Source organism: Glycine max, chromosome 9 (genome assembly GCF_000004515.6).
Source record: "Glycine max cultivar Williams 82 chromosome 9, Glycine_max_v4.0, whole genome shotgun sequence".
Taxonomy (NCBI): domain Eukaryota; kingdom Viridiplantae; phylum Streptophyta; class Magnoliopsida; order Fabales; family Fabaceae; genus Glycine; species Glycine max.
Genome location: NC_038245.2, coordinates 5,042,475 through 5,186,653, shown reverse-complemented (window position 1 = coordinate 5,186,653; position 144,179 = coordinate 5,042,475). Strand labels below are relative to the sequence as shown.

The 144,179-nt window shown below is 32.0% G+C and overlaps 9 protein-coding genes, 2 long non-coding RNA genes, 1 other non-coding gene and 3 pseudogenes across 17 annotated transcripts; 7 read left to right on the top strand and 8 right to left on the bottom strand.

Moving 5' to 3' along the window:
- The first annotated feature begins 1,436 nt into the window (after positions 1-1,436).
- On the top strand, positions 1,437-7,570 carry LOC100775214 (angio-associated migratory cell protein-like; annotated as a pseudogene).
- Positions 7,571-27,336: 19,766 nt separating this feature from the next.
- On the top strand, positions 27,337-47,539 carry LOC100809968 (villin-4). 3 transcript variants are annotated; one of them, XM_006586924.4, is made up of 24 exons: positions 27,337-27,821; positions 29,355-29,453; positions 29,639-29,738; positions 30,284-30,352; positions 30,474-30,710; positions 30,844-31,021; positions 31,113-31,245; positions 32,079-32,241; positions 32,343-32,490; positions 32,602-32,702; positions 33,384-33,539; positions 34,106-34,174; positions 34,271-34,339; positions 34,432-34,569; positions 34,694-34,822; positions 38,918-39,065; positions 39,184-39,194; positions 40,268-40,408; positions 44,195-44,320; positions 44,407-44,472; positions 46,041-46,377; positions 46,496-46,698; positions 46,841-47,005; positions 47,116-47,539. In XM_006586924.4, the coding sequence occupies exons 2-23, from the start codon at positions 29,398-29,400 to the stop codon at positions 46,952-46,954; spliced, it is 2,892 nt and encodes a 963-aa protein (XP_006586987.1). In that variant the 5' UTR covers positions 27,337-27,821; positions 29,355-29,397; the 3' UTR covers positions 46,955-47,005; positions 47,116-47,539. The 3 variants fall into 3 exon arrangements, with proteins under 3 accessions (XP_006586987.1, XP_040861327.1, XP_025979460.1); XM_041005393.1 differs by lacking the exon at positions 27,337-27,821 and adding an exon at positions 27,927-28,532; XM_026123675.2 differs by lacking the exon at positions 27,337-27,821 and adding an exon at positions 28,621-29,018.
- Positions 47,540-49,523: 1,984 nt separating this feature from the next.
- Positions 49,524-55,907, top strand: LOC100809080 (putative glucose-6-phosphate 1-epimerase). Of its 2 annotated transcripts, none has more exons than XM_014761956.3 (9): positions 49,524-49,933; positions 50,246-50,320; positions 50,995-51,051; positions 51,846-52,006; positions 52,144-52,284; positions 52,947-53,049; positions 53,817-53,916; positions 54,512-54,758; positions 55,440-55,907. In XM_014761956.3, the coding sequence occupies exons 1-8, from the start codon at positions 49,820-49,822 to the stop codon at positions 54,724-54,726; spliced, it is 966 nt and encodes a 321-aa protein (XP_014617442.1). In that variant the 5' UTR covers positions 49,524-49,819; the 3' UTR covers positions 54,727-54,758; positions 55,440-55,907. The 2 variants fall into 2 exon arrangements, with proteins under 2 accessions (XP_014617442.1, XP_003533724.1); XM_003533676.5 differs by having other exon boundaries at positions 49,526-49,933; positions 55,452-55,907.
- LOC121172818 (uncharacterized) lies at positions 49,770-50,988 on the bottom strand. The gene is made up of 2 exons (XR_005886512.1): positions 50,202-50,988; positions 49,770-50,123 (listed from the first exon to the last, which is right to left on the bottom strand). It is a non-coding gene; the product is annotated as an uncharacterized lncRNA (long non-coding RNA).
- A 6,025-nt stretch (positions 55,908-61,932) lies between the features above and the next one.
- Positions 61,933-65,460, top strand: LOC100808542 (peroxidase 16). Its single transcript, XM_003533675.4, has 4 exons — positions 61,933-62,368; positions 62,827-63,024; positions 64,062-64,227; positions 64,789-65,460. Exons 1-4 carry the CDS (start codon positions 62,153-62,155, stop codon positions 65,193-65,195), a joined length of 987 nt encoding a protein of 328 aa, XP_003533723.1. The 5' UTR covers positions 61,933-62,152; the 3' UTR covers positions 65,196-65,460.
- A 5,814-nt stretch (positions 65,461-71,274) lies between these two features.
- Positions 71,275-71,740, bottom strand: LOC112997719 (TMV resistance protein N-like; annotated as a pseudogene).
- A 3,656-nt stretch (positions 71,741-75,396) lies between these two features.
- On the bottom strand, positions 75,397-80,056 carry LOC100819599 (disease resistance protein RUN1). Its single transcript, XM_006587948.2, has 6 exons — positions 80,010-80,056; positions 77,177-78,275; positions 76,935-77,067; positions 76,708-76,871; positions 76,192-76,627; positions 75,397-76,065 (listed from the first exon to the last, which is right to left on the bottom strand). The coding sequence occupies exons 1-6, from the start codon at positions 80,054-80,056 to the stop codon at positions 75,440-75,442; spliced, it is 2,505 nt and encodes an 834-aa protein (XP_006588011.2). The 3' UTR covers positions 75,397-75,439.
- Positions 80,057-81,783: 1,727 nt separating this feature from the next.
- LOC102664413 (nodal modulator 1) lies at positions 81,784-85,459 on the bottom strand. The gene is made up of 6 exons (XM_041005259.1): positions 85,376-85,459; positions 84,519-84,767; positions 84,137-84,367; positions 83,192-83,267; positions 82,627-82,709; positions 81,784-82,188 (listed from the first exon to the last, which is right to left on the bottom strand). The coding sequence occupies exons 1-6, from the start codon at positions 85,457-85,459 to the stop codon at positions 82,156-82,158; spliced, it is 756 nt and encodes a 251-aa protein (XP_040861193.1). The 3' UTR covers positions 81,784-82,155.
- Positions 85,460-89,096: 3,637 nt separating this feature from the next.
- Positions 89,097-92,601, bottom strand: LOC100808018 (uncharacterized). 2 transcript variants are annotated; one of them, XM_003533674.4, is made up of 3 exons: positions 92,107-92,601; positions 90,744-90,979; positions 89,097-89,860 (listed from the first exon to the last, which is right to left on the bottom strand). In XM_003533674.4, exons 2-3 carry the CDS (start codon positions 90,975-90,977, stop codon positions 89,192-89,194), a joined length of 903 nt encoding a protein of 300 aa, XP_003533722.1. In that variant the 5' UTR covers positions 90,978-90,979; positions 92,107-92,601; the 3' UTR covers positions 89,097-89,191. The 2 variants fall into 2 exon arrangements, with proteins under 2 accessions (XP_003533722.1, XP_014617440.1); XM_014761954.3 differs by lacking the exon at positions 92,107-92,601 and adding an exon at positions 91,906-92,080.
- Positions 92,602-108,199: 15,598 nt separating this feature from the next.
- On the top strand, positions 108,200-110,622 carry LOC100807119 (nifU-like protein 3, chloroplastic). The gene is made up of 4 exons (XM_003533672.4): positions 108,200-108,497; positions 108,627-108,747; positions 109,542-109,837; positions 110,244-110,622. Exons 1-4 carry the CDS (start codon positions 108,399-108,401, stop codon positions 110,433-110,435), a joined length of 708 nt encoding a protein of 235 aa, XP_003533720.1. The 5' UTR covers positions 108,200-108,398; the 3' UTR covers positions 110,436-110,622.
- Positions 109,067-109,305, bottom strand: MIR5780D (microRNA MIR5780d). The gene has a single exon (NR_126813.1). It is a non-coding gene; the product is annotated as a microRNA MIR5780d (primary transcript).
- A 6,112-nt stretch (positions 110,623-116,734) lies between the features above and the next one.
- On the bottom strand, positions 116,735-117,759 carry LOC100527269 (uncharacterized). The gene has a single exon (NM_001250369.2). It carries the CDS (start codon positions 117,505-117,507, stop codon positions 116,884-116,886), a length of 624 nt encoding a protein of 207 aa, NP_001237298.2. The 5' UTR covers positions 117,508-117,759; the 3' UTR covers positions 116,735-116,883.
- A 5,571-nt stretch (positions 117,760-123,330) lies between these two features.
- On the top strand, positions 123,331-124,705 carry LOC112997808 (disease resistance protein RLM3-like; annotated as a pseudogene).
- A 3,724-nt stretch (positions 124,706-128,429) lies between these two features.
- LOC121172817 (uncharacterized) lies at positions 128,430-131,149 on the bottom strand. 2 transcript variants are annotated; one of them, XR_005886510.1, is made up of 3 exons: positions 130,831-131,149; positions 128,691-130,074; positions 128,430-128,615 (listed from the first exon to the last, which is right to left on the bottom strand). It is a non-coding gene; the product is annotated as an uncharacterized lncRNA (long non-coding RNA). The 2 variants fall into 2 exon arrangements; XR_005886511.1 differs by having other exon boundaries at positions 128,435-128,813; positions 129,843-130,074; positions 130,831-131,144.
- Positions 131,150-132,908: 1,759 nt separating this feature from the next.
- On the top strand, positions 132,909-140,893 carry LOC100819060 (disease resistance protein RPV1). Its single transcript, XM_003534840.4, has 5 exons — positions 132,909-133,640; positions 136,129-137,242; positions 137,358-137,654; positions 137,766-139,166; positions 140,597-140,893. Exons 1-4 carry the CDS (start codon positions 133,177-133,179, stop codon positions 139,107-139,109), a joined length of 3,219 nt encoding a protein of 1,072 aa, XP_003534888.1. The 5' UTR covers positions 132,909-133,176; the 3' UTR covers positions 139,110-139,166; positions 140,597-140,893.
- The last annotated feature ends 3,286 nt before the right edge of the window (positions 140,894-144,179 follow it).

The following is a 144,179-nucleotide window of genomic DNA, read 5'->3' as shown; positions in this document are numbered from 1 at the left end:
GGAGGAGAGCAAGGCGGCGATCAGGCGATCCGATGCAATTCCACGACTGGTGAGCCTCTTGGAGAGTGGGGGGTTATGTGCGAAGAAGGATGCGTCAACGACGCTTTAGTTGCTATGCATGGTGAAGGAGAACAAGATCAGAGCGGTGAAGGCGGGGATCATGAAGGTGTTGGTGGAGATGATGGCGGACTTCGAGTCGAACATGGTGGACAAGTCGGCGTACGTGGTGAGCGTGCTGGTGGTGGTACCGGAGGCGAGGGTGGCACTGGTGGAGGAAGGAGGCGTGCCGGTGCTGGTGGAGATCGTCAAGGTTGGGACGCATCGACAAAAGGAAATCGCGGTGATTATTCTCTTACAGGTTTGCGAGGACTTTGATGGAGAAGAGCATCGCCGTGAAGATGTCGCCAACTTTGGCGCCGGCGGCCACGTCGAAGTAGTCTGCAATGGTGGCGTTCTGGTCGCCAGATTTCTTCTTCGGCAGCATATCTTGCCGCATTGGTTCTTGATTGCGGAGACGCAGTCCACGGCAGCGGTAACCGTCGGAGTCTGAGATTCCGACTTGGGAGGTATTTGCTTGGGGAACTAGAGCTTTGAATCGTCGTAGTCGAAGAGAAACTTGCCTTCGAGAATTTGAAATTCATTCTCTGAAATATAGAATTTGAAATTCTATTCTTTCAACTAACTAAAATCCCTTTTAAAATTCTAAAATTTTGAATTTCTTTTACTAAAATATCTTACTTTTAATAAAAAATAATTTAATTCCCTATAAAAAATACATTACCTAATTAAATTACCCTATCCAAATACACTCTTAAGTTTTTAGTCATGACAGTTTTAAAATTTTGTTTCCTTTTTTTTTTAAAAAAAATTTGATCCCTAAAGATTTTTTTGTTACTATAAATAGTTGTTATCGTTATTTCTGTTAAGTACTGAGTTGTTTACTTAAATGACCATGAATATTGCCATAGATTATAATGAGGAGGATGAATTGTTATTTCATATGGTAAATTTCCTCACTCATGGGTGTACTTTCATGAGTTCTTTTTTTTTATATTTTAATAACATAATATTCTAATTATTTACTTAAATATAATAAAACTTTACGATATGTAATTTGTCTAGTTTACATTTCATAATTCAACACAAAGATTATTTTTAATAATGATAAATTCTTTGATTGATTGATTTTTTTATAAAAAATAGTTTAGAATAAAAAATTCAAAACCCATAATTTAAGGAACGGTATTGGAAGGGAGAGAGAGAGAGAAAGAAAGGTAGGTGCGGAGGGGTAGGATGGGAAAGAGAGCGGAAAAAAGAGGAAAAGACAAAAAAGAATAAATCTTAGCCAGTAGATTGAAAATTAAAAAAATCTAAGGGTTTAGAAGCTGTCTTGCACCGGGAGGAGACTTAGGCTAGTGATCCACGCTAGCTTACGTCCTATAAGGTATACACTATACATACTTTCTTTCCGCCGCAAAGTGACTGACATAACCTTTTAAAGGTTCAAAGAACCTCCCTCGCCGCCGCCGCGGAACTCTAGCCTCAGCTCTCTCGCCGCCGTTCGCCGGAGTATCACCCCAACGCCGTCGTCGCTGGTGAGTTGTTCTTTCTCGTTACCACTTGCCCCTAAATGTTCTTCTAACTCAGAAATTATGGAACATTTTGCAAACAAGCCTCACTTCACTTTCAAAATCATCCTCTGTCTTGTTCGATTTCTCCCCAAACCTAATTTCTCGTTCAATGCCATGGTTTTGAAAATTTCAATGCGAAAGTGATTTTTTTTCTCGGTTGCTGTGTCTCTACTGTTAATTGCTTTCAGTCCCTATTTTGTTTTTCGCTGCTCAATGACTCTAACACTATGCAGAGAAATCATCCACCAAAAGGCCTAACGCTATGAAGACGCCGCAATCTGCCTCTAAATTGAAAAGGTAATACAAATTGTTTTGTTTGTTCTAATTGGAGTTAGTGCGTGTTTTGTTAGCTTATTTTGAAGAAATAATAGCTTTTTGAGTGAATGTTTTAAGGACAAGCAATTATTCCTAGAAATAATCTCTTACGATACTGCACTTATTAGGTTGATTATTAATAGGGTCACCTTGTGAAAGCTCTCTTGTTTGTATATTAATGATGAAATAAACCTCTTTTTTACTTTCATTACTCTGTCAAGTAACAATGAAAATCAAATTCAAATACTCCTAGTTCACGCAGCAACTTTCTGGTTGTTGCTTTATTTTGGCTTCAGGTGGGGATAAACATAAGGTTTGGTTGAGCATGAGAAAATTCAAAATCTTGTCACTTTAGAATCCTTCCCCTGTTTCTGTCTCTGGTTCGCAGGCGTCTCATTTACGGTCCCTCCCTGTCTCTGTCTCCGTTCATTCTGGTTAGACACTTTACTTTTTTCTCATTCATTAACGCTTTATGTATGTATTCTGTTCTTTCCATGAATTGATTATATTATTCATTATTTTATGTTGTACATTATTTTTGTAATTATTAACTAATCTTAACAAATATTATGAGTTTAATGAAATTTTATTAAAAAAAATATTTACTAAAATTATTTTAATAAAGCTCTCCTACCAAACGCCCCCAAATAGCTGTTCTTTCTCTGTTTTTTTTATCTTGCCATATTACCCCAATTTGTGTTGAGTTTTTCTTGAGTAAGGGTTTCAATTTGGGTTTAAGGTTGAATCAGGGTTCTTTTGGATTAGAAAAGTTGATTTAGATGTGTTTAAGGCACAATTTTTCTTTCGGATTAAAAGTTATTCAATAAATTTGATCTTACTTTGTCTCACAGGTGGCTTAGAGATTTGAAAAGTTTTCATTTCTAATTGAGCAAACACAATGAGTGGTCATGTCGCTCCACCTATTTATGAATATAATGATGAAGTCATCAGTGATGAATTTTTTCTTGATGAGTCTGATATCCTCCATGAACTTTCCATGGACGATGAAGATCTTCCTGATGTGGATGATGATTCTGAAACCGAACATGTTGGTATGAAATTGCCATTAATCCTCCTAAACAGTTATTTCTATCTATCTATCTATATGTTTTGAAAGTCTTGTGTATGATTTCTCTGTCAAAATTGTCATATGTTATTGTGTGTATTATTTTTCATCAATATTAGAATTGTGAAGTATTGCTTTTCTGTTTATTGATATATTTGGTGGTAATATTATTTTAAAAATTTCAGAAGAGGTTGATGATGCCATTGACACATTCAAAAGTCATAATGGTAAGATGTTTTCTACTCTTTTGTTTATTATGTTCATGCTTATGCTATACTGATTCTTATTAAGCTAATTAGATTGAATGAAGCATAGTGTTTCAAGCAGCCAAATATTCCATTTAGATGGCTGACTAATAATTTTTTCTATTACAAGGGAATGTATTATTATATTTCCATGCTCACTTGGATTCTTGTACAGGGGAATTGTATGCAGTTGCCTGCAGTCCAACAGATGCGACATTGGTGGCTACAGGGGGTGGTGATGACAGAGGATTTCTCTGGAAGATTGGTGAAAAAGGAGATTGGGTTTCCGAGCTTCAAGGTATTTGCATGATACAATAGCTACTAGTGGATGTGTATCTTTCTATTTAGGATAGGTTTGACATCATGATTGGTAATGTCATGTTACTTTCAATTGATTAAATTTCCATCGTGAGTTTTGTCATTGATTTTGTGCAGGTCATAAAGATTCTGTATCAAGTTTAGCTTTTAGCTATGATGGACAGTTTCTTGCATCAGGGTGCTTCCATGGAATTGTTCAAGTCTGGGATGCATATGGAAATCTGAAAAATGTATTTGAAGGTCTTGGAGGGGGCATTGAGGTGAGATTATTAATATTCTTGTTTTTCTGCTTTAAGTAGTTACTAAATTAGTTGCCATGAAATTTTCTCAGTGGCTCAGGTGGCATCCAAGACAACGCACACTCTTAGCTGGTTCCGAGGATTTCAATGTTTGGATCTGGAACGCTACTGATAGAATTACCCCCCCCTACTTGCTTTGCTGGTCATCATGGCAGTGTGACCTGTGGTGATTTTACTCCTGATGGTAGTACATTCTCTTTCACGTTGATGTATTTTTTGGTAGGTGTTACTATTTATGTTACATGTACTTACATTCTTATATTTCCTTTTACTTTGTACCTTAAGGGGAAACAATATGTACTGGTTCTGCAGATAAAACCCTGAGAATATGGAATTCTAGTGGGACAAGTCATAAAGTTGTGCGGGGTATGTAATTCTCTACTTTTAGTGTCTTTGTTGTTTGAGTCATATAGGTGTGTAATTATTAATATCAAAACAACCTGGTTGTGTGTAACAAGCTTTAAACACTGAAAACATCTCTCCTTCTGTTAACTTTTCGTCCAATATCTATGTGCTTATCTATATGAAAAAACATCTTTTTTTTGTCTTTCATGCAAAAGTATGCATTACTTATTCATTTACATATTTTTTTTTTCTAGAAGCATGTTAGATCTCCGTGACCTTTTAGTGTATACTCCAAGAAGAAGCGTGTGGGGTAAGGGGAGGGAGAATGAAAATAGGAATTATTGTTAATTGATGTTCATTAGTAGTAAGGAAGATAGATAGAAGGTAAGGGATTCTAAATGAGGGGATGGCAAGGAGTTGGGTTGAAGGGAGGTTGCAGCCTCTCAAAGTCCTGTTCTATCGGCCTTCTAATTTTCTGTTATTGTTTCCTTTGAACTATTCATTTTCTTCCATTGTTAAATTCTATAACAGTGGGAGTGAGGGAGTTTTAGGTTATGTGCGTGTTTGCTTTCTATTCCTCAATAATGCATTTTGTCATTTATTCATAATTCCAATTCAAATTGTCCGAGGGTTTGAAATTCTCCAGTCCTTTTTATCAAAAAAAAATCTTGAATTTTCCTGAAAAAAATAGGATACTGTTTGAGCAATGCTTAAAAAATCAAACAAAAGCATATTCACTTGTGTCCTTCTTCTCTTTTCTCATGCATGCCATGAGGTAAAACTTGAGAAACAATCTATCATTATCTTCACAAAAAATTAATGTCAAATTATTTTTCTTTCATATGTAGATTTATTTATCTCTCTTTTTCTTTATGATTTTGGTAACCTCCTGCAAAACTTTGCTTTCCAGGTCATGGATATCATACCAAGGGATTGACATGCTTAGCAATAAGTTCAAATTCAACTCTTGCTCTTACTGGTTCCGAGGATGGATCTGCATATATTGTGAAGATTGATGGAGGAAAAGTAGGTGTTACCATTATTTTTTATATTCACTGCACTATCTTTTTGATAGAACTGACAATTTTAGAGAACTTCCACTAAGAAAAATGGTGCTCAGCTCCTTACACTAGAGAGACGTCTTCTAGAATCTAACTAGGAAAAACACAGAAACAACAAGAAAAAGAGAAATAGAAAAGAACACAAAAAATGAGATTGAACACTGCTCATCTTCCTCCTCACCAGTGGCCTCCTTCTCCCAACCAATTCCTAGATGCCCCTTACACTTTCCAGCCCCTCTCCTTTATCATTCTCCTCATGATTCCAAAATCCCATTGCCCCCACTCTTTGTGCCACTTGTCCTATTATGTTCCTCACTCCTCCAACTAAGTCTTTCTCTTCCTGTATGCTGTTAGGTCCTTTCCCAATTCTCTCCATCCTCTTCTTTCTTTCTTCTCTTATACACATGAGCCATAGATGACCCATCTCTTTTTTAATCAACTTGTCTTGTTGTGTCTTATGTCTTATTTGGAGAAACCTTTTGGCTGCCTCTTGAGTAACGTTTCTAATATTTTGCTCATTTGAATTTCTTTTTAAAAGTTTTAAAGTTGTGCTAAAATGTTAGAAATAGTAATTGCTTGATGCAAAAGTATCTAATTTAGTGATTGATGCCAAATACCTCAGTTTTTTATTCAAGATTCAAAGAATGATAACCTCCAATGTCAGTTGCTATTATTTGAGCATAAAACAGATTTTTGCACGGTTACTGTTGGCTCATGTAATTCTTCTCATTCTTTTCATGGGATGAAGGGCTTACAGCATGACTAGTTTTTCACTGTTATCTTTCTTGAAATTTTATTTCACAATAGCAGGACTAGTCTAATTGATGCTCAGTTCAACAGTAATTGGAAGCCAGCTGCTAGCTTATCCCCTATATGGAAATATAATTCATAGAAAAGTTATCTTCTTGCATGTGTAGTATTGGAGTAGGTGCCCAAACATCAAGACTTCCATCACTTATCCATTGAGCCAATTGTTCCATTTGTCTCTGGAATTCTTTGTAAAGGGATCTGAGCATGTATATTAAGCTTCTTCTTACGTCTTTAATAAAACGAGTATCGTGGTTTGCAGGTTATTGATTTTGTCGCTTCTCATCCAGATTCGATTGAATGTGTTGGTTTCTCGCCAAGGTATGTGTCATAATTAATAAACTTCTTATAGCCTGTGGGTATGTGCAGTTTTGCACATTTTCATGTCTACAATATGTTTCTAGGTTTATGCACACGCATGATGGAAGTTTTATTTGATGCAGGGATAGGTCTTATTACATAAAAAAGTTAAAAATGGTCTAATTGGTAACAGTTTAACAGGCAAAATAAAGTTTGGGCTCATGATTCTTGATATGTTATTTGACTTGAAATAACTCTCAATGACTTGGTTTATAGTATAACATTTATCGAAAAATAATTCCAGCTTATTTTCGAATACTAATGGACTGTAGAATGACCCAAACCTATATAGTTTTACAAGTCGAATTATGAACATCTTTGTGCCATGCTTTATATTTCATTCATTTACATCATTTTCATAATTGAATAGTTTGTTTAATATGATTTGATTACCTGACCATTCTGTCTCTTAATATTGTATGAATAGTGATTCCTTGGCTGCAATTGGAGGCATGGATCAAAGACTGGTCATCTGGGATATACAACATTTCTTATCTCGAGCCACCTGTGACCATGAGGTTCGTTGGAATCTTGCTTTGTGCAAGTGTTCTGTATTTAGAAATTAAAGGATTTCTGATTGGCATTATACTTTGGCTTGGAATTGTAAACTTTCATTATATGTCTGATGGAAGGAATTTTGCCATGTGGACAGGGTGGAGTGACATGTATGACATGGGTTGGTTCATCGTGTGTGGCTACTGGATGCGTGGATGGAATTGTGAGATTATGGGATATTCGGTCTGGTGAATGTGTAGAAAAATTCAGGGGGCACTCAGATGCCATTCAATCTCTTTCTGTGTCTGCTAATGGGGATTATATTGTCTCGGTCTCCTTGGATCATACCGCTCGCGTTTTTGAGGTCAGAATGTTTCAGTAAGCAAAACCTGCATATGAAATGAGGTTATCAATCATCTAAGCGAAGTCCCTTTTTTGAGATGAACATGCTCCTTTGTTTATTACCTTGGTGGCTAGTTGTTACTCTACATAAGTTAGATTAGTTTATTTAAACCTTTGATATTGATTTTGATGTTGAACGGTGGTGGGATTTATTTATTGTAGACAATCAGATTTACAAGTTAGCAAGGAAGCAAATAAAGAAGTCTCTAAAACATGGATTCATGCATATGCCAACACATGTTAACATGCATAGCAAACAAGAAACTTACGTCGAAAAGAATGACAATTATGTCTCAAAACCTTGGACAAGAAGTCCCAAAATATCATATTATCTTATTCCAATGCATTGTTTTAGTTTCTTGTTTTGTATAAAAGATCGCTTGGTCTAGATTAGAGTTGAGAAGAATTATAAGGATGACAACATCCTTCCTATCTAGTTTTTTAATACAAATGCATCCTTGAAGACATATTTGAGACTTTTGGTTAAGCCAAAATAGCTTTATATTAATTGATCAACATGTTTGATGGTTTAAATCTTTTACTTTCCTATAATATTGCTAAATGTTAGAAAATAAAATTAAAGTTAACATTTTAGTCCATTTAAAAATGATCTCGTTTGATTTTTATTCCTTTTTTAAAACATAATAGGAGTCATCATTGATTATTTTTTTTATTTTTTGTATTTCTTGTTACTCATCATTCAACAAATGGTGGGTGATGTGGCATAATCAAATAAAATAATAATTTTAGTATGAACAATGTTAACAAATAAATGAAAACAAAAAAGGAAAAAAATAGGAATTAAGAAAATTATTGTCACTTTTATTAAAACTTAAAAGCTTTAATTAAGTTTCATACCTCAAAAATAATCAGTCGTATTTAAATTACTACCTAAGTTAAATTTTGTTAATAAAGTATCTGAAAAAAATTTATGTTTCAATTTATTATTTGTCTTTTCGTTAAGTGATAACTTGAAAGATATGGTGTCAAATCATCATGTCTTATCATTGACATCTTATTTGTCACTTTTATTCTCTGTTTATTATATCATTACTTAATGGAAAAAGACTAATGACAAGTAATAAGTTGGAACATAAATTTTTTTAGATAGTTATTTGATGAAAAATAATTTTTTAGATAATAATTTGAAAATGACCTAATTTCTAGATATGAAAAACATATTTAAATCAATTTGAAAAATAATTTTTTAATTAATAAATGATAAGAATGAGTTTTATCAAAATAAATAATTTAATTTCTAATAAATGATAAATTTTATTATTTTATTGAAAATATAAATAGAAATAATAATCGTAAATTTAAGTTATGTTTAAAAGCAAATCTTATAAGTTAATAAGAAAAAATCATTTACCAAACTCTTTTATTTGATCAAATAAATTTGTAAACTTGTTAAAAAATTAAAAATTAATTAAAATAATTTAATGACCATATATGTAATTTACTTTTATATAGACTTAAGAAATTTTATTCTATTTATTTTTTAAAAGATAATTCCTCATTTAAAATAAGAAATACATTAAATTAATAAGATTTCTTTATTGGTAGGAATAAAAAAAATACTATTTAAAATTTATAATAACTCACATATTAATTTATTATGTTTAACATATGAATTAAATAAATAAGATAGTATTAAATGTGAAATTAAAGAGTTAAGATGTGTACATTTATTTAATATCTGGACAAAACTAAAAGAGAATCCAACAAGATCAAACACTAAGATCTATATTTTTGGACCAGAGAATAGTGAAGAAATGTATAACATGTTGCATCTGTACATTACTCATGGATCGCAAAGTACCTAGAAAATATGTTGTTTTCATATTACTATCTAACATTCATTTTTTTAACCAAGTACCTGAATTTTTTTTGTTTCAATTTATTACTTGTCATTAGTCCCATTTTGTTAAACGATGAAATAATAGACGGAGTGTCATGTCAGCACACCTAATCACTGACACGTCATTGCTACTTCATTGAAGGTGATGGCGTGACAATGTGGTGTCATTGATGAACTTGTTAGTACCCTCAAGGTTCATGAATAAGATCTCCAACAAGATGAAGGTCTCAAAAGATAAAAGTATTTGGCTCTCAATAGTTAGAAGAACAAGAAAGAATCATCGTCTAGAGAACAAGTCCAAATAAGTTTCTCCAAATCCGAAGAGGACTCAAATGAAAATGAGCTTGTCTTCATTTGTCACAAAATCTGCAAGATGTGGAGAAACAAAAGTGGGTCCAATTGGAGAAGTTATTCAATAAGAATGCCCTGAAAAAAAAAGGATAAAAACAAAAGCTTCATAGTTTGCTATGAATGCAAAAAGCCTAGACACTTCAAATATGAATGTCCAGATTTTGAGAAAAGTCAAGATAAGAAGAAATTCTTTAAGACCAAAGAAAATAAGGGGCTTATGAGCACATGTGAAGACCTAGACGACACCTCGTCTGATGAAGAAGCCAACATATGCTTGATGACAGACACAACTTTTGAAGGATCCAAATCAGACTAGGAAGATGTGGTAAATTTCAATGACCCTAAGTCTCTTAAAAAATCTTATCATGAAATTTTATGTAACTTATTTATTCTCTCAAATGCTTCTAAAAATCTATGAAGTTATTTCAAGAATCTATCCAAAGATCATTTAAAACTTGAGAAAATCCTTCAAGATCAAGTAGATGTTTCACTAGATGAGTCCGCTCAAACATGTGAAGCTTGTGTAACTCTTAAAGAAAAAGAGTCCAAGTTATGCCTTGAGATTGAGACAAATGCTAGTGAAAAAGCTACTCTTCTTAAAAACCTTCAAGAATTGGAAAACAAACTGAAAAATCTTCAAAAGGATCTAAAGGAGCTTAATGAACTTCATAATAATAAAAAAGAAGAAAGATATGATCTTTGGAGAAAGTGTGCACAAGCACACAAAGATTATGAAGACCTCAAAATAAGTAAACATAATCTTTAGGTGCAATGTGAATAACACAAGAAATCTGTAAGTTTCTTGAACAATGAGCTTTTGAAGTATCAAGAACTTACGGGTCAACCTCAAGATGTTGTAAAACTTCACAAGGAAATAAGAATCTTAAAGACTATATTATCTAAATTTTTCAATGGAATAGACAATCTTAACAAATTGTTAGGATACTATAGAAGTTCTTGTGACAAATCTGGAAATGGATATGTTGGGAAGGTATATGTTCATGATGAAGACATAATTGTATGTTATTTATGTGAAAAACTGGACACATAATGTCCAGGGATCGTCCTAAGAAGGGTTCACTTAGTCCCTTCATGACTAACACAAAAGGACAAAAAAAAATTGGGTACCTAAGAAATTTTTTTTTTCTATTATCGATATCCTTGATAGTAGGAAATAGACGTCTATCATGATACATGGACAGTGGTTGCTCATAACACATTTTGTTCCAATGCCTAACTCCCTATCATGGTAGAATAGTCACTTTCAGAGGGAATAAAAAAGGCAGAATAATCAGCGCAGGTAAGATAAGTATTCACTCCTATCCCTCTATTGATAACATTTTATTTGTTGAAGGTCTTAAACACAATCTACTGAGCATAAATCATTTATATGATGGTGAATATGATATCTCCTTCAACAAAGATGAGTGTGTTATCTTATGTGATGATGGGTCTTCCTTATTCTTTGCCAAGAGAAAATGCAACCTCCATTTTTTTTCAAAGTATATGTCTACACAAATTAGTCTTAATAATATTAGTATTAATTTGTGTATGTCCATTTTTTACATTTAATAGATGAAACGAAAAAAAAATTGTACATTTAATATTTTAATGTAATAAATATAATTACTTAAAAATAAATATACTTTGAGACCATAAAAAATTAATTAGTGAATGCAACATCTGTTCAATTAAAAATGTAATTATCTATCTTTTTCAATTTTAAAGTAATTATATTTAATATTTAGTTTGCTACTAAATATTTTAATTAAAAATTAATTTATTTATGTAAATATATACTTTTTACAAAAATAATAAATATAAATATAAGAATTATATAATCTAAAAGAATCCGTGCATCACATATTACTATATAATGAAGAAGATGACATTATAATGAAACATATTACCATAATTACCGTAATTATAAGTATATACTCAATGAAATCAAATTAATTACTATATATATATATTTTAATGATTTATGAATTAAAAATAAAAAATAATATAGAAATATTTTTATCCAAAAAAATCACTATGGTGATGCCACATGATATCTTCTTTTTTTATAAAACCGTCTTTTATAATATATATATATATATATATATATATATATATATATATATATAATATAATACTATTTTTCAAAGTATATGTCAACACAAATTAGTCTTAATAATATTATTAGGACTAATTTGTGTATGTCCATTTTGTACATTTAATATTTTAATGTAACAAATATAATTATTTTAAAATAAATATGATTTGAGATCAACACAAATTTAATATTTTAATGTAACCAAAATTTCATATCTACGAGGTTTTCAAAAATTACCTTTTACCATCTACATTTAATTTTTGAATTTGTTTTTTTTTACTGACTTTTTTAATTAAAGTAACTACTACACATTTTCTTACCTTTATGATAGTTCAATTTGTAATTTAGAACAATATTTTAGCTGCAGTTTCATGGACCAAATTGAATGTAATAGATAATTATTTCCATAAATAAATTTTGGTACATTAAACTTTAATTGAATTACTTAATGATGTAGATATTTTTTTTCGAAAAATAAAATTCCTTTTTTTCTACTTCTCTATAAATTGTGAAATAGAAAGTTGTATTGCAACTAATTTTTTCTTTCCTAATATAGTTATTTTTGTGCAAAATTGTCTTTTACTCTAAAGAAATCAATCACCCAAATTTTTTTTTTTCTTCTACATTTTTCTATTTTTTATTTATCATCTAATGATCATTTTTTTATGGTTTAATCAAGTTTTTCATATCTGAAAAATTATCTGTTTTAGATTATTATCTGATATTTTTTTGTTCAATTTATTATATGTCATTTTACATCTATTATGTGATAACATAATAGACAAAATGTCACATCGTCATACTTTATTAATGACATCTCATTATCACATTATAACCTTTAATGATGTGTGGTAATGATGTGTCAATGATTAGGCTTGATGACGACGTGACTCTTTGGTTCTCACTTCATTACTTGATGGAAGGGGATTAATAATAAATACTAGGTTGAAATATAAAATCTTTTAGGTAGTTATTTGACAAATAAATGAATTTTAAGGTAGTAATATAAAAATGACTTATTTTTCATATATGAAAAACATATTTAAACCAATTTAAAAAATAATTTTTTATTTAACAAATGATAAGGAGGATTTTTATTAAGATAAATAATTTATTTTTAGATGAAATGATAAATGATAAATTTTATTATTTTATTGAAAATAAAAATAAAAATGGTAATGATAAATTTAAGTAAAAGCAAATCTTATAAGTCAATAAGAAAAAAAAAACATTTCTCAAATACTTTTATTTGATCAAATAAATTAGTAAACTTGTAAAAAATTAAAAATTCATTAAAATAATTTGACGAACATATATGTAATTTACTCTTATATAGACTTAAGAAATTTTATCCTGTTTATTTTTTTAAAGATAATTACTCATTCAAACTAATAAATGCATTAAATTAATGAGATATATTTTTAATTGGTAGGAATTAAAAAAACACTATTTAAAATTTACAATAACTTACTTATCAATCTATCATGTTAACCAACTGAACTAGATTAATAAGATAGTGTTAAAAGTGAAATTAAATAGTTAAGATACACACATTTAATATCTGGACAAAAGTAAAAGAGAATCCAAAAAGATCAAATGGTAAGATATATATTTTGGATCTAGAGAATAGTAAATGAAGAGTGAGGGAAAACATAACATGCAGTTTGGGTACATTGATCATAGACGGCAAAACACGAATTATATATGGTTTATATATGTTTTTCATATATAAAAAATATGTCATTTTCAAATTACTACCTAAAAAATTCATTTTTTGTCAACTAATTATCTAATTTTTTTCTATTTTAATTTACTATATGTCGTTAGTCCTCTTGTGTTAAGTGATGATGTGACATATAAAGTGTCACATTATCAAGCCTAATCACTGATATGTCATTGCCACGTTATTAAAGGTGATTATGTGACGGTGAAGTGTCAGTGATAAGACATGAAGATGTAACACTTCCTCTTTCACGTTATCACTCAACGAAAGGAAACTAATGACAAGTAGTAAATTAAAATAATTTTTTTAGGTACTTAATTGTAAAAAAAAGAATATTAAGTAGTAATCTAGTATATTTTCTAAGTATAAAAACTTATTTCAAGCCTTATTTTTATTTTGTCTCATTAATTTCAGTTTGCAATAACACATTTCCGACCTCGTTGTTTCTTCCTCTATATATATCATCTCTGCCTCAACAAATGTGATCATTTCACTGATATATTTTTTTGTTCTCTCTGCAATGCTTTTAGACAATTTTACGAAGTGGTTCTTCATGGTCAAGCATTCACTTTGAAGATATATAATTAAGTGCCCATGAAATTTTGAGGAGGAATTCTAAGGAATTTTTTTTTAGTCAACATCAAATATGAGGTAGTGCAAAATTATGTGTCCATCTTTTTTTTAGTTTGTTTTATTTTGGTTTTGAACTTTGTACTTACAAAGCTATTTTGTGTGGGATACATCACTTTTTTGGAAGTTCTACAATGAATTGGAAAAAGGCAGAATCTAATTGACGACAAAGAGAATATACACAATGTTAGATAAACAAAGTGATGGGGAGAACATGTCAACACAATAATAAACTTTATAATAGAGTAATAGGCAGCGAAAATAAATTTCCCAAAAACTTGCAAGAACCTATTAGAAGCACCAATAAAAATAGAACGCAAAATAGAAATTAATAAAAAACATAATAGACACAATTTGTTTAACGTGCAAAACCCCTTGATGCAAGGGTAGAAACCATGGGTCGTTCAGACCAAAGAAATAACTCCACTATAATCAACAAAGATACAAGAGAGTCTCCAATAAGTACACTGAAACATGCTATAAATAACCAAATCAAAATAGACCCCGAGGCTTATAATAGAGACAAGAAGATAAAACCCCAAAATATAGAGTAGAGAATCCGAAACACTTATATCTTTCTTTAGATACTTTATTGGAAGATCTAACCGCATAATTCGAAGTATCACGTGTGCAGAATCTACTGCCAAAAAATCAGCTTGTTCCAATGGTGAACGAATCTGTAACTGCAATTTGAAAAATGCTCTTAGGTGGGTGTGCGAAAATCACAATGATTTTCCCTCTCCTTTCTCTCTCCGTAATCTGACCCCTCTCTACTTAGATAAGTCAGACAAAATGGGTCTTCTTATTTGGTCCTTTACTCCACATAAGAAGGAAGCCCAAAAAACCCAACACAAAATACGGCGGCGCAACTACCCCACATACCTAGAGCATGTGAGCTCTAATGACTACCATGAAATACTCGTGGATGATAATGAATTTCACTTGAGGGGGAGACTACTATGTGAAAGAGACTCACACTTGAGGGAGAGATTGTTGGAGTGTAAGTGTGAGGTGAAGTCCCACATCGAGTAGAAGTGGAAAAATTGAATACCATATAAGTAAGGAGAAAACCCATAAACCTGAGTCTCAAGGTAAATTCTTGAATATGCAATTTGGTCAAATAATATTGTACTTGTGATAATAAATGTGTGACAATTATAAGGTGTTTATAGCTAAATAATAGTTTGTCTTTTTATACAACTTAATTATATGTGAAAGTTGTGTAATTTTAAGACCTTTCATTTGTTATATTAAATTGTCTTGTATTTTTTGCTTAAATCGATTGAAACAACATTTCCAAAGACAATCATTATTTGACTAGAGTAATCTTCATATAAGTTTTGCATGTGAGCAATGGAGTGTTCAAAGATAACATTTGTTTAACATGACTTATCACCAACGTTTGATCAATCCATTGAGAGTACTACTTGCAGTTAATCTTGTTCAATCCAAATGTTGAGGATTAATGGTGCGCTAGATATCTTGTTTGAGTCTTGAAATTTACCATAAAGATTATTTGTGCATTGTATGTTTATTGTTTTGTTTAATTGTTGTTGTTGTTACTATTACGCTTTAAATTACTCATATTATTTGAATCTCAAAGTTGCATGTATAAAATTTAAAGTTTGAAGGGAGTCAATTGAGAGTTGAAGATATTGCATTATTTTTTTTTCTAGAGAAGAAACAAGAGAACAAGATAAGAAATTTACTTGTTGCTTTTGTAGGATGAGACATATATATAAAAAAAGAGAGGTCCCAATTACACTATTTAGTATGCAAAGAATGATAAATTTTTTATTTTTGTTTATTTTAAAGTTAATTTTGTTTTGTACCAAAGGACGCTAGTGAGTAAAGTAGATTTTGGTTCTACTACTCACATAAGCATGTCTATACAATGTTACCTATGAAGTCATTCACTGAGTGATAATGAAATATTCATCTATGTGAACGATGACAAAAATTTGTAGTGGAAGCTATATGAACTTTTTTGTTGTTTTAAAAGACTTAATTTTATTTGAATTTGGTTGAGACATATATTGAGTTGTTTATCATTTTTTAAAATTAAATAATATAAAAAATAATTTTTATTAAATAGCATTAAAAACACGTGAAAAGTCGGGTAGGTCCAACCCGATTTCTTAACTAAAAAAAATTAATGTATTTTAAAAATTAATTTCAAAAGTAGTGTACATTGAGAATTTTCAGGAGAGAGGTAGTGTACATCTGTAAACATTTTGAAATCACTTTGCCTTCTATTTATTTATTTATTTTATTACTATTAATAAATTATTAAATAAAAAATGTTATCATTTTTTAAAAATTAAATAATATAAAAAATAATTTTAATAAAATAACATTTAAAAAATGTGGGAAGTTTGGTTGGCCCAATCCAACTTCTAAAAAAAATAATTAGTGTATTTCACAAATTAATGTTAAAAGTAGTGTAGATTGAAAATCTTTTAGGAGAGAGATAGTGTATATTGGTAAAAAGTTTGTAGATTTTCCCATAGTGTTATCTACAATCCATAAAAAAAAAAACTTAAAGCAAATCTAAACTAAAACACCATATACATTTTTGAATGTATGTAAAAAGATAATATGTTTTTTAATCATTAAGCAAATTCATGGATATAAAATAAATAATGGGCACAAGAATTAGGGAAAAAGTTACTCTTACCTTTTTTTTCTTTCAAAAAAAGATCAGAGATAAACAGTCACATAGATATCGAACAAGTTCAACCAAAATTTAAGAATGAAAAAAATTTGACTAGTGTGATATGAAAAGAAAATAAGAAAGTCTTAAATTTAATAACTTAATTACTTGAAGAAATAACAACAAAGCAATGAGACAACAAAGATTGCAGAATTAGGTGTTAGTGAAAAAATTCACAAAATAAAGGGTACAACAATTGGGAAAGAAAGGTGCGACAAGAAATTACAATCAATCCAGAAAAAAGAAAATGTGCAATGGAAAAAAAATGAGTGTATGGCAATTGCGAAACAATAGTACCAGAAGAAGGAAAGCAATTGACAGAATGAAAAAATTTGCAGTGTTCTATGTTATAAATGTTTTTGCAAAATTATAAAAGTTAATATCCTTTTTAAGTATATCTAATATTTATGTTATAAACTTTTTTAAATACATTAAAAGATAATAATATATTTTAAAAGTTAATAGTATCTTTTTCAAGTATATCTAATATTCACTTTTAAAAAAGAAATATTGACTACAACAAATTCTCCATACATATCTTTTACAAAATATATATTATTATAATTCTAAATTTATAATTAATATTAATTTAGTTATATTTTTTAAAAATACACATTAATAACTTTTATTTTCGACTAAGGAGATACTTGCTTTCACTATATATATATATATATATATATATATATATATATATATATATATATATATATATATATATAAAACCTGTAAATGAATTATATACGTAAATTTTTAAGAATCGTGATAATAAATAAGTTGTCATAATTATAATAAATTAAATATCCTATAATATATAATTATCAGAATCAATTTAATGATTGAATTGATTTATTTAATTAGAAGATATTCTTATGGGGATATTATTTAATACAAAATTAAAATCTAATTGATTACATCTAATATATATGAAGACAAAATCTTATTTAGACATATAATAATAATAATAATATAATTATAAATATTATATCATATAACATATAACCAAATAATATGAATTATTCCTTACCAACACTATGATAAATTTTTTTTATATAATATACATTTATAATATAATTATATAATATACTAGATTAAATTAAAATTGTAAAATCCTACTAAAATAAAACAATAACAAATTACAATAATTGCTATCGGTATGTAATATTTTAATTATTGTTTAAATTTAAAATTTGATTGATTTATTTTATTGATTACAAAAAATTACTATAATCTCGCTAATTGATTAATTTAATTGTCATATATCCTTATTTATTTACATGGCACAGATGTTACAATCCATTATCATTATATATATTCTCAACTAGAACGACAAATTCACAGACAACGGATCATATACATTGTAGCCAAAGCAATCAGAAGCAAGAATGGCCAAGCTTTCATTATATGCCACACTCCTTCTCTTGTGCACATCAGGTTTTGTTTTGCATACATGCCTTAATTTCATTTAAGGGTAGCGCTTAGTTATAGGTTTTTTTTATAATGCCTAACTACATATTTATATCATTCTTTTTACTGCAACATATACAATTTTTTTATCATATTTATATGTTAAACTGTTTTTTTTCATCTCATTTATATTCCCTTTTTCTTCATATCTCTGTCGTATTTATCAAATTTTCTCTTTTTCATTTATTTCTTCCTTCTATCTCTTTCTCCCCTATTTCATGCACTCCACGTATAACATATTCCTTTTTAAATTTTAGGCATTGTCAATCATATAATTTCTTTAGAACTCTAATTAAAGAATAAAAAAATGTAATAAACATCTTTTTTAACATGTAACATTGAAAATTACAGTTTAACATTTTTTTTAAAAATTTTGAGTCTTGTTAATCGATGTCCTAAAATAGATTAAAAAAATGGAGAAATAATTTTTTTTATTAATAGAGTTCATTGAAAATCATCAAAGAATGTATTATTATAATATTTTCCAATAAAACATTTCTACTTTTTGTTTGTTTAGGAAATTTTTCTTAATTTTATCTAACTTGTGACATGTACATTGCTTCATCATGATTGTTATGGTTTTTTTTTTCCTTTTATCGGCACACATTAGTTTTGTTACTACAAGAAATAAAATTTATGACTTTTTTTCATTATTCAATTCATCTTATATCTTGATGCTGTGATTGTCCGAAGGTATTATGATGGACATGGTGGCAAGTGACAGGTGCAAGGAAGACGTTGGGGCTTGCACTGCTGACTGCAACTCGAGATGTGTCACTAGGTTCCAAGGTGGGTTTGGGGAGTGCATGACCATCAATGGTGTCAATGATTGTTGGTGTTACTATGATTGCACACCTAAAAGGTGCACAGGAGGCACAGGTGAAGTTGGGGCCTGTGATAATACCCAATGTGATCTTGATTGTGGTCATAAGTACCCGGGCAAGGGAGCTACTGGATTATGTTATAGTGTTGGAGATCCCATGTATGATACTTGTCAATGTACCTACTATTGTTAGTGGAAAAAAAATAGGGCATTGATTTTAGGGTTTTGGGGATGTAGGAGTGTTTGTTTAGTTGATGATGAGATCTTTGCAGATGAAATAATAAGGAATAAAGTTTGGTCAACAGTTTCAATTTTGGTTTATATTTTGAGAGTTAAAGGGTGGAGATTGAAAAGTATATATCAACCATCATTTCAAATTGATTGCTATTAATTTTAGCATTTATAAAAATATAAAAAATATATTGATGATTGTCTTCAATTTTAAATGAATTACTAAGTATTTTATTTAAAATTTTCCCATAAATAAATACTAATATTTTGGAGTACTCAATAAATAAATATTTTTTTAAATCCTTTAGAATTCTAATTGAATATTTCCCTTAAGTCATTTATTTAACACGAGCTACAATTTTCTTGACTCTTGCTACTTAGTGCTCAAGCACTTGTATCTTTCAGGATTTTGTTATAGGCAAATTCTTAGACCAACGACTTAGGTTTTGTTTGTAATACACTACCGTACAAAACACCAACAAAGAGAATAATATAAAACAAATATCTGAATTATAGGATAATATGTGGTTTTAATTCTTGCTGGTGACATGAGAACCTTGTTTGCATGTGATGATATAACTTCGTAGGCTGTTTCCGGATTCGAACCCATAACCAACAAGTCACCAAGGCACAATTTTACCGCTGCACCAAGACACAACTTAATTGATAATATAAATTTAAAATACATGACATGATCATATTAATGTAACTAATAGATAATGTGAGTTCAAAATAAATAACATGATAAAATTTCTGCTAGTAGATAATATAAATTCAAAATATATGGCATGATAACATATAATGTTTGAAAAGAGGTAAGAATATATGTGTCTTTTGAATACGTTATACTTGAGATAAAAAATTGTCTCATAATTTTTTGATTATTATTGTTTGATTAATTTGTGTTGTTGGATGATTTTTTTCAAATCAAACATAAAATAAAAATATTTATCTTGTTTATTATAGTAAATTTTAACAAATGAAACGGAACTAACTCTCAAGCTATTTTGTGCCTAAACACTTGTAGCCTCTTAGATTATCAAAGACGGATCCAAAACTCTGTCAAAGGGTGTTGAACTTTTTCTTTTTCTTTTTTCTTTGTGTGATTCCAAGCACACATATCATCATACAATAAAATAATTACTTTTAACAACAACAAAAAAAAAAGCTGAAGTAGAAAGTATGCACAAAAATAATAGTAGAAAGTAGATACACAATGATTGGAGTAAAACCTGGAGTGTTGTTTATGAGTTTCTATAATGATGCAATTTTGGTGATATATAGAGAGTGGAACACTCCTTTGTAACGGAAAATATATAAGTTCAATTTAATTGATGTGATTGTGGAAAGATAAAAGAACATAATCTCATGTAATTATGCAACCTTTATTATTATGCTATCACATATCAATTTTTTTATAATTAATAATCACGTTAACACAAATATATATCTAAAAGAAACTATAGAATCAATCATTAAGAGGTTTGAAGAAGAGAGAAAATAACTCTCGGGAAATTTATATTATTTCTTTTTTTTACAATAAGGGGAAAACCAATTTATATACAAGTGGGAAAGGTAAGCCACTAAATATAATAGCTACTATTAGGACAAAACTAAGGGAACGCTTGTTTGACGTAATCTTGTTGGATTTGTAAAAATATTCTTGCGAATATTAGATGAGAATAATATTTTTTAGTATTTTAAAAAAATATGTTTGGTTAATTATTGGAAATCTTTTTATATTCCTATAATATTTAAAATAAATATGTTTAGTTCACATTATTTTTTTCTTCTAAAAATATATGCTATATTACTAAAATATCCTTTTTATATTAAAAACTTATTATATTTTATATTAACAATTGGACAATACCAATTGATCCTATATGACGCCAACATACTATATCATTCAAACATACATATATGAGATTAAATTCAAACTTAAAATACAACTGAAGATGTTTTTGCAAGTTGTACAATTTTCACATAAAGGATAGGAAAAAAGATGAGAAGAATTATAGAAGATGTAAAATGAAATTCTAATTTACACAATAACCGGATTATAAAATTTATGATAGCGGGAATACTATAATTGATAGGTAAGTAAAAAAGTAGTGTGGTGGTAGATATTAGTAGGGAAGATATAATAGTATTTTTACATAATAAATAAATTCCTATCACATAGAAATATGAATTCAGATTTCATCATTCTTTTATGGGAATCAAATCAATACGAAAGAATAATATGAGCATGAGAATGTCATTTCCTTGGAATAAAACAAGCTCCAAAAATATCTTTTTGATTACCATCTAATGAATATGAAAAATATATTTTCATCTCTGTATTTTTAAAATTCCAACAAGATATGGTGAAACAAATGTCCCATAAGAATAAGGAAAAACAACCTAATTATGTTCTAACCAATCAACAAAACAGAAAATCATATGCAACAAACTAAGCTACGATTACTTTCTTTCCAAAAAAAAAAACTACAATTACTTTAGCAATTGGTAGGTCTCTTGCCTGCCCCCTTCAATCCGTCCCTAAGTTCATGCTAATGCATTAGAAAATGAAACCCTAGATCATCTTGATGCATTAAGAAATCTCGAATCACCCGTATATGCCCAAAAAAGGAAACCTTGGATCATTGTCGTCCTTTCCACACCAAATATCCCAACTCATCGACGAGACAACACATGGCAAGGTTCATGCCTAGCACCTCAAGAAAGAACTCTTACATTGTATAGCTATAGCACTTATAGGACTTGAGTAAATAGGATGATCCATATCTTTTTACACCTAAAACTGAAGGGGGTTGTTAGGTTTGTAGTTAGGTCAATATTTCTCGAAAAGTCTGTAAGAACACTAAGTTTTCTTAATTTTTCCAAAATAAAAAATATATTTATTTTATATTTATTTTTAGTCACTATGAAAATATTATTTATCAATTTTTATAGGCAAATATTACTTATCAATTAAAATATGATTTAAAAATATTATTTTATTTAATATGTCTTATTTTACTAAAATACCCAAAAACTCGTAATAACGGATAGTTTAATTTCAAATTTGAAAAAATAGGAACAATTTAAAAAGAAAAACAATATATAGCATATAAATCATCATTAAAATAATTTCATATTTTTTTTAAAATAAAAAAATTATATTTTAATTAATAAAAACTGACAACGAACTTAACTTTTTTAAATTTAAATCTCATTTGTTAAATTTAATCAAACCCGTTAATTGTTTCTTCTTGTGGGCAAAGTAGACAAAAATAACCATATTATAACATATAGTACCCAAAATTCTCTTGAGCGGGCATTGCCAGCACTTCACTCTTAAGAAAATTATAACTTACAAATCAATACTGCAATCGAACATGATGACATAATATACGTGCAACTTTTAAAGTTGCACGTTATCATGAACCAATACTTTGGTCAATCTTGAATTAGAAAATGGAGCATTTGATTTATGAAAAAAAAAAAAATCCTCCAAAACATCATTGTCCGAAAGAAGAATAAACCAAAACCAATAAAAATTAGTCTAATTGGTAAGTGAAAGATTCATATTTAAAAAATAAAAACATAAATTTAATTCTCATGACTATCAATGTAAATACTTCATTGATAGGTAATTTATAAGTATTTTCTTAAAGATTCATTGGATCTTGACGCCTGATTTGACTCTAATAAATTTTCTAAACCCAATTCTTTTAAACTTTTGAATGAAAGTAAACCGAACTTGCACAATGGCTGCGATGACTGTGCTTGGCGGTGGGCCGATGCCTGTCATCTTACTTCACAGATTACCAATGAAATAATGTTATCTCTCTTCTAATTTAAATTATAATTTTATTATTAATGAAATCAAATTATTTGATCTTATTTTATAGTATAAAGAGAATTAACAATTTACTTCTCCGAAGTATACATGACAACCGGGTGGGGCGAGAATGGTATTGCCTTTCTAGTCTTCGACTCTGACTCCCCAATATATATCCCTATTCGTAATTGTCTCCCGTATTTGATTGGTTAAAATTTGTTACCACATCCCGTGCCCGTCCAGTATCGGATAACCTCGTCCCTGGGTTAGATTTGTAAATTTTTTTTATAAAAAAGTTATATTGAAAATCTGATTAAAAAAAAAAAGTTGATGATTACACATTTATTTTTAACTACTTGTATTTGCAGAACATTTATCTACAAAAATCATCAAGAATAGAATCTTAAATTATAAAAAAAATTAACAAATAATTAATAAAATTTTAATAATTTCATCATCGGGGTTGATACGGTGTGTATGGGACGGGTACTGACATCCCCGTCCCGACCCCGACCCCGATTAAAAAATTCGGATAATCCCCAAACCCCGAACCAGTACCCGGTCAACTCGGATATTCTCCGTCAAAATTGAGACGAATTTGGACGGATACACACGAGTATAAGTTTCATTGTCATGCCTACTCCAAAGGCTATATATGTCATTAAACTTTTCAAATTTTAGTTATTAAATTAGCAACTTAAAGATTTTTTTATTATTATAGACTTTTATTATTTCATCATTAGCTTAGTCTATTAAAGATTTTTTATTACTAAATTAATTGCTTGAAGATTATTTTGATCACTACTTTAATCCTATGCAAGGATTCATATGGTGCACCATTTTAGATGTTTTTCATTTAATTTTTAATCTATCACTAAATTAAATATTGATTGTTGAAATATTTTTTTAGTTGTCAATAGCAACCAAAGAGTCCAGTGCTTATGCATGCATTTTTTTTTTTACTTTTTAATTCAACTAAAGTTTAGAAAATTATAGATTCACAGAGATAAAATATCTAAAAGGGTAACAACTAAGCCTTTTTTAAAAATAAATAAATAAATAAAAAGAACCATTTTTTGTTTGTCATTAAGAGTTATTCACTAGAATCTAAAATTTCACATGTCAATGAAAATCCATTGAATTTACTTTCCTTTCATGAGATTTTTATAAAATATTAACACATAAAAGTAAGTTTTTTGTCGTGTACCGAAAGTATAGTTGAGTCAAATAAGGAAAAGATCAATTCTTTTTGGGATTAAAAATCTTCGAAGTTAACTTTACCTCTCCCAACAGCCGTCTTTTGCATACACTAAAATAAAACATACATAAAACCACGATACGCGAGGGAGAATTGAAATTACAAAATCAAGAATAATATAATAGCTAGTAATCCAAACTAGGTGAAAATAATATTCAGAATAATTAAAATTAATAATATCAAGTTTAAATAATTTTGCAATAGTCATAAACCATTAATTTGCTTAGAAAAAGAATGAAGGGTATTCAATAAAAAAAAATCAAGCAAGAGAGACGATATAAATTCCAGAACATAACATAACAATGACACACTCCTAGTGTTTTGGCAATATGTCGGAATCGGGGTGCTCTTTTCTCATGTGATGTATGAGTTACATGGTTGACACTTATGGAAGTATTAAATTCAGTGTTGAAAACTTCAATTTAGGCATTGTACGTTTCTAACATGTTACAATCTGAGCCCATGTGTAAATGCAAGTTTAGAACCAAATGATCATTTTTGAGCTTTTTTATTTTTTATTTTTTTATAAACTAAAGCCTGAAGGGTTGGATGCTATCCCATCAAGCCATTTGTCTCTTACAATTAGTTATAAAAATTCTAATAAACCAAATTAAGCTAAGGACCTGTTTAGAAAAAAAATATTTTCTATTTTTTTTAATTATAAAACTGTACAGTATTTTAATCTATTCCTCATTTTTAAATAATTGTACAGGAACTAATGCAAATAGTTTTCTTAAGGCAAATGCTAAGTACGGTTAAATAAATAAAAAAGAAAGGATTTTATTGGGATGTAAAAAAATACATTCTTATTTTAAAATGTGCTCTTACGTAATTTCTATTAAAATATTTACTTTTTTTTAATTTCTTAATTATCCATCCTAAAGGTATTAGTTAAGAAGATTTTTTTAATACGAAAAATTAATATAAAATGATATTTTAATGAATAAAATTTAGGGGTGTATTGAATTACAATTTTAAATATATTTCTTAGGTTCTATTTGTGTTATTCTCCGGTTAAAATTAAAGTTTCGTGTCAACGTTGTTATGCAAATAAAAAATTGTGTATAAGTTTTGTCTATTTCTAATCTCTAACTGAAATAATTCCGCAGATGACATGTTTATGCCTTCTCATCTTTGTGGGTAGGGTACACCACCATGTTTCAACATTAAATAACAAGACCATTAAATAAGAGGCTAAAAACCCATTTGAAGAAATAAGAAAAAGCAAAGCCAATAGGATTTCCAATTCAAAAATATTCTAATTTGTTTTTTTCCTATAGATAGAAAAGAGGGGGAAAAAAAAGGTGAATGAGGAGGGGCATGATACTTTTCCCATACTATAAAGTTACTAGCAAGCAAGGAGGCCCACCCACATTAGGTTTTATGGCAATTTACATGAATAATAATAGCATTAGCCGGTGACCGACCATTGCCAAGTTTCGTCCATTTTGGCGTCCAATCCTTGCAATGCATTGGTCAGCTTCCTCCCATTGCCAACCCTTAATCCAACTCTCAAACTCTCTCTTTCTCGGACCAACCCTTTTCCCTTTCTGTCATCTCACCCACAAATAAATTTGCATTTCACTATCAAAGACCCATGTGGCCAAATGAGAGATCAATTTTTGGAAATATAAATTGCAACCATAATACTTTGAGTATAACTTTTAAAATAATTTTATAAAAGTTAATAATATCATATTATAGTCTGTGATTGAATAATAATGGGAAATTATTTTATAGTGTTAGTGTATTATTAATACTTATTTGATGAATAAAGCTTGTTTGCATGCATATTTCCCATTTTATTCACCTACCACAAAAAAACAAAGCAGGAAAGAAGAATGGATCTTTTCTTTATGCTGTTTAAGTGATCAGTAAAAAGGGTTACTTGTCACGGTTTCACTTCCACTACCTTTTGGTTGTTTTTACTGTGCTTGATTTAGGATGTGTATAGATTAGTTAGCAATGTTTTGGTTTACCATGAAAGTATGTTTTTTAATCTTACTTTAGTTATAGTTTGGGACTTAAAATCATGTCTAACTATTACTTAATTGACATTTTGCCAAACACGTATAGAAGTAATCAAGTATATTCTTAAATCATGATTTTGATGAGTGTAATCTAGTCAACAAAGATAAATTCATTTAGTGAAGGCATAAGTTGGAATCTCATTTATTATTAACGAATACTTTAGAAGTATTTTAATAACTACTTTTTGAACTGTAAAATTTGTCTTACCTCGATTGAGTTTTTATTTTTATTTTTATTATTATAACCTCCATTGAGTCTTTAAAATTGAGCTCAAGATACAATATAACATAAATTATCATTTGGTTTAGAATAAACAAAATAGAGGAGGATAAAAAATTTTAAAATCTAAATTTTAGAAAAGAATAAAGAATTAAATTTTTTATTTTATAAAAGTTAAATTTTCCTTTTTTCAACTAACTAAAAAGTGAAATTTCTTTATTTTTTTATCTCTTTTTTTCTTCTCATGCAATCAGAACATAATTAATGCTATTACTGACCCAATCTAAAAGTCTCTTAACTCCAATGCCTAAACCTAATTATTTGCATTTAATTAATATCTTAGTACTTGGTTGATACTTGATACTAGTACAACTGTACAACATAAAAATCTAAGAAATAATTACTTATTTTTAAAGTAAGTAAGTTGAATCTTCACCAGCAGTAATATCTATCCTTTTACCGCGAGTACTTAAAGTTAAAACACCGAGTTCGAGCGAAAAATGCGACAAAGTGGCACCTGAACCAGACTGTGGGAAACATCAAACAAAGACAACAATCACAATGATAATTTTTTTTGGTTTTTTCACCATCATCACTGCTCCACAAAGTAAATAATTCACCATCCTTATGTGACGAGTCAGAAACATGAACCCAAAAAAAATAATTAAAAAAACGAATATTATTAGTATTTAATTTGGCTGGCCTGAAAAGAAAAATATTAAAAACGCAGTTTTACAGTTCATGTGTGTGGTGAGGTGTGGGGTTGGGGTTTTGTTGCCGTTAGTGATAAGCACGCCTGGCATTTCATCATTCCCTCGCTTTCTCTCTCTCTCTCTCTCAAACGCACACACACCTCACTTCTTCGCTTTTTTGATTTTTTTTTCTTTCTTCAACTTCATATTTTCTTTTCCCCCTAAATATTCTTCTTTCTCTCTCTAAAATTCTTCTTCTTCTTCTTCTTTCTTCAGTCCCCACTTTCCTCTTCTTTCTTTCTCTCACTTTCCGCCACCTTCCTTTTCCTCTGCTCCTAAAACCCTTCGATTTTGTGCCTCTGATTGGATCTGCAGCTTCCTATTTATTCCGATTCGTCCACTTTTTTTTTTAAATTTATTTTTTTGAATTTCGCGATTCGGTTTTCTCAGCTCGAAGTCGTGCTTCTTTTTAATTTATTATTCTGTTTTGGTTTTTTGTTCCAATAAAGACAAAAATCGATTGCTGCTGTCTCTGCTTCTTCTTCTTTCTCCAGGTATGAAGCTCCTTGAATCCGTTTTATTTTTCAGTGACGATTGCGTTTTTTTTTTTACTCTGCTCGAATTTCGATCTAGTTTCCGATTGGTTTGAAAGGCGATTGAACTTGATTGACCTGAATTGAATCGAACATTGCGTTTTTCTTGTTTTTCGGATGCTGCGAAATTTGTACATGTGTGTGTATTTATTTATTATTTTAATTATTGTTTATTTTGAAAATCCAAAGATGTTGAGGTTCGAGATTTTGGGGAATGGAACGACATCGTAGGGAAGTGTAGTATGAGAGTTTTTAGCGTCGCTGTGTTTTCGGGATCAGTTCAAGTGATACTTTGGCGTATTATTGTGTGTATTATTAGTGTATACGTGTCAGCTACCTAGGTATACGGTTAGTTTCTTTGTGGTGTATTAGTGTTATTGTTACTGTTATACGGTGGCGTTTTGGCAAATTGGTTTTGGTACCTGTCAATCTGTCATGTGTGTGTGCATTTCGTGGCATGCGGATGCGGCGGAGAGTGCCACCTACGTGGGGGATTCTACGATGTTTGGTGTTCTTTTCAAAAGAATCTTTTGGATGCGTTTGTTTCTGAAGCAGCTTTGGCGTTGGATCAGTTTTCCTATGTGGTTATGTGTAGTAGGGAGAGAGGTCAGATGAATTAATCTTGACCATTCATTGGATGGTCAAGATTGAATTTTGTAAAATTTAATGCATGTAAGATTGAATGGTGAATATTAGCTCCTTTCATCTCTTTCTCTGTGTGTTTTGTAATTTGATATTGTTAGGCAATTCTTTTAGAATAGTAGAATATGAATTAATAAGGTTCCCTTCCAATGGCAACTCTCCACGCATTAGTGAAATTTTGCACAGTGCAGTGCAAAGCCTATGCTGGAAGCAAATGTGAGGATGCGTGTTTTTTTTTCATGTACGTGTCACACAGCTTAAACTTGTGTCAATTGATGGCTACCAAAATATTTAGCTCTATTAGGTAGGTATGCAGAACGGACATGGTGACAAAAGATGCAATTTTCTGTTATGCTTTTGTCCAATTTAAGAAATTGCTATGAAAAGGCATTTGTGCATATTCAAAGTGCAATTTGCTTACTTGTTTGTGAACAACCGCAAATATGTAGTTGCTGACAGTGACGTGCTTAAGAATGTGTTGCTGTTCTTCTCTGCTTCTTGTGCACATGAATTTAGGTATATAAGCTCTTTATTTACTTGGAATTCCTAATGGTAGATGAAAGAACATATATAATAGCTACAATTTGCCTAGGTTGCTGTTTTTCCTTTTTTCTTTCTATTGCCTTTCCCTTGCAAATTAATGATGCTAACATTATCTATGATATATTCCAACTCCTGAGAAATTCCTTTACTGTCTAAATAAAGTAATCACTGTGCGAGAATTTGTTTGTTGAAATGGTTCGGGGGAAGCATTGCATTTTTTTTCTCCCACTTGTATGTCAGCTTCGGAAAATTAACACTTTGATCTTGCTTTTCTATTCATTCATTATTTCATTCATGGTTTCCTTTCAGGGTATTTTTTTGCAATATTTAAACTAGTTAATAGAAGAATATTATGGCTGTTTCCATGAGAGATTTGGATCCAGCTTTCCAGGGAGCTGGACAAAAGGCGTATCCTGCTTCTTGTTAACATATTCTGCTTTTCACTATTTATAAGATTTTCATATTTAGAAGATTTGTTCAAGTTTTCTGCTTCATTTGGTTCCGTCATATGCTTAATTTAATTTGATGCTTTAACGTTTGATCTGTTCCCAGTAGTCCAGTACTTGTGCATTATTTTCCTTAACCATATATAGTGGACTTGAAATATGGCGTATTGAGAATTTTAATCCAGTTCCTGTCCCAAAGTCCTCTTATGGGAAATTTTTCACTGGAGACTCCTATGTGATCTTAAAGGTAAGCCATATTTTGAAAGTGATTATTCATACAGTGTTAGCCTCATGTTGGTATATTCTGTTTCGGGATGTTTCTATTTCTGTTTATTATTGCATTGCATGGACATTGTAATTTAAAAGCAATTGTTGTTCCCAGCATGACAAAAATCACAATATTGGTATGTAATGGCATGTGGATCAATTTCCGTCTTCATTTTTCTTTGGAAAACATTCATTATGGAGCTTCTTCTACACATCTTTCAGTTTTGATGCACCATGTATTCTCAAAATAATAAACTTGATGCCTGTATTTATGAAATATATTATTTTCTCTTGATCATATTGAGCATGAGTCAGTTAAGACACTGTTGGCCTCTTTCCCATGAGCTTTGTTTCCCCTTGCTGAGAAAGATTGTATGAGGTCTTTGATTCAAATCTCAACATATTCCTCAATAGAACTTATATTGGCTAGGTTTATATTAAGTTGCTTGTGTATACTGCATTGCATATGAAACACTGTTTTTCGCTAGTATGAATATTATCTTATTTCTGATCCTTTGTTTGTAGACAACTGCCTCAAAAAGTGGTGCTCTGCGCCATGACATCCATTACTGGCTTGGTAAAGACACCAGTCAGGTGAACTTCTTCTTCTTGTATATTTTTTAGATTTTTTTTAAAAATTTGTTTCCCCACTTTTCTATTAAACATTAGTTGTAATTTTTGTATACTTGTTACCTAATGACTAACTTGAAAATAGGATGAAGCGGGTGCTGCAGCTATCAAGACAGTTGAGCTGGATGCAGCTCTTGGAGGACGTGCTGTTCAGTATCGTGAAGTACAAGGCCATGAAACTGAAAAGTTTCTGTCTTATTTCAAACCATGTATTATCCCTCAAGAAGGTGGAGTTTCTTCTGGTTTCAAACATCCTGAGGCTGAAAAACATAAGACACGGTTGTTTGTATGCAGAGGGAAACATGTTGTACATGTCAAAGAGGCAAGTTTGAGACTATTTCTTTGCCATTGAAGTTTGAGTCTTGTAGGTCATTAATGTACACACTGAATCAGTCGCATACATATATAGAAACATTGTTTTATGCTTTTTGAGTAAACATTTGTGTTGGTAATAGGTTCCATTTGCCAGAGCTTCACTCAACCATGATGATATTTTTGTTCTGGATACCGAATCGAAAATTTTCCAATTTAATGGTTCCAATTCGTCTATTCAAGAAAGGGCTAAAGCTTTGGAAGTTGTACAGTATATTAAGGATACCTACCATGAAGGGAAATGTGAGGTAGCTGCTGTTGGTAAGTGCACAAATATATTTTGGTGTTTTAAAATTTGAAGGTGATTACTGATTAATGTGAATTGAATGTCTATACCTGAACTTCCATGCAGAGGATGGAAAGTTGATGGCTGATCCTGAAACTGGGGAATTCTGGGGTTTCTTTGGGGGATTTGCTCCTCTTCCACGAAAAACAGCCAGCGATGATGATAAGCCTACTGATTCTCGCCCTCCAAAGCTGCTTTGGTAATATGTTATTTCAGTGTTATCTCTAGTATTTTTGTTTTTGTTTGCACTACCAGTGTATTCCATTATTTTGTTTCGCTAAATGTCATTTGGATGAAGTTCATCGATGTTTACATGTTTTGTAATCTTCCTTTGCCCCCTATTGTTTTAAAGGTAGATTGTGTCTTACGCCTTTTAATTTTTAGTCCTATTTTGATTACATCTTAAGAGTTTGAAAAGGTGTAAATGAAACACCCCCTCCCTCTCCTCCAAATGAAACTTCCCCGATTTGATACTTTGACTGTAAAACCCCGATGTCGAGTAATATAATGACTTGCAGAGGATACCTATTAAAACGTTTTAGCCTCTGGTAATATAATGATTTGAAAATTTAAATGAAAATCTGAAACAGTTAAATGGAAAAACCTGGTTAGTTTTCAGTTTCTTGTTATTGTTTGAGGTTAAAACATGTTTTATTGATGTAGCATGTAACTCACATGACATTTCCTGATTTCCAATAGTTTTTTAATGGTTTGCTTGATGAAAGGTTTGTGCATGCATAAAATTTATGAGGTCATGTATTTTTTCTGCTTTAAGGTTCAGTCTACATGCCGCCCAAAGTTGAAGGGTGAAACTAGAACTTACCCTTGTTTTTAATTCATTTGTGATTAGTGAAACTATAATTTTAATTCAATGTGAAGACATGCAAATCCACAACTCTTACTCTAAAATTGTATTAGTTGATAATACTGAGAATTGTTGATGTTGTATTAATTATTGAGTTTTGACAATGCATTGTTGAAATTCATCTGTTATATTAAAATCTAGTTCTAATGAAGCTATCAATTTTGCAGTGTTGAAAAGGGTCAGGCAGAACCTGTTGAGACTGATTCTTTGAAAAGGGAATTACTAGACACAAATAAATGCTATATTCTTGATTGTGGGTTTGAAGTGTTTGTCTGGTTGGGAAGAAATACCTCCCTTGATGAAAGAAAAAGCGCAAGTGGAGTTGCAGATGTAACACACATTTCTTTATTAGTAGCATTTATCATCTTGCTATAATTTTAGTTTTGGTATAAGTTTTGATTATTGTTGAATTGCTGTTGACCCACAAACAGGAGATAGTCAGTGGCACTGATCAACTGAAACCCCAAATAATTCGTGTGATAGAAGGATTTGAAACAGTGATGTTCAGGTCCAAATTTGATTCTTGGCCTCAGACAACTGATGTAACAGTATCTGAAGATGGCCGTGGCAAGGTAGCAGGTAAGTGTTATATACTTCTACAGTTGTTATTAACTTACTGTGACCTAAAGTGATTTTTATAACAATAAATCTTCAGTTGTAATTATATCATTCCAATTTTGTACTTTGTAGCACTTCTAAAACGTCAAGGAGTAAATGTTAAGGGCTTGTTGAAAGCTGATCCAGTGAGGGAAGAACCCCAACCCCACATTGATTGCACAGGACATTTGCAGGTACTCTGCTAATTACAAATTTTCTCTTGAAACTGATATTTCTTGATGCAACTTTTCTTAGTTTTACTTTTATCAGTTTCTTATCAGTTTTATCTCTTCTGTAATTGATTTCTTCTAATTAGAGAATTTTTTCCCTTGAGACACCTACCATCTGTAATCTAGAATGAGAAGTTGAATACCCAGTCTTTTAGTACATTAGAGCTGTATTCTATCATAGATTTGCGATATGTTAAACTTTGAGTATATGGTATTCATATTGAACTAAGTAACGGCATAATATCTTCTGTAAAAAACGAGTTTAGGATTATGAAAAGGCTATGTAAATATTTTTTGCATTTTTTTCTTTTGCTTTGTTGTGCCAAAGAATTTTCCCAATATACAATTGGATTTCCACTTTCCATGGGAAACATGTAACTTGCATCAAAGTTATAGTTGAGACATTAGACATCAACGTGAATTTAGTTTCCAACCTTGGGGTTTTATGCATGATTCCAGTTCTTATGTTAGCTGTTGTTTTGTAAAGCTTTGTATGCATTTGATAATTAGTATTCATTGAGAATTCAAAAGATATCCTTTATACTTCTCTTTATTAGGCTGGAGAGGTTGTGAGATGGTGTGATACAACTCTAACGCTGTTTTATTTCTTCTATTGTTGACAATAGTTTTACTCTAACTGCACAGGTTTGGCATGTGAATGGTCAGGAGAAGATTCTTCTTCAAGCTTCTGATCAATCAAAATTTTATAGTGGAGATTGCTTCATCTTCCAGTATACATATCCTGGAGAGGATAAAGAAGATTGTCTTATAGGAACGTGGATTGGAAAGAATAGTGTTGAGGTAAAATAACAAATAATCTGGTGGCAAAGTGTTCACATATAGGCTGTAGCTGAAGAATATATTAGCAGTTAGCAGTTAAATTAATGTGCAAGTCCCTTTATGTGTAGGGTATTCTTAAATAGGTCCCTTTAGTTTAAAAACTATAATTGGGTCCTCATATTATTTGTTCTTTTAATTGGATTTTTGTAGGGACCTGACAACAGATTGGATTCAGTGATCCTATTGAAAATGTTTTTGAAATTATGAAGGGGTCATTTATTATTTTAAAATTTAGGGACTTTTAGAAATGTAAACAGCTTAAGCTTTTATGAGAGTTGGTCCTTGATAGGGACCTACTAAAAAAATTCTAAAACATTATTGGATCCTGTAGATTAATTTAACATATATTAGCCAATTGTAGCCTTGTATATATCATTATACTATTTACAGCACTAATAACTGTTTTAGGACTAGAAAGTGTTAAATAAATGCATAACAGAATTTATTTCAGTCTAGCCATAAATTTGCATGGGAGTATTGTGAATCTATTGCCTGCATTGTTTACAAGCTCTTTTAGTTAAAAACAGGAAGAACGAGCTTCAGCTAATTCATTGGCAAGTAAAATGGTTGAGTCAATGAAGTTTCTTGCTTCCCAGGTAATTTTTCTGGAAATTGTCGTTTTTACTTTGCTGAGATATTATTTGTGCTCATTTTGCTCCTTACTGATGTTATGCACGACTAATTGACTGTAGGCTCGTATATATGAAGGCAATGAACCAATTCAATTTCATTCTATCCTTCAAAGCTTCATTGTTTTTAAGGTTTGTGGGGTCCTAATATTGTGGGAACTAAAAATAATAATACAGTCGTGTTAAGTACTGGCGATTTAACTCTTCATTCCTTTAATTGTTAGGGTGGGATTAGTGAAGGATACAAGACTTACATTGCACAAAAGGAAATTCCTGATGATACATACAATGAGAATGGTGTTGCATTATTCCGCATCCAGGGCTCTGGACCAGACAATATGCAAGCCATACAAGTTGAACCAGTATGCCCTGATTTCTCTTTGTAGTACCATATGCCTATCTGCTCATTTTGTATTGGGCAACACATAATGTACAAATTTGATTATGTTATTGATGTTTTCTTTTTCATATTCTTATGTCAATCAGGTTGCATCTTCCTTGAATTCCTCTTACTGTTACATACTTCACAATGGGCCTGCTGTCTTTACTTGGTCTGGAAACTCTACAAGTGCAGAAAACCAGGAACTTGTTGAGAGGATGCTGGATTTGATAAAGGTCTGATATGTACATAAGATATTATTAGTGAGAAAATTGTACAACAACAACAACAACGCCTTATCCCACTAGGTGGGGTCGGCTACATGGATCAACTTTCGCCATAATGTTCTATCAAGTACCATACTTCTATCCAAACCATTAATTTCGAGATCCTTTTTGATAACCTCTCTTATAGTCTTTTTGGGTCTTCCTCTGCCTCGAATTGTTTGTCTTCTCTCCATCTGGTCTACTCTCCTCATTACAGAGTCTACCGGTCTTCTCTCTACATGCCCAAACCACCTAAGTCTATTTTCCACCATCTTCTCTACAATAGGCGCTACTCCAACCCTCTCTCTAATAGCTTCGTTTCTAATTTTATCCTGTCGAGTCTTACCACACATCCACCGCAACATCCTCATCTCCGCTACACCTACTTTATTCTCATGTTGGCTCTTGACCGCCCAACATTCTGTTCCGTACAAAATCGCCGGTCTTACCGCAGTCCGATAAAACTTTCCCTTTAGCTTGATCGGTACCTTTGCATCACATAACACCCCTGATGCTTTTCTCCATTTCATCCATCCTGCTTGAATGCGATGATTCACATCCCCTTCAATTTCCCCATCATCCTGTATTACAGACCCAAGATATTTAAACCGTGTGACTTGAGGGATAATATGGTCTCCTATTTTCACCTCTGAGTTAGAAACCCTCCTTCTTTTGTTGAACTTACATTCCATATACTCCGATTTGCTTCTACTTAGGCGAAAGCCATGTGTTTCTAGAGCTCGTCTCCAAGTTTCCAACCTCTCATTCAACTCCTCCCTCGACTCTCCAAGGAGGACTATGTCATCTGCAAAAAGTATGCATCTCGGCGCTATCTCTTGGATTTGTTCCGTGAGGACATCCAGAATTAAGGTAAAAAGGTAGGGGCTAAGGGTTGACCCTTGATGTAAACCAATTGTGATGGGAAAATCGTCTAACTCTCCACCCTGTGTCCTAACACTAGTCGATACCCTATCATACATATCTTGGATAGCTCGAATATATGCAACCCTAACCCATTTCTTCTCTAGAGCTTTCCACAAAATCTCTCTAGGCACTCTATCATACGCTTTCTCCAAGTCAATAAAAATCAAGTGCAAGTCTTGTTGGGCCATGCGATATTGCTCCATCACCCGCCGTAATAAATAAATCGCTTCCATGGTCGACCTTCCCGGCATGAAACCAAATTGATTCTCAGTAACTTGAGTCTCCTTTCTTAATCTCCGTTCGATCACTCTTTCCCATAATTTCATGATATGACTCATGAGCTTGATTCCCCTATAATTTGCACAATTTTGTATATCCCCCTTGTTCTTATAGATTGGCACTAACGTGCTTCTCCTCCATTCCTCCGGCATGCGTTTTGACCTCATAATTTCGTTAAAGAGTTCGGTGAGCCACTCAAGACCTCTATCTCCAAGAGTTTTCCACACTTCAATAGGTATATTGTCTGGCCCCACCGCCTTATCATTACTCATTCTTTTCAACGCTTCCTTTACTTCCTGTTTCTGAATCCGACGATAGTACTTATAGTTCCGGTCCTCTTCTCTTGTGTCTAGACTGCTAGAGTCATATCCATATCCATCATTAAATAAGTTGTGGAAATACACCTTCCACCTTTCCTTGATATCTTTTTCATGCACTAAGACTTTGCCTTCTTCATTCTTAACACACTTTACTTGATCCAAATCTCTAGTCTTCCTCTCTCTACCCTTAGCAAGCCTATATATAGATCTTTCTCCGTCCCTGGTTCCTAGAGCTTGGTATAGTCCGTCAAAAGCTTGGGCTCTTGCCTCACTCACCGCCTTTTTGGTTTCATTTCTAGCTATCTTGTACTTATCCCAAGTTTCAGAATTTCTACACCTAGACCACTCCTTGAAACACTCCTTTTTTACTCTAACTTTGCTCTGAACATTTTCATTCCACCACCACGATTCTTTACCCCTAGGTCCAAAACCTCTAGATTCACCCAACGTCTCTTTAGCCACTTTAATAATCTCTTGGGACATCTTGTTCCACATATCATTTGCACTTCCTTGTGATTGTCCACACCAACCCTCCCATATCTTTTGTTGGAAGATTTTTTGTTTCTCACCCTTCAAGTGCCACCATTTGATCCTTGGTGCTACCAGAGGACTTCTTCTCTTTGCCCTATCTCTAATTCTTACATCCATAACCAAAACTCTATGTTGGGTAGTCAAGCTCTCTCCCAGGATAACTTTACAGTTCAAGCAATACTTCCTATCAGACTTCCTGATAAGGAAGAAATCTATCTAAGAACATGTCCCTCCACTTTTGTAAGTGATAAGATGTTCCTCTCTTTTCTTAAACCATGTATTGGCTATAGAAAGATCCAAAGCCTCCGAAAACTCCAAGATGGATTTACCCTCCCCATTCATCTCCCGTAGGCCAAAACCCCCATGCACCCCCTCAAAACCTCTAGCCACGCTACCTACATGTCCATTGAGATCCCCTCCTAGGAAAACTTTCTCTCCTTGGGGTATATCCTGAAGTACCCCTTCTAGATCCTCCCAAAATTTTACCTTAAAGTGTTCTGCTAACCCAACCTGAGGTGCGTACCCACTAATAACATTAAAGGTGTCCTGTCCCACTACCAATTTTAAGACTATGATACGATCTCCTACTCTTCTTACATCCACGACATCCTTCTTCCACTCCTTGTCCACGATAATCCCTACCCCATTTCTTGATCTGATTTTTCCCGTATACCACAGCTTAAATCCCGAGTTGTCTAATTCTTTCGCTTTTTCACCTGTCCACTTAGTTTCTTGTAGGCACATAAAATTGATCTTCCTCCTCACCATAACATCCACTATTTCCATAGATTTTCCAGTAAGTGTGCCTATATTCCATGTACCAAAGCGAATCCTCCTGTCATGAACTAGCTTCTTTATCCACACCCGTTCACGAAAATGTGGGAACCCTTGCTTACTTTTCACTACATCCGGGCGGCGATGCAGCGGCCCTTGCTCTTTTGACACTGTACTCGAGCCATACAGCGCGTTGCTTCCGGGCAACGACCTAGCATTCACATTATTACGTAATTGATCCATGTCATAGAGATTCGACAAAGTTTAACGTTGGCTGTCGAAAGCCTAACACAACCCTCTCCTTTTATCCGGGCTTGGGACCGGCTAAGAATAGCAAAGCTACCCTAGGCAGGATTTTTAGTGAGAAAATTGTGATACCTCTAAAACCAACCCCAGAAAGTTAGCATGTTATTTGGTCAAATTGTGTAATTGTGTTAGACAAGCAGCTACTAAGGTGACACTTTATATGCTTTATGATTAAATATTGCCATTTTGGCTATAGCCCAGTGGCAGTAGGATTGCTTCTGTTGTCAGAGAGAGGTTTTAGGTTTGATGTTAACTAGTGGCATTTACCTGGTCCCTATCTTTCAGCCAAGAAATTATACTGATATTAGAAAAAGTATTATATTAGTCTATACATTTTATGCAAAATTCAAGTTTCTAAACTTTCAAAACTTTAATAGAAATTATTATTAAATAACTAAATTAGTTTCCCCTACCTTGATATGCATCATACTTCAATCTATTTTGATGTAGAAGAGCTTCTGAAGGACAATTTTTATTTCTTTGTGATTGTCAACATCATTGGCAATTACTTTTGAACTCTTTCAACTACAAGACTTTAAAAGATGAAATGCAGATTTTAGGTGTAGTTTCGAAGCTGATAGTAGAAATATTTACAATTTCATTTCGTATTCTAAACACCCTAAACCAATAATAGGATGTTCAAAATTAGATGCCAGTGACATTAAAAGTTGCATAGCGGAAATATCTCCCTAGGAGGCTTGTTCATAGTTTCTCACCATCATTATAGGATTCATTTACGTTAAAATATACTACATTGTAGCACATTCCATCTCTTATGAAAGGAGAGTATAATTTTTAAATTAGAGAGGAATACATTGTAATTTTAGCATCTTGTAAGGGAGGAGAGTGTAATTTACCTTTAGCCTTCTTAAATTGTTATCTTTGTTTATCTGCTTCTTACAGACATTGTTTATGCTGCCAATTTCTGCAGCCAAATTTACAATCCAAACCACAAAGGGAAGGTTCCGAATCTGAACAGTTTTGGGATTTGTTAGGAGGAAAATCAGAATATCCCAGTCAAAAGATTCTTAGAGAGCCTGAAAGTGATCCTCACCTATTTTCTTGCCACTTCTCGAAAGGTAAGGGATAATATTTTGCTTGCTAAAATGGTTTTTGTTCCCCCCTCCCCCTTTTGAAGGCAAAGAGCTGACTTGCTTATGATGGTTTTCTTCCCATGCCTGACTGAGCAATGTGCAGGAAATTTAAAGGTGAGTTTACCCACTGATCTAAAGCTCTAGTCTCTGCATACATGATTTAAGCCCAAGTGACACATGATTAGTATTGAAATAGATGCTAGTTTGATCAACCTGACACTAATGAAAAATGTAAGTAATAAATCCCAGTTCTAAACAATGATGATGATGGTCAATGAAAAACTACAAAACAAGGATGAAATACAGTTTTGAAAGACACATAATCCAACATCAGTTATACTGTAGACAAAATCTGAGGGAGAAAAGTGATATTTACTAATATTAATAATGTATCAGTATGAAAAACTGGAAACACTGCTTCTGTATCAGTATGAGAATAAAAAAGAACTGATATTGGTGAAGCACTGAACTATCTCCTTCCCAAGGCCTAAGCCTGTAATCCACCCTAAGTCCCTTAGTTGTCTTCCCGGTCACCTCTCATCCCCAACCTCTTCTTCCCTCATATTCAAGCTTGCCCGATGATTCCAGCATCCTTGTCTCCTATCGTCAGCTACCATGTGTCCATTCTTTTTGAATTTTCTCCTTCCTCTAATAACTCCTATACATTTCCGGCCTTGACTGGAATCTCTTTTTTCCTGGTCTGATATACCTGCATAGGAAGCTCATCAACTTGAGTTTCATCGAAAAATACATCATCAGGTGCTGATCAAGCACTTTATAATGGCATTCATAATGTGTGCTAATATAGTCAGATTACTCATTTGATGTTCTGTTCTGTCATATATTATTTGTTGAAAAGTTTATGGACACTGCAGCAAATTAAATTCAAAGTCAAAATTACCTTACTAGTTTTATAATGAGCACTTGAACAGCAAAATAGAACTAATACTAGTAACCTATAAAGGCAAATATTAAGTGTTAGGGCATGCTTGAGCACTGCAAAGTGGTTATGGTTGTCATATTTCTTTGAGACTGACTTCAGGTGAAGAATGCAAACAGAGTCTGGTCAATGTGCTATGGATGACATTTTAATACCTTACTAGAAGAGCACATTTATAAAATCTTTAGGGTTAATTTACTTGGATTCATATCTGCTGTGATTCATTAATCTGAAGCTATATTTTCAGGTGACCGAGGTATACAACTTCTCCCAGGATGATTTGATGACTGAAGACATTTTTGTCTTGGATTGTCACTCGGAAATCTTTGTCTGGGTTGGCCAGCAGGTTGACTCCAAGAGTAGAATGCAGGCTCTATCAATTGGTGAGGTATGACTGGTTATGCTGGAAGCCATGAAAATTTCAGTATAATTTAGTGGCTACTGTTTTGAAGACTTTGTTATGTCTTTTCAGTTATTTTAATATTTACTTAAGTCCTATAAGATCCCTGTATTAGAGTATATGCTTGTATAACTGTGAAAACAGTTTGTAAGGGCTGTTAACTTTTGCTAACAGCACCCCACTGGTGTTAGGCTGTTAGCTTCTATTAACAGAATTTCCCTCCTTATGGTTAATTCTGTTTTGCTTAGTTCGAAGGATCAGAGGTCTATATATACCTCTTTGTAACTAATCCTGTAACCGACTTTTCAGACAGAATAATATCAGTTTTCTCTCTAATCTCTCTTATTTCCTCTCACTTTATCAAAGATGGTATCTAGAGCCAAATTTTCATAGTGCTCTCATCTTTGCAAATTCCAGATTCTTGCATCGTACCCATGGTTTCCGCTTCTCAGAGTTTTGTCTCGCACTCCTTTCCAAATTCCATCGCCAAGAAGCTTGATGATTCGAACTATCTCCATTGGCAACAACATGTTGAATCGGTTATCAAATCGCAAAAACTGCAATGTTTCGTCGTCAATCCAGTTGTTCCACCTCGCTATCTCACGGAAGATGATCGAATCGCTGATCATGTGAATCCAGAGTATGAAGCATGGGAAGTTCAAGACCAAACACCCCTTGTTTGGCTCCAATCCACTCTCTCAAAGTCCGTTCTATTGCGTGTTCTTGGTTTGAATCATTCCTATCAAGTTTGGGAAAAGATTCACGAGCAATTCAGCCTCCATACAAAATCTTGTGCGCGCCAACTGCGATGCGCGCAGTTTCGCTTGAAGGTAAATCCATGGATGAATATCTGCGTAAAATCAAAGGCTATGTTGATGAACTTGTTGGTATTGGAGTTCGGGTTCGCCATGAGGAATACGTTGACGCGCTCCTTGAAGGCCTCTTGTCCGATTACGTGCTGGTGATCTCAGTCATTGAGAGCAAGAAACGTACTCCGTCCATCGCCGAGATTGAGGCCTTGCTTTACGGTCATGAAACCCGCCTTATCTGCTCTCCTAACCTCCTATGGCATCTCTCACAGACTCATCTGTCCCCACACTCATCATCAGGATGGTGTGGTGGAAAGAAAACACAGACATATAGTTTGGGCCTTACCTTGTTACACCATGCATCCTTACCCTTATAGTTTTGGGACTATGCCTTTATTACTACTGTCTATCTAATTAATAGACTTCTTACTACTTCCCTCAACTTTGCTATTCCCTTTGTTACTCTTTTCAACGAGGACCCTAATATTCAGTTTCTTAAAACCTTTGGTTGTGCTTGCTTTCCTTTGTTGAGACCTTACCATACACACAAACTTAACTTTTGTTCTCAAGAGTGTCTGCTTTTGGGGTATTCCTCCTCTCGCAAAGGCTATAAATGTCTGTCTTCAACTAGGCAGAATTTACATTTCGAAAGATGTTCTGTTCAATGTATTGAGGTTTCCTTATTCTGACATATTTCCTTCCTCTTTTAACTCAATACAAAATCTTGATTTCTATTTCAGCCTTAATCCTAACCTGTCTCTACCATCTGTGGTTCCTACACCTCAATCTTCTCAACTGTCTTCCTCCCATTCTCCTTCTGCACCTCTTATTCCTCCTGGCTTTTCTCCTATTTCAGTCAACCCTCCTACAGTCTCTCTTCCTATCTCCAATCAACCTTCAGTTGAGTCTACTTCTGTCCACCCTCAATCATCAGACACCATATCCCTTAGCGAGTCTGTTCCAGCACCTAATTCAATCCCTGTTAACACTCATCCTATGCAAACAAGGTCCAAGTCTGGAATTCACAATCCTAGACTACATCCTTCTTTATTTCTTGCTCATTCTGAACCCAAAAATGTTAAACAGGCCCTGAAAAATTCAGATTGGTTTGCTGCAATGCAGCAAGAGTATGGTGCTCTGCTGAAAACAGAACTTGGGACTTAGTTCCCCTACCTTCTAATAAGCAAGCCATTGGGTGTAAGTTGGTTTTCTGAGTAAAAGAAAATGCTGATGGTTCCATCAACAAGTTCAAAGCAAGGTTGGTAGCTAAGGGCTTTCATCAAGTCCATGGTTTTGACTTTCATGAGACATTTTCTCCTGTGGTCAAGCCTGTCACAATTCGTGTTGTTATCACTCTTGCTCTTTCCCATGGGTGGGAATTATTTCAGCTTAATGTGAACAATGCTTTGCTATATGGGTTTCTTGAGGAGTCAGTATATATGACACAACCTCCTGGTTTCGAGGTAGCAGATAAGTCCCTAGTTTGCAAGCTTAACAAGGCTCTCTGTCTTGAAACAAGCCCCAAGGCAATGGTTTGAAAGGCTGAAATCTACTTTGCTCCAGTTTGGTTTTGTAGGAAGCAAGTGTGATTCTTCTCTGTTCATCTACAGACATCAGGTGCATATTATCTATCTTTTAGTCTATGTGGATGATATCATCATCACTGGTAGCTCTGCCTCTCTTATTCAATAGCTGACCACCAAAATGAACACTGCCTTCTCTCTTAAGCAATTGGGTCATTTGGATTATTTTTTGGAACTAGAGATCAAGTATTTTCCTAATAACTCTATACTAATGACTCAAAGCAAATATATTCGTGATTTACTCCACAAAACTCACATGGCTGAGGCATATTCTATTTCCTCCCCCATAATTGCAAGCTGTCCAGGCTTGGTGCTGATTTGTTTCATGACCCAACTCTCTACAGATCAGTGGTGGGTGCTCTGCAATATGCTACTCTCACTAGACCTGAAATCAGTTTTGCTGTCAATAAAGTTTGTCAATTTATGGCTAGTCCTCTCTCTAGTCTCTCATTGGGCAGTGGTTAAAAGGATCTTAAGGTATCTCAAAGGTACCTTGTCTCATGGGTTACTTCTTCAGCCTGCTTCTATTACAAAACCCTTGGCGTTTTATGCATTCTGTGATGCTGAATGAGCATCTGATGTGGATGATAGGCATTCCACCTCAGGGGCTGCCATCTTTCTTGGCCAAAACTTGATATCTTGGTGGTCTCGCAAGCAAAAGGTCATTGCCAGGTCCAGTACTGAAGCTGAATATTGCAGTTTGGCTCAGACTTCTGCTGAATTGACATGGATTCATGCTTTTCTAATGTAAATTGATGGATTCTTCGTTAGAGAAAAAGTTCTGGCCAAGCGCAGCTTTCAGTTTTACACATCCTAGCTCTAGATCAGTGGGCAGATGTGCTGACCAAGCCTCTTTCTTCAGCAAGATTTGAAGTTCTCAGGGGCAAACTAAATGCGAAGAGTTTTTCCTCTGAAAACTCTTCTCCTTGAGTTTGAGGGGGGGTATTAGAGTATATGCTTGCATAACTATGAAAACAGTTTGTAAGGGCTGTTAGCAAGCTAACAGCACCCCAGTGGTGTTAGGCTGTTAGCTTCTATTAACAGAATTTCCCTCCTTATGATTAATCCCGTTTTGCTTAGTTCGAAGGATCAGAGGTTTATATATACCTCTTTGTTACTAATTTTGTAACCGACTTTTCAGAGTGAATAATATCAGTTTTCTCTCTAATCTCTGTCTCTTGTTTCCTCTCACTTTATCAAAGACCCTGTATCATTAGAAAATCATAAAATAATAAGATTTGTGTTTAAGCATTCTTGTGCCTTTTACGTCATATGGATTTAACCATGTCTTTTACATCATATGGATTTGACTTTTAACATCATATTATTGTTTCTAAAAAATCAGCTGTGGATTTATTGACTTCTTCTTTTGAATTGAACAGAAATTTCTTGAGCATGATTTTCTTCTAGAAAAATTATCTCGTGTAGCTCCAATATATGTTGTCATGGAAGGGAGTGAGCCACCTTTCTTCACACGCTTCTTTAAATGGGATTCTGCAAAAGCTGCAGTAAGTTCTCAATGTAATGAGATCGTGATATGAATTCTGGTCGTTTTAAAATCCTGACTATTGGCAATTCCTTTTTTAATTTGCAGATGCTGGGAAACTCATTTCAAAGGAAGCTGACAATTGTGAAAAGTGGGGGTGCTCCAGTTTTGGATGTAAGGAATTTTTAACCCCTCCCATCTTACAATCACTAATAAAATGATTCTTTTCTTGCCTAAAAATATTTATTCAAACTCAAAAGTCGAGTTTTCAATATTCTTTTCTTGTTAGAAATTAGTGAATGAAATGCTGCTTCAAGTTAAAGGATTTTTCTTAACCCCCTTTTGATGGAAATTATTGTAGGTACAATGACATACAATTTTATAATAAGGATCCATAATAACTGCAACTAATTTAGGCTGTGGAAAAATGTTGTAACATAATTAGTGATTGACTTTTGCATATTTAGTGCCTATTGTATAAATAAATTAAATACGGAAGGCTGGCATTAATGTTCTAATAGCTCCACTGAAAAAAAAAACAGAAAAATAAATTATATGGTTAAATTACTCATTTGGTCCTTATAGTTTTATGATTCTTATCTTTTTAGTCCCTATAGTTTGAAAGTGGTTTTTTTAGTCCCTATAATTTACATTTTAATTTTCTTTTAATCCCTATATTTTAAAAGTGTTCTTTTTAGTCTTTATAGTTTGTATTTTAATTCTCTTTTAGTCCCTATAGTTTGAAAGTGATATTTTTAATCCCTATAATTTGTATTTTAATTACCTTTTAGTCCTTAATACAAATAAAAATATAAAAATGATTAGCTACAAATTAATTATAAATTATCAATTATTTTTTTATTACAAATTATCTTACAATAAATTAGTTACGAATTACTTGTTAATATTTTGGTAGTTAATTGTAATTGATAATGTTACTCATATTTTGTTATGGTAAGAATTAAAAGGGAATTAAAATATAAAGTATAGGGACTAAAAAGACCACTTTCAAACTATAGGGACTAAAATAGAATTAAAATACAAATTATAAGGACTAAAAAAATCACTTTCAAAACTATAAGGACTAAAAGAGAATTAAAATGTAAACTATAGGGACTAAAAAAATCACTTTCAAAGGACAAAAAAGGTAAGAATCATCAAACTATATTATAGGTTTTAGAAAACTGTTCCTTTTATGCAGTTAATCATTGCCTAATCTTATATTATAGCTTTTAGAAACTTGTATACACACTTTCCTAATACTACATAGGTTATTTGGAAAGTAAAATTTGACGGGTTGATTATTTGGAAAATAAGAAAAACAGGTTTATTGAGTGTATAATTTATATGTATGCATATAAATTAAATTATATATGTATACATATATAGTGTTTTGGGGAGGAAAGGTGGTTTGTGGATCAAACGTCTGAGATCAATATCAGATCCAATTTTTGAAATGTAAGATTTCAGCCAGTCACAGTTGAGCTACACACGCCTGAGAAAATAAAACATAAAACACTATATATAATTTGAGGACGTGTAGTGTAGATTCTGGTCGTTGATAGAGGATGGATACAAGTGTGAGTGGGTTTTAGATCTAATTATTGCTACATGACCATTACTTGTTCGGACTTTAACTGAGGTGCTTCTCAGATCATTCTGATCTTCTTCATCTTTTAATCGTCTGTTTTGTTTCTATTTTCATTTTCTCTTTGGTTGTTGAATACCTGGTATATTATCAGAAACCCAAACGGAGAACATCAGCATCTTATGGGGGAAGGTCGAGTAGTGTGCCAGATAAATCCTCCCAGCGTTCCTCTCGCAGCATGTCTGTCAGTCCTGATCGTGTTCGTGTGAGGGGGCGGTCTCCAGCCTTTAATGCTCTAGCAGCTAATTTTGAGAACCCTAATTCTAGGAACCTTTCAACCCCACCTCCAGTAATTAGAAAGCTGTATCCTAAATCTGTGACAACAGATTCTGCAATACTGGCGCCAAAATCTTCTGCCATAGCTGCACTTAGTTCTTCTTTTGAACAACCACCTTCAGCACGAGAAACCATGATACCTCGCTCACTTAAAGGTAAACAATAGATGAGATAATTGAATGTCTCCCTCCCTTTCCTCCTTTGAGTAATGCTTTAAGTATTATATTTACTTAAAAATATGCTTTCTGTTTTCTGGGTTGTTACAATGTGAAGTGAGTCCAGTAATGCCCAAATCAAACCCTGAGAAAAATGACAAGGAGAATTCTGTGAGCACCAGAGTGGAATCTCTTACCATACAGGAAGATGTGAAAGAGGATGAAGTTGAAGATGAGGAAGGTCTTGTGATTTACCCATATGAACGCCTTAAAATAATGTCCACAGATCCTGTACCAAATATTGATGTGACTAAGCGAGAGGTATAATGGATAATTTAGCTATAACATCTCTTTACTTCTTTTTGTCTTTTTTGTTGTATTCTCCCCTTCTTTCGTAATTGCAACTTATAATTAGGCTTTGTTTCATTTTAGTTTTGATTTGTTTGTGCTTTGATGTGTACAGACTTATCTATCATCTGCGGAGTTCAAAGAGAAATTTGGGATGTCCAAGGATGCCTTTTACAAGTTACCCAAATGGAAACAAAACAAACTCAAAATGGCTGTTCAGTTATTCTGATTCTTGAAAGTTTTCTTAGCCTTCTGTCAGCTCCCTGCAGTTAGGTTGCAGGTAGAAGAAATTTTGATCACAAAATTTTAGTTATTCTTTCATTGACAATTTTATGTCTACTTCTTGTAGTGTGTATCTTAGAGCTCAAGGGAGCTTCTCTGTTTTTGCAGTGAGGAACTAAACATGTGGAAGTAAAAGGGACAGCATCAGTGTTTTTTTTAGCATAGCTGCATCTGCTCCCAAGAAACTTTTCATGAAGAGAAACTAGAGATTTTCTACCTCTACCCATCTCTTTGCAATGGTTTGAATGTTTAGCGTTATTTCTTTGATGAGTTAGCTGCGTGGCATTAATTTTTTTATAGGGCAGAGTTTGTTTGTGAGCTTGCTTTTTTATTTTTATTTTCATTTTTTGGGGTCTCATGTTAGTCTTCATTTTATTTTTTAATTTAAAATTTGTTTTGGTAAAGCAATTTGGCTTGCAAATGCGGTCTACTTAGGTTGTATTGATATTGAGGATGAAGTGTGTACAGTGAGTGTAACAATCAGTCAACTCGTAATTTGTTTTGGAAATAAAGTGTGATTCTTTGTTGTCAATTTCACTTTAGAGCTAAATTCCCCCTAGATCAATAATATAGCTAGTAATTGAGACTTGAATGCATAATCTTTTGCAAATAATATCTAAACTATGATTTCCTGCAAATAATTTAACTAAGCTCGGAGAGAAAGAAAAGTACATCTGGATAACACGGAGAATAGAACTTAACCAAATATTTGTTGGAACATGTAATTTCCACCTTTCATTTTGCTATTGTTTCAAAGACTTCCACTTTCCACCCTTCCCCAATTTTATTGTTAATTTTTATTCCAGTAGCATTTTTATACGAGTATGATTTTGTTCTAATGTCTAGAAGTCATCCACATTTTGATTAAATCTAATTTCTGAACTGATTAAACCATACTTGTGTATAAGGATATTATTATTAACAAATTGATAAAAAAAATGTGTCTGGGGGAAGGGGAGTGCAAATAGTAAAAATAGAGAATGCAAAAAGCAATAGCCAAATTTGTTTATGGCCATTACTTTTTAGCCGTCCCTTTTCATAAGCACTCCCTTTCACTTTTTTTTTGGTGGAATTTTAGTCCAACAGTTTATATACATGGTTAAATACCAATTGTTTAAGGGGTCTAGCATGAGAGACTAGTATCTCAGGACTTAACAAATCAAGATTTGAATTTCTATTAAGAGAGACCCATATATTAAACATGATTGTCTCTCAAGGTGATATTTGTGGGACAAAAATATAGATGGTTAGATGCAACATTCTAGAAATTAAATTTTAGAAGCATGATAGTTTTACATACTTCCGGAAATTGAAATACAATTTAAAATTTTGCATACTTTTTGAATTTTTTTTCAAAGTGTGTAAAATTTTAAGACTTTAAAAAATTACATCTTCTCGATATTCAGTCTTTTGTGAAAATGGAGGTATAGATAGATAAAATAGAAAAGTTATAATAAACATGTCTTATAGACAAGTTGCAAGTAACATACAAATTAAGAAATAAAGTTTGAAAGTTGTTAAATAGAGAAATAGGGCATTATATATAACTACTTATATTAACCATTATTAGATTGACGTAATTAAAAAAATGTAACGAGATAAATAATTTTGTATCAATAAAGGTAACATAGGGACTAAAATTATACTTTTTTATATAAAGATTATTTTGTAAAGTAATATTACCTATATAAACTAATTCATAAAGTAATATTAACAATACAAACTGGATCATTAATTTTCAGTAGTGTCATGTTATGACATCAACATCCTCTGCCACATAAGCATTATGTGTTTGGCATGTCAATTCCATATGCATCATTTATCATATTAGCAACACATGTAAATTAAATTAGTGTTGTGTATACTGTTAACGATATTACTATATGTATTAATGACAGACATCAAAACTTAACTTTTATGTAGATGCAAGGGTTCAAACTAGCGTTTTTCTTTTTATAGAAAATAAAACTTAAAATTAAGTATAAGAATTAAATGAATAATTGAGTATTTTTAAATATGAATAAATAAATAATATAACTAGTGTATAATTATGAAAAAAACAATACGATAAATTAATTATATATTTGGTTTAATATTAAAAAAATTGATTTTGAGTCAAATATTATTTTTAGATAATTTTTCACACATTTAATATCATGTTAGACAAAAATTTAAAATTGATTGTGCCAAAAATTAATTTTAAGTTGAAACAATTCTAAGTAATTTTGCATTAGAAAAAAAATCATATTAACTTTTAATTCTAATTTACTTTTATAACAAAAATCTAAACATAAACCAAATTATTTTAAAATTATTTCTAACCAAAATTAATGTTAAAATGTTAATTCTCTTTAAAATTAATTTTGCAATTGCTAATCCAAGTGCACACTTGTAAGTTCCAACTTATATTAACTTATATAAGTAATAAAATTAAGAAAACAAGGCATTTTTTAGTTTTAATTTTAGTTTCTGTGGACGTTTTAACGTTTATGTTTAGTTTTACTTAAAAAAAAAAAGAAGAAAGAAAAAGAAAAAGTTGAGAGGTGCGGTTGCACGTACAGAGAGAGAGAGAGATCGGGGGAGTGTACGAGAAAAAGAAAACAAACGGCGTAGCTTCGCCTAAGAGAAGTGGCGGTGAAGTTGAGACTCAGAGCGCGCGATCCAAAACTCGAGAAATCGAAACACTCTATGATCATCATCTCTTAGTATATATATATACTTCCACAATCGAGAGAAAGAAAAAGAAGAAGAAGAAGCAGCAATAAGCACTACTCATAGGTATTATTATTCTTATCATTGCCGTTTTATCATCATGAGCACCGAAAAGGAGAAAACATCTTCACCTTCTCCTTCCGTCGAGCTCTGCAAGGGCTTCAATGGCCTCGAGAAGGTTCTCCTCCGCGAATCGCGTGGTTCCTCCGCCGAGGTTAACATCTTCTTATTCCTCTCTTTCACGTTTTCTCGCTTGATTTGCTTGCAGTTGTTGTTACTCGCTTCCTGATTCGCATTTTACGGTTACGTTTGTGCGGAGTGCTGATCTTCCGAGAGTTTCTTCGGATCTGGAGTTTTAGGTTATGTGGACTGTGGTTGCGGTTGTTTAGCTTAGGATGCTCGATCTAGCTTTGTCCAATGATTTTTAATTGAATAAATCATGAAAATGAAGAAATGAAAGAGAAAATTCGATTGTGTTGTACCTGGTTCTGTCTGATTCTGACGTTTGCGTTGTGATCTTGTTCAGGTGTATCTGTACGGTGGCCACGTGACTTCTTGGAAGAACGACCATGGCGAGGAATTGCTTTTTCTCAGTAATAAGGTGTGTGTATGTGTGTGTGAATATTGGAACGTGTTCGTTTTTCATCTCTCGCTGTTAGTTCATTAATTTCGTTAGTTATGCCATTGCGTTTTAGTTTCAATGTTCAGTATTCTTTTTTCTTTCCATTTTGTGTTGTTGTGATAGAATGAAGAAAATAAAGTACTAATTCTGTACTATAGATCTCGATTGGCTTGCAAAGCATGATTTTAAATTGCGGTTGCGGACCGCAATTGCGGTGACATGAAGTTTTTATTTTTTATTTACCGCAATTACGGCCGCATCAGTTGCATTTTCTGCAATGTCAAGGATGGCCGAGTAACAACAACCGTGATTGCAACTGCAATTTAGAATCATGTTGCAAAGTCGCATTTTCCTTTGAATGCATTTCTATTGTACATTGAGTGATCTGAAGAAATAACTTGACTTATAATAACTGTAGGATCTTTCTGTGATTCAAGATCTTGATTTGTTTTTATGGAACATTACTACTGAACTCGTATCTTATTGTGAAGAAGGATTTAATGTCTCTAGATTGGCTTGTACACGTGTGAATTTCTATCCTGATTATAATTTAATATATAAAATGTATGAACCCTGCCTTATATTCATCTTTGATATGTCTATGTGACTTTGGTTGTGATCCATCTTGTTTACTATACTTGTTCCTTATGCAGGCTATATTTAAGCCTCCAAAGGCAATTCGTGGAGGGATTCCACTATGCTTTCCACAAGTATGTACTTCTTACGTAATTTTGTCTTCCATGATTGTTTTTGTCACCATAATGCAATTTTAGAGGAGGTAGAAACTTAAAAGTGAAGAAGGAAGAAGAGGGATGAGAGTGAAGTGTTACTGGCTCATAGTTCTCTTAAAACTTAAGCACTGATGTTCTTAAATTAATACCATTATAAAGAGGGAGACTTGTGACATTTCAATAACCTCTTGACACTATTAACCACGTGTAAAACATATTTGACCATTAGTGCCACACCTAGAGATTGATAATTGTATACACACAACTTAACCACTTGTGAGACAAAGTTAATCATCATTAGACATTTCAATAACCTCATGACACAATTAACAACTTGTAAGGCATATTTAACTATAAGTGATAATTGTATGCAATCACATTCATTTATTCTTAACTACTTGTGAGGCAAAAAATTAACCATATTTACAAACGTGGTTAACCACGTGTGATGGGTAGATGCTGGGTGGAAATTTGCAGCAGTACATTAATCCCTACTCAAATTATTAATGTCACTTCTGTAAATAAAATGCCAAAATAATAATTTTTTGAAAAGCATTTTCCTTCTAGATTTTACTGCTTTCTTGATCAGACTCAATTTGCAAATCCTAAATAACTACGAAATCAATTAAAAATTAAAATCCTGTAATTGAAAATTCTACAATCTGTTTTGGAATATCATCAAATTTGTAAATGGCCTTTCAAAACTCAAAAGTACTGTTATTATCATCTCATTCTAGATGACATGATCCCGAAAATTTGCTCTCTGTTTTCAGTTTGGAGGCCTTGGTACCCTGGACCAGCATGGATTTGCTAGAAATCGATTCTGGACCATTGATGATGACCCTCCTCCTTTTCCAACAAATACTTTGAGCAAAGCCTTTGTTGATTTGATTCTTAAGCCCACTGAAGAAGACACGAAGATTTGGCCTCACAGGTATTTATAGAAATTGTTCTACATGTTGTCTAGATTTTTTTTTTACTACCTTGTTTAACTTAAAGCTCTTTATTTTATACTTAATTGTTTATATTATGTTTCCTTCTGCTATAATATGCCTTTCTGTTTGCTTGTAGTTTTGAGTTCCGTCTTAGGATAGCTTTGGGACCAGGAGGAGATCTGATGCTGACATCCCGGATCAGGAACACAAACAGTGAGGGGAAGCCATTTTCGTTCACCTTTGCATATCATACATATTTCTCTGTATCAGACATAAGGTTAGTGCTTGAAATATGTTTGTTTCACACTTTATCGTATTTTAGTAATGATTTTCTGTTTTTATTTATAAACTAACACTGTTGTCACATTTAACAACTTGCTATCTGTGTGCTTGAAATCTTTATTTGTCTACTTCAGTGATAACATTTCATTAATTTTGTAATGGATACATTATCTTATTAATTGTGAATTTTGTAACCAAGATTGTAGCTGTCCATATATTTATTATCTTCAATTACTGGATTCCAAAGTTCTTCATTATAACAACAGGTGCATTTATGATACAAAAGGGATCTCAAAGCACTATTTGGTAAAATATTTCTGTTAAATTTGCAGTATGCAAATGCTATCACGTTATCCAGTTAACTTTTTGGTGCTTATGTACATGACCAAAATGAGACTTGTTTGGTGAAATATTTCCGTTTGATACTTTTTAAGGTTGGTTGAATTAGATATTTCTGTTGCATTAATCCACTTATGTTTCTGTTTTTCTTCAACTTGAATGCTAATTCAACCGCCTTTTTTTCTATATTTTTTTTTGTCTTAATTTCGGTACATATTTTATTGGTGACTACATGAATAAAAAAACACTCTAATTCCTGTACATTGATTTATTATTATTATACATGGATTAACATCTTTTTTATTTGCATGAATTCAGTGAAGTTCGGGTAGAGGGATTGGAGACCCTGGATTATCTTGATAACTTGCAGAACAAGGAGCGCTTTACTGAACAGGGGGATGCTTTAACGTTTGAATCAGAAGTAAGATTGATTTTTCCCTTCTTTTTTGTTTTAGGAAGCAGGATGCTGATATTAAATGTAGGATGTGGATTTATTTCACTAAATTGAACTATCTGAAATAAGAGGAGGGATCATGTTACTCCAAGAGTAACTTTTAAGAGAGTTACTCTTCATCTTGACCATTCATTTTCTTGACATCTAATAGCTCTAAAGAGTAATTGATCTTATCTGTCACATCCCAAGAAAATGAATGGCCAGGAAGAGTAACTCTTTTTTTTAAAGAATGAAGAGTAATTCTCTTAAAGTTATTCTTGTAGTAACTTGATCCCTCCTGAAATAAATTAAATATATTTCTTTACTTTAATCTAAGTAAACACTTAAGATGAAACTTAAAAAAACTGTTTTCTTAATGGACCAAAGAAAGTGATAGACTTTTTTGAACAATGCTCTCTGTTTGACAACTTTTGTGTGCGTGCACATGTGGAAGGATGAAGAGATGTAAAAGTGTATTATTCTTCATTCACAGAAACAACTAGACAGTTTCTTCTCCATCCCAATCCCTATCCTAAGCTTTTCTTTTTTCTCCCCCCCCCCCCCCGGTCATATCTTCACAAAAAGGAACAAAAGAAAGAAAAACATGTACCTAATCTTGTTTGTTTACTGTTGTACATGGTTTCTAGTATTGGTTGACTCATTCTAGCCACATCACGTAGCCAATTCCGATAGACTGATGTTTCATAGATTCTGTTGACTATAAACTGTTGCTTATTCTTTTATTGATATGATAGGTTGACAAGATATATCTTAGCACTCCCACAAAGATTGCAATTATTGATCATGAAAAAAAGAGAACATTTGTTGTGCGTAAAGATGGCCTTCCTGATGCTGGTGAGTATTATTAAGTTCACCTTGTACAGAAATTTTGTGCTACTCATAAGTACTGATTGGGACTTCCATTATTTGTAATTTTATAATTTAAGAATATAAAATTGTTCTTCATATATGCGTGTATATGAACAAGAATGGAATGGGGCAGACTGAAAAGTCAGATTTCCTGGCATTGTTTAAAATATGTATCTTTTCTAATTTCTATGTCTAAATGATGTAAGATTGTTAGGTATACCGAGTAACAATATAGTGATAATGACTTTTGTGAGAGACTAAGGTTTAAGCTAGCAATTGCATTTTCCTAATTTAACTTGAATACATTTGGATGTGTTGATTGGGACATTTGAGCTTGGGCTATATCTAGTCATGCAAGAGTTTTTAAGCCAGTACAAATGAGTAATGAACTCGGGAAGAATCAGAAACATGAAATTCATAGCTTCATTGGGCACAAACCGTCAAACTTAACAACTCTGAGCCAAGTTGATTATTATATATGCCCTTTATTACAATTGAGTTGTGACACCTCTAAGTTCACATTTAAGTGACTGCCTGCCTAATATTTTTTTAATTAACATTTACTATTTAATCTGTGCAGTGGTGTGGAATCCTTGGGATAAGAAAGCAAAGGCCATGGCTGATTTTGGTGATGATGAGTACAAGCATATGCTTTGTGTAGAGGCTGCTGCTATTGAAAAGCCTATCACTTTGAAACCCGGAGAAGAATGGAAAGGAAGGTTAGAGCTTTCAGCTGTGCCCTCTAGTTATCGCAGTGGACAACTTGATCCCCAGAGAGTTCTTCTGGGAAGCTGAATGATCATTGTTGTGTTCTGTGTCCTGTACAGGTAATAACCGCATATTAGTTCTATTCAAATATCCTTTCACATTACCATAAAAAAATGACCTTAAATTTTGGAAACTAAAGAATTGAGTATATAATGGATAGATATTGATTCAGAATCGAGAGATTAATAGAAAGATATAAAATTTGTGTATCCTCAAGCAAGAATAATATACAATGTTAAATCAACTAACTGTCTTAATACTTAACCCTATATTTATGTCCTACCTCTGCTAGTTAGAGAGCCAACTCTAACAACTTTAACTAAGGTCTTACTAACAGAGGCTGTTTTGCACTCATCTTTATTTCATCAAACATACTTCAAAATCAGTCTGGTTACTAACAATTTTTTTTTTCTCCATTTTTTTTAATTGTTACGCGTGTATTCATTTTGCACCATGTAACTGTAAAGCAGAATTAAGAAACAATATTCTATAATGATTGCGTTTTTCTATTTCAATGTGTGAATTGGGTTGGGTATTGTTCTCTGCAAATGACATATTGTTGCTTAGATGATGCATATCAACAGTAGCTCTTGAATCTGAAATTTGGTTATCTTATGCTTTGATATTTAAGATTGACTGGTTAGCAATTAAAGCTCTTAGTTTGGTCTTAGTTAGATTGCTCGGTTGTCTTTCATATATGTGTTAATCCATTTAAATGTCTCACTAATCGCTTAGGGAAGATTTATCTGCAGGTAGCCTGTTGCAACATTTATGGATGTTGAAAGGAAAGTGTCTCAGTAATTTTGCCCCTTCATGTTTCATTTAAGTCGGTGTTGGACAGATGAACTCATGTTGGATAGAATTTATTAAACTTTTGTTTTTTCCCCTGTAATGGATGACTAGTGTGGTCATAACAGACTGCACAAAGCATATTAAGCTGAAGAGACCACACAGTTGTTGCCATGGAAGATCAAAATTACAGCCTACAATTCAACAGATTTTCACGTTGGGTTGAATGGCCCAGACCCAGAGGGATTCCTTTTGAATTCAGTCTTTTTGGGTTCTTAAATCCCTACAAATTGTTTATTTCTAAATGTTGTAGGCCAATGAACACATCTTTTGAAGAGTATTTTATTTATAATGCCAAAGGAATGTACAACACAAGAACTATTGAAAGGTCATTTTAAATGTTTCTGGGTTATTTGTTACATGGTCCTATGTTTGCTTAAATGATTACTTTTTCTACCTTCGCCGTATAAACATATTTTACCAAGCAATGCTGTTCGTCTTGGTGGATGAGTAATGTATAGCTGATAAAATTAGGAGACCTTTTTCATTTTTCCTTTTAATCACCTTCAATCATCTGTTATCATATTTTATATTTGCTGTTCATTATTGTTATTAAAAGTTTCCATGCCTCATTTTATATTTGAAAGCAATCATATTCATGTTTCCCTCTAGTTCCATATGTGAATGGAGCCCGTCTATGTTCATGACAAGATATGCTACAGATCATGTGTACATTTCTCTCGTGATTCAAATAAGTTGATTTATGTTACACAAAAGTCTTGACTTATTTAATGTCTACTAAAAGACAAAAAGAAATGTGATTTGATCGTGACCTTGTCATTGAGTTTAAAATTATGATGTTATCACTGCAATAACAACTAGATCTACACTAGTATTGGTTGATTATGGTGTCAATTAGTCAGCTGGTTATTTTTGTCTATAAATAATTTCTTGGCTATTCATTAAAATTAGGATAATGATAAGCGATCACAATATTTGGCCTGGGAATAAGTGGTCTATTTTTTAAAAGTAATTGATAAGATAACTAAGAGCTTAGAAGTTAGGTTTTGTGATAAGCTTTTCCATAAACACTTTCTGAAAGAGACAAAAAAAATTAAAATAAATTTTTTCATAAGTTAAAATTAATTTATATATAAGCTTTGTAGAAATTCTTCCACATCTCCTTTAAAAGATGATTTTTTCAACCCAAATTATTTTTAACTTATGGAGATTTTTTTTTTCTTATTTTCTTCTAAAAAGTTTTATAGAGAAGTTTTCCCCATTAGTTTTCTAACTAGTCAACTAAGAACTTGTTTGGATAATAACCATTAGGGTTGGTATACTGATGGGAGGTTTGAGGTAATTTGCATGAGGTCCTAGATTCAAACCGTCATTGTAAAAAAAAACTCATGGATAATAGAAAATTAATGAAGTTTTAAGAATTTTATAAATTATACTTTCAGTGAATGTTATCCTAATTTAAATTAACTTCTATTTTTTAATTAACAATTGTAATATCACATTGACATTTGGAAGAAATTTTGAAGATTTGTTTTGGGATTATATTATATTATATAAGTATTTTGTAGTTTTCTGTTTTGGGGTTTTTCTCTTCCCTAGTATAATAAAAAATATTTGGTTAAATTTACAAAAAATAACTTATGATGCTCTTTTTTTAGTTTACTTTAATAAAATTTACGATAAAAATAAACACTTATTAAGAGTTTATATAACATTTCCCTAAAAAAGAGTTTATATAACAAGTTCTTGTGCAATAAACTATCATTGAATAAAAACTATTATTGTATCCCTCCAAAACTTTTGAACATGTTTTTTTTCCCCCTATGTTTTTAACCTCTTCAATTACATTTTTCCCTTGTAGTTTCACAGATAATAAAAATACTTAAATATATTTTTAGTTCCAAAAAAGAATGATTGTATTTTTTATTTTGGTTCTTATAATTTTTATTTTATTTTTCATACCTCTAAAATTTAAATTGTTTTTGACTCCTATGAAATGAGAAAATTTTTATTTTGGTTTTCTTTAGTTCTAGTCTCCAAACTTTGAAATGATTATTTTTGTCCCTAAAGTTCATTTTAAGCCTTTTAAAAAATGCTATTTTAAGTTAGATAAATAATATTTATTTTAGGGGTTTAGAAAAGTTTTGTAGGCATTACATGCGGACATTGTATTATAGACACTAACAAGTGTTATTTATGACAGACACTTGACCTTTTCTTAAACATAAGCATTTAAGGAGTCCCTCATAAAAGTTTAGACAAAAACATAACAAAATTTCAAAATTTGGAGGGATTAAAATCAAAGATTTTTTTTAGATTTAAATATGGTTTTAGTCCGATAAATATTTATTTTTCATTTAATCTTTGAATGAAATCCCTAATATTTGAAAAAAACAACTATTCACATCTCTTCATCCAATGGTCCCCATTCATTCCTTGATTCAGTCAAATGTGTTCTCTTCACTCTCTCAGTTCCCTTCATCTTCACCTATTCCTTTTCCTCACAGCTTCAGCAACCTCATTATTCAACATCGCCGAACCTGCAACACACTGGAGCGACACACAGGCTCACCTAAAGAACAACCTCGATCTTTCCTCCATAACTCCAAGCTGGTGCCTTTATTCATGGGACTTCTCCCTCTACCCTTGCGACAACCTCTTTAGCGACAAGTTCACCTGCGGCTTCAGGTGCGATGCCGTCATTTCAAGAGCCACCCACGTCACTGAACTCACCCTCAGCCCAGCGGGTTACATGAGCCCACTCGTCATAAACCATCACCACCACCACAACAACAACCTCCCATTCCTCCAAACCCTTAACCTCTCCAAGAACTACTTCTCAGAGATATTTGATTGAATCAAGCAATGAAACCACATGACCTCGTTCCCGTCGGCGATGCACCATGTGTTCTCCTCATCGTCATTTCCCTCGGCGAGCCCCGCGGTGGCGCGTGCTTTCATTGCCTTGCGAAACTCCTCGAACCGCGCCAGGGTGTGCGACGCCCTCTGCACCTTGAAAATTAGTTCGACCCGACCTGGGAATGGCTTGGGGCCCCAACTTGTGTGGAAGATGATTTCGACAACATTGTGTGAAGGGTGGCCTTCAAGAAGTTCAATGATGCCACACAACGAGGTTATTGTTGTCGTAGTGCTGCTTCGAGAACGTGTCATGGTGGTTCGTGCTTTGAATTCAGGTTTGGTTGTTGATGATGAGTATTTTGAGCTTGGATGTTTGGGGGTTCTGATGATGACTTTGTCGTGATTGGGGTTGTTGTGGTTTTGGGTATGGTGGTTCATGCTTCGAATTCAGGTTTGGAGTGGGGTTGTTGTGGTTTTGGGGGGTGGTGATGACTTTGTTGGTGATGATGAAGAAGAGAAGTTGCTGTGAAAACGCACCGGAATGTTAAAGAATGATTTTGTGATGTTAAAGGGACCAAGGAAAACAGAGAAACAAAATGATTGAAATCACCTTATAAAACATCATTTTTTATGTTTTTTTTAAATTATACGTGTAATCATAGTTAGACAATAATTACAGGTGACATGTTTGCATGGCTGGTTAGCGTAAATAGAGAACGGACTCTGACTAACAAAAAGGACTTGGAATAAAATTTTTGAAATATTAAAGACTCATCACAAAATAAAAATTTATTAGGTACTAAACATAAAAAAATATATTTAACAGAGATTAAAAACATATTTAAATTTTTTTTTATAACGACTAAGTTCAATTTTATTAATTTTTTCATGTACTACAAAATATATTTAAGTACAATAAAAAATATTCAAATGTAGTTATTCAGAATGATTTTCTCCAAATAGTTTGGTAAGTAATAGAATTTAAAGTTGAAGTGGGCACAGGCAGGAAGTCGTTGGCGTAAAATTCTTTCTAAATATCATTTTCAGGATAATGATATTTCTTGTATTAATGGTTAGATGTGATGTGGGCCATGCTGTCCAATGTATTAACATAATTTTCCATGGTCAAAATGCAATTGTTGTTCGCTTAGACTTGAATAAAAGATGCAGGAATAGTGTGTGGATGCCCATAAATTATTCTGAAATGCCCATAGATTTAGAATATGCTTGCGTGCAGACTCATTAACTTCATATTATTACCTCATTATATCGTTATAGCAAAAAATGACTTCCTTTATTATTTTTTGGTCAAAGGAAATGTGCTGAGTTTGTTATTTAGAAATTCATCTAGTTGTGTTACTTGTGTAGACTTAGTACCAACTGTTCAAATTAAATCAAATTGTTTCTTGAGAAATCAAGATCTGCAAGTCATCCCAAAAATCAAGATCTGCAAGTCATCCCAAAAATTAATTCTATACTTTTCAACTTGTGATGATGTTTGAAAAAGAGATATTCATTTGATTCAAATTAATTGCTTCTACCTTGACAAATGTATTGATAATAATATGATACATGCACAAGAAAGGATGTGAGAAAACTATAGAATTTATATGAATTATGTTCTAAGCCATTGCATCCTTCTTGCAAAAGTTTTCTGTCAAGTCCAAGTCTAAGCCACGATTATGGCAATCAATTTTTTGTTTCTTTCCCGTTAGCATTGAAAAGTAATACTATAATATCACAGCTAGATCTCCCTCAGTCCGGACACAAAAATTAAATAAATGAATAACTCATTACAACTTGAACCTAATTTCTTGAATTTCGCATGCAAATATGAGGCTTTTGAGTGTTTGACCTTGAACTTGATCCTCTTCAAAATGCCACATGATTTGTTTCCTGTATGTACATATGGGTGTAGGAGTGAGAAAATTAAGTGTGCCATGTGATGTTGATTACATAAAAGCTTCTTTTCCCTTTCTAATACAAATTCTGACGTTGGCCGTAGGGTAGTTAGAAGATAGCTGAATTCAATTAAGTTGACAATCTCATATAGAAGTATAAATTATCCAGCTTGACATTCTCTAATTATATAAATGAAGATTTATAATTTGCTTCTGAAAAGAAAAGTTAAAGAGAGATCAATGTCTCTATCTTTGATCATCAGCGCATATATTCAATTTAACCTTCATTAGTTCGTGCTCATTTCCCAACAAGTTGTTAGTATTTTTATATCGTAACGTATATATAGAATTAAACTTTCTTGCCGCCCAATCAAACCTAAGTACATTCTGAATGCATCTTGCATGCTTCACGGTTCACGCAACTGTGATAACGTATTATCCGCATCCTAGCTATACTAGAGCAAGTCTTATTTTTTTTTTAAATATGTTTTTAATTCTTGATAATTTTGTATTTAATTTCCAATAAATTTTTCTTCACATTTATTTTTTGATATTTGAAATGTTTTGCTTTAGATCTATATCATCACTTAAACGATGATGTGTCCGTTAAATATTTAATAACACGATTTGTGGCTGTTCAAAACGTCTTCACCGTCGCCCCTACCGCCTAGTCCAGGTAGACGTTCGTTGCTTCTTCTGCATCTCCACTACCATCCTTTGCAATGTCGGTGATGAGGTCGAACTCATCTTGATTTGTTCATCACCATTTTCACCAAACCTTCTTTGATCTAGTGCCTCTTGTCCCCATTTTTGCCCCTGGTCCACATTTTGCGTAGTAAAAATATTGTAGAATTGATGGTTGCTCTATCCTAGGTTTTGCGACAATATTGATTTTAGTTAGTTTGTGAGGAGAAGCTTACAGTTCAGTTTAATATGATTGATGAGTTGTAGATATGGTTAATGTGGTTTGAAATCTAGTTTTTTTTATGTCTTCTTCAATTTAAATTTATTTTTTACTTTAATTGATTTGATTGATTTTTAATCGTTAGAAAATTTAAATTTAATTTTAAAACAAATACTATTAGTTATATGCCAAGAATCAAAAACATATTTAATTTTTTTAAAAGAATTCAACAGCACACCAACGTGTAGTTGGTCTAAGTGAAACTGTGGTAACATTTTTAGATAGACATTAAATCATGGATGGTTATATAATAGAAAATTATTAGCAAAAATAGGATATGCATAGTAGTAAAACTTTTTTATGTTATAATTCAATCATATATCATTATGCACAGTAAATTTATTGACTATAATAATAGCTTTAAAAGTCATACTAGGGTAATTTTTAATTGATTAATTTGTTTTTTTACACTGAAAATACATAGTTCATTCAACTCAAATTATTAACATATCAATGATTTAAATTAAAAGTCATAAATAGAATAATTTCTAATTAATTAACAATCTAAAAAGAGTTACTTTTTACGCCCATCCAATGAAAATGCATTATTAATTGATCATGAATCATTATTATTTATGCTATAATAATTATTATAAAAGTTGACAAACTTACATGATATCAAAATTAATTAAACTCAATTTTTTAAGTCATCTAAGCTTCAATTGCCCCTCTTTCAACCCATTTTGCGTTATAGCATGTGAAATATATGCCAGACTGTCCATGAAACTGACCTCTGTTCTTATTCTCATCAATCATTCTCCAATTTAGTATCCTTTTCAATTTCATCCCATTTTTTGTCATCACATGTGAGATATATACATGTACAAATATTTATATATATGATATGATATATCTTACTATTTGTAGCTTAGGAATCTATTCATAGCAGCAAAAAGTAAACAGAACTGAACAACTAGTAATGGAAGATACTAGCTTCTTTGTGATCTTATCATCCTTTCTGCTTCTCATAGTTAGTACACAAACAAGCTCAGCTCAACTTACTCGTGGCTTCTATCGAAACACGTGCCCCAATGTGGAACAGTTGGTTCGTTCAGCTGTGGAGCAGAAGTTCCAGCAAACCTTTGTGACTGCCCCTGCCACTCTTAGACTCTTCTTCCATGATTGCTTTGTGAGGGTGTGTAAGCCTATCTATTTCATGACTTCATGGCATCATCATTATCATTTATCACACTAATTATATTTGGTGCTGATTGAGTTCAAATGACTACTTGCATGCTCATTTTGCATTCACTAATGCACACAAAACATAGGACAAACAAAACTTAGATATAGTTTCCTAAGTGCTTTTGGTACTATTCTCTAAATGGAATTGGAGTTTCACTTCTATAATTTGAGTTATAAAGATTTCCATTAAGTGACAACACCAATTTCTGATTGGAGAATAACACCAAAGACACCTATGAATTTGTATCTATGTTTCGTCCCAAAACATATGGGTTGGTATAAGTATGAAAATGCAAGAGCCCTTATATAATTTGTGCATGTATCATATTTATTTATTGTTCAATGATTTTAATTTACAAGGATTTTGAAAATGTTACTGTTACTTATATTGGTTTTATTTCTGGTCAGGGTTGTGATGCTTCCATTTTGCTTGCATCTCCAAACAACAAGGCAGAGAAAAATCATCCTGATGACATTTCACTAGCTGGGGATGGCTTTGACACAGTTGTTAAAGCCAAGGCAGCGGTTGATAGTGACCCTCAATGCAGAAACAAAGTCTCTTGTGCTGATATTCTTGCTCTGGCTACTAGAGATGTGATAAATTTGGTATGATAAAATACTTGATGTTACGGATAAAATACTTCTATATTGGTATGGTAAATTTGGTATGATAAAATACTTGAAGTTACTGATAAAATACTTCTATATTGGTATGGTAAATTTGGTATGATAAAATACTTGAAGTTACTGATAAAATACTTCTATATTGGTATGGTAAATTTGGTATGATAAAATACTTGAAGTTACTGATAAAATACTTCTATATTGGTATGGTAAATTTGGTATGATAAAATACTTGAAGTTACTGATAAAATACTTCTATATTGGTATGGTAAATTTGGAATCATATTACATTGCTATGATTTGCTACTTGAAGTTACTGATGAAATACTTCTATATTTTACCTCTAATCTAAATTCTGATATAGAGCAGAGACGGCAAACTGAAACAAAGGTGAAACGATTCTATATGATGTTCTTAGTCTTATCCATAAATAGCCAAGCTCTAACTAATATTCTACAAGAATTTAATTAGAATACGCTATAAAGGTTTTTTCTTTACTGTCTTTCTATCATGAATGGTCATTAATTGATAATTATCCATTTTTGTAATAATTATTTTAAAATTCATATTTAAAGTAATTTTTAATTTATTGATGGTGTAAAAATCCTTGCAATGATTGCATATCAAAGTTAAACACATTTTACAATGCCTTCTGAGTCTAAGTACTGATATTCAACTATATTATTTCTTTCTTTTCATTATAATTATTGTGTAAGAAAAAAATTTATTCTAAAATAATTACCATTTTAACTTTTTAATGTAACATTAATTATTTTTTTTTCCAGTTATATCCTGTATATTAAGATTAACTACAAAATCTAAAGATGAATCAATGATGGTGTAACGTTAACTTTATAAATTATTATTCTTTTTCATTGATTTGTTACATTTTCTTGATATGTGTAGAACAAACTACAAGGACAATTATTTTAGGAGAGAGGTAGTATATATGCTTAACATTTTTCAATATGCTAACCCAGCAACACATTATCTAACAGTCCTGCAATTGCGTAATGTAGGCTGGGGGACCATTTTATGAAGTTGAATTGGGAAGGCTTGACGGAAGAATATCTACTATTGCTAGTGTTCAACGCCAGCTTCCTCACCCTGATTTCAATTTAGATAAGCTCAATTCCATGTTTAGCTTCCATGGCCTCACAAAGACAGATATGATTGCCTTATCAGGTAACTTCACTAACACAAAGTGACAAGGTTCTGTTGTTTCATTAATCAAACAAAATGATTAAACTATGAATTTAATTAAAATGCATCGAGTTTTGCTATGGTGTTCGCCACAGGATACAAAAAAAATGGCGTTTGAGAGAGTGAGAGGGAGAGAGATAGAGAGAAAGAGTATTCTCTTATGTTGCTACTTTGCCCCTTTCTGTTTAGTGTCTCATTATTTATAGTGTTAAGGAGTCTAAATTGGCGGGAAAGTTAGTTAAGCCATGTGTCATTATTGAGCCAACCTGTCATGTATTAGATTGGTGTCCTTTATATTGATTCTGAGGTTAAACATCAATGCTGAGTAACCCATTACAAGTGTCATCCAATAACATATTATCATGTATGATAAATTTGTTGATTTTTATCTAATCAATTTAAAACTTGTAATTAGAATGATTTCTGATTGATCGACGGTATAAATATCTTTATGCCAGTGCATGAACAATAAACTCTTAAACTACATTTTTATTTTTTATTTTTTTAATTTATATTTTTAAAAAATGATGTGTTTTGTGTTAGGTGCACATACAATTGGATTCTCTCACTGCAACCATTTCTCAAGACGGATCTACAACTTCAGCCCCCAAAAATTAATTGACCCAACACTTAACTTACAATATGCCTTCCAACTTAGACAGGCTTGCCCTCTCAGAGTTGATTCTAGAATTGCCATAAACATGGACCCTGTCACACCTGAAAAGTTTGACAACCAATACTTCAAGAATCTCCAGCAAGGAATGGGCCTATTCACTTCTGATCAGGTGCTGGCTACAGATGAAAGGTCAAGGGGCACAGTCAACTTATTTGCATCAAATGAACAAGCTTTTAACAAAGCTTTTATTGAAGCTATTACTAAAATGGGAAGGATAGGTGTTAAAACAGGTAGACAAGGGGAAATAAGGTTTGATTGCTCCAGGGTGAACTGAGAAAGTATAATGATGGTATGTCATTTGGAATAATGTTTGGTGCACAACACCAAAATTCAAGTCACCACATGGCACTAGCAGTGTGTGAGAAGATAGTGGAACTGTGGAAAAAAAAAAGTGAGAGTAGCTGTAATATGAGGGTGAGAATTGTGAAAGTATGAAGCAATGTGTGAAAGCATAAGTGAGTAACATTATTCACTTTATTTATTTTTGTTTCATATATGAATATGAATTTTGCATATTTCTTAATTCATAGTTGAATTAATAATTGGAGTTCTTTCAACTCTATTAATGACTTTAAGCTCCCTTGGGGAATAAATGCAAAAAGTTTTTAATAATAAAAGAAAGAGAAAAAATTCTTTTGCAATTGGTTGGTGAGTGAGTTATAAACTTTCTTGTATATGTTTTTAATTCTTACCGATAAAAAAAATGTTAAAACATATGCAAGTTATTCATTTATAATGTATAAAACCTAAAGTATTGATTGTGGCGAGTCATATCAATTCCTTTCTATGGTCATTTTCTGTCATATAAACAAAATTTATCAATCCAATTTAATTCTTATCCAGTAACAAGGATTAAAAGAGATTAAAGGTGAACTCTAGTGACACTCTTTTTCTAACACTTTCTTTGTGATTGATTGAAATTTATTGAAAATCATTAATTTTAGTATAAAATTAATAAATCAATAAAAAAATAATAATTAAAAAAATTACTACACTAACTTAAAAATTCACTCTTAAATAATTCAAACATGCATGACATTAGAAGCATCTAAACATAATATTAAAAAAATTGGACATAAACTCGAGCTGTTTAAACTTAAGTCATAATTAAGCATCGTTATAAAGATAATCATCTAACATAATCATTCATGAAGTCTGTAAAGACAAATATCACAAAAAAAAGAAGATTGAATTATGATTTTAGAAATTTTTAAAACTTTATTTATTTGCATGACATTATTCATTCTTAAAGTTGGTAAAGACAAACATAATCATCTAACATGACATTATACAATGCTTTTAGCATCTATATTTATTTGCATTTAGTCAAAATAATTAGGAGTCATGATTCCTCTTTTAAGTTACAATTTAACTTTTGACTTAACAAAGTCATTAGTCATTCTTCTAATTGCTTAACAAAATCATTTGAAATTTGAACATCATGCTAGTGTACTCTCCAAGACTTGTCAAAAAAGAATACATTGAAACTAATTAGCAATTCTTCCAGCCGACCATCGTTTACTGCCACCGGAGGCGATAAATGGAGGTGTAATTGTTTTCCCTACCGAACATCCCAAAACCTTCAGAATCAGTGTCATACCCTTTAACCATGTTGCGGTTTGTGTAAATATCTGCATGCTTGTGGAATTTCTATCTAGCTTGAACGGCTTTTGAAGTTTGAGAATGATTTTCCAGGCATTTTCTCCCCTTTGCTGCATATTTTCTAGTAGCATCGGACATTTCTTGTTCAAGGGAGAAAAAATACATATGATTTCTTTAGAATAGATTATTTCTGCCATGAAAGTTAAGGCCGCAATGGGAAAGATCGGCTACAGAGATCATAAAAAGAGAGTGGGAGAAGAAATTTGGTGTAGAGGGTGTATGATAAGAATGTAGGAGTCAGATTAATCTAAGGGATACTATATGTGGCCTAGAAATACTAGTTAATATAATTTTCAATGTAGTGATAGTAAAAGTTAACTAACTTAATATTCCTTGAAATCAATGTTTGGTGGAAATGTCTATTTTTTAAAAAAATCTACATATCAAGAATGGAAAACTCACATTCCAAAGTTCAAATAAATGCTTTCATTGCAAATCACACAGGAAGGAAATACCATACCTGGGATGATATGAAGTAGAATCCGATTCCATTTGTTTGATGAAATTGTAAAACATTGATGAGTCACTGTCACACAATTCCATTTGTTGAATGAAACTGTTATATGACAAGCTGCTTATTGGGCTGACACCAAATCCTTTTAAAAACTCCTCCAGCTGTACTAGTTTGCAGATAGTTTCCTCCTTTTTAACCTGTATTTGAAACCTAGTTTGTTTTTTCGGCTCTGCTATTTAGGAAGCCAAACCATCTTTGATCGTACATCACACACACATTATCAGATTCACTAGTGGTATTTAAATAATCTATGTATATTCCAAGACTGTCCCTTTTACCTTCATTCTCACCATCACTTACGCTTATGGTGATGACAAATTCAAGTTTTCCAAGTAGAGTTATGCGTCGAGGGGGAGAAGGTGGAGCAGAAGAGAGGTCAATAGTTGTATAATTCTTTGTTGTCGTATACTCCAACCACTCTGCAACACTGCTCCCTGAGTAAATGTAAATAGCTTGGTAAGAACAATAATTATGATATCATTGTAATTTTCAACATGATTGTGACTTGGTGAAGTCAGGTGGTGGTTTGCAAATTTCATCACGTTGATTTGTGCATTCAACCCAATAGCCACTAGAGTATTTTCGTCCAAGTTCAAGCAATTCCCGAACAGAACCTGTTTCCTGTTTTCTGTTTTCCTTTAATTGTTCATCAGCTGTTGAAGGAAACGACCATAAAGTCTTCAATGATGTGCAATCTCCTGCCTCTAGAGTTTTAAGGAATGGGGGAAACTGTGGTAGAGTCGAAATTGAAGTTCAGTTTTTGACATGAACAGTTTCAAGGGACAGGGGAAGCTCTGGTAGACTCTGAAGTGATTCAGAGAAACTGGCTAATAGAGTTTTAAGGAACTGAGAAAGCTTTGGTATAGTTTGAAGATTCTTGCATAATCTAACGTCTAGATGCAGCAGTTGTGTAAGATTGTTGATGGATGAGGGCAATGCTTTCACTTCTGTCCGGACTAAAATCAATTCTATCAGATTCTCTGATATCATTGAGAATTCCCTTGTGGGTCCAATTTCTCAAGTATGGGCAGAGAGAAAATAGATGGATGCACACTAGTCCACATAGAAGAACCAAAGAAAACCATTATTTCATGATTTGTGGCTTTGGATAAATCTGGCAGCTCCTTTAGTACCTCAGGTTAACTTCTCTTAAATTCACCAGATTCTGTAACACAATGAAACAAAATGAAAGACATCACCCCGGCTAAATTACTTAATTTTGAATAAAAAAGTTATAACAATGAGACATTTATTTACTTGCACTCCATCCCAAAGCTTTTCTACATTGCTGTTTGGCAAATTCAATATTACAAGTTTTTTCAGCAGAAAATTTCTGGCAATAATTTTAGAGGGTAACCATTCCAATGAAGAAATCTTAGCTCACTTTCCAAAAATTGAATCCCTTTATCAGTAATATGAACTTGATCGGACAAGTCCTCATTAAATTTCCCAGAAATTTCCAGAAAATGTAAACGGCTCATCTTAACAAATAAGTCCGAGTTTAACTTCTGCTTCTTAATCTTTTGCAAGCCAATTTGTATGTTTCTAATGACTTCAGTACCCTGCCATCAATGTAGAAGAAAAAACTTAAATTATTACACACAAAAACAAATAAACCAATTGTTATTCACACGATATTATTTTAAGCTTGGCTGACCTTACCATTTTTCAATGCTTCATCAATGTCGTTAGAATCCCACAACCGATTGGTTTACAGGTAGGCTAGACTCTCGACGAACAATCACCCATACCATTTCTTGTATACTATCATGCATAGACACAAAACTATCCTCAGAGAAAGTTATAAGAGCTTTATCTTTCAATCTTTCTAACCCAAAAAACACTGAATTATTGTCTTCATTATCTTTCAATAAAGATTTTAGCTTGTCCACATTCACCTTTATAGTTGATGTAAGAAAGAAGCATGCCAGATCTAAAAAAATCTGTTGTTCTTTGCGATCATAACTTTGTTTCATTACTTTATATACCTCCTTAGGAGGCATTCTTTTTAAGCTTGTCTAGCATGCTTTTCCATCCTTACTTATTTTTTCCACGAAGAAGACGAGCCAAAACTTTAACAACTAATAGCCTTTGGCATAATTGATCATCATTTGTGATATCTCAGTGTACTCCTTTTGATGATCACTTTGTTTAAAGGCATTCAAGTTGAAAGTTCCAAAGCTTCATCAGAATTGAGGTCTGTAAGATGGTATGTCTTATTGACTTTGTTAGCCTTAAGAACTTGTTCATTTCTTGTTGTTACCAAAATTCTGCTACCTGATCCAAAATGGTCAAGAGCTATTTTGTTCTAAGTGATGTAAATCATTCACGTCATCAAGAACAATAAGAACCTTCATATGGCCAATTCTCCTAACAATATCTTTGGGTAACTGCATCCACGTCATATCCTAGTAGTGTAGAAAATATTTTTTTCTTCAAAGAAATTATTCCATGTTTCTTTGATTCTTCTCTTTCATGGGCTAAAAAATAACAACCATCATATTCAGACCGTAACTTTTCTATAAGGGTTGTCTTGCCGATACCGCTCATGCTCCAAATTCCAATGAGACATTTGTCTTCTGGCTTCTTTCTTATCCATGACTCTACAATTGTAATTTTTTCATCAATTCCAACAAGTTTTTTTGACATATCATGGGGTTTAGCCAACCTCTTCAGGACAAGTTGGATAAGTTCATTAACCACCACACTGTGATTTCTATTTGGAACAGAAAGAGAAAGAAAGTGTGTTAAAATCAATGTCGTTAACCTTAATTAATTAAATTATTTGGATAACGGAATGGGGGTTTCAATGTGCATAATTGAAAACTTCATTATATATATATATATATATATATATATATATATATATATATATATATATATATATATATATATATACTTGAACAAATATTAGTCATTAGTTAAAGATTTAATTTTACTAATTTCCATATTACATAGTAAAATTAAAATTATATTGCTACCTATGCACGTTTTTTTAAATTAATTACTTTAAGATATATTTCATGAAAATAATATTAATAATTTTTAAAATATGCAGATAAAATAATTCATAATATGTAATAATTAAGGGTATAAATTAATGAGTGTGTTTTTATGTGTGTATATATAGATTAATCAGTAATTATACATATCAATATAATTTATTTTAAATTTAATCATTAAAATATATTTTGAAAAGTAATGATTTATAAGCAACATGAACTAGTAATTATTGGATACTTGAGTTTCACAAATCTAATCTAATCAAGTTTAACTAAGTACTTAACAACAACAACAAATGTAATATATGTTAACAAATAGATAGTCTTTAACCAAGATGTAACAAAAATTTATACTAAACAAGACTTTCAATAAATGTTTGTCATTGATTAAAACCTCAACTTTATAATATTCATTGATCACATCTATTTTTGTTAACAATTGTATCTAATGAAGAATTCATTTGCTTAAATATTTCTATTTAATAAAAAATTGTAATTAATGTTAATTTGATAATTTTGATATTAAGTAATAACATTAAATATTATATTACTACTTATGTACATTAGTTATTCTAAGATGTTTTCACTGCCATTCAATCATAAATTACTAACTTTTAAAATAATTTTATAAAACTCAATGAATTTATGATAAATAATAGTTTTTAATTGTTTGACATTGTAAAATTATTTTACACGGTCATGTGTAGTCTTTTTTCTCTATTCTAAAATGTTTCATAAAAAAATACTAATTTTTATTATATAATAATATTTTTTTTATTTTTCAATTTAATTAAAAAATAATATATGAAAAGTAGAATCAATGATATTAAAAAAATAGTAACACGTGAATAATATTTCTTAGAGATAGATAATATATATAACAGTTAAAATATATTTAATTATTTTTTAATTTTAATATAATTTATACTTAATAGGCTATATATATATTATAGTGACTGAATTCAAAAATAAAAATATATAATTTAGTGGAACCCGTGCATTCCACAGATATAAAATCTAGTTTAAAGGTAAAATTTAATGGACCAAAAAAGCATTAGAATCTTAGCATTGTGGCATTAGCTAAAATCATATTTTGCAAAAGTAATAACTAATAATATGCATATAAACAAAATAACAATCAGAAAATATTGAGCATTTATGAAAAAAAAAAATACTTACTGAAATTTTGATGACTCAATTCCTGATAAATCAGCAGACTTATTCAAAGCATGTCTCCAGAGTTGCACCTTTGTCTTATGTTTACTTTCATGCTTAACAAATGCATTTTTTGCAACTCCCATATTAATGTCGTACATGTGTGGATTCTACACGGTAGAAAACTGGGATTACAATCCATTTGTACTTCTCTTTGCATTCAAGTATTGTGACAAGTTCTTCTAAACACCATCGAGAAGAAGCATAGTTTGGGGAGAATATGATTAACGAATGGATGATCCTTCAATTGCTCCAACAAGTGATGCCCATATTTCATCTTCCCTTTCAAGTTTATCATCTACAAAGGCATTTATTTTCTGTGTCAAAGGCCTCAGTCAAATGGCTAAGAAACCCATGATGAATGTCCTTGCCCGTGAAGTTAACGAAAACATCATACTTTATTTGAGGGTCCTTGTTGTCAGACATTATGGGTTTCTCCTCTTCACCGTTCAGTTCTGGAAATAACAGAGACAAAGAAAAACAACACAGAAAGAAAGAAACAAGAGCCTAAGAAATACAACTTATTGAAGGGTAGGTTGAAAGTGCAGAGTGGGTCTTTATTTTGTCTTAACAGCCGAATACGTATGAGCCTCAAGGTAACTGGAAACGAAAAGAAAAAGTTAGAAATGAAGTGGAAAAATCAGAGTTTATTATAAAACAAAAGCTTGATATATATATATATATATATATATATATATATATATATATATATATATATATATATATATATATATATATATATATATATATCTACAACAAGTTGAAATGAGGAAGTCTAAGACAAATACATGAATACTAGCTTTAATTCTTCTGGATCAGCAAATTTCGAATTAACTAAGGCTTCATTCTTCTTTGAGCAAAAATGAATAATTGATGGAGATCACAGCAAACCAGTCATTGTCTGCCTTACAGTTAGAAGCAATCTGATTGACAGATTTTCAATAATGATGGAAAAAACAAATACTTTTTTAACAAATTTTCTTATTTAGCCAAAAAAAAAATCCAATTTCCCCAGCTACCTTTACCCTTTATTTGCCTAATTAACCACTTTTACTGTTTAAGGTGTGAATTTGGTACTGGCAAAACCGAATTCACACCTCCTCCTCCCTTCCTTTTTTTTTAACAGGTTAGAAATTTGGATGTTCAAAATCCGAATTCTGAACCTATTTTTTTTAAATAATGTATTTTTGTTAAATTAAAAAATAAAATTAATTTATATTTTGTTAGATTGAAAAAATATAATTAATACAAACAGTTAATGGATATTATACGTTCTTGTATCCACATGAGTGAGAATGCTTTATTCAGGGAAAGAATTCGTGTTCAATTTTTTTTTAACCAACTACCATCATAATTATAATAATTATAAGTAAGATTAATCTTTGACCTAATGGGTTAGAGGAAATATGTGATCTTGAGTTAGAATTTTTTTAAAATATAATTAATGTAAATTTTGTTAAATTAATTTGTTTTATTAAGATATTTAATATTATTAAAATATATTTTAAAATAATTCTGATCTCATTTTTCTATTTACATTTTATTTATATTTTTGTTAATCAAATAATGCTAGATCTTTTTAATAACTTTAAATATGTTAATAAAATATTTTTATAGAAATATTAATTTTTAATATGTTCAAAGAATATCTCTGTGCGAATATGCATATAGACATGAGAATATTTCTGTGCGAATATATATATATATACGCGGATATTTCAAATTAGATTTAAAAATCAGAAAAATTAATTTTAATCGTCAGATTATACTTAAAAAGAATGAAGTTAAAAACCCAGAAAAATTTAAAATTTAAGTGGTTTATAAATTAGTTATAAATTTAAAAGGAATAGGTTAATTAATAAAATTAAAATTAGTTATAAATTTTAAAAACATAATTAGAACAAATTAATCAATTCCGTGGCAACATGAAAGTTGTTTGGTTAAATTAATCCGTAGATTTTTTTACCTATTTGATAATCTTTAGTTAAGTTTTAGAAATATTTTTTTAAATTGGGTATCCGAACTTGTATTTGATATATAAGTTTAGGCATCTAATTAACAAAAAAAAAAGGGTTCAGAAACCTATTTAAAAATCACAAATAATTCAAAGACCCGCAGATTGATTTAACTAGAGTTATTCTAACATAGTAACTAAGTGGAAATAGAACAAGTCAAATTTGCTTAAAGTAGTAGCAGCTAAAATGTAGAAAAAGATGAAAAGGGAACCCTTTATGATGTAGAAATCCGGCTGAAACTGGAAAGGAATTTATATACACACACAGCTGCTAAAAGGGAAATTGCAACCTTGATAGATATATTACCCTTTTGATATTTTCATTGAACCATTACCCGGTACCTAATCTAACAGCGACGATTGCAATGAGTTTACATTGATATATTAAACCACTAAAACTAAGACCACAATACCTAAATCCACAACAAAAAAACAGGAACTAGAAACTGTATGCATCTTGAGCTGCAAACTCCGGAAAGAGCATGATGGCTAATACAGTTTCTGGGCCAGTTGTTTTCTTATGAATTTATCTTAACATATAAACAGCTCTAGATGCTTGTTACTGTTGCATCAACTTGCTTCTCTTTCATTTGTTTTAAACCATAGCTATTTGTCCTTAAGTTTTTTTTTTTTTTTTTTTTTTTGTGTGAGCTTCTCAATGTAAATATAGTTTCTTTACTCTGAATTATTTTTCAATGATTTATAGGAGGACCGAGTAGGAAATTCTCAATTTTTATTTTTATTTTCTAGTACAAGTAACGATTTTAGAGACTTCTAATTAAACATAGTTTTATTGTGGATGTTATTGGCTGCAGAGACATGAAATCCTTCAAGGGACAGGGATTGGATGGGACTAAGTGGTAGCTATTCTAGTGAAATGGAAGAAGCACAGCAGGGAACATTATTTTTGCAACATAGGGTCCAAGTTATTTACATAGTCTTTCCAAGGGCTCCTAGAAATTAATTGTGGTGAACTAGAAATGGGCCATGATTATAGTTTCTTGAAACCAGACCATGATTTTGGCTTATTAGAAGAGCTGTTGTTGCTTGATTTGTTTCTCACATATAGATATAGGATCTTAGAGTTTCCAAGTGGTTACGATACGAATTTGTTTTTCATGATAGTGGAGTTAATGAGGATTATTTTCGAAACCTGGCGTTTGAGTTATAACCTCATAATAAATGTAAGGCATATCAAATTGAAACATGTTTCATTTCCTGTCTTGATAATTTTGAAATTAACATTGGCAGTCTTGCAATGAATTTGGAATTTTTCTTGCAAATAACACCCTCCTCCAAGACTCCTTTTAGGAGGAATGTACATAACATGCATTTAACATGAATATTTAGTTGTAACAGATATGTCAAGGCACTTAACTCCATCTGCAGCTATTACTATAAGACAATGTACAAAGGCATACACTACTTTTTTTTTACAAAAAAATTGACTTTGTGGTTGCAGGGTGGCCATCAATAGAATTATATCCAATCATTTTACAACTACAGTCTATTGCCCATTATCCTTCTCTTCACTGTTACCTGCAAGAATTTGTCAATGGTCTCTGCAGCAGATAAAGCCTATAATAAGCTTACTGTTCACCTGACTAATCTTCTGGAAGTGCATTGGACTCTGACAACTATGAAATGGTGCACAACCTAGTAAATAATATATAATACCTCTATAAATTATCTTCGAAGTTACTTATTACATATGAACAAGTTTTCAACTAAATTATTAAATATTAATTAACTGATTAATTAGCATTATTTTTTAGTACAAAACATACGGATTAATTCACTCAAATTAAAGATTGATTTGTAAAATTTTATTAGTATAAAATTAAAAGATGGACCAAAAGCATTCCTGGAAACACATGAGATCAATGCTGTTTCATTTGAATGCTTTTTAAAAAGTTGTATTTGCATACCAAACATAGCAAATTACTATTTCTAACAGTAGAATTCTGGCTAAATTAATAAAAAAACTTCGGCTGCCAAACACAGCCTTAATCTAAGATTTCATCTTAATATGAAGCACAACCTGATTCCATTTGTTTGATGAATGTGATACATTGAGTCACGAAATTCCATGCATTTGTTGAATGAAATTGTTATATGCCAAGGTCCTTATGGGGCTGACACCAGAGGAATTCAGAACATCTTTGGTCGTACATCACACACACGTGATCTGATTCAATTGATGACCAACCCAAATAATCTATGTACATGCTGACACTGTCCTCTTTACCTTCACCCTCATTCATAGTGATGCTAAATTCAAGTGTTCTAATTATGTCTGTCCGTTGGAACTCACCAAGGACGAAGCAGAAGACGAAGCTCCTCTGCGGGGAAGGTGGAGCAGAAGAGAGATCAATAGTTATATGATAATTTCTTGTCTTGTACTCCAACCACCCTGGAACACTGCTTCCTGGATACATGTAAACAACTTGAAAAGAATCATTGTAATTTTCAACATGCTCACGATTTGGTGTAGATAGGTGGTGGTTTGCGAATTTCATCATGTTGATTTGTGCATTCAACCCAATAGCCACTAGAGAATGTTCATCCAAGTTCAAGCAATTCCAGAACATAACCTGTTTCCTATTTTCCTTTAATTGTTCAACCGCCGTTGAAGGAAACAATACAGTCATCAATGATTCGCAGTCTCTTGCATTTAGAATTTCTAGCGACGGGGAAAGCTCTGGTAGACTCTGAAGCGATTTGCATTCTTTGACATTTAAAGTTTTAAGCAATTTGGGAAGCTCTGGAAGAGTTTGAAGACAAGTGCAATATTGGGCATTTAGAGTTTCGAGGAATGGGGGAAGCTCTTCTATTGTTTCAAGCTTGCTGCAATTGCTTAGCTCCAGATGTAGCAGTTGTGTAAGATTATTGAAGGATGAAGGTAACCTCTTAATGGCACTTCCTTTAAGATGTAGCAATTTAAGCTTGCTTTGATGCCCAAATGATGAGGGAAGTGCTTTCACCTTTGTGCATCCTAATCTCAGTTCTTTCATATTCTTTGATACTACTGAGAATTTCTTAAGATTCTTGCAAAAATCAAGGTCGAGATAACTGAGGCTGCGTAAATGGGAATTGCTTGTTAGTATGTTAAGGGACTCGCAATCAGAAAGGTTCAATCTTTCAAGTTTGGGCAGGGAGAAAATAGATGGATGCACATTAGTCAACATAGAACAACCCCGGAGAAGTATTACTTCAAGATTTGTGGCTTTTGATATATCTGGTAGTTCCTTTAACTTCTTGGAGCACCTGAGGTCAAGTTCTTTCAAATTCACTAGATTCTGGAATAAAATGAAGATATCACAAATCTAAGTTACTGAAATTAACATAAATTATAACAGCTGATGAGACACATATTTACCTTCACTCCAAGCCAAAGTTTTTCCATTCCACTGTATGGTAATTTCAATATCACAAGTTTTTCAGTAGAAAAAATCTCTGGTAAGGATTTTCCAGAGTAACTCTTCCAACTAAGAAATCTAAGTTCAGTTGCCAAAAATTTAAGCCCTTTAGCAAGAATATCAACAATCCGAGTCTTTTGCTGCTTGGGCCAGCAGAGGTTGGTACCAAGAATATGAAGTTGATCCAAGCAGTCATAATTATCTTCTACAGAAACTTCCAGAAATCGTAGTCTGTTCATCTTAGCAAATAAGCGAGGGCTTAAATTTTCCTTCTTAGTTGTTGGCAAGTGAAGTAGTATGCTTCTAATGGCCTCATTACCCTGTGATCAACATAGAAGAAAAAAAATAATTTAAACATTATAAAAACCACATTTTCACAAAAAAAATTATTTGTTATTGAGAAGATTTTATATTTATTTAGGCTTTAACCTTGTAATTTTTCAATGCTTCATATATGTCATCGAGATCCCACAAGCGACTACGACTTCCAGGGTCTCCAGTAGACTCTTGACGAACAATCTCACAAGCCATTTCTTGTAAACTATCATGTATAGATATAAAATTATTCTCCAAGAAAGTTATAAGTGCTTTATCTTTCAGCCTTTCTAACCCAACAACCACTGAATTGTCACTTTCACTATCTTTCAACAGAGAATTTAGATAGTCTATCGTTATCTTTGTTTGTGATCTAAGAAAGAAACATGCAAGATCTAGAAAAATCTGTTGTTCTTTGCGATCCAGATCAACATAACTCAGTTTCATTATGTCACAAACTTCTCGAAGAGGCATTTTTTCAAGCTTGTCAAGCTCACTTTCCCATACTTCCTTATTTTTTCCACGAAGAAGACGAGCCAAAACTTTAAGAACTAATGGAATGCCTTTGGCATAATTGACCACCCTTTGTGATAACTCATCATACTCACTTTGATTATCACTTTGGTTAAAGGCATTCAATTTGAAAAGTTCAAATGCTTTATCAAAATTGAATTCTCTAAGACGGTATATCTCATCAGCTTTGTTAGCATTAAGCACTTGCTCATCTCTAGTTGTTATAAGTATTCTACTACCTGCTCCAAAATGATCAAGAGTTCCCAGTAATTTTTCTAGGTGATCTGAATCATTCACATCATCAAGAACAATAAGAACCTTCATACGACGAATGGTATCATTGGGCAATGAATTTGGAGTGTCAATTTTCACAACATGTCCTAATAGTTCAGTAAAAATTTCTTTCTTCAAAGAAATTATTCCATCTTTGCTTGATTGTTCTCTTTCATTGGCTAAAAAATAAGAACCTTGATATTCAGACTGTAGTTTGTTAAATACTTCTTGTGGGAGGGTTGTCTTTCCGATACCGCCCATACCCCAAATTCCAATAAGACGAGTATCTTTTGACTCTTTGCGTATCAATGATTCTATATCTGCAATTTTTTTGTCAATTCCAACAAGTCCCTTTGAGTTAACCAGGTGTTTACCCAACCTTTTCAGCACAAGTTTGACAATTTCTTTAAGTAGCTCATCATCATCCCTACATGACACAGAGAGAGGAAGTGTGTTTTTTGGTTGAGTTGAGATTCAAAGAGGGGATTACATGAATGAGCTCCATATAGACTATAAAAATAAGCTTCCCTATTAACTTAATTAAAAGCTATTTTTTCAAATTTTATTCTATGAAAAAATAAGTTCCATATTTTTAAGAGCTTTTTATAAAAATTGTATAGCCAAACTTCTCCTTAAAGGAAAGGTAAAGTAAAAAATGTTAGATGAAACACACTCTAAAAAGATAAAATTAATGGAATTAAGTTTCTCCAAAAGTTAAAATTAATAGTATAAGATAATTAATTTATTGAAACTCTTTCATTTATTTTTTTCAAAAGTTGATTTGAAGTTATGATAAGATCATTTTAAATTAGGGAAGAGGCTTAATTCATTTTACCTTTTTATTTTTATCATACATATACTTTCTAACATTCCACTTCTATGCCATTTTTCTTTCTATCACTCTCTTATTTTTCATCACATCACCTATCATTTCTATGAATTTCTCTCTACCAGTTTTTCTCTCTATCTCTTTTTTATTTTCACCCCATCCAATCCACTCCAAAATGAAATAGATGAATATCAATACTCTTTTAATTATTCTCTTATAAGTAAGAAGTTTATCTAAATATAACCTAAATGAAATTTAATAACAAAGAATGGTTGCTCCCATGACAATTCTAGCATAGTAGCATTGGCTAAAATTATATATGCATAACTAATAGCTTAATAAGCTTATGTTTCTCTAAAAAAATCTATCTAATTGTTATATTTTAAAACAAACACCTAATCACACTATCACACATGTGATCTTTAACAATATTTTTTGATCTAACAGTTCGTAAAAATATTACTAAAAACTTTTGATGACAACATTTAAAAAATGTCTTCAAATATAAAAGGGTTGTAGAGACATGGACTATACATAATATTTGATAAAATATCATGAAAATATATTAGTAACATTTATTCATATTTGATGATATTTTTTAAATGTTGCAAAAAGTTTTTAACAACATTTTTACTCAATGTAAGAAAAAAAATATTGTTAAAGGTTACATGTGTAATAGTATTAGTCCTCTCCATATTTTTTTTCTCATCAAACACTCATCTCGTTTTCTTTCACATTTTTATTCTCCTAATTATTATATTTTAAAGCTTTTTTAATGAGATTTTAAAATCTATATACTATTAGTATAAATTATATTATTCATATATTTATAATTGGATTTTTTCAAAATACTATATTATTATAACTTATTCTTTCTATAGTTAAGTAAAAAAATTTAAATAAATTGATGGTAAAAATAAACATTTTACTTTTACTTACATTAATATTTTATAACATATTTTATTATAATTATTTATATAATAACAATTAACTATATGAATGAATTTGATATTTGTGAACTTAGGTAGAACAAAAGTCTATATTTATTAATAGTGTAAATATTTTTACTCAATTAGAAATCATCCAATATAATAAATTTGTTAATTTTTTATATAAAAAATTACTTAAAAGTTAAATATATGATATTTTTTTTATTGATTTACAGTGTAAAATAAATACTAATGGATGATTGTTAAACTCGTGAACTTATTACTATTTCTACGATACAAATAAAGGATACATCCTTTTTCAAATTAAGCAACTACGTTGTAAAAATAAGCATATAAACAATATAGAGCTAGAATTGAACATTTAAGGGTCTAGGGACCTTACTGAAATTTCGATGACTCAATTCCTGATAGGTCAACAGATTTATTCATAGCATGTCTCCAAATTTGCACCTTGCTCTTATATTTTTTTACATGCTCAGCAAATGCATTTTCGTAACTTCCCCGTTGATGTCGTACCTCTGTAGGTTCTATATGGTAAAAAATGGGGATTACAATCTGTCCATACTTCTCTTTGCATTCAAGTATTGTCACAAGTTCTTCTAAACACCAACGCGAAGAAGCATAGTCTGGTGAGAATATGATCAACGAAATGGATGATCCTTGAATTGCTTCAATAAGTGATGGCCATATTTCTTCACCCCTCTCAAGCTTATCATCTACAAAGGCATTTATTTGCTTACTTTTAAAAGTGCCAATCAAATGGCTTAGAAACCCACGACGGATGTCAACGCCCCTGAAGCTAACAAAAACATCATACTTTGTTTGAGAAGCGTTATTTTTTGACATGGGTTTTACCTCTACACCCTTCAGTTTTGGAAATAACCGAGAGACAAAGAAAAACATTGCACAAAGAAATAAACAAGGGACAAAGAAGTCAAGCATATTGAATCAATTTCCGAAATAACTCAAGAGACAAAGTATATATGGTGTTAGATTAATGGAACAAGCGCAGACTGGATCTTTCTTAATTTGTCTCTGCAACCCGAATACATAAAGTAACTGTAAAGAAAAAAGAAAAACAAAGTTAGAAATGAAGTTGAAAAATCATAGAGCTTATAAAACAGAAACTCTATATCTACAACAAGTTGAAATGAGGAAGGAGAAAGGTTTCATATCTACCGAAAAAGAATTAGTGATCAATGGAAATGATGGTGATCGAAGCAGTGAACTCTTGCTCATGCATGTTCCTGCTGGTCTTACAGTTTAAGAAGCAATTTCATTGTCTTTCTATATCGGTCTTAGCAATAGCCGCCGCGTGTTTGGTCTGTGATTTTTTGTCCTTATCTATCAATCATAAATTACAATGCCATAAAAAACAACATCAGATGCCTAGTTCTTTATGTCTTTCTGCTAACGGTTCTCACTAGCTTAGGTGCTAACGGCTCTCGATAGCTTAGGTGCTAACGCTCCTTGATTTGGGTTTGAACTCCACGTGAATGCACACATTAATATCTTTTTATTTCATTCGATTTGTAAATGTGCTTCTCTTCATAAAAAATCATAAAGCGTGTCCATTGTCAAATTAATAGTATTTTAAAAATTTATGTGCATGTGTTGGCCTTTACTCAAGACATTAAAATGAAAAGAAAAATATAATTTGTGAATTGTGAGAAAAGAAAACAAAATAACAACATAAACTGAAATATCTTGCTGCGTATTATTATACTAGTAGAGAAGACAATGGATTGTATAATTTTTGTACGTAAAAGTAAATTTCATTTATTTAAGATGCTGATTTATTTGTTAATCTTATCATTTTGTTATTTTTAAGGTTGGCCGTGAAATTAAATCATCATCTGATATGCTCTGATATAAAGATTTAGCAGAAGAATTATTTGAGGGATTATTCAAACTAATAATCCATTCAGCAGTTCCCATTTTTTCTTTTCTTGGTGAAAATGTCCTTTTCAGGGTAATCAAAGGGCATGATTTATGCGAGCGGTAACACATGAAGGTTGTCAGAGTCCATAGCCCTTCATGCTCTTCAAGAGGATCAATCAAGTGAATAGTAAATTTAGAATATGGCTTTACTTGCTGCAGAGACTGTTGCCAAATTCTTGCAGGTACTAGTGAAGAGAAGTATAATGGATAAAATGTACACTACTAGAAATCGAGTTTTCAACATCGGTCAAAAACGGGATTCAACAACGGTGGTTAAACGCTGTTGTATGTAACGTTGTTGAAACTATACATTTTTAACAACGTTCCAAAATTGACCGTTGTAGAATTACATTCATTTTTACATTTGTGCCTACGCTAGCACCGATGTAGTAACCTGTACTTTCAACATCGTTTCTCACCAGCACCGATGTAGTAACCTGTTTTCAACATCGTTTTTAGTCAGCACCGATGTAGTAACCGGCGCTTTCAACATCGTTTCTCGTTAGCACCGATGTAATAACTTATGCTTTCAACATCGTTTCTCTCCTTAGCAACGATGTAGAAATATCTGATTTCTACATCGTTGCTTACGCCAGCACTGATGTAAAAAAATTAGCAACCTGCATAGTAATCAATATGCTTGATGTAATAATTGTTTATATATCAAAACTAAGAATAAGTTCTAAAAATTATTTATATTTTTAATAATCAATAAATATAATAAAATAATAATTAATTAATTAAAACCTAACAATGAGTAATAAAAATTATCTATATTACTAATAGTGAATAAATATACTTATATAATATTAAATTAAGTAAAAGCTAATAATGAGTAATAAAAATTATGTATATACAATGAGTAATTGATGTTAAGAGAGGGTTAATTAATTTACCATTCATAAGTTGTAGTCTTTCTACGACTACATGTAGAAAGTACTGTTATCTTCAACAGACAAATTCAAGGATTAGTTAAATCAAATAAAAAACCATTTTCAAAACATGTGCAAATAAATAGAAATCAAGTTTAAAATGAGTAAGTCAAAACTGGTCCTTACTTTATAAAAGGTCAAAGCTTGTTCAGCCATACGTTCATCATTAACTCCAAGGCCAAAACTTAAATATTTAATTTCATCATAAGCTGTGAATTCAAAGAAAATAGGTACATAAGAATATAAATAACTACATGTATGAAATTATTTACAGTAATCCTACTGTTCATTATATTTTGGATAAGTACTAAAAACATTTATCCAAATTTCTCTTCTATACATTCCTTCCCAATAATGGTAAGGTCATCCTCCTGCACACTATCAATTGATTGCATTGGCTGTTGTGAAGATTCAAAATATTAAATTTTCCCTATCTTGGGATAAATATGAAACATTAAATTTATTATTGGACCACAACTTTGAAATGAACCAGGAACGACCAAAAGAAAATAGCAGAACTTGACAGATTTAAGACTAACAATAACAAGTTCAAAATTCTCAAATATACGATGAGTTATTCTATGCTAAATGAGAAAATCAATTAATATTAAACAAAAAAAGCATTTTGGAAACCATCATGTCAATTACATCCCGAATGTGAAATCAGTCATGAGACTTAAGAAAGACATACCTCTATCTAAAGTCCTTTGACGTGATTCAGAGTACACACTTTGAACTATTCTTACATAATTGCCCGATAATTTACTCTACAAGACACAAGGAAACCATATGAGAAACAAAAAAACATGTAAACAAAAACAAGAGTGTAGAATGAAAACCAAAAGAAATGTTCATGGAGAAAACAATTAAATGTGTCTTCGTCATAAGTCAGCAATAACTGAGAAACTTCAGCTCAACAACTGTTCAAGCACCAGACCTATTAATTCCTTAACTTCAACTCAAACCATAACCTCAAGTAATCCAAATCCCCATCAGTCCTTAATAGAAGTAGCTCAAGCCTCTTTCTCCCGTGACATGATATATAAAAATTCATAAAGCATATTTATTGCATAAATATATTTGTATCTATAAATTTCTGGGAGATTACTTTATTTAAATTTGTATAAAAATTCATAAAGCATATTTATTGCATACTTCTTCAAATAATATATATATATATATATATATATATATATATATATATATATATATATATATATATATATCATTGTCATCATAAATTATTGCCTATTTCCTACAAATAGGAATAGTACCAATCTCATTCCCTTCTTGAGCATTATCCTTAAAGAGGATAGTTTCCATTTCTTTTTCATCAAGACAAGGCTTCAACGTTTCTATCTTATACACCTTTCATGTCTCATATCCAACTCATAACTATTTTTTGAAGGCTGTGATATACGTATCAATGAAATATCCAAGACTATTGGTATAAATACATATCTGATATGGATACATCAAGAAAATGGAAGTATTGGTGCTTAATAAGTGATATTGTTAACTTCAGGTGTAGTAGCGTGTGAACCAGAGCTGATTGACAAAAAGTTGCATGTCAAAGACATGACAAGCAATAGAATGCAGAACATAATAACAGTTATGTCCAACTACAGTATAGTACCTTCAAAACAGGACGCAAATAAAACATTCCAGGAAACAAATTGTCAAACAGGAATGTCCTACCAGCTCCTGATACTGAGTTGTTTCTATAACCATTGTCACCACTCAAAGACAACAGAACAGAAGGAATGGGCTCTTTAGAATCATCTTTGTGATGTATGTGTACTGAAATTTGACTAAGCTTCTGACAAGTAAAAGAATGAGGCGCAACTTGTTTTAAATGATATCCAGACTACAAATACAAACAAGAAACAAATAAATCAAATAATGTAAGGAAACAAGATAGCAACATAAACATCACAGATAAGTAGAGAAATTTCACGACTCAGCTTTTAGTATTTTTAAAACAAGGTATTTATTTTTTGTTCTGAGAAAGTGACTACCTTTGAAGCCTCAACATTGTAACCAATATCATCGTACAGAGGACCTGCCACAAAGGAACCATCAATACCAGTGGTCGTTTCAAGAACCAATTCACCACTTTTAAGTGTAGTAATGCTGCTATCTCCAGCAGCAAAAACTCTGATATGGACGCCAGAAAGAGGAGGTGAAACTGATCCTTCAATATATACACCCAGTTGACAAGAAAATGTAGGAATATAAACTTGACAATTATCATCAGTCACTGATACCTAAGGAAATGGATTTTGGCACAGTGACTGCAGTACACCATTGTGGTGGATACAGATCTGCAGAGTCAGTGAGATGGAGGCATTGAAAACGATTGCAGAACACAAGTGAAATAAGATGGAGTTTAATTTTTTTAGGGAATTGGGATAAAAGTTGAATTCAGTCAGGTTTTATCATTTAGGGGAGATTCTGATCAACTGATGCAAACTAAGTTCATGTCCTTTTTTGCTAATGTTCATTGATATTCACTATGGTTGGCTCTAGCAAAAAGTCGTGAGAATCACAAATTCAAGAATGGGAAGGGTACAGGTACATTTATTGACTGAGACCAGCTACTATCAAATTCTTGAAGGATTTTTATTTATTTATTTGCCTGACACCAACATCAATCTAACCATTAAATAATCAAGATACAATAACTAATGAATAAATTTTGAGCAGCACACAAGTTTGCTTTCCCCCCTTGTTTTAATTGAAATCTTCAAAGTTTAGCCTCATCATAAAATTGGCAAAGATTCCAGTGTGTATTCCGAGAAACCAATCACGAAAAACAACACTACGCTCAATTACTTCAATCCTCAATTCAACACGATGTAAATAATAAACCAACAGTTTTACATTTTTCAAGCATTCTGTGTTCCAAGTCCAATTTCTTATGTGTAACAGCTCCATCACTGTGGAGGGATTGCGTCATTCCACAGAGCACATAAACGGAAGCATAGTGAAAGTCGAACAACCAATTCCAAGGAGAGAGACTTGCCACCAAACTGAACCTCCTTCCCTTGAAATTTTTAGCGGTTAAAAAATTGGGGGGAACGTTGAGTGAGTGAGTGAGTGAGGTTCTCACACTAACAGAGCAGTGGTACAACGTGGTTTCGTCGCGTTCCTTAAAATTGGGGAAAATTACAGAAAAATACAGCGGCCACGATAGACACAATTGAGGTCGTGTTGCAGTCGCAAACACTTCAAAGACTTTGAAATTGCGGTCAAACAAAACTGCACTTTTGGACAGTTTTTTTTTAACCTTAGAAGTTACTAAGCAGATTTGGAATTTCATTGATCCAATAAATGAATAAACATACAAGGAGAAGAGGGAGAGAGAACGGACCTGACGGTGGAGGTGTCGCCTGGAGCTAATCGAGGAGAAAAAGCCGCCGTCGCTGCTGGATGACTCGCGACAGCTGTTTCAGCGGCTGTGGACTGACGAGGACGAGATCGAGCTCTTGCAAGGGTTCTAACACCCTCCCATAGCTTCCATTGGACGATGACGAAATCAACCCTAATCGTAGCCCCAACCCTAACCTTAATTTTAGCTCTGTAATTCTTAAGAATAAAACGATTTTCAGGAATTCCACGAAGAAGAAAACACTGAAACGCTTTCAGCCTCGATCGGCGGTGAAAATCGAGCCAAATGAATTGAGTGCAAAATGAGTGAGGTAATGCCGGCTAAGGTAGAAAAAAAGATGAAAATTTAGGCCATATTCAAAGACGGTGTTTATAAAACCCGTCTTTGAACAATGCAATTCAACAACGTTCCATTAAACCCGTTTTTGTAACGTGTATATGACATCGTTTTTTGCAAAAACGTGGTTAAACTAAATCTCTTATTTACTAAAATGTCACCACTTTTAAAATAACATCGTTTTTGAAACCACAGATGTTGAATGCACGTTGTAAAATACTATTATTTTAGTAGTGGTAGTAGTAGGGAAGGAGGATATAATTCTATTTGATGGCCATCCTGCAGCCACAAATCAATTTTTTTTTTATCATTAATCTTTTGACAGTATGTGTCTGAGACTTGTGTATGTCTTTGTATAATGACATAGTAATAGCTGGACATGAATTCAGTCTCATACTCATTACTTATCTGTTACAACTAAATATTCATGTTAAATTTGGATTTGAATCCTCAACGCTCAGTTTTTTTTTTGTCATCTCAAGAAATAATACATGTACAACAATTTGTACAGTAATTAATACAACATTATATTTTGTGTGGAAAATATAATGTCAGTGGCTTAAAACACTATTCTCTAATATATTCTAAAAAGCATTGCGTGTAAACTGAAGAGAAACTAAAAAAAAATTGCCTGAGCTTAGAAGTAGCTCCACCCTTGAGTTGCCGAGCTAGTAATTTATACAGTGGGATAAAAATTGTATATAATTTTGATTTTGATTTAGTTGTACATGAAGGTGCATGGCCTCCAACTTGTATGTGTCACCGTTTGGTGCGTGCCCTCCTCGCAACTTGCGTTTATAAAATATTTCTCTTTGTTTTTAGATGTTGAAATGAAAGCGTGCTTCAGAGTCTGATATCATACTATGTGCACCTTATTTGGCTGTATTGCTCGGTTTCTATCTTAGACGCAGGCTTCATATACTGTCACTTTATATGACTCCTAAGACTAATTAAGAAAATTGGAAAAACAAGATGTTTATGTGGGAACATTCTACTATTCTTGACAATAGCTTACATGTCAAACGTAATTATTGTTAGATGTCCACAAACAATATGTGGGGCAGTACACTCAGAATGAACTATCATTTAGTTGGAACATACAAATAATTATATGTCTTGCGAATTTACTAACGACTTTTGGCTTATGACGACATTATGGTATTGTGGGAGTTTACTATTTCCATAATGGCATGAGAAATTTAAATACTAATTGAGTGTTTTGGGTGCTGAATCCTTTATTTTTAAGTTTTTCATTTATTTTGTTTTGTACGATATAGTCGATCCAAAATTTGACAATTATGTGGAGAAATTTTGCAGATTCATTTCTTGCCCAAAAATAAAAGAATTTAATTAAAATACACCAATAAAGTAATGGTCTTTTATACTATCAGTATGGTGAAATACTTAATATTTGTAATAATTATTTTAAAAGTCATTTAAAATGAATTCTAATTGATTGTATAAATATTTTTAATTAACAATATATAACATCACCTGAGAATTCAAGGTGAAAAAAAACACTAGAATTAATTATTTTTTTTATATATACAAATAGAAGTATTGAGATTAGAATTTAGAACTCAATTAATATAACCCATGCAAATTATTCAAAAATTCCCGGTCACTAAGTCAATCTTAGTGGATAACAGCATGAGACCCATTTGAAACAAGCAAGTAAAAGTAAGGATATAATTATCATTGATTGCATTCATTGTCATTTTCATGTATTGAAATTTAAAATTATAGATCCGTACACGTCCACTTTAAAATAAACCCACATTTGAAGAATTTTTTCGATGGAAAAAAACTGATCCCAAAATTCTATAAAATGTTGGGAACACATTAGTATTTGCGGGTTGTCGTGTAGTTAGGCTTATGAAGAAAAGACACGAGGCCAAAGTCTAGCAGACAAGAAATTGTCTAACATTATCTAGGGTCATGAGGTCCCATCAATTAGCAAGTGTTCAAAATCTTTTGCTCAGAAAGGACTAAGGAGTTTAATATTTCATCTCAAACAACTTGCATTTGAGAGTGTACAAATGAATCAGTAACAACCCCATTACCACATTAAAGATACAACTGATTCTGGGCACACAATAGTGGATTTTGTCAAAATTTATATATTTTGAAACAAGGGACACAATCTAGGAGCAAATTTTCAGTACTGCTGTACTATTTACACCTCATATATCATTTGACATTTTTTTTCTTATTTTTGTCATTGTTTTTTTAAAATAGAAAAAAATAACTATACATATTAAGTGCCATGATTTTGAGATTTTATTTTTAATAGGATTACATGCAAGACTGAAAATATTTTCCATAATATGTAAAGGAATGATGTTGATATCCATTTTTTAGATGTAGCCACTTGCCATGTGATTCTCTTATCCTACTTGGTGGTGGTGCATTTATTTTTATTTCCAAAATAAGGTTCAGAATAACATCATTTTCAAAGCAAGAGAATTTGGGCCAAAAAGGAACCTCAACAATTTTGATTTGATGTAGTCTTTTGACAAAGGCCACTCCTTGTATACTTAAATTCACATATAGTGCCAAGTAGTACTAGGTTCTCCTTTTACAATGAATAGCATTTAGGTTTGAAAATAATATGTAGGACAAGAAAGTAACTTAAGAACTAAGAAGCACATCAAACTCACTCTACCTATTTACAGAAAGGGACACTCAGAAGTGGGAGTTTAAGTTATCCATTTATTGGAATTAAGTAAAAAAAAAAAAATCTAGTCTAAGAATCTGAACACTTGAACCATAAAAATTCAGTGGCCCATGTAGAGTTGAGAAAGGAAGGATACATCATCATACAATAAAAAAGTTAAAACTCTCTTTCCTATTTAAGTTTTTTTTTTTCTTATAACATGTCATTGATATGAAATATCCATTAATTTTGTTGATAATTAATCTTTATCAGAAAACTTAATTTTTTTGTTGTAGTGAAATTCTCTCTTATTTAAGCTTTAAACCTTGAGAAAGCCAATGTGGCCCCTTTCTCTCTTGATCAAATGTCACACTTGAGCTGCTGATAGGAGTGGTGGGGTCACTGCAATCTCCCACCCTATCTGATTGGAAAGAGACAGAAGAATTTAGCTCCCTGGTCTTCCCATTGGGTGAGTTTGAGCACCCTAATGGAAGCAGATAAGGTTTCTTACAACAACTACTATTCTTCTTATTAACTTGACTTCCTCCTCCTATGCTTAAAGTCAAATCCACTTCCATTTCTTCATCAAATCCATCATTGTTGCTGCTGCTGCTTATTTTACATCTCTCAAGGGCAGTGTAGGAGCTAGGTCCTGCCTCATGCTGATCAGATCCACCAAAGATGTCTCTCTCAGCAGGCCTTTCTAGGTCAAAACCAATTTTCCTCTTTATGTTCTCTCCAGAACAGCTTCCACTCCTTTCCTTTGAGCATAAGTCCTCTCTCAAACTTCGAACATGGAAATCAGGCCCATATGAAATTAGTGTAGTAGTAGTAGTTTGTTGTTGTTGTTGAAGGAAATGAGAATGGCTTATGTCTATGCCATTCATAGGGGTCCAAAATTTCTTTTGTTTAGTTTCCTTTCTTAGGTTATCCATCAGCATCTTTTGAACACTGTATACCCGGTGTAGTTCCCTCACCTACAAATTCCAAACACCAATAATTAATTGCCAACTAGTAATAGCTTCAAATTTCAGCATGCCATATTGTCCTTTTTCACACGATAAAAATATATCATTGGGATGTGAAAAGAGATCTCCACAAAATCGACAAAATAATGTTGCATATGGTGTGTATTAGGAATTTTGAATAAATAATTAGTAAGGCTTATAGAATTATTGAAATTGTTTGGCCATGGATACAGTACAGATGTAACAGAATGTAGGACATTTTATTACATTGATTTTGACATCAGCATGGTCACAGTCAAAAGAATAATGATTGTACATTACTAGCAATTTATTGTACCGTGTCCTTAAAAAGGTGAAAGTCTCTCATTCTGTTGGATTGAAATCACATGTCCGTGAAAAAAGGGTTCTCCCTCGGCAAAACTCGGATAAAGCCCCAGTGTATAGAAAAGAGGGACAAGTACTTCGCTTCCCATTCTGCTGGGTTTTTGGAGTGTGGGTGGTATTTGGTTTTTAAAAAGAGTTCATACATGATATAGTGAACACAATAAAAAGTAAACAAAAAAAAATTTAGTGTTTCATTTGTAAATTTTAGAAAATAGAAAAAGTAAAATTAGGTAACACTTTTATATTTAAAAAAAGTATTTTCTTAAACCAATCAACACTTAACTTTTTAGGATTGTAACCAATTGACCCAAATTCATTAATTCAACCAATGTGGGACACTAATGTGTTATTTCCACACATTCAATCAGGAAAGAACATGAATTTAGAACCAAAGCAAGCCTTTTGATCCACCCTATGTCAACCTTTCTGGTATAAAGTGAATTGCAACCTGAACTTTGTATTGTTAATATGAGAAGATAAATCTTGCAGCATGGATGTGATGTGATACCTGGTGTTTGAAGATTTCCTCATGCATCTGCATTGTCTTTTTGATGGACTCTATGTTGTTTCTGTCGAGCATCCTATCCATGGGATCTTGCAATTTATTCACTCCAATACTACAATGTTTGTTAGTCTCTACTTTGTTCTGATAATGCTCCCAGACATCCACACCACCCACAATGTTGTTGCTGTCTACTGAGGATGCTAGAAGATTTATGGAATATTCAATTTTAGTTCCCATGCCTGTAAAATAAATTAATACTTTTTAAGTTCAGTGCCTAGTGAGTGTTGAGTAATGCATCAGCAATTGAAAAAATGACTTTTATTATGCTTATGCTCAACAGAAAAATGAATGAAACATATAATTTCTTTTATCTGTCTCTAATGTTAATAATCTCAGGAAACATCAAATACTAATAGAAGCAATGTTTAACAGGTAATCATACCATAATTAATTCCTTTGGAAGTGAAGAAATTAGCGAATTCATATATGGAATATCGAAATCCCAAAGAACTAGTCATAATATAAGCTTTATATCATGTGCAAACATTAAATTGCAAGATTCTGTTGCTTCCTTTTTAGGTGCATAGATATAGAGCCATATATTTCAAAGGTACTAGTTTAATGTTTGAATAAATTTGTCAAAACAGGGGAAACTTTACTAACCAAAAGTACAGAGGGGACAGAGAATTTGCTTATAGAAAGGTTCAAAAGTGTAAACAAGCATTGCCATTATGCTGAAGAAGAATGAAATAATGAACATTAGGTGTAGGCATTTATGTGGGTCTGTCTGTGTGGGATGAAATTAAAGCATCGCTAGCAATAAGGTCAGGCCCATATCATTGATCTTGATTTATTATTCTAAGAAATTAGGCACAGAAAAGTGTTCATTTCAAATTGTTCCTTATAAAGCTAGGCTCTATGAAAAGAAAAGGAAAATAAAGGTAAGACAAAAAAAACTGAATTGTTTTTTTTATCCAATGAAGCTCAAATCTCAAAAACAGAAATAGAGACTCAGAAAATAATTCAAGAAAATTAAAAGACTACACCATTCACACAAACACAAGGAGCTTAAATGTCATGGACATGAACACGTCAACAAGTTTTTTTCTCTTTTTATGTTATTCTTTAAACTTTTTGATGCATCACCATGGATGGACATGAATACCACTTCCAGAGCAATCAGAAAAGGCCTTCAATTTTCTCAGTTGATGATATGCATAAGAAGCATTAAATCTGAGAACTGCAACACCTTCTCACCATATTTGTTTGGAGACTCCACACCAAAGAAAAAAAAAATTAAGAAAACAAAAATACTTTTATCATTAGAACTTGATATGCCTACTTTAAAGTTGATGTAAAAGATCACCTGTTGTAAGAAGTACCAAAATTGCAGCTTTCTGTGATGAAGTTCATTGAGCATCTTCCTCCCTCATGCCAGCATTTTTTCCCATAGGTTAGTTTCACTAATATAAAACCAATTCTAACAAAACAAGTGGCCAATTCTCTATGGCTCTCGTTGAGTCATGGTTGGAAAAGGAAAGTTAAAGGAAGGATCAATCCAAGATAGTGCACTTCAAGAAGGAATTTGGAGAAAGCTCATAGAAACATCATCAAAAACTCTTGGTTGTTTGTTCTTGTTCAACCCTTTAGTTAGACACAAACAACAAAACAACCGGCTCAAATTTTAAAACAAGAGAATCACAGGGTTAATAATTAGGCATGACAGGCTGTGTGAGAGAGGGAAGCAAGGGAAAAGCTGGAGCTGCAATGTGTCTGTATATGTGTGTGACTGCTTGAATGATTTTGAGAGAGAGAAGAGGGAAGGGGATGTTATAATATGATTATATAAATATTTTTTGTATTTGTGAACATATACTTTAATTTAATGTATTTTGTAACATCAAACACATGGATCAATTGGTGTGGGTTGTTACAGCTCATACTAGTCTTATATTAAACCAAAAAATTTAATGTGTTTTTGTATATTTGTAAGTTCACTGTAATGTGGGAAAGGATAGGGGAGTGGGGACCACAAAGTAGCATATAATAATAAAACAAATGACACTCCTAAACATGAGCCAATGTAGGCCGGTGAACAAGATATTCCAAACAAAGTCTTGCAGGACTTAATCAAGATATGCATGAACAATGAAAGTTAGTGCTTCTTTCCTATAGGACCTACCATACCACCCTCTTTCTTTCTTTCTCTTCCCTTTTTAAAAAAATTGCTTGTTTTTGGATATTCAACGATTAAGATTTGATTATTCCTTTCCGTACATGCAGAACAATATCTAGAGATCTGTTGTGTTTGAGATTTCACCAGAGTGTGTCAATTTTTTTTCAGTTCAGGTGGTCATTGGGATTCCATTTGTGTAGTAGTGAATTTCTCTTTGCTGCAGTAAATAAGTTCCATTGGCTTGGGATTTTAAATTGATAATGACTGCTTCCATGGAGAGGGGGGCCATACACATGCTCTATTGTTTTCTTGTGAGGGTCAAGGATCTTGCATATGCCTATTCTCAAACTACGAAAAAAATAAAATTGACCAGATTTTTCAACCATAAAAAAGTTTCCTTTGCTTCAGATGAAAGATCCTTCTCATCAATAAAAAGGGATAAAATATAGTTAGCCCCTTACAATATCTTGAAATTAGAATTTTGTTTTTATAAAAATTTAATATATTATTCATAAACAAAAACATGATTTTAGTCTCATCAATAATTTTTTTATCTATAAAAATAAAAATAGGTATTAGAGATTTATAACAACACACTCTCTGCTCACAACTGAATTCGACCTCCTCTTGGTAGTCTTATCAATAATTAAAAATGTGTTTCTTATTTAACCAAAAAATATTAAACTTTTATAGGGTCCAAAATTCAATTTTAGAGATATTTTAAGAAAATAAAAATATATTTTACCCTTAAAAAGGGAAGAAAAATATACCTTGTTATATATATATATTGCCTAGGTTTCATTTTTTTGTTGATATGAAGTGCATGGCAATTCAAATTGATTCTCTTGGAAAAGCAGTTTTGTTTTTCAGCGTCAACCTTAAAAAAAAGTTGTGGATTTCAATTATTCTATTGAATTTCCTCCTAGTGAATAAGAGGAAAACAATAGTAATTTGTTTGAAAATGGAAAAGGCTTTGATGACTTTTATGTGTTAGTTTAAGGAAATAATTTTTATGTATGAACTAGAAAAAGAAAGCATGATCTGTGGTGCAACCAATAGATGTTCCCACGTCAGTTGTGTCCCATCTTCACTCTTTTGGTGCTTTCCTCCCCCCCTTTCCCTTACACATACATATTTAAGAGAAAAAATAGGTGAGCATGCTAAGGAACCTTATTAAGTAATTAAATAAATAAATATTAAAGTGACAGAAACTTGAAGCCTCTCTTAATGAGTTGTCTGTAATAATTGCAGAAAACATAAAGAATTATGATGGAAGGATGAGAAACTTCCCAACCAATGGATAATTTTCCCTCATAGTTCAAGAGCAAAGTAGCTCTTTGTAGGAACTTAAAAAATTATAAAGGACAATGTTAATAAAAGTCTCTAAATTATTGGTTAAAGAAAAGAATTGGATGATTTTTAATAAAAAAATATTGTTACAACACATCTCACCAACCATTTTCTCTAGGTATTATTTTTTCAAAGAAAACAATTTTATTCTAGTAGAATAAGACTTATAATAATAGTATAAACAACAAAACACTCTGCATATTTGACACAGTTGCATATTTTAATCATGAACATATCTCCCCATGATTTAATGTGATTTAAATGTAATTAATAATAAAAATTAATCAATCTTTTTATGGAGTGTCTAAATACTGATTAATAGGATCCAAAATGAAAAACAAATCCAAAAGTCTTCAAGATTCCAAAATTCTGATCCGGAAAAATAATGGCCACACAGATCCATGTGTGCTTCTGATCATTAAGCAATGCATAGATTTTGCAATTCAAACATTTTCATTTCATCATACATAGGTGTGGACATGCCAGTCTGTCCTGTTTTGTTTTTTAGCTCCTATCCAAATCCTCTTGGTAACTTTGCCTTCTAGTTTTATGCCGGGGCCTTAATGCAACAATTGCTTTCACAAATTGCACACAAAACAATGCACACGCGTGCCATAGTACATTTTTGCATTAATATGGGACTTATTTGTTTGAGTTTGAATTCCTGTTGCCTATTGCAGAAATATACCATATCTATATACTCCATCAATCCTTCCTTGCATGATAAAATTAAATTAGAAATAATAAAAATATAAAATGTCTTAAGTTATATTTTTTAATTTAATAGAGAATATATTATTGTAAGAGTATTAATAATTATAAAAAAATAAATTATTAAAAATTATTAACTTTCTAATATAGTTTCTATTATTATTTTCATTTACGATAATTGAGCAAAAGTATTTAGGAATTAAATAAAAATAGAAACACGACTAAAAATAATATTATCTTAATTCTTAACCTTCGAAATAAATAAATAATTATAATTCAAAGAAACAAATAAAAGAAACTAAAAATGGATAATAGTTCATATGGAGGAAAGTACATCATATATTACCTGGGGTAGTTGATAGATCATTGGCTACACTAGATACTATTCTGTTTCTATCAATGGTTTAATTGTTTTTCTTTTTTTCAAAAGCTGTTGATGTTTAATCAAATCTCAATTTTCATTAATTTTTTCTTGCATGTACTCTTATTAGATAAACATAATTTAATCTAAATATAATAATATTTTAATTTTATTAAATACTATTTAATCAGAGTAAATTATCAATACATGTAAAACGGATGTACTTTTAATATAGCTGACATCCTAACTCATTTTCTTTTAGTTGTTGTTGGTCTTCCTTGTGTTGAATTAAAATCGGGGCCAAACCCATGCCTTTCAACATAACTAAGGTCATCTATTTGAATGTTTTTAAAATTTCAGATGATTAAATCAGTCAAAGGTATTGATTGATGATTTATTAATTTATTTGTTATATCTTCTGTCATATGTTACTTTAATTGCAATCGAATCGACAATACTTTTTAAAATGACACTCCAGGTTATTAGGGTAAGACAAGAAATTAATTAAAGCGTTCCTTTTTTTATATTTTGTCCGAGATTAATTATTAATCTCGTTTGTAGTACGTAATTATGATTGATTCAAAAAAACTCTGCACACAAATGAAATTAAACAACTTCTTTCATTAAATAAATCATTTTTTTATGTGAACGCAACAAATTTTAGACTACTGTCATCAACAATATTCCTTAAAGTGTGCCTTCTAAGTAAGTTAGCTACAAAAAAATGTGTTTATTTATTAACAATATGTTTAAAATTAAAAAAAATATTAATTACTTAATAATTATTAATATTTTTGAAGAGTTAATAAATAATATTTGTATATAAGGAAAGTTCAACATTTTTCTTAAAAAGAAACGCCTCGATCATTTATGTCTTTCTATCTATTAAAAAGTAAATCAATCTTTTCATTTTCTTCCTTTATTAACATTTTTTTTCTTATCTTCATATGATTCTTTTTTTATATTTTCATATTATTCTAATAATAACAAATGGTTGTATTTCTTTTTTCTTATCTTTTCCATAAGATAAAAAGCTTGAATCATATATACTATTTAAGATTAAAAAAGAAGATTTGATAATAATTTTAGGCTTCAAAACGTTTGGTGAATAAATTTTAAAAGAGATCATAATAATTTTAATAAAAAATTTATGTTAAAAGTTTGTTTTAAACTTAAATAAACATTATAAGATACGAAGAAGATCTAACTTAGAATGTGTTTGAATTGTTGTCAATCGTTTAGTACTTATATTTGATTTCAACTGTTAAAAAAAAAAAGGCAATTCTGCTAAATTATAAAGAAAGCTTCAAAACGACAAAGTGTAGGCTAATTTTATTTTTTAAAAAAAGTTGCTCAATATCGCTGATTAATATTTGATCATTGATTTATTTTTATTCAATCAAAATTATAAATCATATCAAAATTTATTTAAGAAGCTAATCAACACCTTAAAAAGGATGAGACATTTGCATCCATGTTTTGGTAAAAAAATTCCAAAAGGCATGCAGCAAAATAAATGTAGGGCCGATTGAGATCATCATTTCCCATTCTATATATAACATATGATATCGTAGGTTATGTCAAACCTTTATTCTCCTTTTCTTCGGATTGTTCAAAATATAGCATTAATTAGATTGGTTCAAGCAATATTAAGATTATAATATTAGGAACTTGATGTGTTCTGGGTTGGCCACGTGAAGCATTCACATGACCAATGGACCTAACATTAACAATCAACAACACCTAAACAAACAGCACATCTATTCAATCATGCCTTGTTGCACAAAACAACACAGCAAAACTAAAATTATCTGAATGATATCACTAGTTATTTTCTTGGAGGATGGATCATGGATGGATGGATGATGTTATTAACTATGTGATCATGTTGTCGTTTTCTAGGAAAAATTGTGTAATACGAGAAAGAGATACTTATATATACCTGTGTACCAATCACCAAGTGATTCGAGGGAGTCACAAAATAATTGTCAAAATCAAAGTTTGAGATTTATAGACATAAAAACATAGCTTCTATGCTGTCATGAGTTGCTCTCAGCATGACGATAATAAATCATAGCCCCCATAAATACCCATTGTTTTTTTAATTTTTATTTTATGTTACAACTTACAAGGAGAGGTCAGCATATATAGCTCCAAATACCCATTATTTTATTAGATTGGTTAGATTCTTTGATTTTTGTGGTGAAAATTAAATCTGATAGATATACTCGAGTAATTGTGAAATACCAAAATTTGCTAAACATTAATATTCCGTACAGAAATCTTCTTGGTCTGCACTTCCGAGCAAATGTTATCTATAAATATGTGTCACAAAAATATTAAATTTTTTTGAAAAAATAGAATTAATAGATTTTATTTTTATATATAACAAATATTTTTAATATTTTATTTTTAACTCTTTATCATATATTTTATATATAAAAAGTCCTAAAAATAAATTGATTTGTCTACGTAAACTTAGACAAGCCACCTACGTGTAATCTGAACCATCCTTTTCATGTTCATTTTACAACTAGATTCATTTGGAGTCACAGACACATAGGAAGGAGAGGATGAGGAGAATAAAGAATGATGACAGTGAAGAAACTTATATTATTATTATTATTATTATTATTATTATTATTATTATTATTATTATTATTATTATTATTATTATTATTATTATTATTATTATTATTATTATATATCAATTCTGCTAATTATTATTACTCTAAAGTACAATAAATCAGGAATTAATAAATAGATTATACTAAACATTATGATAAAAAATCATTAATAACATCAAACATGTTTTTTAAATTTGTAATCGTTATCCTATTTAACTATTGGTCTTAAAATAATGGTTAGCCATTTTCTTCGTAATAATGATAAGGAAAAACCATTATTATATCTCTCAAATACTGTTATGCAATTTGTTGGATAACTCTATATATTAGGGGAAGTAAATGCAAGTTCATACCTCTAAATGTTTTGACTTCATAATATTTTCCTTCCTTCTTCCTAAATTTTCTGTAACAAAAAATAATGAGTTTTTTTTTCAGCAAAAAAAAAAATATAGTAGTAATAACGATATAAGAACATGTGACATTATACTATTGCGTTAATTAAGTAATTAAATAAAGAAAATGCGAACGAAACAATCGCATGAATTAATAGACATGAGTTGTTCCAACTTAATGATCAATACGTAGTCTCAAGTCTTGGGTATGTAATCATTGTGTTATTGAGTTAAAAACTCAAAGAAAAATCTTTATCTTATTTTTCTTGAACAATATTTATTTTCATAAAAAATATTCCAAAAAAAAAAAAATACTAACTAATCTTAATGACATTAGTTAAAGAATCAAAAGTGAATTTTTTACTATTAGAAAGTACAATAGCACACCCTTTCGTAATTTCCATTGTACTTTGTCAATAAGAACATTTTATTTATTGATTTCTTAACCAATGATTAAAAAAAGTGTAATAAGCACTAAGCAATGTAATTACCTCTTTCTGAAGTGGTCCATGTTGTAACTACACTACACAAAAATGTGTACGGTTTATCTTGTGGGATAATATAGGGAGGACATGGAAGCATAAAGGCTAGTCAATAGACTTCAAGTTGCAGCTGTTTCTTCATTGGGTCGAGAAAGGCACGCGTTGTAGCCTAACAAAGGCACAGGCCGTAAGAGAAGTAGTCCCACACACCACCATTACTTTCTTCTCAATCTCTTCTTTATTTTATTTTTAAAATATACAACTCATCAAAGTTTATAGAAAAAGGGAAATTGTCACCCTACAGTGTTGTGGGGCCGTGGGGACTCCTTGTTTAGGTAAAAGTGGCTTGGCCCATTCAATAATACCATGAATTTGTACAATCCTTCATCTTTAGTACAATTTAGTTTATTTTACTTGGCCCATGTTACAATAGTAATTTTCAAAGGATATTCTTCTTATATACACCTTTTGGGGGGTGAAAAGAAATAAAACAAGAAATAAAAGTTATAGGTGGTGAAAAGGGTAAGAAAGAGAAATTAATGTAAAAATTGAGTGTGCAGAGATTAAAAACAAAAATCCCTCATCATTTCTTTTGTAGGTATTGTTAGGAGAAACCAAATGTAATGCTGCCTTTACATTGTAGCTCCTACCCCCCATCCAATTCCTTTTGCCAGACAAATTTCTTTTGTAAGAATTGTAATGAGAAACCAAATGTAACATCTTGAAATGTAATCAAGGGTATGTTTAGTCATTTCAAGATTAATAATGATTTAATTTCTAAATAATAAGACTAATAATCAAAATTCACTCAAAGAATTGATTAAGCACTTGAAATTGAAATTGGAGTTTGGAATTGGAATTGATTAGAAATTGTAATTTTTATGTTTGAGTTATGTGTAAAATATGAGTTATAATTATAAAAGTCCTATGGAATCCGCGTAAGGCATTCTTTCCATTATCAGGACAAACTAAACATAGAGAAGGATTGTTTTCTTTTTCACTCATCCTTCCCTTTTCTAATGAAACAAATACATCATATATAACACTCAGTTTATTTATAGTATTTTCTTCGTCATTTATAACAACATTTATTATGGGAGTTGCATAGCTACATTGCATGAATTGCTTATTAATAAAATATTATTTTGGTGTATCATATGTGATTTTGGATTGTTTAAAATTAGAAAGAATTACTTATATAAACAATTAATCCTTATGAGTTGTTTAGCCTTTGTATTAAATATACAAGAGAGAATATGGAATATTAGAGAGAGTATTTGTGAATTAGACAACTTGTTAATAGAAACTCTCTTTGGAAGAAAAAATGATTTGATTGCTTAAAATTGAGACAACACAAATTGTGATATATATATATATATATATATATATATATATATATATATATATATATATATATATATATATATATATATATATATATATATATATATATATGTATAATTCTTTTCCTATGTCTTGTCCTAGAGGAATATTATTTTCTACACATAATTAAAACTGTGTTTATCTTTGATTATCTCAGGAACATACAATGTGTCCTGAGGGATTTCTGGGATACTCCAGTCATCCATGCTTTGATTTATCTCCTCGAATTGGACTTCTTCATCGAAGAAATTATGTTTTGGAGCGATCTCGTGGGTCTAATTGTCTTGCTCATGGAGTAAATTTAGGTTTCTTGAGCTAGAGTTTGAGGATGAGGATGATGAATTTGTACGAAAAGAAATGCGAGAAAATGATCGTAACCAACAACATCTATGAGTGGAATATAGATGTCTAAACATAATACAATATTATGAATACACTCCAACACATGACCATGGTAGTCATGACATACCAAACATCCCATGAGTGCTCGGAAGAAACAATTATAGATATCTTAGTTGTAGGTTTCTCTGGACAATTAAAAGGATGGTGGGATAATTATCTTACTAATAATGAGAAATAAAAAATTTACATTGTTGTCAAAATGGATCTCAATGAAAAAATCGTTACAAATGATGATAATAAGGAGGTCCCTGATGCTGTCAATACCCTTATTTTTACAATAGCCCAACACTTTATTGGTGACCCGTTACTTTGAAAAGATAGGTCAAAAGAACTATTATCCAATCTTAAGTGTAGAACTTTAGCCGACTTTAGGTGGTATAGAGATACCTTCCAGAAATATCTCCATAAGGTTATATGTTCTAAGTTTTTTAGATCTGAAAAAAAATAAAATTTTAACTTTTTTTTTTGTTTGAACATTACTCCTATAAAGCATTGAAAATGCTCTAAGATCCTTGTATCATCCTCACAAACTAAACAATTTTAGTCCTATTAAGAATTAACAATGTTAAATGATGACATTGTAGTCACATTAATAGTCCAATGATTTGCACGTCATCAAGGAGTTTGACGGATGCAATCACATGTAATTTTTTTGGGGTTTAATTATTATACAGGTCTTTATATTTTTATCAAATTTTCAATTAGACTTTATTTTATTTCTTTTAATTGAGTTCCTGAATTTTTATTTGTTTTTAATCAGGTCCTCCCATCTAATTGTTATGAAAAAATTAACTGTAAACACCTAATTAGAGGCATAAACAATGAATCGGTGCTTCTGAATCATGTTATATGCACAATTGAGTCAATTGTGAGATGTTTATGCAAAGTTTCAACCTCTACAAGTTAATTCAACCTAACTTTTCTTGCACAAGTCTCTCCTAATTGTTTGGCTTCACATAAGATTGAAACTCTGGAAAAAAAAATCCCTCACAATTAACTTAATTATACTTACAACGCACTTTAGAAGGTAGTACCAGTCCCCTGCCTCTCGGATTAGGTGTTTGTGATTAATTTTTCATAACAATTAGAGGAAAGAACTCAATTGAAAAAAAAAATTAGGAACCCAATTAAAAGAAAAAAATCAGGATCTAATTAAAAGTTTTGTAAAAGTATGAGGGCATGGGGTCAATATTTTTGGTAAATAATATTTTTAATCCCATATTTGTTCAAACCAATTGATGATACCAAATTAGTTGATAAATGATTAAACCATTAATTTATAGAAAAAAGTACACGTGATTTTCAGTTAGATTATTTGATAATGTGTTGAATTACTTAGCTGGTACAACATTAATTAATGTTGTTACTTGATATAAAAAATTAAAATTGTTAACAAAGAAAATAATATAGAGGTAAAAACACAAAAAAAAAATTATTTAGAAACTGAAAGTAAATTTTATAAAATTTTTTTAAAGATCATAAATATAATTAATCCAAACAAATAACCACTAAGGGTTAGATATAAGACAGAAACTAGTCTCCCACAACGCGACGAATTAAGATTTGAATCTCTATTAGGAGAAATATTCATATTCACGCTTACTGTTCAACTGTGTCTCAGATAGAATTATTTTCGAAAGATAAAACTTGTGAAAAAAAATAAACAAATAAATCATAATACTAATTTTATTTATAATATTTTCTTCTTCATTCATAAGATCCTCAGATCATCCTCACAAACAATTAGCATTCTTTTACCATTATAAATCCAAGTAAGTTCATAATGACTAGTCACAAACCTTCGCATCCTCTAATTGCTGGTTTGCTATCTTGCCTTCTTTACTTGCTCCCATCAGTGTTAGTTCATCATTCATAATTGCTTCAAGTTTTGGCAGTTTCCAAAAGAAAAATACTTAATATAGACCAGTTTGGTATTTAGAATGTTCCTTGTCGATCTCGTATGTGCCCCACCCTAACTCAATTATAGAATATAGTTCAGGAAAACAAACCCCCCAATTATAACCAATCAAAAGAGGAACACAATCTAATAAGAAAAAAATCCCGTGAAAATAAATTTCCAATTGGATCTAAAATGGAGCATATTTTTTATTTTTATTTTCGATAGACATAACTTCGTGGGCCCCACTGTAAAAAAAAAAAAACTTTATATATGATTGGTCCCTTCAAATTGGTTTGTTTAAAATTTCAACAAATGGATGCCACCTTAGGAAGGTGTCACACACACTGAATCTCACATGGATGCCTTGTTGATAAGGTATGACCAGAAAAAAAAAAAATGAGTGTGCCATGTGGGGTCAGAATATTGAGGGGGTGACAATTGTCACTCACCCAACCTTGCAAATTGTTCATAGTACTACTCTCTCTTATCATGTTGTTTCCAAGTTCCAACCAGAGTGCAGAAGATCTAATGTTCACTTTCTGATTTGACATGTTTTGGGATCAGTTGTTGCTGATTAGTTAAGATTTTTTTTCATTTGGCTTCAGTAATACTAATAGGCCTCTCTTCTAGCTAGTTGGTTGATTAAAGAAGCAATTGACTCAAGATTGAGCTTTTTGCTTAAGCATGCTAAATTAAAGTTTCCTTTTCTTTTCATTGATTGATCGTCACAAGGCCCAAGGAACATATTACTTCAGATAAAAGGGATCCAATAGCATCATACCTATTTTTATAATTATACTATCATATCATATAACAGTAATTTTAGTGACGCCAACCTGTATTTCAAACAAATTAAAGCATACTACATTAAATTAATCTGTTAGTGTTATCATCTTTGAAATTAGTATCCACGTTTCTCAAATCACAGTTTACCGCATATTTGGCCATTATTTTTAACTTGAGAATTTTTTTTTGACAGAAACTTGAGTTATTCTGCAGTTTTACTATTAAAACTAAATGAGTTGGAACTGGAGAAGCCATATGTAAGGACAATTTTCTTAAAGGAACTTTTTCTTAACAATAAATAATTTTTTTGGGAATTTCAGTAAAAGAAATGTAAATATTTAAACTAATTTGTAAGTTTCATTATCGTTTTAAGGAGTTGTATTGTTAGTGTAAAAAAGTAGAAATTCTTTTAAAAAAAAACTGTATTAGAGTGTTAAAAAGGGATTAAAAATGAGTTTTTTTTTGTTAGTGCAAAATTTGTATATCATAAATGATGATATGTATGACCTTCAAAATAGTTTTTTTTTAAATGATCAACAAACTTGTCATGCATATAATTTGTAATTAAATGGTAATTTAAAATTATTTTATATGATTGATATATGACATATTTATTCTTAAACAATTTTAATGGTGTTCCCCATTAAATTTCTTAAATAACCATTTATAGATGTTGGGTTAAATTCAACTTGCAAAGTTAACATCTCATCAACGGTTATTATTTATTGGTACACATATTTCTACGAAATTTTTTACCACACAAAACAAGCTTTTCTCATGACCCAATGTCACTTTTTTATTCAAATATCAAATAAATGAATCGAGAATTAATTTCACTAAAATTAAATTTATTACAAGATATATGTACCGAAATAAATTATAGAATAATATATAATAAGTACGTGAATATTGTCAAATGGTACCTAACATGATATCAATTATCATAATAAAATAGTTTGTACGTGCCTCATATGATACTAAACTTAAAAAATATCTCAAATTTGTAATGGGAAAGTCAAAAAACACTATTGATTTTGTGGTGTCTAAAATCTCTATGACAAAGAAAAGCAACGTAGTTTATGTTTTCTTTGCGCTAATCTAATTCTAATGTGACACAAGCCACCAAAAAGGAATCCCACAGGTTGGTTCATCGAGAAACAAAGGTAAAAATTTAGATATTCTGAAAAAAATAGAAGATGGAAAGAAAGAAAAGTTTGGATCCAATTCAGCTCGCACATTCAATGCATCAGATTCGGGTTACGACTTCCCCACCAACAAAGATTAAAATAAGAACATAGAAAATAGATATTTAAAGGAGACAAGGAATCTCTCCATTTTGGGATGAAGGCTTATCTTCTCTGGATCCAATACCCTCTCTTGATTTATAACAATATCCTCATCACCTCGTTATTCCAGTGCTTACATTAATTCATACTAATTATTATTCTAATCCCTCTTCCCTTAATCTTTTTTAAGCCTCTCCTCAATTATTGCTGTCAAAACTATTCTATACAATAATATATATTTCCTTGTCATTCCTCGTTGTGTGTCATTAAATATCAAATCAGGAACAAAGTGGTTGTATACGTTACAATACAAGGGCACTCTTTTCTTTCACAGACTGGCTCAGACAATTTTTTTCTCTCCCTTCAAATTATTGGCTCTTTGATCATTTGAATTAGATTCTACTAGAAAATTCCGTAGGGGAAAGGTTAGTGCATGCTCTGAAGCCATGCCAAACCTGAAGCTACTACTCTTCCTTTTTTTTTTGGGAATTAGAAATTAATACTTGGTGTTCTTTATTTCGGGGAGGGTGTGAAATTATTATTATTATTTTTTAAATAATTTTCTTATTGGACTTCAAAAGATCCACAAAAAAGTTGGTGCTGTTTTATCATCACATGGAGGAAGGATTGAGTTAGGATTGCATTGTGATTTAGAAATAAGGGAACAACAGACAAGAATCTGAAAGTTTGATTGCATTGTTTAGTTCAGAGATGAGAAAATAAAATTTGTCGAAACAATCTGTCCATGTGTTTGGTGAATAGATTCATTGAGTTTAGAGGGGCAAGGAATGTTTATTAAGATTTAAGGCTTCTTTCTTGATGTAAATGCAAGCAAAATGCCTTTTTATTTTTTAGTTAGTTTCATTGGGTAATCAAAGATTGGATATTAATTTAAAATCAAAAGGGGTTTGTTAGTGAAGTTTTTATTTTGAAACACAAGATTTAATTTAAATACCTTTAGGAAATCATATGTACACATAAATGCAAGGGGCTAGATCATGCCACATGAAAATTTTGAAAATTCATAACATTAAATTTTCACACGAACTGATAGGAGGAGAAAAAAGACAACTAGAGAGACAAAAAAAAAACTCTATATATATTGCTGTCTAATCATGCCTTTCATTTGATTCCACATTGCAATATCAAAGACTAGAATACAATTAAGATAAAAAAAATAAAAAATTATGATGCGTTCCATTATTGATTAGGAAAATTAAGATGAAAAGGAGGGGGTGGGGGAACATCTCTTTTGGTCGGATAGGATAGGGTTACTTTTTTTCCTTGGTCAAAAAGAGATATTCATGTGTTAGAAGTCTTGTTGTTCCATGACTAAGATTATCCTTACAAATCAAGGGCAGAATGTGGGCCTGTGATTGTGCTTCGTTCAGAGGAAATGCATAATTTTGGTTGCACTTCACTTGGTTGGTTGTTATGGCGAACCTGAGTGACATATAGCAAAGGAAGAGTGTGAGTGGCTAACTGGAAATGACCTTTGTGGCTAAATGAGTGCGCCACAACCTACCTGGGTCGTCCACACACACAACAGGCCCAAAAAGGCACATTGGCATTTGCAACTAACGCCCATTATTTGTTCTTGTTTTTTTTTTTTTCTTAACCCAAATTTTTTAATCAAAGACTAATTTTTCAAAGTATTAAAATCAAGTTAAAAGATTGACTTTTTCTAATAAGTTTTCTTCATAACATGGACCTGAAGATCGATTCCCTAATTAGATACTCATATAATATAGTTATCCAGTGATAGGGTTAGTGTGAGCAAAGAGCTAACTAGCAGTTTATATAGGAAAAAAGATAAAATTTCACTTAAAGAAAATAAAAAATTGGAGTAGTTAGTTTGCATATAATAAACTAGATGGGTGTAAAATGCAAAAACTCAAGACATTTATTTATAATTTTACTAAGTCTGCTAATTTGATTATCTATTCATCATATCACACAATATTGATTAGGTTTTTTTTTTGGTTTGTATAATCGTGGTACTTGTATTGTATTATGCAAAATTGGCTATACTAGTAGTATAAATGACTTTTTGTAAAAAGTTCTACGAAAGATTTTGTAACTAATCAGGAGGGTGAGTGGAGAGATAAGGCATTGTTATAGGAGAAAGAAATGTAACTCCAAAAAGAAAATTTACGGTTTCGTGTATATCACAAAAGCTTGTCCGTACGTTTTAACGTTTTCTTTCAACTAATTATTCTGGTCTTGACCTACTTATCCCTGCCTGCCTTAGGAAGATAGCCAGTACTGATTGGACTTAAATTACTTCACGTGGGACTATTGTTAAAACCGTCCTTATCTTCATTATTTTGTTAGTTTGTACTGTGCTTAAAGTTTCAGTTTCATTCATCATCTTACAACTTTTTCCCTATTGTGGTCTTTTGTTTTTTTGTCAATTGTCATGACATTAGAGAGATACACAGTGACGATTTGTAATCAGTTTTGTTAACTAATAAATAGTATTAAAAATTACGAAAGAAATAAATTGATTACATTAAATATTATATTTTTCAATAATTTTTTATTCTTTAGTCTTTAATCATTATCTTAAGAGTGTGTTTAATAGTTAGAATCCTTTTCTATTCTTGAGAATTATATTCTTAAAAATTATGTTTTTAGTAGAAGGACGGACGATAATTACATACATAAGTCTTAAACTCGAGATCATTAGTTAAACTTAAATAACTTCACACCTTTTAATCCACGCACTTGGTGGTAATGTGATAATATTTCAAATGTGTTTGATATATTTAAAAAAAATTAAAAATATTATCACAAATACAATATGTTTTCCCACCTTATATTTCAACCCTTCTTATAGGAATGTTTTATATAGAAACTCAGTTTAAAAAAACTATTAATTTTTTCACGATGTTTTCTAAAAAAAGCATATCAATTTATAAGATTCTTTAAGAATTTTATTTTTTTTTAAAAAAATCTTTCCAAACATCCCCTTACAAAAAATCATTAACAAAACCAGTTGTGAAATATAAAGCATAAATGAAGGAAAGCACATAAAGCTCAACTCAACTATATCACATAGTTAATGAGGTGAAGTCGCACACAGATTTGGTGTGTAGTGGGGTGGAGGCAGTTGGGTGCGTAAATCTAGGTGGTGCAAAGGTGATTGTGGTGGTGCTTGACAGAATATATCATGGTTGGGTGATGAGTTGTGGATCTGGTGGAAGGAGGTGGCGACATGACAAGGAGGGAAGAGGGGGTGAGTGGTGGTGGTCGCATGCGGTGAAGGTTTAGGGAGGAGGTGGTGGGAGAGAGGTAACTAGGCTTTTGCTTGGAAAAAGAAGGGTAGAAAGGAGATATTAGAAAATTTGGAGTGCACCAAGCAAAAAATGGATTGTGTTAAGTAGTTGCTCAACTTGCAAGTTATATGCATTGACTGTTGACCCCCAAAAAGTTCCTTGGGCTTACATAGTAAAGGGCTCAAAAAATTCAGATGATAGTTAGGCCCAAAACCCATCTATAACCAATCTAACTGTCACAAAGGGTTCTTTTCGTGGCTTGCATGTTTCAGTTCTGTCCACAAACATTAGGTGACTTTATATTTATATTTATTTTTTTCTTTTATCATCACAAAGAATCAATGTCAGCCAATGAAGAAACGATAGCTATCAGCGTCTCCTTTGCTGCTACTAATATCAGAACTGAACTTCATCCAAAAACCAAAAATGAGACAACATTTTTTTATATAAACCAAAATAATTTCAGTTTCAGCTGTTGCTCATTTATCTTATGGTAGTTTTCTGGGTTCCCCACTCAGACTTAGATGTTGAGTCGTGCACTTTCAACCCCAACAACTCAAAGCCTCAAGGCAACAAGAACAAATGCAATGCTTTATCCAACTCATAGATTATTGTCTCTTAAGGTACTTTAACACTTTGTTGTTTGTTCCTGTTATTTCCTATGTTTTGTTGTGTTGTGTTATACTAGGATTCTTTAGTTTGGTAATGGGCATGTGTAAATTCTTATGTGACTCAAATTTTATTTTTTCTAGAACCCAGTATCAAATACCAGAGGATTTTCATCAAAAGAGAATATTTTTATCAGAGGTCACCAAATCAATATAAAACAATTTTTTGGCCTTATCTCGGGTCGTACGCCACGAAACAAAGCAGGTGCTACTTACTCTCAATGAATGCATTCTTCAAGAGTTTCATCAGTTAGAAATTTGAATGTAGTTGATTACATTGATTGTTGCACTAACATCATGCCAAATGAGTACTAGAACTTTACATCATCAATGTTTTCCAACAAATTTGTAATTAATGTTGCAAATCTGAAGTTGGTTAGTTAGTGTGAATTATTGAAATGAAAGTTGAATTTGCCAAATGCAAAATGGGAAAAGGAGAAATGGAGGTTGAAAGTGTGAACACTGTTATTTCATTTTTTAGGCTTAAATAACATTTAGGTCCTCGAGATCCCTAATACATATCCGATTTTTGTTTTGAGTTTCTGATAAATTTTTCCGTTGTTGTGAATTCTTGATATATTAAAATTTTTATTTTAAGTCTTTGTCGTCAGTTAAGTGATGATGTGGTACCATCTCAACGACTGATATATGTTGGAAGAGCTCACATCATCACTTAATTGACGATAGAGACCCAAAACAAAACTTTTAATATATCAGGAACTCGGAATAATGGAAAAATTTATCAGAAACTCAAAACAAAAATTGGATATATATCAGGGATCTCAAACATATTTAAACCTTTTTTTTCCGGCATGTGTTAATTGTTAGTAGGCATATTCGAATCCCCCATCTATCATCCCTCCCTTCACCCTTTACCACCAAGTCAATCTTACATATCCTAAACAATGTTATTTCATGATAACACTTCATATATATTTCCAAATTCCAATTATGCATCAAAGTAGCTTGGAAAGTGGCATTCACATTTTAATGTTGCAGGAGTTGTTTCCCCAAGGTGTGGCCTGCCACTGACAGAAGAGAATGTGGAGAAGGTTTTGGATGAGGTAAGGCCTGGCTTGATGGCTGATGGAGGGAATGTGGCATTACATGAGATAGATGGTCTTGTTGTTGTCCTCAAGCTGCAAGGGGCATGTGGATCATGTCCTAGCTCAGCTATGACATTGAAAATGGGAATTGAAACTCGCCTCCGGGATAAGATTCCAGAAATCTTGGAAGTGGAGCAGATAATGGACACCGAGACTGGTCTTGAGTTAACCGAAGAAAATGTTGAAAATGTAGGGAAAACTTCTTGCATCATTTCTAGCATTTCCATAATTTCATTGGCCTTTCGGATTTTAAGTATGGGGTAAAAGCTAAATGATCTGATTTAAATGTTTTTCTTTAAGTATCATACTCATCAGCTTGGCAAGGAATGGTTTGTGTATTATTCAAAACCATGATGAAGTTCTTATAGCTTCTATGATTCTTCAATCACTTAGATAGTAGCATAAACATTTATGCCTAGAACTAGAATAGAAGATAAATGCTTAAATGAATCTTCCAATCCATCTATTTCTAGTGGCTTTTTTGTATACATTCTCTATAAAACAAATGTATCTATAAGCTGTAGGATTCATGTTACTAGTGAGCACTTACTGTTGCATCAGGATTCTAAATCTTACAATATTGTTAATTTTTCAGGTTCTTTCTGAAATTAGACCATACCTTGTTGGCACCGGGGGAGGAATATTAGAGCTTGTTCAGATCAAGGATTATACTGTCAAAGTTCGGCTAAGTGGACCTGCAGCTGGGGTTACAACAGTTCGTGTTGCCTTAACACAGAAGCTGAGAGATAAGATACCTGCTATTGCAGCTGTGCAGCTAATAGACTGATGTCACATACAATACAAGTTCTTTTATATTTTGATTTATCTGTTACAAGATGAACTGGAACCATCCATAGAAAGAACATGTAAACTTCTGTTAGGAAAACAAATTCAGTGTCAGTTACTCAGTTTTATAGGATTTAATGTTTGTCTCCTCCGTTCACTTCAGAATGAAGTATTTAACATTCCTTATATCACTCTCAGTCTTAGCAGTCCATTGCATACTTGTATCTTTTTTGACATGGCTTTAGTGTATGACAAAAGAGCAAATACTAAAATCAAGGATTTTGACTTTTTGTTGTCGAAGGTTAACAGATACTAAGCTAAAATTAATGGAAATGACAACTTGCACTGAGTGAACATAATGTTGTTTTCTTTATTGCTACCTTGTTATGGCTCTGCTCCAACTGTGGTTGTGAATAACAACCATCTAAACCAGAAGAGTAAACTATCATTTTAGTTCCTGAATGTGTAAAGCGTTATCACATTAGTGTTTAAAAGTAATAAAATTCAAAATAAGTTTCTATGTTGTCACTTTAGTCCCAAAACTCAACTACTTATTGTCATTTTAGTCTTTAAAAGTATGTTAATATGAACACTTAAGTCACAGGTTTTCTGAATTTTTGGACTAAAGTGAGTGATGGATTGCACTTTCAGAAATCCTTTTTTGAGTTTTATTACTTTTAGGGACTATAGTGACAACGCTTCAACACATCCGATGACCAAATTGGCTATTTAGCCAAAGCAAAATTTAGAAAGCATAAATACTTCTCTTTCAAGCATAGTACTGTCTCAAAACACGGGTCATAGTGTGAACTCAGTCAATGGATCTATGTATATTGAAAAGCTTGTGTAGTGCTACTGCTAGTGTGAACTCAGTTAACATATCTGTGTGTTACTAGAAAAGTTTTTACTTCCTCTATAAGTAAGTTGTTTAGAGAGCTGTCCTATTTAGCTCTCCAAGTTCTAATGATGCTTCTGTATTTTTTAAACTAGACTGTGTTGCTTGAATAAGTTTTTTTTTTAGATAAACGTTAATTTTTTAGTTTCGTTAGAAATGTCAGTTGAGAGATTTAAACCTGTGACCTCTTTCTCTTTCCTTCTCTTTTCATTCTTTCCAAACAACTGGACTAACCTTATATCACTCTGTTGCTTGGATAAATTGAGTTGGAGAATTCTCTAAAGATGAAGTTTGGTCCTGAGCAGGTGGAAGAGGTAGAACTAGCTTAATTATTTGATAGGGATTATTCTTGCTTTCAAGAGAGGTCGGAATGATTTTTTTATCCTTGTCTACTAAAATTACCCATATAGTTGGCTTGCTCTTGGGAATATGGTCTCTCTCATCTCATGGCATTATATAGGCAAGTTTAGGAATATTAAAAAGTGACACAAAATGTATTTTAGATTGCCAAAATTACTTTGTTTTCCATGTCAATGCAGTTAGTAATGGAGTTAGAGATGAGGGACGAAAGCCATATTTCTTTTATATGAAGAACTAATTTCTTCAATTTAAAAGTACAAGCACCAAGACCAAATATATTACTGAAACATCAGCGGTTTCAAAAGCATGCCCTATACGCTATCAATGGGTTTAAAATGTTGCCTAATATTAATTGGCAAGGATTGTCAACATTTATAAAATTGTTGACAAGTCTATATTTAGGCAACAATTTTCTAACCTTTAGCGTGCTGGGCATTACTTAAAGTACAAAATGTTGTAGTGTTTATTGGTTTATTATTACTCATTAATTTACATGTGGATCAAAGTGCATTTATTGTTAGTTATTTTCACCTTCAGCATTAACTTCCCCAAACCAGTTGATTGTGCAGAGATCTTTGGAATTTCGTTGCGATTAATCTATAACATAAAGACATTTTAATTCTTACATTCAATGTATAGAAAAACTAATCTCATTGTTTATAACTTTGATAGTCTATTAGATGATTATTTTTATCTTTAAAAAGTAAATTATGAGTCATAAACTATGTTTTAATATTCACTCAAATAAATAAAGACATATCTACCCTAATTTTGAGTGGATTGATAACAAAAGAATAAAAAAAGAGATTTTGAGTGGATTGATAAGACAAGAATAAAAAGATAGATGGAAAAAAATAATAAATATGATAATGATTAAATATAGAAATAAGAAAATGAGATATAAAGAAATTTCATGTATAATTGTAATTTTTCTTTTTATAATGGGATGTATGTCCTTGAAAAAATAGGCGATTTCGTTGATCTTATGGTGAAATACAGTCGTTTGTAATGACAACAATTTAATATATGGTTCTCATTGATTTATGATGTCAACTCCCACATAACTTTACATGTATATTCTAATTCAATTAATAAACACAAGGGCATGGATGAATTAATATGAACTTATCATAATTAAATTAACAAGTGATTTTAAGTTCGATTTCTATATATACAATCGAGTTAAATATTTAAAGGGAGAATTGATTGCTCATAGTGGTTCTACATGTTTCAAACAAGGATTGCTTCCTTCAGAGAATATATGTGGTCAAACAAAAACAAAAAGCCTAACAACAATTTTTTTTACCCGTTTAACTTTTTAATCATTATTGCTCCAATAAGTTCTTAGACAATTCATGACCCAACTTGGCATTCCAGAACACTTATATAAATCGCCATACACTACAAATAACTCCCATCTACACAAACACTCTTCTCTTAAGCTTTGGTAGTTAACTAATATTTACAAGTAATTAACTAGTTGAGGATTATGGTTTCCAAAAATGTCTCCCCTTTTCCTCACACTGAACCTCCTCTTCTTTCCACTTGTCTCTGCTCGTGGGCCATGCCCTGGTCCAAACTCAAACTCAAACCCAAACCCAAAGCCTAAGCCCAGGCCCAGACCCAGGCCCATCAACCTTTCAGATGGTTCTAACACTTCAGAAGCCTCTTCTTGCCCACGTGAAGAACTCAAACTAAGCATATGCGCCAATTTGCTACGCAGCACTAGTTACTCCTTGCTGCAGCCTCATCGCGGGCCTAGTTGATTTTGAAGCTGCAGTGTGCCTCTGTACTCTCCTCAGACAAAACATTTTGGGCATCAACCTTAACAATGGTATTCAACTCTCTTATCAACATTTGCTCAAGGGAAGTCCCACGTGACTTTATATGTTAATTTTTATTATGGAGAAATTATTATATGATCCCAGATCATCATATCATGATCCTAATTACTTTTCATGTAACATATATAATTATAAATTGACTAAATATATTTTTAATTCTTAATAAATACTCAAATTTTATGTTGGTTTTTCAATAATTTTTTTATTGAATCCTTACTCTATGATAAAAAAATATTTGTTATTAGTATTTTTCAAGACAACTAATAACAAATGAGAAAATTTATGAGAGCGTTAATTGATCAAAGAATTAAAAAAAAATGTCAAGGATAATTAAAGGAATTATAAGACTCTAAAAGTGACCATAATATTGGTTGGGATCATGGTGATGGTGATGCTGCAGCATGTAATAATTTGTCGTCATCATGGCCTATAAACAACATATTGTATAACATTGTATCTACTAGTATTGCCTCTGTATGTGTTTGCTGTTCTGGCGTTTATACCATTTTCTTTTCTTCTATTGATCAGTGTGTGATTCTTGTACGTGCATGGATGGTTAACTTCTCGTGTTTCTTAGAGCATACCTCACGTTAAGTTACATGAGGTTGCTCTAATATTCCCCAATAAATTCTGTTTTTTCATAAGGTATATTGTTCCTTGTTCAACACTTATATATATAATCCAAATTGAGACGGCAGGATTACTGATGACATCTAAAACACTAATATTTAATTTCTAAATCAATTTATCCCAACTCATACACTTCTAATAAGTTAATGTAAATTGATGATACTTTTTTGATTCAGTGGAATGTAAATTGATGATATGAAAAGGCATTCTTCAAATAGATAAACTGTCAATTTATTCATTAATTAATATCTCTATTGATTAATAAAATTTTAAAGTCCCAGCATTATTAATTTAAGATTACATTGGAAATTATTAATTATATATATTTTGTGTTTGCAATATATATGCTTTTCTGTTCTGAATATTGAAAAGAAAAGAGAAAAAGAAGAGTAGAAAAAGAAATTAAAGTGCAATTAATTGCAGTTACACCCAGTGAAATTTAATTTCACCCCCCTTCCCCCCTAACATTCCTGACCCTACGAAAATCTCTCTCTAATTTATGTAAACAATATAACAGCGTGTACGCAAGCTTCCCATTAATACCTACTTCTCCAAATTTCTCATACTCATATAAGAACTATGGAAAAATAAAGTCAAAGTAATTACAAAAGAGGGAAGGGTATCAAATGTAATTCTGTTTAGGAGACATATGGGTATAATTTGCTGAAAAGATGGATAGAAAAATAAAGTTAATTAGAAAATGAAACAAATTAAAGAGACAAAGAAAACAAAGAAAAAGGAATTTTTTTTAATGTTAACCGCTATAGTGAAATTTTATTAGTTTTTATTTAATTTAATATTTAATAATTACTATATTTATATATCTACTTATTAATTTTAAAGATTTATTATCAGTCATTGTACTTAAGTTAATAAATATTGGTAAAATATATTAGTTACGTAACACAAGTCGATCGGGAAATCACGAACGTTGGTGGATTATAAACATTAACACATGTAAACCGGGGCTAGGTTTGGTCACAATAGGAGTGTTTGTGTGAAGGAGGTTTTCATTCCAAAAGTCTGTCTTCGGTTTGTGTTAAAGAATGTATAAAGGCTACGACACCATAACAAAATTGGTGATTTGACAAAAATAAAATGGCAAAATTATAAATTTGATCCTCGATCCAATTTTGGATTTGGTATCTCAGTAATTTAATTCACGAATTTGGTTCTCTATTTTGTAAAATCGTGTAATGTTGGTCCCCAAAGTCACAATTAGACGTTGACCGTTAGTTGTCTGTCACGTGTCACGTTCTTATCGGATGATAACTGTTACATGTCATGTTTTCTGATTGGATGTCAACTCCAGGAAAGATAAAATGCATTACTGTTTTCATTGATCAACCTGACAGTCATCATCTAATAAGAATGTAACATGTGACAGTCAACATCATTTGTTAACGATTAACGTCTGGTTTGAGGGATCAATGTTGCACGATTTTATAAAATAGGAGAACCAAATTCGTGAATTAAATTATTGGGGACCAAATCCAAAACTGAAATATAAATCGATGACCAAATTTATAATTTAAAAAAAAAATAGACGTCATAGTCTTATATATCATATAGGGTGTTGATGTGACATAGTCTAATAATTTTTGCTTTATATTAGATAAATGATACTGTCGGAAGTTAAGTTTAGAAAAAAAAAAAAAAAAAAACTAGTCTCTCACAATTAGTGGGTGAAACAAAAAAAAAAAAATTAAAACTCATTCTTTGGAATTTTATTACAAAGCATATCATTTCTTAATTTTATCAATCTATTTTACTGTCATTTATTTAATAGAAATTTGTTAATCATTATGTTGTCTAAACCCAATGATTAACAAAATTGTACTTATACGCTAGTGTAATTTTCTAAAAACAATATTTTTTCACTGACGAGTGAAGATATCTTCAATTTGACTAGTTTGAAGTGCCAAACTTAGTGACTCAGAAGAAGCTTCAGTAGACCGACTTTTAGATTCCACTCCCCTCTTCTCATGACGCATGAAATGAAACACATGTTTTGTGGTCCCAGAATGCGTAAATTATGCCAACAATGGTGGTAGTGGCATGGGAAAAGAAAAGCAGAAGATTAATCATATGATTTTATTTTTTCTGAATAGATTAATCATATATGATCGATACTGCGTGTGTCAACTCGTTAACTTGAATATCTAAAAACTAAATGCGAATAAAATAAAGTCCGCAGCAGTTAGTTAAACCGTCAAATTAAATTTTCATTCCTCTAACATATTATATTAGTATTTATGATTTCTTTTATTAGTAAGAATTGGAGAGAGTCACTGAAATTTACAATAACTTTAACTGTCTGAGTTAAACTGTATCGGTTATATTTATTATTAAAAATTAACTAAACATCAAAATGAACGAAACTGCATTGTCCCTCTTATACACGGCATTCACACACATTAGGAGAAAATAAGATAAAAACAACTAAAATTCTATATTGCATTGTAAATAATTAATTGGAGAGCATTGCTACTTTCTTCTTCTAGCTTTTCTTTTCCTTAATTTTGTTCCCTTCGCCCCCTTAACAGATTTGAAAAATATATACACGATATTTAAAATAAAAAAGAAAAGAGTACAGCATACTATATAAATATATAGTTGCTTTGATAATTGACAATATATATTATATGTGGAACACATACATAATAGTAATAACGGGTTTATGGAAAAGGCAAATTAAAGCATCATATATGAATCAATATTCAATGTGTCTCAGCGAGGCACTGAAGAATGTTCACCTGCATTTGCAAACAGCTTACATAGCTTTGTAGCTCAGTCACCATTTGTTCACTACACATCTCTTCTCCACCAGGTATCAACCTTCTTAGGCTCTTCAATTGGCCCTTGATGACTTCATCTTCATCACCACCACCATCATCATCTTCTCTCAAACCCCTTTTCATTTCAGACATTTCCTTGCACTTGTTATTAGACTTCAAACTAGGGTTTGAAGAGAAATTACTCAATGGCACCATTTCATAGTTTTGGCCACAAACCCTTGATGGTGAACCTTCCCCAAAGCTAGTGGTGTCACAATCTACATTGACTCTATTCCTTTGAAGCTTCACACTTAAAGCATTGCTCCATGCATACCCTTGGGCTGAGCGCACCATTGCCATGTCCACTTCATACTTGACAACATTCTGAATATTGTCATCATCACATGAATGAACACTATGTTGTTCTGCTGAAGTGCTTGATCTTTCCTTGATCTTCATCAATGCTGGCACCAAACAATTCATGTAGTTTCTTGCAAACGCTGCTTGTTCCACTTTAGTTGGTTCAAGTGAGTATACACGTCTCCTTTTAGCTGGTTGACCCTCCATGAAATAATCCAAACAAGAACAATCTAAGAAAGAAGTGTATAAGGATGAGAAAAGGAAGAAGACCAAGAACAAGAATTGTGAGTGATAATAGAAGTTAAAAGGGTGCAAAATATGCAAAGTAAAGCAAGGGGGGGTATAGTGAAAGTGGGGGGAGAGAACAATGAAAGAGGAAGTGGTTGTTTTTGTCAGCTATGTTGAGGAGAAAGAAGAAGGCAAAAACAAGCTTTTAGGGGGAATGGTGTGGGTTGAGGAGAAGTTAGTGTTGAAGATAGTTCAAGTTATAGGGAAGTGAAGTTCACTAGCAAATAAAATTTTAATTTTTTCCTTGACATGAGGAGGCCCCATGTAATTGAATAATTGGAGTGATAAGGAAACTGGATTATAATAATTACTAGGCGAAGCAAGTATGGACGCACGCACACGCACAAAAAGAAGACCACAGGCCTAGAAAACGAGTTTCTGTGGGAGAGTGATTATAGGGAGAGTCAGTGTGCACAGGCACGTACAACACAAAGATATGAGCGTGTAATGTGTACGTGTATGGCCAATAAATGTTGGTACAATTGTAGGTATCTCATTCACAAGAATGTGAGCTGAAATCTTATTCTTGACGTGAAACTTTTCTTCTTGATAGATTTTTGTTTGCATTCTAATTTGACTATTAAGGCATGTTATGACATCCTAATAAATTTTTGAGACCCAAGTCACTCACTCTGTTTGGATCAACTTTTAGTTCTATCAAATTTAATATCAAAATCAAGTTTTGCACTTCAAAATAAATAGTTGCTTCAAGTACTTTTTTCAATTTTCTATCATAATTTTGGGGATATGAATTTATTTAAGATATATAGTATTCAAACACAATATTAATTTTTCCATAGCTAATATTAGTTGTTAATTTTTATTAAAATATTAGTGGAAAAATTCAAATTCATCATCTTTTCTCTTTTAATCTTAAGCTCCAAGTGAAAAGAAATAGAATTAATAAAAGTAAATTAAGATGAAAATTTTGAACAAAAATATAAAAATATAAAGTAAAATATAAAAATGTGAATATCATCTTATTCTATTATTTTATTTTTTTGCTATCTTTCAATTCAAACTAACAAATTCTTGATTGTTTTTTTTCTGATCACCATGTCAAATTTATAACCCCAAAACAATCAGTTTAGTTAACTAAACTGATTGTAACAAAAGAAAATGTGTACGTGTGGGTGCAAAATAGTGGAAGTGGTCTATTTTGAATGGCACATGGCCTCACATGCATGTTGCTTTTCACAACTACCCACAGAACGGAGTCTCTCCCATGTGCCACTAGAAAACAAAAACACCAAAACCCCACTATGAATGCACCTCACATGACTCCAACTCCTTTAAGTGGTACTCTTTCTCTTTGCACTTCCAGGGTCTCCCCTACTTACAAGTTTTTCCCCTTCTCATTTCAAATCAACCAGCTCATCCTACTCCTACTACTCACTCCTTTTCCCCTCCTCTCTCTATGCGTTTTTCTTTTAATTAATTACCCTAGCCTCTTATCAATTTGTAGTTTTTTGTTGGGTATATTTATGAATTAAAAAATATATAATTCCACACTTTTTGGGGTGAGCAGAGTACACAACTTGGATGAAACAAAGGAATAAAAAAAAAGGAAGCTAAAGGATGAATATATGAGGAGTCATGACGTGATAAAAAAAAGAAATAGAAATAAAGAAAAAATGTTAAATAAGTATAAAATTTTGATTTTATTTTTTATACATTATTAGTATGATTTTTTTATATTATCTAAATTTAAAATAATTATTATAATTAAGTTAACAAATTTATTATGTATGATGGTATAATTTGTTATTGAATGATAATATGAAATTTGATATTTTTTATGAAAAAAATATTGAGAAAAAATCATAATTATTTTGAATTTAATATACTAGTTTATATGAATTGTCAATAAATGCACCATTGTATATATGAAATCTGAATTTGACTTTTATGATGGAAGATGTATTGTCAAAGGAAAGGAGAGCAAGTATATATGATTATTGGTTAAGAAAAGTAGCATACTTTGAACTTATGATTAAATTAAATACATATATAACATGTACAAATATATAATCATATATAATAAATTATAATTTATTAAAATTAATTTTATTAATTTCTAAATAATAATAACTAGATTTATTCCTCCAAGTTAGTTATGTATTTATTGAGAAGTGAAATTCATGAAAGCTTCACCATTAGTGACCCGAATCCAAGGTAAACTTAGCAACATATATGGTATATTCTGACAAGATAGATGTATGTGACAGCTAGCTATAGTTCCCATAAATTGCACACATTAAGAAAGTAAGGATTTTGAACGGTTAAACAAAATCCAAACTGAATTGGTCCTACTCTAGTAGGATGATCAGAGGGCAACGATGATAAACCTAGAGTTTTGTAAACAAAGTCAAAAACTTGTCTCCATTGAGAAAAAGTGAAAAGAGGAAAAAAGGTTCATCATCAGGTAGCTTGATAACTTAATCAAATTTGACCTTCATGCTTGGTAATATAATCACTCCTCCTACGAGAGCCCCACCTGATTTATTATTGTTTACTTCAAATAACTAAAATAATATTACAACAAATTAAAGAATAAAAAATAAATTAAAAAATGATCATTCATTCAACCTAAAAAAAAATGGAAGATCATGAAGAAAGTTAGCTCAGAGTCCTTTTGCTTTCAGAGGAGATCCTGGACATTGTAGTTTCCAAGTCTGAGGCAAAACTAAATGCCAACCACCCTTTGGACATTTGTGGGACAACTATGCATGTGCAGAGGGAGTCTCAGAATTCAGAATTCAGATTATTAACATAAAGTACGGTTCTCATTCTCACAGTTAATAATTATTAATAGTGAAATTATTCTACCTGATGATGCAGAAACAGAATGGCTAAGAATTGTATATGAATTTCACATTGTCATGTGTCATATATATATATATTACATCTCATATATAGGGGTGACATAATCAACCGTATTTTATTGAGTAGGGCCTGTTGCCATGTCAAAGTTCAAAAGCAAGACTGCAATTAGCCTTTGCAGGAAAGAAATCAGGTATTAACATAAATTGAATGTTGGAATAGTACTACAGAGCAATTGAATTGAGGAGTCACACACAATTAATGGGTTAGTGAAATTTTGTCAGGGAGTTTGATTGAATGGTCTTTGATGGGTGTATGTGTTTGTGAGGGATGCAGGAATAGACAACACAAATGCATGATGGTGCCTTGTGATAAAATCATGTATACATTATCAGGGGGGAAAATAAATAAGAACATCAAAGAAAAGACTGACAGAAAGACATAGCAAGAAAGGCTTATTATTTTTCCTTCATAGAAAATAGAATTAAAATGGAAACAAGATTTAATTATATATGTAGGTTTCTCAAATGGGGTGTACGCTTTGATTTCACCTTAATTTATATAGTCAGTTTTCTTGTCTCTTCAATTATTTTTGTACCAGCTCAAACAATTTGGATCCCTCCCTATCTTGAATAATAACATGTAAGATGATATGATCAGAGAGAAATACACAAGTGAAGGAAATAGTAGATTCTTAAACTAATCATGATGATCCTTCTCTCTTGTAGCTTTGACCATACATTGTACAGGGGAGATCCAAATTGAAGTCAAAGGTAATCTTTAACACTAGCTAGCACATTAATTGTTTATTTTTTTCTCATAATTCCATGAATTCGTCACCTCATCTCAAACATTTTTTTAAGAGCACGCAAATCTTTCACAGAATGCAATTCTATTCAAGTCAAATAAAAATGATTCAAACAATAAAATTTTCGCTCCGACTATTTTATACAATTATATATCTAAAATTTGAACTCAAAATCACTTATTAAAGCAATCTTGTATTAGTTGATCCACATGTTCAATAACACAGCTTCTCAAACTCTATGAGCCAATGGTGTAACCCGAATTACATCATGTTGGAAATAAGATAAAAAAAAAGTACTTTTTAGTCAAAAGTAATTTTGCCAAAAAATCAAAACTTTTACTTTTATTTTCATCTGTTGAATTTATATTAAAATACGCATACAACATTTCTAACTTTAATCTAAACATCCACTTAATCTTAGAAGCAAACAATTCCCACTAATTAAAAACTAGCTAAAGTAAGTAATCACCAATTAACAAATGAATATGCAGCCAGCTAGGATATTTTTGAACTAGCTAGAGGGATTAAGAAGATATGGTTGGATTTTGAGGGACAACACATGGGGGACATTACTCACGTAGTTGGTTTTTGTAATTTAGCCTAATTTGGGAGCATAGTGGGAACAGTGACATCTCTTGCAAAGTTGTACATGTTGCACATCTTTGGTGGGAACAGTTCCAGCAAATTGTAGCTCAACTCAAACTCAGGAAGACCCTAATAGAATGGTAGCCCTAGCTCTCCATACGATAAGCACAGAATACTCACGGCACCCAATTTTTTATGGTCACAAAGCTGTCTGTACGGACACGAGCCCTTTTTTCTGGGTGGAAGAGAGTGAGATTGACAACGCCCTTACTTTGTCACTACCTGATGTGAGAGGCCAGAAAACAAAGCAAGGTAATTTCGCTCTCCTCACACACACACACACGCACCCTTCGTTTGCTAATGACTTCACATTCAGCTAACAGCTGGTTTGAGTGGCGCATGTGCAACACCACCTTCAATATCTAGAATTTGACATTTGTCATGGCTCCATTGATTCATCACCTAGTTAACTATATATGGCGTGGCTGGATCATATATAATTGTTTCTATGAGACTACTAGTATACTTGGACTGGACAAGATTAATTAATTGACGATAAATTGATTAAATTAGGCTCTTTTTAGAAACTTATTTTTAAAAGGGGTTGTTTTGAAATTTTTTCTAGGGGGTTTGTTTCTGGAGGGAACTTGCCAATGTGGCAGAAACTGATGGACTCGCAAGTGGAGTTGGCGAGTTGCTGTCCACGTGGCGGATCCCGCCATTTGTACTGGCGAAATGTTTTTTTACGGAAAATTTTTTTAAACTTCAAACGGGTATAACTTTTGCTAAGAATGTCTGTTTGAGGTCCATAATATGTCAAAATGTTCAAAATTGAATGAAGAATTCCTTAACAAATAACCAAAGGGGATTTGGTCAATTCATTTTTTCAAAAAACGCGTCTAAGTAACTCAAAAATAGGATTTAAGATTAAAAAATGGGTGGTTGAATCTTAATCCCTATAAGTTGTATTTTTAAAAACTAATTTGACATCAAGTTACAAAGTTCAAAGATCAATTTATCATTAAATTATTCATAGGATCAATCCATTGCACCTTTTACATATTCGAAGTCTAAATTTAAACTCCTCATCTTTTAGAGATGAATTTGTCACTACTTCATTTCTTAAAATCTAAAATGGATATTTATCCTTAAATCTAATACATGTATATTTTGGAATTTGCGGCTTCTAAGGGTAACCTTGCACTTTAAATGGTAAAGTGTAGCTATCTTTGATTATATTAATAATCCAGATTTCTCCGCATAATTTAAAATGACCACATAAATATTTTTACATAATACTACAATATATGTATAAAAAAAAACTGCACTGCATGTTTTCCTGGTCAAAGATACGAAGAACACTGCACGCACCACACATACGCTTCTCTTCGCTGCTACTTCATTTGGTCGTTAAAAATTTAAAAATTGAATCGCATGCAGCTCTCTGTCACTTGAAATCATATACAGTTGTGACTCTCCATTCGCATGTAGCTGTGCCCTTTTGGGAATTTCAGGCCTTTCACGTCTGTCTCAGGCCATTTTAAAACCCATCATCCGTGTGTAAGATTGAGCCATGTGTGCCTCTTCTGCAAACCAAAATAAAAAACCTAGATGACGAACGTGAATTGTGGGGAAGGAGTGTAAAGGTTTTCTTTGTTTTTTGTTTTTTTTTTGTAATTTTATTTTAACTCGATCTATATGTTTATTTTGAAAAATATAAATCTAGGTATCAATCTTAAATGATATGAAAGATTTGGACCATTAATATCATCAAAGGTTAAGATAGACGCACTTTACCCTCTAAAGTGCAAGGTGCACTTTAGAGGACTCTAAATATATATAACGAATTTGCTTCTTCAATTGGAAGCCCTACTGGATGTGGATGACGCTCCATCATACATAAGAAACAGTTGACTTTGAACCCTAACCCCATAGCATCACTTTGCTATATAATTATTCAAGGCCAATTACTGCTTTACTGTGTCATCTTTATCAATTATTCATCAAAGAGAAGGAAGAAGACAAAGAATAGAACTAAGGCTTAAGTTGAAAAGCTTGCAAATCCAGAAGAACTAAAGCTGGTATTCATGTATTTGCCATATCACACTTTCCTCCTTTCTCATTATTTCAGCTTGTTGTGTAGATATATATCAAATATCAAATTTTTGTTTCATAATATATCCCATGATTTTTCTACTTCATTTCTAACTTTTTATTTTATTTTTATTTTTTATGTTTCCTTTGCTCTTACCTACCATGTGGCTCATACATATTCCGAAGTAGAGACAAATTAAGAAGATCCACTACTGTGTACTTGTTCCAATTAATCCAACAACACCATGTCTTGAGTTTTTTTTTTTTGGAATTCAATGTATTGTATTTCTTTCTCCCTTGTTTATTTCAATATTATCAGAAGGGTGTAGAGGAAAAATCCATGTCAGTAAACACCACTCCTAAGATAAAGTATGATGTCTTCGTTAGCTTCAGGGGCAAGGACATACGTGACGGGTTTCTTAGCCATTTGATTGAGGCTTTTAAAAGAAACCAAATAAATGCTTATGTAGATTATAAACTTGAGAGGGGAGAAGAAATATGGCCATCAATTGTTCAACAATTGAACGATCATTCATTTCGTTGATCATATTCTCGCAAGACAATGTTTCTTCTCATTGGTATTTAGAAGAACTTGTGACGATATTATAATGCAGAGATAACTATGAGCGGATTGTAATCCCTGTTTTCTACAAAATGGTGCCCACAAATGTATGACATCAATAGGGGAGTTACGAAAATGTATTTGTTGAGCATGAAAGAGGATACAAAAGCATGGTGCAAAGCTGGAGACAGGCTCTGAATAAATGTGCTCACTTGTCAGGAATTGAGTCATTACAATTTCAGTAAGCTCTTGTTTCTCCATCAACATTCAATGTTTTCTAACTGTTATATATACATATTCTATGTATTTTACCATATATAACGAGGCTGATTAAGTTGCAAAATGATGTAACCTTATTTTAACAACAACAACAACAACAACGCCTTATCCCACTAGGTGGGGTCGGCTACATGGATCAACTTCCGCCATAATGTTCTATCAAGTATCATACTTCTATCCAAATCATTAAGTTCGAGATCCTTTTTGATAACCTCTCTTATAGTCTTTTTGGGTCTTCCTCTGCCTCGAATTGTTTGCCTTCTCTCCATCTGGTCTACTCTCTTCACTACAGAGTCTACCGGTCTTCTCTCTACATGCCCAAACCACCTAAGTCTATTTTCCACCATCTTCTCTACAATAGGCGCTACTCCAACCCTCTCTCTAATAGCTTCGTTTCTAATTTTATCCTGTCGAGTCTTACCACACATCCACCGCAACATCCTCATCTCCGCTACACCTACTTTATTCTCATGTTGGCTCTTGACCGCCCAACATTCTGTTCCGTACAAAATCGCTGGTCTTACCGCAGTCCGATAAAACTTTTCCTTTAGCTTGATCAGTACCTTTGCATCACATAACACCCCCGATGCTTTTCTCCATTTCATCCATCCTGCTTGAATGCGATGATTCACATCCCCTTCAATTTTTCCATCATCCTGTATTACAGACCCAAGATATTTAAACCGTGTGACTTGAGGGATAATATGGTCTCCTATTTTCACCTCTGAGTTAGAAACCCTCCTTCTTTTGTTGAACTTACATTCCATATACTCCGATTTGCTTCTGCTTAGGCGAAAACCATGTGTTTCTAGAGCTCGTCTCCAAGTTTCCAACCTCTCATTCAACTCCTCCCTCGACTCTCCAAGGAGGACTATGTCATCTGCAAAAAGCATGCATCTCGAAGCTATCTCTTGAATTTGTTCTGTGAGGACATCCAAAATTAAGGTAAAAAGGTAGGGGTTAAGGGTTGACCCTTGATGCAAACCAATTGTGATGGAAAAATCGTCTGACTCTCCACCCTGTATCCTAACACTAGTCGATACCCTATCATACGCTTATTAGTTATTATTTTTGCCAAATCCACACTATGCTGAAATCTTGATGGGACCAACCATTCTTTGTTGGTCCATTCAATTTAGTCGTTAAATTACAGCCAATCAATACATCTACGAAGGCCTTATATTTATTTTTTAGTACCTGACTTTTAAGGAATCGCCACTAAGAAGAAAGGAAAAAAAGAAGGAAATTTTCCAACATGCATCTTGATAATTTTGGATTGGGCAGCAGAATAATTGTCACAACTAGACATGAGCAAGTGCTTAAGGCTAACAAAGTCTTTAAGACATACCAACTTAGACAATTCAGTTATGATAAAGCACTTGAACTTTTCAATTTGGATGCCTTTAACCAAAGTGATCATCAAAGGGAGTACAGTGAACTATCACAAAGGGTGGTCGGTTACGCCCATGGCATTCCATTAATTCTAAAAAGTTTTGGCTCGTCTTTTTCGTGGAAAAAATAAGGAAGAATGGGAGAGTATGCTAGACAAACTTAAAAATTTTACTCCATTAGAGGTATATCAAGTGATGAAACTGATTTACGATGGTCTAGATCACAAAGAGCAAACGCGTTTCTTTCACACATCGAATATAATGATGAATGTGGGAGAGCTAAAATCTTTATCGAAATATAATGAAAGTGATACTTAGTGTTTTATGGGTTAGAAAGATTGAAAGATAAAGCTCTTATAACTTTTTCTGAGGATAATTATGTATCTATGCATGGTACTTTACAAGAAATGGCGTGGGAGATTGTTTGGAGAGTCTAGCATACCTGGAATTATGTAAATTTTTTAAAATAAAAAAGATTTTTCCTAACAAAATTTGCTTTCAAGGTATATATATTTTTAGCACATGTTTCAAATAAAATTGATATGGAAGAGGTGAGATTCAACTTTTTCGAATTTGATGGAAAGTTTTAATTAAATATATGAAAAAAGTGTCCTTATTAGTTCACCCAATATACTTATATCAACTTTTGAAACATTTTCATATTAAATATAATAAATAATTAAATTTAAGAATAGAAAGCATTCATAAATATTCTTAGTATGTATTCTTATTATGATTATAAATTGACTTAAATATATATATGGCTTAGGTTTCTCATAAATGATTCGTTTTTGTTTTGGCTTTCTAATAAAAAAAATTTGTTATATTGTATCCTTAATATATCAAAACTTTTATACTAAGGAATACCGACTCCAATCCAGTAAGGAATATGATATTGTGGTAATTTTCAAGAAAAGTTACTATTGTCAGTTTGCATGTCTTGTAGACTTTACATGGTGAGATATATTGTGAAACTGAAAGTTTTGGTCTTATAATGGCGTTGTCTAGATTTTTGTAAGAAAGTAGTTAGCAAATAAAGAGGCACTTTTCCTTCGCCGTCGATCACATTCTTTACCACTTATTGAAATACATCATTGCTCAAGCTTTTTTTTTTTTTTTTTCCGGCAAACAAACAAGTGAATATATAAATAAGCAGGTATCAGGAATACTCAAACAATTACAAATAAGACAGAGGCCACAAGGGCCACCAACCAACACACACTAATAATGGTTATGAGATATTTATGAAATGATCATAAATATATGATAACCCTCCATGTGAATACTTTTTAAATTTTGATCCATACATTAACTACCTAGTAATGTATATGTCTTCATTTCATAAGTTAGTATAAGTTGTAAAAATCTCCATGTGAGACGAGTGCTTCCCTGCCTTGACTTTCCCAATACCATGCTAAAACAAAAAACGAAAATCTAATAATTGGTTTCAGAAGTGGAAATACTTTATTTCTCTCTTTCTCATGCATTCAGAAAAATGTATCATAAACATAAGATGATAAATGAGGATTATATATGTAAACTAATTCGACATATATAACTTTCTGTACATGCACTTTAATTGTCTCTATTTGACCTTTGTTAGTAGTAGAAAATAAAATTGATGGAATAATAAGTTTTGTATATAAAAAAGGTAAATTTAATTCCTGAAGATTTTGATTTATTTGTTCATATGACAATTGTAGTATTTTTAAGGTTGGGCTGTAAAAGTAAACCATGTGATATGGTATGATATAAAGATTTAGCAGGAGACTTATTTGAGGCATTCAAACTCATCAAATTTAACAATTTCCACTTTTTCTTATCAGGTTAAAATGTTCTTTTCTACGTAATCAAAAGGCATGATTGATATATTCTCCAAACACACGAAGGTTGTGCACCATCTCCTGGTTGTCAGAGTTTAAAGCCCTTCCAGAAGACCAGTCAGGTAAACAGTAACTTTAGAATCGGCTTTACTTGCTGCGGAGAATTGGCAAATTATATTCTTGCAGGTACCAGCTCTGAGAAGGATATATAATGGGCAAGAAACTGTTGCTGTAATGTGTTTGAGAGTTGTGTATGTCTTTGTAAAATGTTTTTGGAAGTGTTTGAGACTTGTGTTTGTCTTTTTATATATTGTCCTAGTAATAGCTGTAGATGGAAATTTAGTCTCTTGACCTATCTCTAACAACTAAATATTCATGTTAATTTCATGTTATGTACTTAATTTCCTCCTCTAAGATCGATGAGTCTTAGATGGAGTATGCTGTTATTGCTAGAAAAATTCCACATTCATGGAAGACTCAAATATTAATTCCAAATTATCAAGACAGGAAATAAAAATTTTGTTGCAATTTGATATACCTTACATTTATGAGGTTTGACTCACAAGTCAGGTTTATTTAATAACCAAGGTTACGAAAAAACATCCTGATTAACTCCACCAACATGAAAAACAAATTCCAAACCGCTTGAAAACTCTAAGATCCTACATGTGAAATAAAAAAACAATCAAGCAATGTTTGATTTGTTCCATTCTCAAGAAACTATAATCATGACCCACTTATTGTTCAACATCCTTTCTAGGGGCCCTTCGCAAAAACTTTGTAAATCATCTGCATCCTAATATTGCAAAAATCATGTTGCCCCTCCAATCCCTGTGTCTCTTGAAGGATTTCCTGTGTCTCTGTAGCCAGCATCCACAATAAAACAATGTTTAGAAGTCTCTAGGTTGGGTAATCAACGCTTTCAAATAAAATTACTTACATCAAAAAAATGATCGTGAGAACACAACAAAGATTATACCGTAAGAAAAATAATAGCAAACACAAAAATTTAATGTGATTCGACATCTCTTGCCTACATCCACGGAATCGTTTCAAAAGTATTTCACTATCACAAACCCTTCTCAGATAGTGTATCACGCTACAAACTTGAGTACTTCACTTAATGGTTACAATAAATGATAACACTCGCACAAAGACACTTTTCTGATTTTGTTTCACAATCTCTCTTCTCACACACTCTCTTTCTTCATGTGTTGTTTCTCCACTAAACATCTTCTCTATTTATAGTGAAGATTGTCACCAACTATAATAAATAAGTTCTCTTGGAAGTTGAAACAAAAACAACTTTCAATACATTCATTCAATTAAGGTTCATATAGTATAATACAATCTTTCACTTTACATTTAAGTCACCTAAATCTTAGTGATAAAAAATCAATTTCCAATATACATACACCATGCACCTTATCTTTTGGCTTGAAACTCTACACTCTAAATGGTTTCTCATACCAGCAAAATAAACAAATTTTTGAGAATTTCCTACTCAATCCTCGTGGAAATCATTGAAGAAAGATTCAAAGCAAAGAAACTTTTCATACTAAGAAACAGATAGATTTCTTTCACGTTATTTGTCAGAATTTGTGATCAGCCATTGTGTTCAGGACTGCTACCATGTTGGTTAATGCTTTTGTTTTTCTGTTTTGACCTTTCCAAAGGTGGTTTCCTAGCTAGTTTCAAGTGGTTGTCAATGTTATGTTATTTATGAGTGTTTGATGGTGGCATGGTTTATAGGCTATGATCTAAATGGTTAGTTGTTTTTAAACTTTAATGTATGTTCAAACTCAGTGAAACTTTCTCTCTTGGATCTAATCTCTCAATAAGCACTTTACTCGAAACTCATTCCAATAATCTTAAGAGAGTTTCAGAACTTTCCAGAGCTTCCAGAGTGGTTTGGTGGATTTACTCCAGCGATAATGGATTGTAGTTTTCTCTCAAGTTTCTGGTGAAGCCAACACCGCGCCGTGGTTTATATTTTGGCTGGTTAGGGGTGACAGAGAACCTGCTTCTGCACGTTTTTGGCTTTCCCCTCCTGGTGTAGCTTTTACAGCACTCTATCGTGAATGTCTAATATGTTGCTTTCTCCTTTCTGTCTTTAATTTCCTTGTGTGACAAAAAAGAGAAGAAATCATGTTAATTTTTCAAATGCAGTAGAATATTTATTTGTTTTATGAAAAAAAATTAAAAGATATGATTTTTTTAATCTATAAAAGTCAAAGATAATATAGTGTGCGAGAATTTATCATAACTCAAGTCTGCATTTTACCTAACCAATTAAGCTAAATCTTTTGACAGAATACATCAATATCAATAAAAGACAATAATGATATTAAACTGAAGATGAAATTTGAAATTGAATACATAAATCACACATTAATGATTACCGAAGGAGAACAATGAAGAATGAAAAAAGAATTGTAGAGAAAATGACACAAAAAAATTATGTTGATGACAAAAATTAGCAAAATGACATGACAGCATATAGTTGTAGTGTAATTCAAATTGATATATTAAGAATTGATTCCGCTCAAAACCTTAAAATTTGTTGTCACAACTCTATACTTAGTTATGAAGATGAATACTGTAGTATCTTATTCGGGCGTTAATTAGTCATTTTCATCTTAATTGACATTAGTTTATTGTTACCTTCTTAACCTGATGGATTCATATTCAGAGTACAGTTACCAGAAATTCAACATAGAGCAACACTTAGGTACTGTTAAGTAGAGTGACAATGAAATAAAAATTTAAATTAGAGTGTAAAAGTGTGAGATCATATCAAACTTTGAAACTCTCCACACAACAGACGACTACATTAACAATTATCAAAATTATAAGCCCCATGAATATAAAAGTTACCTCTCTTGCGAAGGAAAAATAACTTCACTAAATTATCCACTGAAAGTCCATGATATGGACCGGAGAAGGTGAACCCAAATTATGGGGAGCATTAACAGCTGAACAATTTCAAATGAAGAACAGGGTCTGTATAGATAATGGAGGAGTACTTCGAGTATTTGGAGAGGAGACTAGTACATTATTTTTTTCAAGGAAATGACTCAGCACAGATTGCATCTAATTGATTGATTGATTGTATCATAAGGAGAGTCGTTTCATGTCATTTATTTTAGATTCCAATCAATGATTTGTTTGCTGATTTATAGGAACTAATTTAGCTAATTAGTTATAAATATGAATGTAAATAACAGCTATAAAAACCTCTATATATTGACACTGTACTTTTTGAATAATCAATCAAGTTGAATTCATTCTCTATAATTTTTAATTGAAAGAATTATAAAATAGAGTTTAATTTTTATATAGTATCGTTATAAAGATATTATTTATATTATCAATTAATTAAAAATATTCTAAATATAATTATTAAAGCAATTTTACAAAAATTAAAAATCTTTCAGTATATGACACTCCATGAATGGCAATATATTGAATGATAATATAAAAAAAACATTTAATTTGCACTACGAGTATATAATGAATGGCAATATAATGAATGATAATATAAAATATTTTTAAAAATTTCTGAAATGATCTATTGCAGGCTTCCATATAATGATATAATAATCTCTGAATTTTAAGCATTTAAATAAGAGATATTCACTTAAAATAAAAACTTCTTTATATCATTTCCCTTTCAGAGTTTGTTTGAGCAAACATTCAAAATTTATAATGTTGTCATGCTTATCTTGGTATATGGCAATGATCAGAAGGCCGGCTAAGAGATAACATAAATAATAGATTTGTCAATTGTATAAATTAAATATTAAATACCTATATTTATTCCATATATATACATATAAAAGCATTTTCGTCCATGGGATCGATATAATTAAGAATATTGAACGAACTCTCATCTAATAGATACGAGATTGATTTTTCTTAAAATCACTAAAATCTTTCTCAGTGAGCAATAGGGAGATCTCCTATAATGCCTAAAGTTAGTTGAATAACTACAATGAATTAAACTTGATTGGTAAAACTACTTGCAATTTAATTACCTTGTGAAGAAATCTTTTAAGAAAGCCTTTGGTGACAGCTTCAATATGTTTTCCAGCTATCGTTTAATCATATGATCAAATTAAACATAAATAATAAATTAGGATATAAAAAATTAATTTAACCATAAATTAATCTAAAACCGAATTGTTTTGCTTTCTTCATCGTTAATGGTACTTTACAGGAAATTGCTTCTTAAACCGGAGGCCCCACGAGATAACAATGATGTGTTGATGCTCCATTGTAGAAAGAGGTGATTTTTAACCGTTACAACCAAAGACTTGACTTTGGGTATATAATATTCGAGGAGGATGACCCTCCATATATAGTACATGAGAAAGATTTGTCTTTGTGATTACACTATTCTTAACACGTCCCCTTAATTCCGGATTCGTCACGATAAAGTGAGTGAGGACTGACGCTCAATTATGCTTTATTGTCATCTTCATCAATTATTTATTGGATAATTAGACAAATTCAATAAAAAATATAAATTTAGTTCTTAAATGTAAAAAAGTTCAACAAATTCATCTTTTCGTATTTATAAGATCATTCTATTATCAACTTTTAACCTTTTAGAATTAATATGATAATAAATTATATTTTTTGAGGTCAATTTGATATTAAATTGTAAAATTTAATAATCAACTTAAATTGTCTGTTTGACTAATTTAGCACACTATTTTATACATTTAAAAAATAAATTTAAATTTTTTCATATTTTATGCACTAATTTATTAGTGTCTCATATTTTCTAGAACGAATTTTAATATTTATCCATTATTTATTCTAAGTAAACAAAGAAAACAAGAAAAAACAAAGATGCTACATTTTTTTTTAGCACACCAAAAAAGTATATTTTATTAATAAAATGAGCAAGGAATGTCACAAGTAATACCATTCCAGCCGACACTTACAGAGATGATATCGATGTTATTACAAAGGGAACCCGTGCACACCCCCCAATAGCCACATTCATTCCTTTCGGGAAAACATTCTCTCCCACTTTAAAACAAAACACTCCTCTTCCAAAAACATCTTTAGCGAGAGATCTTACATTGAGATTTTAAATCACATTTTGAAGGACCCATATATTGTGCACTTGTCTCTGAGTTGTTTCGGAAAGTCAATTTGTTGCCTTTCTCTGTCTCTCGGTTACTTCAGAAACAGAAGGGTATAAGGGAAAAAATGTCCAACAAAGCTGCTCCGGAAATAAAGTATGATGTTTTTGTTAGCTTCAGGGGCCAGGACATCCGCGACGGGTTTCTTAGCCATTTGATTGACACTTTTGAAAGGAAGAAAATAAACTTCTTCGTAGATTATAATCTTGAGAAGGGAGATGAAATATGGCCATCACTTGTTGGAGCAATTCGAGGATCATTGATTTTGTTGGTCATATTCTCTCCAGACTATGCTTCTTCGTGTTGGTGTTTAGAAGAACTTGTGAAAATACTTGAATGCAGAGAGGAATACGGACGTATTGTAATCCCAGTTTTCTACCATATACAACCCACACATGTTCGACATCAATTGGGGAGTTATGCAGAAGCATTTGCTGTGCATGGAAGAAAACAAATGATGAAGGTGCAACACTGGAGACATGCTTTGAATAAATCTGCCGATTTAGCCGGAATTGACTCATCAAAATTTCCGTAAGCTCTTTTCCCACATAAATGTTGAATACTTTCTTTAATATTTTCTTTAGTTTATATATATGCGTATTAATTATCATAAATAACTGGCTGTTTAAGTTGGAAAATGTTGTAACCTTTATTTTTAAAAAATTTCAGCATATTATAGGCTTATTAGTTATTACTTTGACTTAAATATGTGTTTGGTCCTTGATATATATATTCATTTTTGGCATATGATCCATAGTAAATTTTTCCTTTGAATCAAGTCTCTAATATTTTAAAATTTTTGTTCGAGGTCTCTGCCGTTAATCACGATCTATTATCTGCTTATGTGCCATTAACCAAACACTTAGACATGCGATGTGTGGTGTCATGTGTGCTCGTTGTCTGAGTAGGATTAAACGTAAGATTTTTTTTTAATTTTTTAAAAGTAAATACGATGTCGTGTATCGTTTCTAGACGGGAAGTAGGAGGCTTCGAAGGTGGAGACTGCGACGAAGATCGAGGAGATTAGGGCGTGTGTCGTTTCTCTAATATGAAGTAAGAGTCAATGGAAGTCCCAAACTCCGGCAACTGAAATCAAAGTGGTCACCTTCTTAGGCGACCTTTGTCCCTTCTTCTCCGATCACAAATACAAACCCAAAACATCCTTAATTAACCTCCTCGGATCTCCACCCGAATTTCCTTGATGAATCCAAAAACCTCTCCGCTTTCGAAACCATATCCAAAACCTCTTCATTATCTAACAAAACAGAAATCGAACCCGAACCTAAACTCAGAATTGAACCCGTCATCCCCACATATCCCTCCACCCACTTTGATCTCCGGCGGTTGTGTCGGGAGAAGCCAGGGGTGGGGCACTTGTTGGTGACAAAGGAATGGTTCTTGGCGACAGATCTCTACTTCCTGAGAATGGGATCCGAGTTAGAGAGAGTGAACTCGGCGGCGTGACTCGGGTGGAGTTGTATTTTTGAGTTGCCAAGGTGGGTTATGACTTTTTTCGAGAGAGCAGAGAATGAGTGAGAACCAAATGATTTGGTGGCGGCCTGGAGTGGGTGGGTATTGTGGTGTTGGAGGTTGTGGTGATCTCTAGAGAGGAAGGAGGCAACGGTGCGGTGATGGTGAACCAAATCTGAAGAAGGATGGAGATGGTGGTTGCGAGTTGTGCACTGTGTTCGCGCGGTGGTGGTGTGCTTCCATCGCGATTTGTGGTTTGGTGGTGTGGGTCGTTGTTCGATGATAGTGATGGTGCGTGGAGAGATTGCAGGAAAGAGGAAGAAGGAGCTTACAGAAAGGATGTCATTTTTAATTAAAAAAAAACTTTTTCCTACTTGTAATCTCACTTTGGTAACGAGTACATGGGACACTTACATGTTTGGTTAACGGCAAGGACCTTGGATAAAATATTTAAAATATTAAGGACCCAATTCAAATGAAAAATCTATTATGGATCATATGCCAAAAACAGATATATGTCAGGGATCAAAAACATATTTAAACTTATTACTTTTGCATTATCTAATTTTAGCTCGTGCACTATGCTTTGTTGGTCTATTTAATTTAAATATGTTCATATATATATATATATATATATATTCTATTTCTAAATTATTTTAGATGGCTTTTTTACATTTGGTGAGATTTTTTTTAAAATTACCAAAATGGGTAATTAAAACTTAAAAAAGTTATAAATATGAATAAGTTGTATTTTAATTTAAAACATGAATAATTAAAAACTCATGTTTAATTAATAACACATCTTTTGTTCATCATTCACGAGGTGCCAAACCAATGGTCCGAGTAAAGGGGGGAAAGTTGTAGCTTGAATAAACAAATTAAGCATGTACCAAAGTAGTATAACTCAATTCTCAATTTTCATGTTCAATTTATAAAAAAAAATTAAAATTAAACATACTACTCACATCCCTAATTATCCCATGAAGCACTTTGCTGCCCAGTACAAACGCACATGATAATATCTACAAACTGCTGCACCACATGCATTAGTTTTTAAAACTTATAAATTTATAAAGGACTATGCGGCCTAGAAACACAATCTTTTTTTTTTTTTGTTGAAGTTGTTTTTCTAAACATGACTTCATTTTATAAAAAGAAACAAAATAAAAGAAAGTTGTGTTTTAATTCTTGACTTTTAACTTGAAGTTGTTAATTAAAACTTGATTTCAAAAATTAAAATTTAAAAATACAAAAATCATGTTTTAAAACAGGACTTCTTTATTTGAAGTCGTGTTTTAAAAACACTACTTACACATTTATTTGCATAAGTATTTAAAAATTTATCAATTTTGGTAAACAAAATTTAAAAAATACCCCTCACTTGTAAAAAAACCGACTTTAGATACAATCAGTAAAGCCCCTTTATTTATTTTTTAGTCCATCATTCGTGTCGAACCCTACCCCCACACACAAAGCCTTCCAAATAATTGAATTAATATTAACAACATTGATTTTAACATATAATCTCTCTGTGTGGTGTTTCATATAGAAACGATGCTGCGGTGCTTAATGAAATTGTCGATCTGGTACTGAAGAGGTTAGTTAAACCCCATGTTATCTCAAAAGGGCTTGTTGGAATTGAAGAGAAAATTACAACCGTAGAATCATGGATAAGAAAAGAGCCAAAGGACAACCTTCTTATTGGAATTTGGGGTATGGGAGGTATTGGCAAGACAACCCTTGCAGAAGAAATATTTAATAAATTACAATATGAATATGAAGGTTGTTATTTTTTAGCCAATGAAAGAGAAGAATCAAAGAATCATGGAATAATTTCTTTGAAGAAAAGAATTTTTTCTGGGCTATTACGATTACGATATGATGATGTGGAAATTTACACAGAAAATTCCTTACCTGATAATATTCTTAGAAGAATTGGCCATATGAAGGTTCTTATTGTTCTTGATGATGTGAGTGATTCAGACCACTTGGGAAAATTGTTGGGAACTCTTGACAATTTTGGATCTGGTAGCAGAATACTTGTAACAACTAGAGATGAACAAGTTCTGAAGGCTAAGAAAGTAAAAAAGACATACCACCTTACAGAACTCAGTTTTGATAAAACACTGGAACTTTTCAATTTGAATGCCTTCAACCAAAGTGATCGTCAAAAGGAGTACTATGAGTTATCACTTAGGGTGGTCAATTATGCCAAAGGCATTCCATTAGTTGTTAAAGTTTTGGCTGGTCTTCTTCATGGAAAAAACAAGGAAGAATGGGAAAGTTTGCTAGACAAGCTTAAAAAAATCCCTCCTACAAAAGTTTATGAAGTCATGAAACTGAGTTACGATGGTCTAGATCGTAAAGAGCAACAAATTTTTCTAGATCTGGCATGTTTCTTTCTTAGATCGAATATAATGGTGAACACTTGCGAGCTAAAATCTTTATTGAAAGATACTGAAAGTGACAATTCAGTGTTTTATGCATTAGAAAGATTGAAAGATAAAGCTCTTATAACTATTTCTGAGGATAATTATGTATCGATGCATGATAGTTTGCAAGAAATGGCATGGGAGATTATTCGACGAGAGTCTAGCATAGCTGGAAGCCACAGTCGGTTGTGGGATTCTGATGACATTGCTGAAGCATTGAAAAATGGCAAGGTCAGCCTAGCTTAAAATAATATGGCATGAATAACATTTGATTTTTGTGTGTGTGTGTGTGTGAGTGAGAAATGTGGTTTTTGATCTTAAAATTTTTCTTCTACATTGATGGCAGAATACTGAAGACATTAGAAGCCTACAGATTGACATGCGAAATCTTAAGAAGCAGAAGTTAAGTCATGACATATTTACGAACATGAGCAAATTACAATTTCTGAAAATCTCTGGAAAATATAATGATGATTTACTTAATATTCTTGCTGAAGGGCTTCAATTTTTGGAAACTGAGCTAAGATTTCTCTATTGGGATTATTACCCTCTAAAATCGTTGCCAGAAAATTTTATTGCCAGAAGACTTGTCATATTGGAATTTCCATTTGGCAGAATGAAAAAACTTTGGGATGGAGTCCAGGTAAATATGTCAGCCTTAGTCTCACTGTTACAATTTTCTGTTAATTCAAGGAATACAATATTAAGTAATTTAGCTGATGTGATATCTTCATTTTGTTTTATTATATTACAGAATCTGGTGAATCTAAAAAAAGTTGACCTCACTTCCTCCAATAAGTTAGAGGAGCTCCCAGATTTATCAGGAGCCACAAATCTTGAAGAACTGAAACTTGGGGGTTGTTCAATGTTAACAAGTGTGCATCCATCTATTTTCTCGCTGCCCAAACTTGAGAAATTGTTCCTTATTAACTGCAAGTCTCTTACCATAGTCACAAGTGATTCCAAATTATGCAGCCTCAGTCATCTCTACCTTCTTTTTTGCGAGAATCTTAGGGAATTCTCACTAATATCAGACAATATGAAAGAACTAAGATTAGGATGGACAAATGTGAGAGCATTGCCCTCATCATTTGGATATCAAAGCAAACTTAAATCACTAGATCTAAGAAGAAGTAAGATTGAGAAGTTACCTTCATCCATCAACAATCTTACGCAACTGCTACATCTAGACATACGTTATTGCCGGGAGCTTCAAACAATACCAGAGCTTCCCATGTTCCTTGAAATTCTAGATGCTGAATGTTGCACTTCACTTCAGACTCTGCCAGAGCTTCCCCGGTTCCTTAAAACACTAAATATCAGAGAATGCAAATCGCTTCTGACTTTACCGGTGCTTCCCTTGTTCCTTAAAACTCTTGACGCCAGTGAATGCATATCATTGAAGACTGTGTTATTGTCTCCTTCAACGGCTGTTGAACAGTTAAAGGAAAACAGTAAACGGATTCTGTTCTGGAATTGCTTGAACTTGAATATATATTCTTTAGCGGCTATTGGGCAGAATGCACAAACCAATGTGATGAAATTTGCAGGCCAACACCTTTCTACCCCAAATCACCATCATGTTGAAAATTACAGTGATTATAAGGATAATTATGGTTCTTACCAAGCTGTTTACGCATACCCTGCAAGCAATGTTCCACCATGGTTGGAGTATAAGACAAGAAATGATTATATAATTATTGATCTATCTTCTGCCCCACCTTCGCCTCTCCTTGGCTTCATTTTTGGCTTCGTCTTTGGTGAGAGCACAGACATGAATGAAAGGCGTGAAGTTAACATCACTATAAGTGATGTTAAGGGTAAAGGTAAAAGGGAGACCAACAGAGTCAGAATGTACATAGATTATGGCATTGGGAAAATTATATCAGATCAGGTGTGTGTGATATACGACCAAAGATGTTCTGACTTCCTAAAGAGAAGAGCCGAAAATCAAACAAGCTTTATAATCCAGGTTACAATTCAGGCACAATGGGCAGTCGATCCAGGTTTAAAAGAATTTGGGGTCAGCCCAATAAGCACCTTGACATATAAAAGTTTCATTGACATTGAAGAAATGGAATTGCATGACAGTGACTGATCAATGTTTCAATTTCATCAAACTAATGGAATCGGGTTGTGCCTCCTATCATCCCAGGTATTTCCTTCCTGTGGTTTATGCTGAAATCTTTTATTTAAGGTGGGTTTGGTGGGAGAAATCTTTAGCATATGTTTCTAACAAAATTGATCTTTTTTAAAGTTTGAAGTAAATAATCACAGTGCGGTTATTAGTTCACCCAATATACATATATCAAGTAGGCCAAATGACCTGTTTGGTCCTTTATTTTTATTTTTTTTTGTTCATTTTGATTCTTTATCTTTTTAGACTGGTTCAAAATGATCATTTTGTTAGTTTGAAGCTAATGTCGTTAACAATATTCAAATACCAGCGACTAAAAGCTACCAAAAAAATGAAAAATAAGGCCAAAAACTGTTGTAGCTCCTTCTCTCTCTCTCCCTCCTTAGAATTGGTAATCTCCCCTCAAAGGCCAAAACTTCCCGGCATCAAATCCCTCCTCATCAACTCCCTAGTTCCTATCCTTCCTGCATCAAATCCCTCCTCATCAACTCCCTCTCCAACCTGTCGGACCCTAGATTGGAAAAACGTCACCAAACATTAATAAGTTCTGAAACAAACAACTACAAGTAATGATTACTCAAAAGATAATAGTATGCAAGTGTACTCAAAACTACCACATTATTATTATTGTCAGTCTGCATGTTTGTAGACATAGATATATTCAGAAACTTAAAGTTTTAGTTTTATAATGATGTTATCTAGATTGTAATATAGAAATAGCAAATAAAGAAGTTATTTCCTTCAGAGTCACCCTTTTTACCACTTATTGAAACAGAGATTGCCTAAGCTTTATTTTTTTTTATTCGTACAAAATTTCTTAAACCATGTGGAACTTTCCATTGGCTCTGGCATTGTTTTAAATATTGATTCACACATTACCTCGTATTGTTAATTTGTCTTCATGTCATAAATTTCGTAAGTTGTAAAAATGTCCAGGATCAAGACAACAGCTGTCTTACCTTGACTTCCTCAATACCACGCTAAAAACGAAAACAAAAATATAAAGGATAATAGGATATACACTTCTGTCTGCTGAGAGATTATTTATTCCCTGACTTTAGTACATTTCTCTCTTTCCTATGCATTCAGAAAAATCGATCATGAAAATATGATGATAGATGAGGACTATATATGTAAAATAATTCGACATATATTTTTTTTGTTTTTCTAGGAATTGACATGATATTTCTGCCACTCTGATCACTATTCTCTTTTATTGTCTCTTTTTCTCCTTTGTTGCTAGTAGAGGAGAAAACCGGTGAAATAATATAACTTTTTGTTTATAACAGTAAATTTCATTCCTAAAGATGTTGATTTATTTGTTCATATTTTATCATTGTGAAATGCTATTGTATGAAGATTTATCAGAACTTATTTGAGGCAATCAAACTCGTGTTTTTAACAGTTTCTATTTTTTCTTGTTTGGTGAAATTAAATGTCCTTTTCAGGGTAATTAAGGGGCACGATGCATACGAGCTCCAACAGTAAATGTAGAATAGGCTTTAGTACTTGCTGCAGATGACCATTGCCAAATTCTCATGTACCAATGCAGAGAAGGATAATGGGCAACAAAATGTAGTTGTATGGTGGAAGGAAATAATCCTATTTGATGACCAGGTTGTAGCTAGCTACAAAGTCATTTTTTTAAAAGTGTCTGAGACTTGTGCATGCCTTTGTATGTTGTCTTAAACCCGGTTCAGTTAACTGAACCAGTTTCAAAAAGAGTTCGATTCAGGTTTTAAAAATCCGGCTCGATTTTTTTCTGGATTAATTCAGTTCTATCAAAAATTAGATCAATTCTGTTATTTTGCACAGGCCTATTACGAACCAGCAAATGGTGGGCTTATATCTAGTTCTAATGAGAATGCAGCATGCAGCATGTGTTCACAAAAACAAATATATGTGGGTTGAAATCTTGATAACGGCTAAATATGAGTTATTTTGATGATAAAAATATATTGAAAATATCTTTAAAAATATTTATTTAGCAGTTATCTTTGGCTTAAATATTAAGATTTGATATTTTTCTTATTCATGGCTTGCAGATATGAAAACGAGAAATTAAAGGAGAAAAAATCCAGAAAATATCCAAAACATCAGGAAATCTTAAGAAGATATAATTACAAGCAAAACAAATCCAAAAGACATCAAAAATATCAAAAAGGAAGATTTTTAGCATCAAGCCCAAGTCCACTGCAACAACTATAAAAAGAGAGTCAAGCAAAGCAAAAAAAACACACACCACAGAACCCCTCTCTCCTAGGAGTTTCATTTACTCTCTTTCTCTTTCACCCCTATTATTCCATCCGTTTTTATATCCTATCCATTGTAAAGCCTTCAATGGACATGAGTGGCTGAACCCTTAGTTTCTATTCTATTATCTTTTCTGCTTTTATCTTGCATTATTCATCTTTACACTCTGTTAGGGGTTAGACGCTCGGAAAAGGGTAATTTCTAATAGAAATCTTTTCTACTTTTATCTTGCATTATTCATCTTTACACTCTGTTAGGGGTTAGACGCTCGGAAAAGGGTAACTTCTAATAGAACAAAAAGAAAGGATTTCATAAGAAAATCATTACTAGGAATAGAATGATAATTTTATGCCTATGCATTCTTGCAAACATCTAGGATTCATACTTCATGCATTTTATTTGTTGAGTCTTTGCGAAGGGATTTGGAAGATAGATAAATAAAATATGCTTGTCATCGTGAGGAATCAGGGCAAGTAATTGAACATATGTGGGTAGAATAGAGTCACCTAAATTGATAAAGAAAAATCATAAACTCATACATCCTAGGCAAACAAGGCAGACCAGGTCCCCACCTTATCAAATTCTGATCTTATTTTATTTTTATCTTTTATTTTTCTTATTTTATCTTTTCTTATCTTTATCTTAATCTTTTATTTTTCTTATCTTCTACTCTTATTGTCTTATTTTCTTTATCTTCTATCTTTATCATCTTTTAATTTAAATCATTTATTTTTATCTTTAAATCTTTATCTTATCTATTATATTTTCTTTTCTTTATTTTAAATTCTTTATCTATTGCTTTTAAATTGGATTTGTATTAATCTAAGTACAAACAAAGTCTCTGTGGATTCGACACTCGGACTTCCAAGTATTTTACTACTTGTGAAAAATTTGGTACACTTGCCAACGAGTTAACAAGTTTTTGGCGCCGTTGTCGGGGACTTTGTTTTTCGTACTTGATTATTTGCCTATTCCAATTTTAAAGCAATTAGTTTTCACTTTTTATTTTACTTTCTTTTTTATCTATTTTTTTTAGTTGCTTCATTTTATTTTTCAATTTTTTCTCTTTATTCTTTTCTTTTTTATAAAATTAAAAAAAATTAAAAAAAATTTTAAAAAAATTTAAGTTTAATTTTTATTCTGTGATAACGTGCATAGTAGTTGTTTCTTTTGTGAACAGTGCACATTCCTTCTTTAAAGAACGCATCATGGCAGAAGATCGTCCACCGAAGATGACGCTAGAGGATTACTCTAGTCCTATTATACCTCAATACTTCACCAGCATAGCCAGACCAGAGGTGCAGGCGGCCAACTTCTCATATCCATATTCCCTCATCCAACTGATTCAAGGGAATCTATTTCACGGCCTACCAAGTGAAGATCCATATGAACATCTGGTCACATACATCGATATTTGCAACACGGTGAAGATAGCTGGGGTTCCTGAAAATGCAACACGCCTCAATCTTTTCTCTTTTTCACTAGCAGGGGAAGCAAAAAGGTGGCTACACTCCTTCAAAGGTAACAGCTTTCGAACATGAGAAGAAGTTGTAGAGAAATTCTTAAAGAAATACTTTCTAGAATCAAAGACTGTTGAATGGAAGATGGAAATCTCTTCCTTCCATCAATTTCTCGATGAATCCCTCAACGAGGCACTTGACCGCTTCCGCGGACTGCTAAGGAAAACACCTACACATGGATACAGTGAACTGGTGCAACTAAACATCTTCATAGATGGCCTACGACCCCAATCAAAACAATTACTAGATGCAACTACATGAGGGATGATCAAACTAAAGACACCGGAGGAGGTAATGGAACTCATAGAAAACATGGCAGCTAGTGATCACGCCATTCTTCGTGATCGCACATATGCACCAACAAAGAGAAGCCTTCTAGAACTCACCACTCAAGATGCAACCTTAGCTCAGAACAAGCTGTTGTTCCGACAAATAGAAGCCCTAATAGAGACCCTCAACAAGCTTCCACAACAACTACAAGCGGTAAGTCCTTCTCACTCTTCTGTGATGCAGGTAGGGGGATGCCATACATGTGGAGGAATACACGAGCCTGGACAATGCATGATCCAAGAAGACCCTTCCAGGGAAGTTAACTACATGGGTATACCAAATCGCCACGGATTCCAAGGTTACAACCAAGGAGGTCCGTCTGGATTCAATCAAGGATCAACCGGATTTAATAGTGGCCCATCTGGATTCAACCAAGGAAGGAACTTTACACAAGGCTCAAGATGGAGGAATCACCCAGGGAATCAATACAACAAGGAGCAACAAGCTCGAGGAGACATTGAACCAATTCATACAGTTTTCAATGTCAAATTACCGCAGCACAAACACCTCGATCAAAAACTTGGAAATGCAGGTAGGACAATTGGCTAAACAGATGGCTGAAAGACCCTCTAGTACCTTTGGAGCCAACACGGAAAAGAACCCCAAGGAAGAGTGCAAGGTCATGCTGACCAGAAGCCAGAAGAGAGCACAAGGAGAGGCAGAAGCAGAAAAAAACCAGTCTGAGGAAGGAAGGACAGACATAGATGAAGAGAGAAAAGAATAAGAGAAGAAAAAAGAAGAAAGAGAAAAGAATGAAGAAAGAGAAAGAAATGAGGAGAAAGCACAACAATGGGAGAAGTACTCATAAGTAGAAATTCAACAAGAAAGCATTCTCCAAGTCAATACCCCTCCTCATCAACTTATTGTCAAGGAAGAAAGACATGGAGAACATGAGAAAGCCTTAAATGTCATTCTTTCCTTGATCGCT

Excerpts from the sequence above, each read along its gene's own strand:
- LOC100809968 (XM_006586924.4), top strand. The coding sequence starts at position 29,398 with ATGGCTGTTTCCATGAGAGATTTGGATCCAGCTTTCCAGGGAGCTGGA. Across the intron at positions 30,353-30,473 it reads TTGGTAAAGACACCAGTCAG|GATGAAGCGGGTGCTGCAGC; the intron begins GTGAACTTCTTC and ends ACTTGAAAATAG. Across the intron at positions 44,473-46,040 it reads GGGGTGCTCCAGTTTTGGAT|AAACCCAAACGGAGAACATC; the intron begins GTAAGGAATTTT and ends GTATATTATCAG.
- LOC100809080 (XM_014761956.3), top strand. The coding sequence starts at position 49,820 with ATGAGCACCGAAAAGGAGAAAACATCTTCACCTTCTCCTTCCGTCGAG. Across the intron at positions 53,050-53,816 it reads CTTTAACGTTTGAATCAGAA|GTTGACAAGATATATCTTAG; the intron begins GTAAGATTGATT and ends TTGATATGATAG. Across the intron at positions 53,917-54,511 it reads AGATGGCCTTCCTGATGCTG|TGGTGTGGAATCCTTGGGAT; the intron begins GTGAGTATTATT and ends TAATCTGTGCAG.
- LOC100808542 (XM_003533675.4), top strand. The coding sequence starts at position 62,153 with ATGGAAGATACTAGCTTCTTTGTGATCTTATCATCCTTTCTGCTTCTC. Across the intron at positions 62,369-62,826 it reads TCCATGATTGCTTTGTGAGG|GGTTGTGATGCTTCCATTTT; the intron begins GTGTGTAAGCCT and ends ATTTCTGGTCAG. Across the intron at positions 64,228-64,788 it reads AGATATGATTGCCTTATCAG|GTGCACATACAATTGGATTC; the intron begins GTAACTTCACTA and ends GTTTTGTGTTAG.
- LOC100819599 (XM_006587948.2), bottom strand. The coding sequence starts at position 80,056 with ATGAATAAATCTGTTGACCTATCAGGAATTGAGTCATCGAAATTTCA. Across the intron at positions 78,276-80,009 it reads ATTGAGTCATCGAAATTTCA|GGATGATGATGAGCTACTTA; the intron begins GTAAGGTCCCTA and ends TGTGTCATGTAG. Across the intron at positions 76,628-76,707 it reads AACTTTGGCTTGGAGTGAAG|AATCTAGTGAATTTGAAAGA; the intron begins GTAAATATGTGT and ends ATTTTATTCCAG.
- LOC102664413 (XM_041005259.1), bottom strand. The coding sequence starts at position 85,459 with ATGACGCAATCCCTCCACAGTGATGGAGCTGTTACACATAAGAAATTG. Across the intron at positions 84,368-84,518 it reads ACAATGTTGAGGCTTCAAAG|TCTGGATATCATTTAAAACA; the intron begins GTAGTCACTTTC and ends TTGTATTTGTAG. Across the intron at positions 82,189-82,626 it reads AAGCTTTGACCTTTTATAAA|GTTGCTAATTTTTTTACATC; the intron begins GTAAGGACCAGT and ends ATTACTATGCAG.
- LOC100808018 (XM_003533674.4), bottom strand. The coding sequence starts at position 90,977 with ATGGGAACTAAAATTGAATATTCCATAAATCTTCTAGCATCCTCAGTA. Across the intron at positions 89,861-90,743 it reads AGGAAATCTTCAAACACCAG|GTGAGGGAACTACACCGGGT; the intron begins GTATCACATCAC and ends TGGAATTTGTAG.
- LOC100807119 (XM_003533672.4), top strand. The coding sequence starts at position 108,399 with ATGTTGAGTCGTGCACTTTCAACCCCAACAACTCAAAGCCTCAAGGCA. Across the intron at positions 108,498-108,626 it reads ATAGATTATTGTCTCTTAAG|AACCCAGTATCAAATACCAG; the intron begins GTACTTTAACAC and ends TATTTTTTCTAG. Across the intron at positions 109,838-110,243 it reads CCGAAGAAAATGTTGAAAAT|GTTCTTTCTGAAATTAGACC; the intron begins GTAGGGAAAACT and ends TTAATTTTTCAG.
- LOC100527269 (NM_001250369.2), bottom strand. The coding sequence starts at position 117,507 with ATGGAGGGTCAACCAGCTAAAAGGAGACGTGTATACTCACTTGAACCA.
- LOC100819060 (XM_003534840.4), top strand. The coding sequence starts at position 133,177 with ATGTCCAACAAAGCTGCTCCGGAAATAAAGTATGATGTTTTTGTTAGC. Across the intron at positions 137,243-137,357 it reads AAGCATTGAAAAATGGCAAG|AATACTGAAGACATTAGAAG; the intron begins GTCAGCCTAGCT and ends CATTGATGGCAG. Across the intron at positions 137,655-137,765 it reads AACTTTGGGATGGAGTCCAG|AATCTGGTGAATCTAAAAAA; the intron begins GTAAATATGTCA and ends ATTATATTACAG.